The sequence below is a fragment of the Calliphora vicina genome, chromosome 1 (assembly GCF_958450345.1).
Source record: "Calliphora vicina chromosome 1, idCalVici1.1, whole genome shotgun sequence".
NCBI classification, from domain to species: domain Eukaryota; kingdom Metazoa; phylum Arthropoda; class Insecta; order Diptera; family Calliphoridae; genus Calliphora; species Calliphora vicina.
The window spans coordinates 9,967,552-10,111,730 of NC_088780.1; the positions used below are offsets into that span (position 1 = coordinate 9,967,552).

The 144,179-nt window shown below is 27.7% G+C and overlaps 1 protein-coding gene across 1 annotated transcript; it reads right to left on the bottom strand.

Annotated features, from left to right (window-relative positions):
* Positions 1-56,116: 56,116 nt before the first annotated feature.
* Delta (neurogenic locus protein delta) lies at positions 56,117-91,331 on the bottom strand. Its single transcript, XM_065498958.1, has 6 exons — positions 91,115-91,331; positions 76,690-77,001; positions 72,009-72,075; positions 67,365-67,613; positions 63,732-63,786; positions 56,117-58,083 (listed from the first exon to the last, which is right to left on the bottom strand). The coding sequence occupies exons 1-6, from the start codon at positions 91,172-91,174 to the stop codon at positions 56,328-56,330; spliced, it is 2,499 nt and encodes an 832-aa protein (XP_065355030.1). The 5' UTR covers positions 91,175-91,331; the 3' UTR covers positions 56,117-56,327.
* Positions 91,332-144,179: the final 52,848 nt, after the last annotated feature.

A 144,179-nucleotide genomic window follows, 5' to 3' on the forward strand; every position in this document is an offset into this window, starting at 1 on the left:
CATTATTTTCATACAGTTCAACATTATTGTTTTTTTTTTGTTTCATTCACACAGTGTTTATTGTGTACTTTTTGTACTGTACTCTGCAGTTCGAGTATTTATGAGATAATATTTCTTATAAAACAATTGCAGTTTTACTTTATTGTTTGTGTGTTTTTTTTTCTCTCCTTTTCTTATTTATTTATTGATATTAACAACAACAACTAAAGAAATTGATAAATATACAACAAATTTTCATGATCAGCTTAATGATCATTGTAAAACTTGGCCAACAAAAAAAAAAATAAGAAAAAAAATAAACTGCTGGCGTAGTAGTTGTAGTACGATAACTGGAGAAGCTGAAGTTCATTAAGATGCTTTGAATTTATGGTTTGGAAAAACACCGTCAGTTTTGAATGATGCAACATAATGATGTCCATGAACCATAAGCTACATAGTTTGCCTTTCTACCACCATATGGAAGAGTTATGGTGAGTTTTTATAGACACAAACCTTTTTGCCAGATCAGCTGTGTTGTTGTCTAGAATTTTATTTGCTGATATGAGTGCGTTAAAATGAGTAACTGGGCAAATGTTCTTTTAAAAGGCAGGGATAAATTTTAAAACCAAAAATTAAAATGTATTTAACAGAGTACAGTGGGGTCATTGAGGCAAAAAAATCATTTTAATATAGGAATTGGTTGTATGACTTAAAAATGCAGGATTTTTTAAATAGTTTAGCTTTGTACAATATAAATTTATTCAATGTATTCCCATCTTTCTGGCAATATATAAATTCCGAGCCAAAAAGAACTGCTCATCTTTTGAGGCCAAGAACGAATAAAGCCAATATCGGATATTAATATTAATATTTAATATTTTACTACTGATGTTTACTTTGAGGCCTTAATACTTACAACTTAAAAGAGACAATATAAATACTATTATATATCAGAGGATTGGCAATCGAGTCAGCTTTTCAATAATGTAAACAACATTTAATTATTTCAAAATTATTAGAAGACTTTTGTCAAAAAAGTCAAAAATATTAATGTTAAATTTTTTGACTGACTTGTGATCTCACTTATGAACTGAATATCCCTAGTTTATGCTAAAATTATAAAAATATATCATTTCATTATTCTAAATTTGCGTTTTAGAATATTTTCCCTTTTTAGCACTCCAGAGCGTATGACTAATATTAATTAATATTTGACTACTAATGTTTACTTTGAGGCCTTAATATTTACAGTTTTTATACTTGTCATGATGGAATATTAAGGTTTCACATCTTCCCGCATATTCTGGGACTTTTTCGGCCAATACTCGCTTCAAATGAATTAGTTGCGTCCAGTAGAGATTCCCATTTCAGCAGCTCATAATAGATAGAACCCTTTTGCTGCCGCCAAATACAGAGAATTACCTTAGCGCCATGGATATTTGGCGATGTGGTCGATGCGACTGACTGATCGGGCTTATAATTTGATTTCTTAAGCTTCGGTTTTCGTAATGGATCCATTTTTCATCGCAAGTAATGATTCAGTGCAGAAATTATTTTCTTTTATAATGTTGAAGCAGCATTTCAGACATACAAAATCGTATTTCAAGGTATCGTGGCTTCAATTCATGTGGTACTCAGTTTCGGTGCTTTTGGAAACGTTTTGAAAATTCTGCTTGAGTAGCTCCCAATGATTTTTCAGGCTCTTAATGAGTTTGACAACAATCTTCATGGAGTAAGGGCTACAATTCTTGCTATTTTAAACTAGCTGGCCTGGGTGATCTTTGTCTTCCGTGTCAAAATCACCATTCTGAACCGCACAAACCATCTCTCGCACTTTGAAAACGGTGTAATACATTCACCATAAGCTTTGGTGAGCAATTGGTGCGATTTAGCGGCACTTTTTTTAAAATTAAAGAAGGAAAGAAAACTTCCCGACATTATCGAAGCAAGAACAAAAAAAAATTGTTGTTAGTTCTAAAAACTAACACTAACACTTTCCAATATGTATATTTGTTTAGCACTAGAGCGTATGATTAATATTAATTTTAATTTTTTGATATAAGTACTTTGAAGACGTAAAAGAAACATTAAAAGAATAGATAAGTTAAGCTTATTATATATAAGTTTAAAGGTAATCGAGTCTTCTTTTCAAGAATGTATGCAAAATTTTATTACATGTTATGAAATTCTTTCAAGACTTTTAACAAAAATAAAAACAATACTGAATTATTAAAAACACTTTGATAATGAAATGATTTTAAATATATTCTATAATAAACTGTATAAGTAACATACATTTTAGAAAAAAAACTATAAAAATTTACTATCCATTTTCAAAAAATTCAAAATCGTAAATTTTTTTTTTAGTTCATTCACTAAATTAAGAGCTGAATAATGCAATTTTTTGTCAATACTTTTAAAACATAGAATTGATTGTAAAGAGAAATAAAATCTTTAGTGTGTTGTTGTTTTATCAAAACTTTAATATTTTTTCTCATAAAGTTTATATTCAGCCCAATTATGAATAAAAATTCTCTGGGAGTTTTTTTCCCTTTTCTCATTTTTCATATTCTAATTGAATGGTAAAAAACTCCCGGTGAATTTTTTATTCATAATTGAGCTGATTGAGTTTTTTCTAGTTTTCCCTAAAAAATTGGGAAAGGTTTCCTGATAGGAACTAGCTTATCCCCCCGCAACGATACATTTAAATTTTTATAATAATTTTTTTGAAAAAACAAGTAAGACAGCTATATTCGGCTGTGCCGAATCTTATATACCATACCCTTCACCAAATTATACTTTAAAATAAATTTTTTTAAATATTTTTAGGTAAACAAAATTTAATTTTTTTTAAATTTTTTTTAAAAAAAAGTTTTTTCCAAATTTTTTTAAAATTTTTTATTTAATTTTTTTTTTTTTTTTTTTTTTATTTTTTAATTTTTTTTTTTTTAAAAAAAAATGTATGACAAAAAAAATGTTTTGATGAAAACAAATTCGGGTTAAAAATATTGTAGGTCCAAATTACTATAGCCTTATCTACATCGTTGCAATGGACTTTGAAATATCTATCATTAGATATCCATATTGTCTATATTAATGACTTAGTAATCCAGATATCGATCAAAAATAGGTCAAAAATCGAGGTTGTCCCGGTTTTTTGCTCATATCTCCGTTATTTATGGACCGATTTTGCTGATTTTAAATAGCAAACTTCTCGAAAGCATGTCTGACAGAATTATTGAAGATTTGGATCCCGAAGATATCTGGGGACTTCAGAAAATTGATTTCAACAGACAGACAGACAGACGGACATGGCTTAATCGACTCCGCTATCTATAAGGATCCAGATTATATATACTTTAAAGGGTCGGAAATGAAAAATGTAGAAATTACAAATGGAATGACAAACTTATATATACCCTTCTCACGAAGGTGAAGGGTATAATAAACGTTGAGAGTTTTAGCACATTAAAAATTGAATTTACTTAAAAATGTGTATAAAAGTTTTTGCATAAAAAAAATTTTATAGAAACAATTCAGTATAAAAGTTTTTTCTCTAGAAAAAATTTCGTATAACAGTATTTTCTATAAAAGAAATTCAGTTATCAAATTATTCTATTTTAGAGTTTTTTTCTATAGAAATAAATATGTATAACAGTTTTTGCATAACAAAAATTCAGTATAACATATTTTTCTGTAGTAAAAATTCAGTATAAAAGTTTTTTCTATAGAAAAAAATCTGTATAACAGTTTATTCTATAAAAAAATCAGTATAACAGTTCTTCTATAGAAAAAAATTTAACATAAATTTGTTCCATAAAAAAATCATTAGTATAACAGTATAATCTATAAAAAAAACTGTAAAGCAGTTTTTTCTATAGAAAAAAATTCAATATAACAGTTTTTTCATTAAAAAACAATTTTTTTCTATAGAAAAAATTTAGTATAAAATTTTTTCTATTAAAAAAAATTGTATAACAGTTTTTCCTATAGACAAATTTTTGCATAACTGATTTTCTATAGGATAAAGTGTGTTTTGTATAGAAAAAATATAAACAGTATAACAGTTTTTTTTCTATAGAAATAATTCAATATAACAGATTTTTAGAAAAAAAATAGTATAACAGTTTCTTCTATAAAAAAAATTCAGTATACATTTTTTTTCTATAGAAACAATTCAGTATAACACTTTTTTATATAGAAAAAAATCTGTATAACAGTTCCTTTTATAAAAATATTCAGTATAACAGTTTTTTCCATAAAAATAAATTCAGTATAACAGTTTTTTCCATAGAAAAAGTTAGTATAACACGTTTTTCTATAGAAAAAAGATCTGTATAAAAATTAGTATAACAGTTTCTTCTATAAAAAAATCAGTATAACAGTTTTTTCTATAGAAATAATTCAATATAACAGTTTTTTCTATAGAAAAAAATTAGTATAACAGTTTCTTCTATAAAAAAAATTCAGTATAACAGTTTTTTTCTATAGAAACAATTCAGTATAACACTTTTTTATATTGAAAAAGATCTGTATAAAAGTTTCTTTTATAAAAATATTCAGTATAACAGTTTTTTCTATAAAAATAATTTAATATAAATTTTTCCCATAAACAGGTTTTCTATAGACAAAAATTAGTATAACACTTTTTTCTATAGAAGAATCATTATAACAGTTTTTTCTATACAAATAATTCAATATAACAGTTTTTTCTATAGAAAAAAATTAGTATAACAGTTTATTCTATAAAAAAAATCAGTATATCAGTTTTTTCTATAGAAACAATTCAGTATAACACTTGTTTATATAGAAAAAAATATGTATAACAGTTTCTTTTATAAAAATATTCAGTATTACAGTTTTTTCTATAGAAACAGTTTTGCTATAGAAAAAAAATTAGTATAACACTTTTTTCTACAGAAAATAAAACTGTATAAAAATTAGTAAAACAATTTCTTCTATAAAAATCTCAGTATAACAGTTTTTTCTATAGAAAAGATTCAGTAAAACAGTTTTTTCTATAAAAAAAATCTGTATAGCAGTTTTTTCTACAGAAAACATATTCAATATAACAGTTTTTTCATTAAAAAATTATTTTTTTTCTATAGAAAAAATTTTGTATAAAGTTTTTTCTATTAAAAAAAATTTTATAACAGTTTTTTCTATAGACAAATTTTTGCATAACTGTTTTTCTATAGGAAAAAGTTTGTATAACAGTTTTTTGTATAGAAAAAATATAAACCCCAATTTTGTAGCCCAATGTCCATAATTATAAATTGAAAATATCGCTCCTAATCACTGTTAAACATTTAAGCGAATAAGATGCACAGCTTCGTTATGTTTAACGCCCTCCTTTTAATGTTGGCAACACAACATGCAGTTTCATTGCTTAAAAAATCTGCCTTTGAACTCTTAACTTCTCGGTAACTGCAGCAGCAGCAACAACAACAGCAACATGCTACATCAACTGCAACACCACTTAGAGATAATATAGTTTAATATATTCTCAGATGTTTGTAGTTCTTCCATCTTTTACCTTCTGCTTGTACAAAGACTTGCCTGCCTCTTAGTGCTGCAGCCATTGAATTGAAAAATGAATTACAATTTTTGAATTCTTCACGTAATTCTTGGCAATTTCAATTACATTCTCCGCTATTTTTCTGCTCCTGCTACTTGTCGCTACTTTGTTTTTTTTTTTTTATTCTGTTTGCCTACTTATAGATACGAGTAAGTAGTTGTTGGAGTTTTTATGCACTCTCTTCTCATGGACGTAATTTAATGTTTATTTCATTTATTGTTGTTGTTGTTGCTGCTGCTGTTTGATTTTATTTGTAAAATACATACAACAACAACAACAACATCAAAATAAAAAATTGTTAGTTGATTTTGTTTAAAACGAAGCAGTTGAAAAAACCTCCACAAGAAAAAGAGTTTTGTTTTGTGTCTCACAATTGTCGCGACATTTTTCTTAGTAAAACTCACGATCAATTGGCGACACGCTTCTTCTTTTTCTACTTTTCTACTACAACAACAATTGGTTGCTTGGATTTTTTTGTTTCTCCAACTTTTCTTCATGTTGCTGGGCCATGTTGTTAGTTGGTTTGTTGCTCATCCATCCACCACATCAGTGTAATTTTTAGTAAAATGTTGTACGTAGTACGTTCTACTCGTATTATTTGTTGTATTCGTTCGTACTCAGCCTTGATTTTTGTTTGGTTATTTTATTGTTGTTGTATTACAATTATGCAGAGCTATAAAATAATTGAGTTTATGGCAAACAATTGTTGGCACACAAATTGCCAATAAAATTAAGAGGATTATTGTTGCTGAAATTTTGTGAAAATGTAAGTAAAAACATAAGTTTATTGTAGAATTTTTTCTAAATACTTTTCACAAGTTTGTCTTCTATATTATGGTATTTTCTATATAAATTTTTTTCTTTCTTTGAAAAAAATTGTATATAAAGTAGAAACTACAAATTGTGAATAACTCTTGTTTTCTATAGAAACATAGGGCCTGGCTCACTAAATGTAAACGAACATTTTCTTTCTTATTTTATATTGAAAACAATTTAAAATTTCTTGAGAAAAAATTAAAACTAAAATAAGTTTACAAAAAATAAATCCTGGAATTCGCAAAATATTTTTAAAATTTAATTGGGAAAATTAACAAATAGCATTAGAACATTCTAAAAACAAATACTAATTCAACAAGTAAGAATACCATACACTAAATAAAAGAGCAAAAACATTTTTCTTTTAAAATTTCAATAATTATTATTTTTGAGTGATTTTCGGAAGTGGGCTTCTATGGGAGCTATGACCAATTATGGACCGATCACCATGAAATTAGGTCGTGTGATTTATGTCTCTATGAAAGTTTACTATGTTGAATTTTGTGAGTATACCACAATTTTTAAGCGATTTATGCACGTTAAAGTGATTTTCGAAAGCGGGTGTATATGGGAGCTATGACTAATTATGGACCGATCGTAACAAAATTTGGTGGCATGAATTTCGTATATATAAAACTTATTTGGAGCGCAAATTGTGAAGATACATTTATAAATTAAACATTTATGACCGATAAAGTCCAATTTCGGAAGGACATTTGTATCGGGGCTAGGTGAAATAATGGACCGATTTCAGTCATTTTCAATTGGCTTGGTCCTTTGGCCGAAAAAATAATATGTACCAAATTTAATCGAAATATCTTCAAAATTGCGACCTGTACTCTGCGCACAAGGTTTACATAGACAGCCAGCCAGACGGACGGACGGACATCGTTTAATCACTCAGAAAGTGATTCTAAGTCGATCGGTATACTTTAAGGTGGGTGTTAGACTAATATTTTTGGGCGTTACAAACATCTGTACAAACGCATAATCCTCCCCCCACACTATGGTGGTGTAGGGTATAAAAATTCTTTATTAATCCAAATTTTTCAATTCTTAAAATTTAAATAATTCCCTATATGGGAGATTCATTAATTTAAATTAGGACTGCATTAATATCAGTTCAAAAACCATTTTTGAATTAAAGTAAATTTCAAAATAAAAAATTCATTTGGGAAAATTACAAATATAACATAAAATGCCTTAAAAACGTTATAAAAGCAAATAGTTATTACAAAATTTAATAATTAATCCATGAAATCCTTAAATATTGAAACATGAAATGAAATTTAAACTAAAACAAATTTCACAATTATTTTAAAATACAAATCATAAAATGTTTGTATAACAGTTTTCTCTATAGAAAAAATTGTGTATAACAATTTTATCTATAGAAAATTTATGTATAACAGTTTTTCCGTGGAATATATAGTGTATAACAGTTTTCTCTATAGAAAAATGGGTTTATAAAAGTTTTTTCTATAGAAAACATTGAGTATAACCGTTTTTCTATAGAAAACATTGTGTATAACAGTTTTTTTCTTTAGAAAACATTGTGTATAACAGTTTTTTCTATTAAAAACATTGTATATAACAGTTTTTTCTTTAAAAAACATTGAGTATAACAGTTTTTTCTATGGAATATATTGAGTATAACAGTTTTGTATATAGAAAACATTGAGTATAACAGTTTTTCTATAAAAAGCATTGTGTATACTTCTTTTTTCTTTAAACAAGATTGGGTATAACAGTTTTTTCTATAGAAAACATTGAGTATTACAGTTTTTTCTATGGACAATATTGAGTATAACAGTTTTTTACATAGAAAACATTGAGTATAACAGTTTTTCTATAAAAAACATTGTGTATACTAGTTTTTTCTTTAGAAAAGATTGTGTATAACAGTTTTTTTCTATAGAATAAATTGTTTATAACAGTTTTTTCTATAGAAAACTTTGTGTATAACAGTTTTTTCTATTAAAAACATTGTGTATAACAGTTTTTTCTTTAGAAAACATTAAGTATAACAGTTTTTTCTATGGACACATTTTTTTATGACACTTTTCTCTATAGAACAAATTGTGTATAACAGTTTCTTCTTTAGAAAACATTGTGAATAACAGTTTTTTCTATGGAGAACATTGTGTATAACAGTTTTTTCTTTAAAAAACATTGAGTATAACAGTTTTTTCTATGGAAAATATTAAGTACAACAGTTTTTTATATGGAAAACATTGAGTATAAAAATTTTTTCTGTAGAAAACATTGTGTATAACAGTTTTCTCTATGGATAAATTTTTGTATAACACTTTTCTCTATAGAAAAATTGTGTATAACATTTTTTCTAGGGAAAACATTGTGAATAAAAGTTTTTTCTTTAAAAAACATTTAGTATAACAGTTTTTTCTTTTTCTATTTTTATATAGAAAACATTGAGTATAACAGTTTTTTTCTGTTGAAAACTTTGTTTATAACATTTTTCTCTATGGATAAATTTTTGTATAACAGTTTTTTTCTATAGAAAACATTGTGAGTAACAGTTTTTTCTATTGAAAACAACATGAATAACTGCTTTCTGTATAACATATCGTGTATAACAGTTTTTTCTTTAAAAAACATTGAGTATAACAGTTTTTACTATAGAAAACATTGTTAGTAACCGTTTTTTCTTTAGAAAACATTGTGTATAACAGTTTTTTTCTGTAGAACATATCGTGTATAACAGTTTTTTCTATGGAAAATATTGAGTATAATAGTTTTTTATATAGAAATCATTGATTATAACATTTTTTCTATAGAAAACTTTGTGTATAACAATTTTTTCTTTAGAACACATTCTGTATAACAGTTTTTTTTTTATAGAAAACATTGTGTATAACTGTTTTTTCTTTAAAAAGCATTGTGTATAATAGTTTTTTCTATGGATAAATTTTGTGTATAACACTTTTCTCTATAGAAAAATTTGTGTATAACAGTTTTTTCTACAGATAATATTTGCCATAACAGTTCTTTTTAAACAACATATTTTTCTTAAATGATTTCATCCTTTTCTACTCCTTATCTTAGCCACAATTATTTTAAATGTGATTTTTTTTTATTTCATTTGATATTTTCCTCACAGATTTGTTGCGCGAACTTGTGCTCATCCTCATCATCATTATGAGTACGAATATTGTCAACATCATTATCATCGCCATTCCCAAATGATCACGATAATAATGACAATGTTGATATTATTGCAAAATGATAATGACGCTGAACAACAAACAACATTAAAACGTTCAAGTATTTTGAAAATTCATTCCATAAAACCTGTCGCTAAATACACGCGTCTTAAATCTTCCAACTGTATAAAAGGAAACAAGAATAACAAATGAAATACTTTTATAAAACACAGATTTTTCGTATCTATTTTTGTAGAGTGATCTTGAAATCCAGTACGTTTTACGAAAATGGCATTAAACTAAAAAACAAAACAACAGCAACAATATGAAGATAAAAAGGGGTGGTGTACCTCATGTATTAAAAGGTTGATGGTTGGGGAATTTTCATGTGAGTGAGTGTTGCACTTGAGGAGCAGGTATGGATAAGTTGCAGTTAGAAATGGCTCAGAGTAAAAAATTACTTTTTTGAGATCAAAACCACTAATTTTTACTGAATATGTAGTTAGTTTGTGCCTGAAATTGTAGTAAGTAAACATTTGTTTGCTTATTTAGTAATAAAATTTTAATAAAATTTTAAAAAGTACAATACTAACATTTTCATCCCTGGCCTAGACGCATTTTCTTCTATTTTATTTCGTACTTTTGTTGTTGTAGAGTCTCAGTCTCGTTTTATTCATGTTGTCATTGTCATTTGCAATGATGTTTGTTGGATTGTTTTATTTTTTTTTTAGCTTGTTGTCTGTCGTTTTAGATTGTTTTTGCTATTTGCTGTAGTTGTTGTTGTTTTTGTATTTAAGTTCTTGCCATTTAATTCGTGGCGTAAATCTTGTAACATTGTTGGTTTTTGATGCTGTGTTGATCACTAGAATTCCTCATTATCGTGATCACTACCATTGTCATTCGCATCATCATGATCGCCATGATCAGTACATTGATCGTAATGAGGTTTCATTCGTGTCCCATCCTTCTGCAGCATCTGTTCTTGGTCTTTTGGTTTGAGAAACAATTTTTTTTTTCTTAAGTTTTTTGTTTAAGTTTTTCGATTTTTAAACTTCTACAAACATTTATTTACTTCTTTTATTTGGGTTCAGTTTTGCTGAGATTTGTTGTTGAAAACAAACAACATAAAAATATATTGTGTGGCATTTTATTTATTTTATTTTTATATTTTTTTTTGTTAAGTTTGTTCTCAGTCAAGTATACAATTCAAGAAATTCATCTATGTCGCGAAATTTTTGTTTCATGTTGGTTGCTTGTTGTTTTTTTTTGTCTCATGTTCGCTCCCTCTTGACATTCATTTGGTTGACAACGCAGAATATTGTCAAGTTTCGTTTAAAGAAATTCTTAAAACTAAATTTTAGAAAATTTTTTAAAATAAACCAACAATACCTTAATTTTAGAAGGTTATTTTTGCGAAATATTTGGAAAATTTTGTCTGCAAGAAGGATCTGTTATTTTAAAAAAAACTAAATTAAGGTTTGAAGGTGTGAAAGGGAAACTTAACAATTGCGAAATACTAAATGAATTTAAAGCAAAATGAAAAACAAAGAAATAATCTGTTGCTGTGAAGAGCAAAACAATTATTGCTAACAAACAAAAATATGAGGCTATCAGTGCAAAAGTGGTGTAACCCTAATTAACTTACACTTACACCACTTTTGCTATATTTGCTCTGTGCAAAATCGATTTTTTCAGCTCCATCTGCTTTTGAATACCAAAAGGCAGCTTACCCCTCTTTTATATTGATATTGGTAATGTAAGGACTGTATATAACACCAGAACAGCAACCAAACCAAATTGTGGGTTACAACAGTTTTGCGCTGATGGCCAATTATTTTAGAAAATTTAAAAAGTACCGTTAAAAGTAAAAAAAACAAGTAAGAAAGTATGGTCGGTCAAGTCCGACCATATAATACCCTACACTAAGTAAAAGGGCAAAAACATTTTTCTTTAAAAATTTCAATAATTTATATTTTTGAGTGATTTTCGGAAGTGGGCTTTATATGGGGGCTATTACCAATTATGGACCGATCACCATGAAATTAGGTCGTGTTATTTATGTCTCTATGAAAGTTTACTATGTTGAATTTTGTGAGTATACCAACATTTTTAAGCAATTTATGCATGTTAAAGTGATTTTCGGAAGCGGGTCTATATGGGAGCTATGACTAATTATGGACCGATCGTAACAAAATTTGGTGAAATGAATTTTGTATATATAAAACTTATTTGGAGCGCATTTTGTGTAAATACATTTATAAATTAAACATTTATGACCGATAAAGTCCAATTTCGGAAGGACATTTGTATGGGGGCTAGGTGAAATAATGGACCGATTTCAGCCATTTTCAATAGGTTTGGTCCTTGGGCCGAAAAAGTAATATGTACCAAATTTCATCGAAATATCTTCAAAATTGCGACCTGTACTCTGCGCACAAGGTTTACATGGACAGCCAGCCAGCCGACCAGACGGACGGACATCGTTTAATCGACTTAGAAAGTGATTCTAGAACTAATTACCAATTTCCAGTTTTTCCCGTTTCAATTTCCCTTTTCGGTACCTTTAGAACGAAACAAGTACTACTAAGCCCCATAATCCTTAATTCTAACTTCACTCAGAAGCATATCAGCCAAAGCAGTACCAATTTGGAGTTCTCCTCCTTAAATTTTCAAAATACTCGAAGTACCATTAAAGTACCACTAAGCACCCCAATGCTGATACTAACTTCAAACAGTACCAATTTCCAGTTCTCCCATTAAATGTTCAAAATACTTGAAAAAGTATCTTTACACAGAAAAAACAGATTCGTGATAGCAACCGAATTTGCTGCCAATCGAATGATTCGGTTGCCCACATAGAATTTTTCAGTTCTATTAACAGAAAGTGAGTTCATATAGAAGAATTTAGGTTGAGGCAACCAAACTTTAGTTGCCCCTTCCAAAATTTTATAGCCACAACTGTAAAATTCGATCACTAAGATAGAATCATTCGATTGGCAACAAATTCGGTTGCTATCACGAATCTATTTTCTCTGTGTAGGTCTGCCTATTTGGTAACTTTTAAAGAGAAAAGAGTATTATTAAGCTACTTATCCTTGATTCTAACTTCACTCAGAAGCATATCAGCTAAAACAGTACCAATTTCCAGTTTTCCTCCTTGAATTTTCAAAATATTAAAAAAGTACCGTTAGGTCTGGCTTTTTGGTACCTTTAAAATTAAAAAAGAGTACCACTACCTATCCTTGATAATTACTTCACTTAGAAGGATATCAGCCAAAAAAGTACCAATTTCCAGAGTACTATTCAAAAAAGTACAATCAGTGGTGCTTTTAAAAAGAAAAAATCTCTATTAAGCCCCTTTTCCTTGATTCGTACTAAACTCAGAAGCATATCAACCAAAAAAAGTACCAATTTCCACTTTTCCTCTTTGAATTTTCATAATACTCGGATAAAATACCATTAGGTTTGGCTTCTTGGTACCTTTAAAATTAAAAAAGTACCACTATGTCCCCCTATCCAGTTCTCCACCTTAAATTTTCAAAATACTCGAAAAAGTACCATTAAATCTCCCTATTTTGTACCTTTTAAAGGGAATAGAGTGCCATTTGGTCTGGCTTTTTGGTACCTTCAAAAAGAAAAACTCTTCATTAAACTCCCCTTCTTGGTTTCTTACTTCACTCAGAAACATAACAGCAAAAACAAATTACCAATTTCCATTTTTCCTCCTTGAATTTTCAAAATATTTAAAAAAGTATATTATGTCTGGCTTTTTGGTACCTTTAAAAAGAAAAAGGAACACTATGGCCTCCTATCCTTGATTCTAACTTCACTCATATCAGCTAAAACAGTACCAATTTCCAGTTCTCCCCATTCAAATTTCAAACTACTCGAAAAAGTACCATTGGGTCTCCATATTTTGTATCTTTTAAAGGGAAACGAGACTTTTTGGTACCTTTAGAATGAAAAAAGTACCACCCTGATTCTTACTTCGCTTAGACGAATATTAGACACAATATTCAAAAAACTACCATTAGGCCTCCATTTTTGGTACCTTTAAAAGAAAAAAAGTACCATTAAACCCCTCTATTCTTATTTTTTACTTAAGACAGAATTATGCCACCTAATTATACCCTACACCACCATAGTGGGGAGGGTATAATGCGTTTGTGCAGATGTTTGTAACGCCCAAAAATATTAGTCTAACACCCACCTTAAAGTATACCGATCGACTTAGAATCACTTTCTGAGTCGATTAAACGATGTCCGTCTGTCTGACTGTCCATGTAAACCTTGTGCGCAGAGTACAGGTCGCAATTTTGAAGATATTTCGATCAAATTTGGTACATATTATTTTTCGGCTCAAGGCACCAAGTCTATTGAAACTGGCTGAAATCGGTCCATTATTTCACCTAGCCCCCATACAAATGTCCTCCTGAAATTGGACTTTATCGGTCATAAATTTTTAATTTATATATGTATCTCCACAAATTCCGCTCCAAATAAGTTTTATATATACAAAATTCATGTCACCAAATTTTGTTACGATCGCTCCATAATTAATTAGTCATAGCTCCCATATAGACCCGCTTCCGAAAATCACTTTAACGTGCATAAATCGCTTAAAAATGTTGGTATACACACAAAACATAGACATAAATCACACGACCTAATTTCATGGTGATCGATCCATAAATGGTCATAGCCCCCATATAAGGCCCACTTCCGAAAATCACTCAAAAATATAAATTATTGAAATTTTAAAAGAAAAAGGTTTTTTCTCTTTTACTTAGTGTAGGGTATTATATGGTCGGGCTTGACCGACCATACTTCCTTAATTGTTTTTATGTTGGAAAGTTCATTAAATATTGAAAATATTAAAAAAAAGTACTATTTGAAGAAAAACGTACAAATTTCCTTTTTTCTCCCCCTTGAAAAACCTGGATGCTAGAATTTTCAAAATAAACCATTATATGACAAAGATATGACTAAAAATATAAAAATATATGCATTAATTTACTCAAATAAAATTTTTTATAAAAAAATATCAAACTCCATGGTAGTTAAATTTTGTGTGACTTGAGCAACCAATATTTGAAATTCTATCAAAATTGGCACAATTATATTGAATAAACTGAATTTTTCTGTTTTTAGCATTTTTGGTACTTTATTTTACCCCTTTGAGATAATAGTGATTTTAGTCATGTAATTTTCAATATTGTTAGCACTTATAATAAAATATTTCTAAGATAATACATAGAGACATATATTTTATGAAAAAAGTATCACAAATTGATAAAACTTTAAGGGGTTAAAGTCAGAGATTTCAAAAAAAAGTACCAAATAAAAATATTTGCTATTTTCTGACACGTAATGAATTTTATTTCAAGATTTATTGAATAATAGGCAACAAAAATTAAACAAAATGCTGATTTTACTTGTTAGGTCCCCTAAATGGTTTAAGAAAGTATGAAGCACTTGAAGGTTTATTTCAATAAATATTGAAATAAATTTCATTACGTGTCAGAAAATACCAAATATTTTTATTTGGTATTTTTTTTTGAAGTGCAGAAAGTTGAGTTTTAAAAGTTTTTTTGTACTCTATTTTAGCGAAAGATTATGTGGCACAGATATGACTCAAAATATAAAAATCTCTGCTGTAATTTGCTAAAAAAAATTATGTTTTAAATAGTACCAAAAAGGTACTACTTGTACTTTGGCTTTCGATTTTCAAAAACACTATGTTAGTTAATTTTTGTAAGACTGAAGGAACCATTGTTTCAAATTGTATAAAAATTGGCTCAATCATATTGAATAAACTGCAATTTTCCGTTTTTACCCCCTTTTGGTACTTTTTTTTCACCATTAGGGTAACAAAGATTTTACTCAAATAAATTTCAAAATCGTAGTGGAAGACCTAACTCAGTTGTCAGAAACCTAAGTAATGAGAATGTATTACTAGAAAAAACTATGTGAAAACAAAAACAACACTCGTATGTGTGATTATTTTGAGTAAATTTTTTGTTTGAGTTTTTTTCTAGTTTCTGCTCTACGTTTCTCTATGGTGGAAGCTCTTAATAAATATTGATAATGTTGCGTATAACAACAATTTCATTAAATTATATTATTTATAATAATTTTGTGTGACTAATTGATTAAAATTTGAACAAAAAATCTAAATAATTTAAGAATTTTTACCTCCTCAATTAAATGTAAAAAGTCACACTTAAGTTATTTTTGAATTTCATAATTCCTCAGTATTGACATGTCAATCTGATGATTACATCTATACTGTGGCTTTCAATAGGTGTCTCTCGTCAAACCAATTATCCAGAGATGAGATAATCAAACAATAGAATCAAATAAAACCAACAAGCAACTCAAAATAAAAGTGGATTTGATTGAACACCCTTGAGCACATACTAAACAAATTTCAAACAGTGGATAACAACAGTTTCCAAGTTGATATATTTACAGGTTAGGTTCTCAATACCTAGTCTAGTATATCCATCGTCTTCTAAACTTCCTGAATTTTTGAAAGAATTGTATTTTAGATAAAATAAATCAGATGAGTTGATGTCTTGGTGACATTTAACCAATTTTTAATAAAAATCCGGGGTTTTCATGAAGGTTTTTTTTTGTATATAATGATCCACGATATATTCGTATTGTTTTATTTTCCACAATATAGATAAATATTTACTTTTTGGTTTTAAATACAAAATTCAAATGGTTTATTTGCATTTGACAAATACAAGTGGATTCCAAAGACCAACAGCTACAAATACATACCAACAACTACAACAAATAACCAATAATAATAAATAATAATTAAATCAACTAAGTAAAAATAAAAGATTTCAAACTCTCAAACAGATACATACTCAGTCAATCGTATGGTAAAAGCAAAATTTATTTCAACAAAATATGAAATATTTTCAAGTGGTCAAAGACAATCCAAACAACCACAAAAATCCAAAGAGTTTCAAAAACTCTTCATCATAAACTTCACACCATAAAAGCTGCCTGCCAGCCAACCAACCATCCCGACAAACAGACTTGCAGATAAACGGACAATCACACACATTCTTTGTGTAGACAATAAACAGAGAAGAAACCTCAACATTGCGGACCATTAAAAGGTTCACAAACAAATTCATCATCAAAATGATGAAGTTCATCTTTGTTGTTGCACAACAAAGTTTCAATAAAATTCTATTGATTTAAGTTTGACTGGCTGGCTGCCTGCTTTTTTTTCAAAAGAATTTGTTTAATTTTTGTTTAGAGTTTTTGGTAACTTCTCTAGCTGGTCATTCATTCAATATTCAATCATTAATTTTTTGGTGTAAAACTGAAATTTTTATTTTTAGTTTCACTCTTTAAACATATCAACAAGTACACAAAACATGCATTAGCATGCATCTAATATTTTGAAATTAATTTTGAAGAATTTAGTTCCTTCGCTCTTTACGTCATTTGGTTAGATTGTAAACCATAGGGTAACATAGAGACGAGACGTCATTGTCAAAAACCTAACTCTTGCAACAACAAAATACATATGAGTCAATGTATTTTGTTATTGTATCAGACATATGATTTCTTGTATTTTCGTTTGTCAAAACGGAGTGTTCGTCTCTATGTATAATTCTCTATGTTGTAAACAATTATTAAACGATTTTAAATATTTGGGATTTTCTAAATGATATTCTTCTTATTTTAAATCATATTTTTGTAATTTAATACCTGACAGGTATTACCTGCTTTAAAGATTATTTATTTAACTTAACTTACATACATATCTTTCTAACAATTTTGGTGTGAATTGGTCAATAGTATTCAATTTCAAATAAATAGCCAAGTATTTGCTCACAATTATTTGAAAGTACATATTTTATTTTGTGGCACATATTCTTTTAGGAAGAGTTGACCATAACTGATGCTTTTTTGTAGAGTATTTGTTTCCTTAAAAAAACAAATACAAAAATCTATATTAGATATATTCAAAAATTCATTATTTATGGTCAAAATTTCGAAAAATTCACTATTTATAGTAAATTTGTCGAACAATTGATACTTACATCTAACTTTTTCCAAATTGTGCTCTTTATAGTAAATTTTTCAAAATTCTGCTGTTTATAGTAAATTTTTTCGAAAGCCTGCTGCTTATAGTAACTTTTTCAAAAATTGTGCTGTTTATAGTATTTTTTTTTTTAAATTCTGCAGCTTATAGTAACTTTTTCGAAATTCTGCTATTTACAGTAAATTTTTCATAATTGTGCTGTATTTCGAAAATAATAAATTTTGCTATTTATAGTAAATTTTTCTAAATTAATAAATTTTACTATTTATAGTAAATTTTTCGGATATTCTGCTATTTTTTGTAAATCTTGGAAATTCTGTAAATTTTTCGAAATTTTTAATTTAATTTGTGCTATTTATAGCAAATTTTTCAAAATTAATAAATTTTGCTATTTATAGTAAATTTTTTCGAATTTCTGCTGTTTATAGAATTTTTTTTCGAAATTCTGCTATTTTTAGTAAATTTTTCGAAATTCAGCTATTTGTAGTAAATTTTTCGAAATTCTGCTATTTATAGTAAATTTTTTATAATTGTGCTGTTTTTCAAAATTAATAAATTTTGCTCTTTATAGTAAATTTTTTTAATTTGTGCTATTTATAGTAAATTTTTCGGATATTCTGCTATTTTTTGTAAATCTTGGAAATTCTGCTATTTATAGTAAATTTTTCAAAATTAATAAATTTTGCTATTTATAGTTAATTAATAAATTTTGCTATATAGTAAATTTTTTCGAATTTCTGCTATTTATAGTAAATTTTTCAATATTGTGCTGTTTATAGTAAATTTTTTGAAATCCTGCTGTTTATGGAAAAGTTTTCAAAATTAATAAATTTTGCTATTTATAGTAATTTTTGTAATTTGTGCTATTTATAGTAAATTTTTCGAAATTAATAAATTTTGCTATATAGTAAATTTTTCGAAATTCTGCTGTTTATAGAAAATTTTTTCGAAATTCTGCTATTTTTAGTAAATTTTTCGAAATTCCGCTATTTGTAGTAAATTTTTTATAATTGTGCTGTTCCGAAATTAATAAATTTGCTATTTATAGTAAATTTTTTTATTTGTCCTATTTATAGTAAATTTTTAGAAATCTGCTATTTATAATAAATTTTTCGAAATTGTATTATTTAGAGTAAATTTTTCGATATTTCGCTAATTATAATACATTTTTCGAAATTGTACTGTTTATAATAAATTTTGAAATTATGCTATTTGTAGTAAATTTTTCGAAATTCTAACGTTAACAAAATAATCCAAATTACCGTTAAATTTTTCGAAATTCTGCTGTTTATAGTAAATTTTTCTAAATTCTGCTATTTATAGTAAATTTTCTAAATTGGGCTATTTTAGTTAATTTTTCGAAATTGTGCTATTTATAGTAATTTGGTGAACTTTTCTAAATTCTGCTGTTTAAGTAAATTTTTGAAATTCTGCTATTTATAATAAATTTTTCGAATTTGTGCTATTTGTATTAAATTTTTCGAAATTGTGCTTTTTAAGTAAGTTTTTAAAAATTCTGCTATTTATAGTAAATTTCTTGCAAATTAGCTTTTTATAGTAAATTATAATCCATTTTTTTTTTCATTGTATTAAAAATTTGCTATTTATAGTCATGATTTTAAAAGTTTTCTATTTATAGTCAAGTTTCCGAAAATTTGCTAATCAGGTTTTCCAATATTTTCTATTTATGTATAGTCTTGATTTCGAAAGTTATTTTTTCAAAAATTTGATTTATATAGTCAAACTTTCAAAATGATTTTATGATTTTCCAACATTTTTTAACATTTCAACTAATGTTAGTCTAGTTTTTTGAAATTTTGGAGAATTCATATTAAATTCAAATCTCAGCCTATAGAAAACTTATGGGTATTATATTAAAATAAAGTCATAAAATCAATTTTGTTCTTACAAAATTTCTAATCTTTATATGACACTTACTTACATTCTTTGTTCATTTGTGTGTCATAATTTATTAAAAATAAAAATAAAAATCTTACAAATTGTTGAAAGTATTACAACCAATAAAATAACGATTAAAATAAAACGTTTTCTCCAAAATGTTTCTATTAAAAATTTGTCATATAATAAAAAGAAAAAACTACACAAGTCATATTAAAATTATACTAAATTATAATCATATTTTATCAGGGATTTCTTTCAATTCAAAAAAAACTCTTCTTTCAAATCGCTTATTAAATAGACTTTATTTGTTATTTAAACATTAATTTTGTTTAGTCTTTCTATTCATTTTTCTTGTGCTTCTGCTGGATATTATTGTTGCAAGTAGAATTTAAGCCCCATCTTATTTAAATAAGCCGTTTTTAACATTGTTTATGAGCTGAGAACATTCTAAGCTGTCATTACAACAGACAATGCGAACAAATAGATACAGACACAGAGTAAATGGAGAGACAGGCTGAAAGATAGATAGACGGACGGACAGACAGACTTACAGACATCCAGCACGCAATAAACACAACACAAATGTACAAGTAATCAATGATTATTGTCAGACTTAAATAGAAAATAATAAAATAAATAATAAAAATAAAAAAGAAACTCCAACTTCCAAAATTACAAAGAAACTTAAGAATAAAAAAACCATAAATTCCGGTTATAATAGTTATTGAGCTGAATAGTCACTAGCAGCCAGCCAGGGAAGAGGTATTATTTCATTCATTCACTCACTTACACAGCCAGTCATTCAGTCAGTCAGTAGAATGCATTTTTAATATAAGAATTATCTGATAAATACAAAAAATACAATAATATTCTATAACCAATAATCGTGTGAGTTTGTCTGTTACTATGTAAATGCAGAAGAATTTAAGCTTAAGCATACGTTTGTAATTAAATAGATTTGTAAGCTGGAAAAATGTATATAAACGTAAATTCCAAACGTAATCTTTACACAAAACGGGGGCTCGTAACTCAAACATAAAAGGGGGAAAAACGTTGTATAGCTTCAAATGAATTAAAACCATCTGTTAAATAAAATCAAATAAATATAAATATAAATGAAATTAAATTGTTATTCGATAAAAAATTATTATGTATTTTAATATTTATCGAGGGAAAAGGTCAGCTTAAATGTATAAAATAAAATGAAAAGAAAGAGGAATGTAATTTGAAGGTTAGAATATAATTAAATATTTTAATTTTTTAAAGCATTTGAAAATTTGAAATTGGGTATGTTGAAAAGGGATTTCTTGAGTATCAAAATTTTCCATTAGCCCTAAACTACCCTTTCAGCACAACTACCGTTACCGAAATTACTTTAATTGCCGTTACCTTTAAATACCGTTAATGCTATTCTGTAAATCAGCCCAATTATGAATAAAAATTTCCCAAGAGTTTTTTCCCTTTTCTTATTTTTAACATTGAATTTTAATAGAAAAAATTGGAAAAGGGAAAACAACTCCCGGCGAATTTTTATTCATAATTGGGCTGATAATTTAAAATTTTGAAAATACAAATTTCGGATTTCAATAATTCTCAAATATTAAAATATAGAGAATTTAAAATGTAAAATCTAAACGCCTTATTATTAATTTTTGTAAACTTTATTAATCTCTTAAGTCAGACCGAAATTACCGTTACCGAAAGAACAGGAAATACCGTTATCACTTTAAACCGTTACCGAAATAAATCAAAATATCGTTACCGCTAAGCAACCGTTACCGAAATAGTCAACCTTGATTTATAGTAAAATTGTCGAACATTTTCTGTTTTTAATAAATTTCTATATTTATTGTCACATTTCTTTCGAAAATTAGCTTTTTATACTCATGAATTCTATAATTTTGTATTTGTAGTAATGCTTTCGAAAATATGCTTATTATATTCGTTATTTCAAAACTTGACTATTTATAGTTAAGTTTTGGAAAATCTGCTATTTATAGCAAATGTTTGAACTTTTCAGCAAAAAGTTATGATTTAAAAATTCGCTATTTATAGTCATGATTTAAAAAAATTATTTCAAAAATTTTGCTATTTAATGTCATATTTTAAAAAATGCTTTCGAAAATTTTATATTTGATAGTCATGAATTAAAAGACTGCCTATTTATAGCTACACAGAGAAAACAGATTCGTGATAGCAACCGAATTTGTTGATAATCGAATGATTCTATCTTAGTGACCGAATTTTACAGTTGTGGCTACAATATTTTGGAATGGGTAACTAAAGTTTGGTTGCATCAACTGAAATTCTTCTTTATCAACTGACTTTCTGTTGTTAGAACTGAAAAATGCTATGTGTGCAACCGAATCATTCGATTGGCAACAAATTCGGTTGCTATCACGAATCTGTTTTCTCTGTGTATCATTATAGAATTTTCTTTTATAGTCATTATGTTGAAAATTTGCTATTCATAGTCAAGTTTTTAACATTTTTTATTTACATATATTCTTGATTTAAAAAATTGATATTTATAGTAAATTTCTCGAGTTTTCGAAATTTTGCTATTTATAGTCGAGATTTCGTTTACTGCTGTTTTTAGTTTTAATAAAAATATAACTATATATTGGATGTATGACTTAAAAATGCGACATTTTTTTAAGTCATTTTAGTAGCTTTTATTTTAAAACATTTGTACAAAATAAATTTATTTAAAGTATTCTGGCTACATATGGGTTCCGACCCAAAAGAACTGCTCACCTTTTAAGGCTAAGTGTGAATCAAGCCTACATTCCAAAGTGAAAGGTATCCCAGAGGGAACGTTCTGCATCTATCGAAACAAATAGTAGTCGGACGGGGCAAATTCTGGACTATAATGCGGGTGAAGCAAAACAGTATTGCAACATGTGGCCGAGCGTTGTCATGATGGAGTATTATAGTTTCATGTCTGGCCGCATATTCTTGGAGTTTTTCGGCAAATGTTCGGTTCAAACGAATCAGTTGCGTTCGGTACAGGTTCCCAGTGATTGTCTGGCAGCTCATAATAGAATTGAACCCCATTTGGACATTTGGTCCCACCAAATAAAAAGCATTACCTTTGCGTCATGAATATTTGGCTTTGGTGTCGACTCGGGCATCACATAAAATATCTTACGCTTCGAGTTATCGTAATGAATACATTTTTTCTATAGCGTTAAAGCTGCATTTCAGTCATGCAAAATAGTCTTTCAATATATCTGGCTGCAATTTGTATGGTACCCAATTTCCCTGCTTTTGGATGAATTCTGCTGCTCGCAAACATTTTGAAATTGCTGATTGAGTGGCTCCCACTGATTTTACAAGCTCTTGTTGAGTTTGACAAGAATCTTCATTTAGTAATGTTTCAAATTCTTGGTCTTCAACCTTTTTTGGCTGGCCTGAGCGATCTTTATCTTCTGTGTCAAAATAACCATAAACCATCTCTATTACGTTGATCCCAATGAAACACATACATGTTGGTGAGCAATCGGTGTAAACAAGTAAAGCAAAACATCCCGCATTAGACATTTTCGAGGCAAAAAAAAAATTGTGTTGTTTCAATAACTGTAAGTGACATTTACGTATCCTTCAAAATTACATATAAGTTATTAAAAACAAAAACCGCGTTAAAAAGATACGACATCTATTATAAATCCCGCATTTTTAAGTCATACACCCAATATTAATAGACATTATTTCTAAATATTTGATATTTAAAGTTATGATTTTGAGTTTTCAAAATTTTGCTATTTATAGTTGAGAATTCGAATTTTGCTATTTTTTTAAAAAATTTAGCTATTTAAAATTTTTCCTGTTTTCGAAAATTTGCTATTTATAGCCAATATTTAGAAAAATGTTTGTTTATAATCATAATTTCGAGAAAAGTTTCCTTTTATAATTTGCTATTTAGCCATGTTTTTGAAATTTTGATATTTATAGTCGTGATTTCAAAAATGTGCTATTTATAGTCGTGATTATGCAATTTTCATTTATAGTCATTAGAGCCAAGTTTTAGAACATTTTTTATTTATAGTCTTGATATCGGAATTTTGCTATTTGTAGTCAATATTTCGAAAATTTATTTAGTCAAGTTTTTTTGACAATTTATTATTTATAGTCATGATTTTGAAAATTTGCTATTTACAGTAAATTTCTTGATTTTTCAAAATTTTGCTATTTATAGTCGAAATTTTGTATTTTGCAATTTATAGTTTTATAAAAAATTTTGCTATTTAAAATTTTTCCTTTTTTTTCAAAATTTGCTATTTATAGCCATGATTTAGAAATTAGCTATTTCTAGTCATGGTTAAAAAAAATTTCTTTTTATAGTCATAATTCCAAGAAACTTTTATAGTCAATATTTCGTTAATTTGCTTTTTATAGTCATACTTTTGATAATTTGCTATTTATAGCCATGTTATCGAAAATTCAATGATTTCAAGAAATGTTTGTTTATATGTTTGTCATAATTTCAAGAAATGTTTATAGTCATTATTTCAAAAATTTGCTATTTATAGTCTTGCTTTTATAATTTGCTATTAGTCGTGTTTTCAAAAATTTGCTATTTATAGTCATGATAACACAATTTTCATTTATAGTCATCACGTGTATTAAGAGTAAAATTTTAGAATTTTTTTATTTTTGGTCTTGATTTCCTTATTTATAGTCAATATTTTGAAAATTTATAGTCAAGTTTTCGAAGATTTAAGATTTTGAAAATTTGTTATTTCTAGTAAATTTCTCGAGTTTTAGAAATTTCGCTATTTATAGTAAGAAATTTCGAATTTTGCAATTTATAGTTTTATAAAAAATTTTGCTATTTAAAATTTAGCATGTTTTCGAAAATTTGCTATTTATAGCCATGATTTAGAAATTAGCTATTGATATAATGCTTTTTATAATCAAACTTTTGATAATTTGCTATTGATAGCCATGTTATCTAAAATTTAATATTTAAAGCCGTAAGTGATTTCGAACATTTTATCATATCATGAATTCGAAAATTTCCTATTTATATTCGTGATTTCAAAATCGTGCTATTTATAGTTTTCTCAGTTTTATTGATTTCGGGATTTTTTCTATTTACAGTCATTATTTTGAAAAGTTTTCACAAATTTATTATTTATAGTGATTTCGAAATATTTCTGTTAATAGCATGATTTCGATAATTAGATATTTATAGTAAATTTTGAGAGATATCGAAAATTTGCTATTAAACAAATGTTCTATTAATAGTCATGATTTAAAAAATTAGCTATATAAAGTCATAATTTCGAAAATTTGCTATTTATACTCAAGAATTAAAAAATTAGCTATTTAAAATAATGATTTCGAAAATTTGCTATTTATAGTCAATACCATGAGTTTTCGAAATTTTGCTATTTATAATCTAGACTTCGAATTTTGCTATTTTTAGTTTAAAAAAAATTGCTATTTAAAATTATCTTTGCCAAAATTTGCTATTTATAGTCATAAATTCGTAAATTTTGTATTTATAGCCATCACCACAAAATTTTTAAAGTTGCTATTTACAGTCGTTATTTCGAAAATGTACTATTTATATTCAAGTTGTGGGAAAATTTCTATTTATAGTAATTTTTTGTATATTTATAGAAGATCTATATTGAAGGAAATTTCTTTTCCCCTTAACCAAACAGTAGTTAATAAGTAGTAGTAGATTTTTGTTTAAAAATAAAGTCATAAATATTAAATTTAGAGATTAGAACCATTAAAAATAAAATCTCCTAAAGTAACTCAATAGACCTTTTTCGTTTTCATTGTTGTTGTTGCTGTTCGTATTGTAAGCAATTTGAATTTGTTCTAATAAATTTCTTTTTAAAAGGTTGTTAACATTTTTATTTGAATTTTTTTTTTAAAACCATTTATCTCAACAATTTCGAGATTTTGTTGTTATTTGTTTGTTTAAGAGAACAAATTTTAAGCTTTAATTTAAATCTTTAGTTTGTTGCAGATGCGGCAGCTTCAAGCTAATGTTGCTGCTTCTACTGCTGCTGTGATTGTTACAGATAATTTGTTTATTGTTGTTGTTGTTCTTAACGTTAGTATAATTTATTAAGACAGCCAGCCCTTATTGGGTTTAAATTTGTTGCGTTTGTCTGTCTGTCTATCTTTGTATTCTTCTACCTTTTTTTTTGTCCCCCAATGAAGTCTTTCTTGAGTCTGTCTTTTAGATTTCTGTGTTTTAGTTTGTTGTTCTGTTTTTTAACCGTGTTACAAATGAGCAGAAACCTTTTTTTTTTGCTGCTGCTTTTGTTGTTTTGGTTGGTATTGTATTCAATGCTTAAGCTCTTATTATGCAATTGAGATGACATTTTTTCCCAAATTGTTACGGCTTGATTTTTTGTAGGTTACTACTTTTTTATTTCTTGTCGCTGTTTTGTTTAGAGCGGGGTTTCCTTAATATTAATTTGTGGTGATGTGGGGGGAAATTTTGAAATAAGTTTTGAAATTAAAAATTTTCAAATTTGTAAATTCCTGCTGACTTTTACCCAAACAACCTGTTGGCATTCTCGGTCTTCCTGATAATGTTTGTCAAGTGTCAACAGGACAAAATCAGCTGGTTGTCAGTTGTACTGAATTGATGTAGCAAGGAAATTTAATAGGGTTTTAAGGACTGCTGACAACCAGCTGACATTTAAGAGAAAGTATGAAAGAGTGATGTCAGCAGTTATTTGGGGTGAAAGACAGCAGCAGAGTCTCCAAAAATACTTCCCCAGCTGTTTTCCCCCCTAAAAGTGGCAACCCTTTTGTGACACTTTAGAATTTATTCATAATAATATAAAAAAAAAATGTTCTTTATTTTATTTAAGTTTCTGTATTAAGTTTTTGTTCACAATTTTTATATCTTTTATTTAAATCTTGCCATAATTTGTCGTCAACTCGTTTGTTTGTCGTTTTGCTTGTAAAATATTCTTGTAGTCACTTAATTTTGATTGTTAAACATTCTGTTCTGTTTAGTTTTTTGTATTCCACACTTTTTTTTAAGAAAAAAATTTAATTTTTTTTTTTTGGTACAGAAAAAGGGGGGATCGTTTTGTTATTCTCCTTACAGTTGCGTTTCAATGTAGGCTTAAATAATAAAAAAAGGTTTTTTTTCTTAACAAAATTTATTTATGTAGTTCTTTGTGACTTTTAGATATCACTTTATTTCTTTGTTTATTAATGATGTGGGAAAATGTTATTTGATTTTTAACTGTGTTTAATAAGATTTTCTCTTTATTTGAACACAGAGTTTACTTAAGTTGTTAACAACACAACTACTTGTGTTGTTTTTTTGAAATTTATAAATTTACATAATTATATATAGCAAACTTAGCTTTAACAATTTCATTATAAAGTTTTAATAATAATCGATTTGAAATCATAAAGAAACGGAAGTGATTTGGTTTTTATTAATTTTATGTTTTAATAGATACAAAATTAATGGGCGAAAGTAAATCATTGTGCAAATAACATAGAAAAAGCTTTAAATTTGATTTGGGTTAAAACCTAAAAATTAAAATAATAAAGCCAGGAAATGAGTTCTATAATCAAAAATTATGAAATAAATATTTATCAAAAAGCTAAAGTTTATACCAAACTTGAATAAAATCCTCAAAAACTATTTAAAAACATAACCCAAAAATTTAACTGATGACTTTTCAGAGTTTGGTTCTAATGTCAGCAGGACAAATCAGCAGTTACCCCACATTTCAGTACTATTGACAAACTAATGCTCTTGTCCTGCTGACATTTAAACGAAATTATGAGAAAGTCAATTTTGCTAGTGGTTTTAACAATATTCTGAGGGGAGGCTCCAGTTAGCCCCCCTTGTTAATCACTTTTTGCCTTTTATTTTAATATCTAACCATTAATATCAGCCTCTATCTATTTATTTTTAATTTCAATAAAAATTCTCACCATTTAGCCTTAATAACAATAATTATTACTAAAATTAGTTTTTTATTAAACAAAACTCCACTGCAAATGACATGAACGAACGAACGAACCAACAACCATCAATACATTTTACTCTGTCTTCATTTGTTGCCTTTTGCCAAGAATTAAACAAAAATTTTTATTTAAATCAGGGTTTTAGAGTTCGTTTATTTTTTATGTTTTTCAAAATTTATTGACATTTTCAATCAACTGCTTTTGACTGTTTATGGTTTTAACATTTGTTCAAGTAACAAAAACTGCGAGTACAACCATACAGCGTATTTCTTTCTGGTCTTTATTATTCAACATTCATGCGCTTATTCATATAATTAGTGGGTATTTAAGTTGTATTAATGTACATTTTGGTGTTTTGCTCTTTTGTGATTAAATTATTGTTTATTTTTTTTCTTTCAATTTTAATTTAATATTTGCACTTTTAGCCAAATGAATGGCAATTATTTTAACGGGTTTTTTTAGTAGTAACTCTGTGCTGGATGATTAAGACACGCAAGTGATTTTTTTTATTTTTGGAAATTTTAATAGAAGAAGATGATTTTAGGTTTTTTTTATTAGTAAATTGCCAATTATTTAATAATGCAAATTAAAAGTAAATTTACAAATTTATGAAAAATAATAAACAGCAAAAATACAGAAAATTAAAGTAGAAATAGCTAATCTATGGAAAAGAAACTATAAATAGCCAAATTTTGAAAATGAGACTATAAAAAGCTAATTTTCATAAATGAAACTAGAAATAGTCAATTTTCGAAAAAAATAGCTAATTTTTGAAAACTTCGCAAATTTCGAAAATTTTACTATAAATAGCTAATTTCGAAAAATTTCCATTGAATAGCAAATTTCGAGAAATTTCAATTGAATAGCAAATTTCGAGAAAATTTACTATAAATAGCTAATTTCGAGAAACTTACTATAAATAGCAAATTTCGAGAAACTTACTATAAATAGCAAATTTCGAAAAATTTACTATAAATAGCAAATTTCGAAAAATTTACTATAAATAGCTAATTTTGAAAAATTTCCATTGAATAGCAAATTTCGAAAAATTTCCATTGAATAGCAAATTTCGAGAAATTTCCATTGAATAGCAAATTTCGAGAAATTTCCATTGAATAGCAAATTTCGAAAAATTTCCATTGAATAGCAAATTTCGAGAAATTTCAATTGAATAGCAAATTTCTCGAAATTTGCTATTTACTATAAATGGCAAATTTCGAAAATTTTACTATAAATATAAATAGTAAATTTCGAAAATTTTACTATAAATAGCAAATTTCGAATATTTTACTATAAATAGAACATTTCGGGAAATTTACTATAAATAGGAAATTTCGGAAAATTTACTATAAATAGCAAATTTCGGAAAATTTACTATAAATGGCAAATCTCATGAAATTTACTATAAACAGCAAATCGAGAAATTTACTATAAAGAGCAAATTTCGAGAAATTTACTATAAATATCAAATTTCGAGAAATTTACTTTAAATATCAAATTTAGAAAATTTTACAATAAATATCAAATTTCGAAAATTTTACTATAAATAGCTAATTTCGAAAAATTTACTATAAATAGCTAATTTTGAAAAATTTCCATTGAATAGCAAATTTCGAAAAATTTCCATTGAATAGCAAATTTCGAGAAATATCCATTGAATAGCAAATTTCGAGAAATTTCCATTGAATAGCAAATTTCGAGCAATTTCCATTGAATAGCAAATATCGAGAAATTTACTATAAATAGCTAATTTCGAAAAATTTACTATAAATAGCAAATTTCGAAAAATTTCCATTGAATAGCAAATTTCGAAAAATTTCCATTGAATAGCAAATTTCGAAAAATTTCCATTGAATAGCAAATTTCGAGAAATTTCCATTGAATAGCAAATTTCGAAAAATTTCCATTGAATAGCAAATTTCGAGAAATTTCAATTGAATAGCAAATTTCTCGAAATTTGCTATTTACTATAAATGGCAAATTTCGAAAATTTTACTATAAATAGCAAATTTCGAATATTTTACTATAAATAGAACATTTCGGGAAATTTACTATAAATAGGAAATTTCGGAAAATTTACTATAAATAGCAAATTTCGGAAAATTTACTATAAATAGCAAATCTCAAGAAATTTACTATAAACAGCAAATCGAGAAATTTACTATAAAGAGCAAATTTCGAGAAATTTACTATAAATATCAAATTTCGAGAAATTTACTTTAAATATCAAATTTAGAAAATTTTACAATAAATATCAAATTTCGAAAATTTTACTATAAATAGCTAATTTCGAAAAATTTACTATAAATAGCTAATTTCGAAAAATTTCCATTGAATAGCTAATTTCGAAAAAATTCCATTGAATAGCAAATGTCGAGAAATTTACCATAAATAGCAAATTTCGAAAATTTTATTATAAATAGCAAATTTTGAAAATTTTACTATAAATAGCAAATCTCTAAAAATTTACTATAAATAGCAAATATTGAGAAATTTACTATAAATAGCAAATTTAGAGAAATTTACTATAAATAGCAAATTTAGAGAAACTTACTATAAATAGCAAATTTCGAGAAACTTACTATAAATAGCAAATTTCGAGAAACTTACTATAAATAGTAAATTTCGATAAACTTACTATAAATAGCAAATTTCAAGAAATTTACTATAAATAGCTAATTTCAAGAAATTTACTATAAATAGCAAATTTTGAGAAATTTTCTATAAATAGCAAATGTTTGGGAAATTTACTACAAATAGCAAATATTGGGAAATTTACTACAAATAGCAAATATTGAGAAATTTCATATAAATAGCAAATGTTTGAGAAATTTCCTAAATATAAATTGCATGACTAAAAATAGCAAAATTTTCGAAAACTGAATTAAATTGAAAGAAATATGTTATAAATACGAAAAATATATATATTGCTGCAGCATCATCCATAATTTTCAATAAATGTTTTTTATATAATATAGATCTTATCATGTTGATCTTACTACTACATATTTATTTATTAATTCATAGTCATACTAATTTTTAAAGCATCCGATTTGGGTCAGTAGTTTTATACCTAGTTTTTTCAAATACATATTCCAACATTTAAATTAAATCTAGTTTAATCTCTTGTTAACGGATGGTCAGCTAATAATACTCGTTTACAAACAAACAAAAACACACAAAGAAACTTACACTATAATAAGGCTTTTTTTAAATACAATGTACATCGTCAAGATCACAACAATACTCCCTCCCCAGATTATGGGGGAAAATACACACAACTACTGGACTATTGTTGTAACCCCCACTCTATGGACAACAATAGCAAACAACAACAACAATAACAAAAAGAAGAAAAACTAAGTTACAAGACCGACAACATGAGCAAAACTCACGAACAAAACAAACCAACAACGATCGTTGTTGGAACACACCAAAAAAAAAAAATCCATAGATTTTTAAACTCTGATTAAACGAAGAAACATTGCGCAGGGAGACAATGAAAAATCAAAGCACAAGAACCCAACAAAGGAATAACAAAATAGACAACAAACACTCTTTACTCTTCATGACGATCATGACGACAACATGAGAAGATCGGTGGTAAACAAAAAAAAGAATTGAAAAAGTATAATAATATTAAAAAAACGATTTGAAAAAACTTTAAAAAGCGGTAAATATTGAATGAATTTAAGACAAGCAAACAAGACGAACGAATCTTAGAAGACAATGGACCCTAAAAAAAGTTGCAGCCAAGAACAACAAACAAAAATGTATTAGATATTAAAACGATGTTTGTTTTATTTTACGGTCAGTTTTTTTTTTTCTTCTCTTTACTCATCTTTCACATCCTACAGATTTTCGAATACAAAAAACAAAACAAAAATGTTGTTTAAGGTGAATATAATATTGAAATATAAACAAAAACAAACAGAAATGATTATAAACAGAGTAGAAATATTGAAGAAAAAACAATAACAAACAGCACCATCAAAACTAATGGATAATCATGGTTAAATATTGGGTAGGGGCTGGGGCTAAAAAGTAAAAGATTTTGACATTGTATAACTAAAGCTAATGCCAAATAAAAAAATTCATATTGTTGTAAGAAATAAAACTAGAAAATTGAACAAAAACAAGAAAAAATTTTCCCTGCACCAATAAATAAATAGATGTAGTTCAATACTTTGATCTGGTCATTCAAACAAACTGATGAATACAAAAAAAAATGTCAAAGAAGAATCACAAACAAAAAACTAGTGTTTGTTTATTATTGTATTAACATAATTGCATTATGTGTCTTCCAGCCAAGCAGCATCCGTCCGTCCGTCCGTCTGTCCGTCTGTCCGTCCATCCAACTTAACACACTGTCAGTCCATCAATTTTTTGTTTATTGTGATGTTTGGTGAATGAGTTAATTATGAAAGCGAGACGAAATTTAGTGGGTTTAGGTTTGTTTGTTTGCGTGTGACTGGCTTGGACTGAGTGACTTTGTTGTACACGGGCCACATTTCAAATAAGAGTGTGTGATGTTAGTGATATGATGACGACGATGATATTGGGACACTTGTGTCAACGCCTACATAAACACAATTAAGCATTAAGCATTTCTAAACAAAAAAAAAAAAATATTTAACTAAAAAAGATTCAAACGGACAGACAGACAGCCTGACCGAACAGACGGACAGCCGTTTAAACCAACCATCTTAAGATACGCACTTTTTATAACTCAAAACCATGACAAATGAAGATGACAACATTTTGTGATCGTTGGCTCGCTCAGCTTGTTACTATTCTACTCGATCATGATCAGCTCTTGTTTGTTTTTGACATTAAATGGTCAGCACCATGACAAACTACGTCTTGTCGCAAAGGTGTAAATAGGTTTTGGTTTAAGTTTGCTTTTGCTTTCCCACTTTTGCTCTTAGCGTGCCACTAAAAAAATAAACGATATTTGAAGTTATTTTTATTTTAAATATAAGAAAACCAACGCAAGTGTTTTGTACAAGATAAAAGAAATTGGAAATTATTTGATAACAAATGTTTCATAGTCATTATAAAACAGGCGGCTTTTTGAGAATTTCACTGAAGTAATACAAATATTAAATTCGGCATTTTTATTTAATATTCCACACAATTCAACATTTCGAAGTTTCGATATTTATAGTCAAGTTTTTGAAAATCCGCTATTTATAGTCATGATTTCGAATATTCGAAATTTATAGTTCGAATTACGAAAATTTTAAATTTATAAGACAAGTTTTCGAAAATTCAATATTTATATACAAGATTTATAAAATTCGATATCTATAGTCAATATTTAACAACATCAATATTTACAGTAAAGATTTCAAGTACTTGATGTGAATAGTAAAGTTTCAAATTTCAAAAATTCGATATTTTTTTAGTCAAGTTTTCCAAAATTCGATATTTACTGTCAAATAAATTAATATTTATAGTACAGTAAGTTTTATAAAATTCATTTGCAAATGAAGTTTTGAAATATTTTATATATAGTCAAGATTTAGAAAATTTTACTATAAATTATCATTGTTCCAACAATTCGATATTTATAATCAAGATTTCAAATATAAAGATATTTATAGTCAAGTTTACAAAAAATCGATATTTATAAAAAAAATCAATTTATAGTGAAGTTTTTATACATCTGTTATAAATAGAACTATTTTCAGTAAAATTTTCGAAAATTTATAGTCAAGATTTTGAAGATTGAAAAATTCTAAGTTTCCAAAAATCTGCTATTAATAGTCAAGTTTTTTGAAAATTTGCTATTTCTAGTCAAATATTCTACTATCTGCTATTTATCGTCCAGTTTTCGAAAATCTACCACTAATAGTCAAGCTTTCAAAAAGTAAAGCAACTTCGAAACTCACCACAAATATATAAAATATTTTTTAACCACTCGCCGCTTTGCCAGCATATATTTAATTGAAATATTTTATAGCTCTACAGTTTTATAGTCACTTTCGTTCTAGTAACTAAATTGTTTTGGTTACAGCACCCGCTTTTTTCCTCTTTCACATACATTTTGTTTTAACTCCTCCATAAATTTCGCTTGATTTAACGATTCTTAAATACCAACTTTAATTTTATAATAACTTACACATTTTTATGATAGCTTTTGATTGAATTTTATTTTTCCATGTAAGAAAACAAAAAATAAAAAAACCCACATACAATGTATTTATGAGATGAGAAAAGCTAAAAAAAAAAAATATAAAAAAATCTTTAGAGATGTAACATCCTAAACTGAAAACACAGTTAGCAATGTATGTGTTACTTCATAACTTATATATGATGCTACATGTTGCAAACGTAACAAAATATGTAGTATCAACAACAAGTGCACAAAACTTAGTTGCATATATTTAATATAAGCGGCAGCTAAAGTTTCTAAAAATACGAAAACAAAATATTGTAGGAAATACCTTAGAAAACTACACTTCTCTTTCGTATTTGCCATTTATTTTGAGTGAAAAAACTCATCTGCACTTTATACTCATACTCAGCACAACAACATTAAAGTCACATAAAATTCCACTACAATGAAATTATACATTAGCACTCTCTTGAGCTGGGGAATTAAAGGAATTTATTTTTTTTTTGTCTTCTACTGATAGTTTAGTCATAGTCTAGTCATAGTCTAGTCATAGTCTAGTCATAGTCTAGTCATAGTCTAGTCATAGTCTAGTCATAGTCTAGTCATAGTCTAGTCATAGTCTAGTCATAGTCTAGTCATAGTCTAGTCATAGTCTAGTCATAGTCTAGTCATAGTCTAGTCATAGTCTAGTCATAGTCTAGTCATAGTCTAGTCATAGTCTAGTCATAGTCTAGTCATAGTCTAGTCATAGTCTAGTCATAGTCTAGTCATAGTCTAGTCATAGTCTAGTCATAGTCTAGTCATAGTCTAGTCATAGTCTAGTCATAGTCTAGTCATAGTCTAGTCATAGTCTAGTCATAGTCTAGTCATAGTCTAGTCATAGTCTAGTCATAGTCTAGTCATAGTCTAGTCATAGTCTAGTCATAGTCTAGTCATAGTCTAGTCATAGTCTAGTCATAGTCTAGTCATAGTCTAGTCATAGTCTAGTCATAGTCTAGTCATAGTCTAGTCATAGTTTAGTCATAGTCTAGTCATAGTCTAGTCATAGTCTAGTCATAGTCTAGTCATAGTCTAGTCATAGTCTAGTCATAGTCTAGTCATAGTCTAGTCATAGTCTAGTCATAGTCTAGTCATAGTCTAGTCATAGTCTAGTCATAGTCTAGTCATAGTCTAGTCATAGTCTAGTCATAGTCTAGTCATAGTCTAGTCATAGTCTAGTCATAGTCTAGTCATAGTCTAGTCATAGTCTAGTCATAGTCTAGTCATAGTCTAGTCATAGTCTAGTCATAGTCTAGTCATAGTCTAGTCATAGTCTAGTCATAGTCTAGTCATAGTCTAGTCATAGTCTAGTCATAGTCTAGTCATAGTCTAGTCATAGTCATAGTCTAGTCATAGTCTAGTCATAGTCTAGTCATAGTCTAGTCATAGTCATAGTCTAGTCATAGTCTAGTCATAGTCTAGTCATAGTCTAGTCATAGTCTAGTCATAGTCTAGTCATAGTCTAGTCATAGTCTAGTCATAGTCTAGTCATAGTCTAGTCATAGTCTAGTCATAGTCTAGTCATAGTCTAGTCATAGTCTAGTCATAGTCTAGTCATAGTCTAGTCATAGTCTAGTCATAGTCTAGTCATAGTCTAGTCATAGTCTAGTCATAGTCTAGTCATAGTCTAGTCATAGTCTAGTCATAGTCTAGTCATAGTCTAGTCATAGTCTAGTCATAGTCTAGTCATAGTCTAGTCATAGTCTAGTCATAGTCTAGTCATAGTCTAGTCATAGTCTAGTCATAGTCTAGTCATAGTCTAGTCATAGTCTAGTCATAGTCTAGTCATAGTCTAGTCATAGTCTAGTCATAGTCTAGTCATAGTCTAGTCATAGTCTAGTCATAGTCTAGTCATAGTCTAGTCATAGTCTAGTCATAGTCTAGTCATAGTCTAGTCATAGTCTAGTCATAGTCTAGTCATAGTCTAGTCATAGTCTAGTCATAGTCTAGTCATAGTCTAGTCATAGTCTAGTCATAGTCTAGTCATAGTCTAGTCATAGTCTAGTCATAGTCTAGTCATAGTCTAGTCATAGTCTAGTCATAGTCTAGTCATAGTCTAGTCATAGTCTAGTCATAGTCTAGTCATAGTCTAGTCATAGTCTAGTCATAGTCTAGTCATAGTCTAGTCATAGTCTAGTCATAGTCTAGTCATAGTCTAGTCATAGTCTAGTCATAGTCTAGTCATAGTCTAGTCATAGTCTAGTCATAGTCTAGTCATAGTCTAGTCATAGTCTAGTCATAGTCTAGTCATAGTCTAGTCATAGTCTAGTCATAGTCTAGTCATAGTCTAGTCATAGTCTAGTCATAGTCTAGTCATAGTCTAGTCATAGTCTAGTCATAGTCTAGTCATAGTCTAGTCATAGTCTAGTCATAGTCTAGTCATAGTCTAGTCATAGTCTAGTCATAGTCTAGTCATAGTCTAGTCATAGTCTAGTCATAGTCTAGTCATAGTCTAGTCATAGTCTAGTCATAGTCTAGTCATAGTCTAGTCATAGTCTAGTCATAGTCTAGTCATAGTCTAGTCATAGTCTAGTCATAGTCTAGTCATAGTCTAGTCATAGTCTAGTCATAGTCTAGTCATAGTCTAGTCATAGTCTAGTCATAGTCTAGTCATAGTCTAGTCATAGTCTAGTCATAGTCTAGTCATAGTCTAGTCATAGTCTAGTCATAGTCTAGTCATAGTCTAGTCATAGTCTAGTCATAGTCTAGTCATAGTCTAGTCATAGTCTAGTCATAGTCTAGTCATAGTCTAGTCATAGTCTAGTCATAGTCTAGTCATAGTCTAGTCATAGTCTAGTCATAGTCTAGTCATAGTCTAGTCATAGTCTAGTCATAGTCTAGTCATAGTCTAGTCATAGTCTAGTCATAGTCTAGTCATAGTCTAGTCATAGTCTAGTCATAGTCTAGTCATAGTCTAGTCATAGTCTAGTCATAGTCTAGTCATAGTCTAGTCATAGTCTAGTCATAGTCTAGTCATAGTCTAGTCATAGTCTAGTCATAGTCTAGTCATAGTCTAGTCATAGTCTAGTCATAGTCTAGTCATAGTCTAGTCATAGTCTAGTCATAGTCTAGTCATAGTCTAGTCATAGTCTAGTCATAGTCTAGTCATAGTCTAGTCATAGTCTAGTCATAGTCTAGTCATAGTCTAGTCATAGTCTAGTCATAGTCTAGTCATAGTCTAGTCATAGTCTAGTCATAGTCTAGTCATAGTCTAGTCATAGTCTAGTCATAGTCTAGTCATAGTCTAGTCATAGTCTAGTCATAGTCTAGTCATAGTCTAGTCATAGTCTAGTCATAGTCTAGTCATAGTCTAGTCATAGTCTAGTCATAGTCTAGTCATAGTCTAGTCATAGTCTAGTCATAGTCTAGTCATAGTCTAGTCATAGTCTAGTCATAGTCTAGTCATAGTCTAGTCATAGTCTAGTCATAGTCTAGTCATAGTCTAGTCATAGTCTAGTCATAGTCTAGTCATAGTCTAGTCATAGTCTAGTCATAGTCTAGTCATAGTCTAGTCATAGTCTAGTCATAGTCTAGTCATAGTCTAGTCATAGTCTAGTCATAGTCTAGTCATAGTCTAGTCATAGTCTAGTCATAGTCTAGTCATAGTCTAGTCATAGTCTAGTCATAGTCTAGTCATAGTCTAGTCATAGTCTAGTCATAGTCTAGTCATAGTCTAGTCATAGTCTAGTCATAGTCTAGTCATAGTCTAGTCATAGTCTAGTCATAGTCTAGTCATAGTCTAGTCATAGTCTAGTCATAGTCTAGTCATAGTCTAGTCATAGTCTAGTCTCATAGTCTAGTCATAGTCTAGTCATAGTCTAGTCATAGTCTAGTCTCATAGTCTAGTCATAGTCTAGTCATAGTCTAGTCATAGTCTAGTCTCATAGTCTAGTCATAGTCTAGTCATAGTCTAGTCATAGTCTAGTCTCATAGTCTAGTCATAGTCTAGTCATAGTCTAGTCATAGTCTAGTCATAGTCTAGTCATAGTCTAGTCATAGTCTAGTCATAGTCTAGTCATAGTCTAGTCATAGTCTAGTCATAGTCTAGTCATAGTCTAGTCATAGTCTAGTCATAGTCTAGTCATAGTCTAGTCATAGTCTAGTCATAGTCTAGTCATAGTCTAGTCATAGTCTAGTCATAGTCTAGTCATAGTCTAGTCATAGTCTAGTCATAGTCTAGTCATAGTCTAGTCATAGTCTAGTCATAGTCTAGTCATAGTCTAGTCATAGTCTAGTCATAGTCTAGTCATAGTCTAGTCATAGTCTAGTCATAGTCTAGTCTCATAGTCTAGTCATAGTCTAGTCATAGTCTAGTCATAGTCTAGTCATAGTCTAGTCATAGTCTAGTCATAGTCTAGTCATAGTCTAGTCTCATAGTCTAGTCATAGTCTAGTCATAGTCTAGTCATAGTCTAGTCTCATAGTCTAGTCATAGTCTAGTCATAGTCTAGTCATAGTCTAGTCATAGTCTAGTCATAGTCTAGTCATAGTCTAGTCATAGTCTAGTCATAGTCTAGTCATAGTCTAGTCATAGTCTAGTCATAGTCTAGTCTCATAGTCTAGTCATAGTCTAGTCATAGTCTAGTCATAGTCTAGTCATAGTCTAGTCTCATAGTCTAGTCATAGTCTAGTCATAGTCTAGTCATAGTCTAGTCATAGTCTAGTCATAGTCTAGTCATAGTCTAGTCATAGTCTAGTCATAGTCTAGTCATAGTCTAGTCATAGTCTAGTCTCATAGTCTAGTCATAGTCTAGTCATAGTCTTATTCAAATCCATTCTTTTCCAACTCTGTTTAAGGTTCACATTAATGTTGTTTAGAAAAAGGCATAAAAAGTATAATAAGAAGATGGAAGGAAAATTAATTACAATTTTTAGCATTAAATGAAGTAAAGTGCGTTTTAGCAAATCATAAAATTTACTGAAGCCAACATTTGCACCATTGTTGTTGTTGAGCATTACGATGAGTAGAAGAAACAAACGTCTACTTAATATTAGCTGCTATGACGAGTATTAGATGGATGCAGCAGCAGAAATGGCAGCAGTTAATGCTGCAGAATTTAATTGTAATATTAGTTAAATGTTTGGTTGGTTGCATGAGATGGTAGATGGTTGCTGCCTAACTACATTTTCATACTTTACGATACAAAACATACTTTTAAGATCAAAGGTAAAGTAATGCAGAAAAAAACTATACAAACTTCTGCTGCCAACAAATATTTTAAAGCTTTAAGTTTGCTGTGTTTTTTTTTTTGTTTGGGCAGATAACTGCCACCAACCACCATCATCATCATCATCAGCAAAACATCTACAACATCATCTACACCATGATTTTATGGCAGAAATGGAGGCCAAAAAATCTGAAGCTGAAGTTGAAGAATTAGAGATAATATGTAGCTAAAGAATAGAAGTTAAGGTTGAATTGGATGGAAGTGGAGAAGAAGCATTAGCATAATATTGTTAAATTCTCACAGTAATAAGAAAAAGAAGTTATGATTAAATTTACAGTTCTCTTCTTCTTTATATTTTTTTAAAGTTTTTACTTTTTGTTTTATATTCAGTCTCATAAATACCGGGATTGGATTTCAGCCTTTTTATTATTCAGAAAAGAAAAAAAAAACAGTATCTTAAGTTTTTCCACAATACTGATACTATGGTTTTTTTCATTTCCCCCTGTGAGAATCATGTGTGATTATTAAAATGTGGGTTATAAAAATAGTTTTTCTTTTCTTTATGACTCAATTTTATTATTAATGTCTTTTAATAATCATACATTGTTAGTTAAATGGCTGCAAGTTTATTTATATGGGTGTTAGGTAATGGTGTTCGAATAAAAACTTTGAACAAAAATGTAGATCATTTTAAATAAACAGTTGAATGACTGATAGTTATATAAATATCAAATTTATCGAAACTGTATAGATACAATAAATAGCAAATTTTACACAAATTTCCTATAAATATCATAATTTTTAGAATTTGAGTATAAATTGACAATAAATAGCAAAATTTCTGAAAAATGTGCTATAAAAGCAGGATTTACAAAAATCTACTGTAAATAGCATATTTCTGAGAAATTTACAATAAATAGCAAATTTTCGTCATATTTAATACAAATAGCAAATTTTTGAAAATGTACCATAAATGTCAAGTTTCTGAATATATTACTATAAGTAGCATGTTTTTGAAAATATACTATAAATAGCTAATCTCCGAAAAATTTATTATAAATAGCAAATTTCGAGAAATTTACTATAAATCACAAATTTTTAGAAAATTTTACTATAAATAGCAAATTTCGAAAATTTTACTATAAATGGCAAATTTCGAAAATTTTACTATAAATAGCAAATTTCGAAAATTTTACTATAAATAGCAAATTTCGGGAAATTTACTATCAATAACAAATCTCAAGAAATTTACTATAAATAGCAAATCTGCAAAAAATTTACTTAAATAGCAAATTTCCGAAAAAAATTGCTATAAATAGCAATATTCAAAAATTTTACTATAAATAGCATATTTCCGAATAAGTTGCTATAAATAGCAATATTTCGAAAAATTACTATAAATAGCAAAGTTTCGAAAAATTTACTATAAATAGCAAAGTTTCGAAAAATTTACTATAAATAGCAAAGTTTCGAAAAATTTACTATAAATAGCAAAATTTCGAAAATTTTACTATAAATAGCAAATTTCGGGAAATTTACTATAAATAACAAATCTCAAGAAATTTACTATAAATAGCAAATCTGCGAAAAATTTACTTAATAGCAAATTTTCGAAAAAAATTGCTATAAATAGCAAATGTTCAAAAATTTTACTATAAATAGCATATTTCCGAATAAATTGCTATAAATAGCATATTTCCGAATAAATTGCTATAAATAGCAAATTTCCGAATAAGTTGCTATAAATAGCAAATTTCCGCATAAGTTGCTATAAATAGCAAATTTCCGAATAAGTTGCTATAAATAGAAAATTTCCGAATAAGTTGCTATAAATAGCAATATTTCGAAAAATTACTATAAATAGCAAAGTTTCGAAAAATTTACTATAAATAGCAAAGTTTCGAAAAATTTACTATAAATAGCAAAGTTTCGAAAAATTTACTATAAATAGCAAAGTTTCGAAAAATTTACTATAAATAGCAAAGTTTCGAAAAATTTACTATAAATAGCAAAGTTTCGAAAAATTTAATATAAATAGCAAATTTTCGAAAAATTTACTATAAATAGCAAATTTCCCAAAAAATTGCAAATAGCAAATTTCCGAATAAATTGCTATAAATAGCAAATTTCCGAAAAAATTACTATAAATAGTAATACTTTGAAAAATTACTATGAATACTAATATTTCGAAAAATTTACTATAAATTGCAATTTTCGAAAAAATTTCTATAAATAACATGTTTTTGAAAAAATACTATAAATAGCAAATTTTCCAAAAATTTACTATAAATAGCATATTTCCGGGAATTTGACTATAAATATCAAATTTCTGAAAAATTCCTATAATAGCATATTTTCGAGAAATTTTCATAGCTAATTTCAAAAAATGTCAGATCTTTGTTTGAAGGTAAAAACTTTTTTATGATTTATATAGAAATTATATAAGCTTTTGTACAAATATCTCCCGCTTTCGTTAGTCTAATACAAATAACTAGATTAAATGATTAAATCGGTAACAAACCACAAGTGAATTACAGTTATTTTGTTTTGTACAATATATTATATACAAAATAGTATATTTCATATAACAATATAAAAAATATTTTATTGTCTGAAACCCACCATGTGGTTTAACACCTAATTAACAATTATTAAAAAGTCACTTTTTTCGGCGCAGCATTACTAAATACAATTAACCCAGAAAATAAAACTGTATAGAAAAGAAAAGAAGACCAAAAAAAAAAAAGCTGAAGATAGATGATGATAAAATACCATAAAGTTAAATAAGTTTCATCAAAATGATACGGAAACATTTACATACACATTCATGTGCACCCACTGATGAAATAAACCAAAACAATGAACAAAAAAAAAAACTAAATAAAAAAAAAAGATCATAATATAAACTTTGTCTTCCAAAATAGAAACTATAACACAGTCAGTCAGTCGGTTTGAATTCAAATAAACAGTTTTTTTTTCACAACACTTGATACTCACAGTTCACCTGCTGGGAATTATTGTGGTTTTAACAAAAAAAAGTTTAAATTCTATCTCTTGAATCTTGTAAACTCAGACAGAAACTCATCTGAAAACTAACTATCAATTTCATTTGATTGAATTATAACGTATGTAGGGAATTGATAAGACTTATCTTAAACTTATGAGTTGAAACCATCATAGGGGTTTTAAATATTTACACAATGAGCTAGTTTCTCTGTTAATCTCACACTTTAATCGATTTGCCAGCCAGCATTTTCATTACTAAAGACAGCCAGTCGTTGAGGTTTGATGACAAATCTAAATCTTTACTCATGTTCAAATGAAAATTGAGATTTTATGGAAAATATTTTTTAAACTGTCAGTTTAGGCTTTAAGCTTTGACAAGTCAATAAAATATGAAACTTTGCTGTTGTCTAACTGCTGCTCAAAACCACAATTATGGGAAGCCACAGGCAATTAAAGTATTTTGTTTAATGAAATTTAATTATAAACGTTAAGTTTTAAATTACAATAATTAACCAGATTCGCGTGGAAAATCTGAGAGGTTTTAATAGAAATAAATGAAAAATTTTAAATACATTTAAGATTTGCTGACTTTAAACCTTAACCTTCTATATAAAAAGCTAAAGTTTTTTTAGATTTTCAAAACCAGTTTTATAGGTTAACTAGTTTTCATTCTTAGGTTTAATAGTTTTAGCTTGTCACCTTTTACTGTATAAAATATTAATTTTGATAATTTTCTATTTAATTTTTACAGAATTTTAATCACCCTTCCAATAAGAACTGTTGTTAATGATCTTTCAATTATGCAGCAAATATCTTGTGTCCTTAAATTCATAAGACATACATCGATCCATCACTATCTGAAGCCACCCGACCGCAGTATTTTACATTTTAACAAACCAACCAAGTTTTATCAAGAATATCTGCGAACTTATTTAAAAAGTGGTAAAATGATAAAATTCCTTAAGTAGCAAAATTATCTTTAAGCTAATTCATCAAATTTTATAAATAAAAAATAAAACTTTTAATAAAATATTTAATTAAGTTAATTTTGAAATATTTTCATTGAGAAAATCGAAACTTTGTTTAAAACAACTCAAAACTATACACAGTATAAATCATATATTAATACTCATAAATCGGAAACTCTCTTGTCAAAATCCTAACTCAGTTGTCAAAAACCTAAGTAATGAGAATGTATTAGTAAAAAAACTAGTGAGTACAAAAACATCTCTCGTATGTTTTTTTCTAGTTTCTAATCTATGTATATTTTCTCTATGGTACAAATCATAGAGGTTTCTGACAACTGAGTTAGGTCTATGTGTATTAATCTATGGTACAGATTGTTAGACAAATAGTTTACTGCCATACACAGATATTTTGTTTAACAATTTTGAAATAATTTGAATATATAATTACCTGAGTTACCCCCATTAACACGAAGTCTGGTTATGCCTTAACTAATAGTTATGCTGTCGGTTAAAAATATTTTTGTATGAAAACTGTCAGTTTAACTATTAGTTAATACATAACCAGACTTCGTGTTACTGGAGGTTATAGCTTTAAGTTATAATAGTTAAGAAAAATAATCTTAAAAACTAAAAAAATTTTAAATAAAATTACATCTTTTATAAAATATATAAACAAGTGTTTTTCATAATAAACCCAAAGAACAAAGCAGGTATGTAAATAAAAACTTTATTTTTTTGATAAATGCAAATTGGTTTCTAAACGTTATAATTTGAAAGCTATAAAAGTTATAGCTATGATTATTGATGCATTAGATAGGTATGGAACTGAGCTACAGTGTAACAATAATTTTGTCCGCCCACTGCCATGCCTACTTTAGGAGATAAAAGCATTTATAGTTTAACTCGGATTTTCTGTTTGTAAAAGGGGCGTGGCAATATACAATTTTTGATGGTTAGAAGGCTGGATTCAAGCACCTTAAGAATGTCAAATTTCAAATTAATATCTTTGCTATTATCGGAAATATAATAGAATTTTGAAGAAGATGATTAAGCTTTCAATATAAAATTTTGTCTTCAACACTTTTTGAAAATATAGCTATATTTCCGAAAGTAGCAGAGATATTGGCATAAAATTTGTCTCACTTATAGAACATAATTTCAGCTTCTCACCAATATAAAAATGTAGCTAGTTGCTATCCCTTTCAACTTAGTAAAGCAGTGACAAATCATAAAAGCGCTAATTACTGAAAGTGGGCGTGGCAGTGGGCTGAAAAAATTAGCATCACACGAAAATTGAGAACCAACCCTATCCCATACATCAAAAACCAATTCATTATCTGTTATAGTTTTCGAGTTATAACGTTTAAAAGAAAATTGTGAGGAGAACAAACACCTACTACAAGATTCTGTTCACCTATTACTCAAAGGAAATTTTGACAATTTTCAAAATCATTTTTTCGTTGATAAATGCAAGTCTATTTCTAAACGTTATAACTTAAAAACTATAACAGCTATAGCTATGATTTTTGATGAATCATATAGGGTAAGAATTGAGCTACAGTCTAGCAATATTATTTTCAGCCTACTGCCACGCCCACTTTTATCCATAAAGCTATTTATAGTTCAACTATGATTTTCCGTATGTAAAAGGGGCGTGGCAAGGTAAAATTATTTATGATTGGAAAGTCGACTTCAAGCACCTTAAGTATGACAAATATCAAGCCAATATCTTTGATACTAACGGAAATATAACACAGTTTCCAAAAAATAGATTAGGCATTTAATTAATAAATTGTCTTCAACAATTTGTGAAAATATAGCAATATTTTCGAAAGTAGCAGAGATATTGGCATAAAATTTGTCTCACTTATAGAACATAATGTCAACTTTTCACCAATATAAAAAAGAAGCTAGCTGCTATCCTTTTTACATAGCAAATCAGTGACAAATCATAAAAGACTTAATTACTGAAAGTGGGCGTGGCAGTGGGCTAAACAAATTAGCACCACACGAAAGTTCAGAACCAACCCTATCCCATACATCAAAAACCAAGTCATTATCTCTTATAGTTTTCGAGTTATAACGTTTAAAAGAAAATTGTGAGGAGAACAAACACCTACTACAAGATTCTGTTCACCTATTACTTCAAGGAAATTTTGAAAATTTTACAAATTGATTTTATTTTGGACAATTAAAATATGTTTCTAAACATTATAACTCCAATACTATAAGAGATATTGTTATGATTTTTGATGTATGGGATAGGGTTGCATATCACCTATCGTTTTTTTGTAATATTGTCAGACCACTGCCACGCCCACTTTCAGAATTTAGGGCTTTTGACATTTGTCATTGTTTTTCTAAGTGAAAAAGTTTATCTGCTTGATAAATTTGTGTACTGATGAAAAGCTGACTTTGTCCTCTATAAGTAAGCCAAATATCAAGACAATATCTCTGCTACTAACGGAAATTTAGCTAAATTACTACATCCTGTTGAAGACAATTTTTTTATTTTAAGGCTAATCCCCTTTTTGGAAACTGTGTTATATTTCCTTTAGTAGCAAAGATATTCTCTTGAAATTTTACATACTTACGGTGCTTGAATTCAGCTTTCCAACCACAAATAATTTTACCTTGCCACGCCCCTTTTACACCCAGAAAATTAGAGTTAAACTATAAATACCTTTATTACCTAAATTGGGCGTGGCAGTGGGCGGTCTAAAATATTGTTGGACTGTAACTTAGTTCCAACCTTATCTGATGCATAAAAAATCATAGCAATAGCTCTTATAGTTTTCCAGTTGTAACGTTTAGAAATAGACTAACATTTATCAACAAAAAAGTAATTTTTAAAATTGTAAGATTTTCTGGAGGTAATAGGTGAACAGAATCTTGTAGTAGGTGTTTATACCACTGACACTTTCTTTATCAACGTTATAGCTCGAAAACTATAAGAGATAATGACTTGGTTTTTGATGTATGGGATAGGGTTGGTTCTCAACTTTCGTGTGAAGCTAATTTGTTCAACCCAATGCCACGCCCACTTTTAGTAATTAGGGCCTTTATGGTTTGTCACTGATTTACTAAGTTAAAAAGAGATGGAGCTTGGTAAAGTTTTATATTGGTGAAAAGCTGACATTATGTTCTATAAGTTAGCCAAATTTTAAGGCAATATCTATGCTACTAACGGAAATATAGCTAAATTACTACATCGTGTTGAAGTCAAATTTTTCAATTTTAACGCTTAATCTCCTTTTTGGAAATTGTGTTATATTTCCGTTAGTATCAAAGATATTCTCTTGAAATTTTCCATACTTAAGCAACTTGAAGTCAGCTTTCCAACTATAAATTATTTTACCTCGCCACGCCCCTTTTACCCACAGAAAATCAAAGTTTAACTATAAAAAGCTTTATTTCATAAAGTGGGCGTGGCATTTGGCGGTCTAAAATATTGTTGGACTGTAGCTCAGTTCCAATCCTATCTGATGCATCAAAAATCATTACTATAGCTTTTATAGTTTTCAAATTATAACGTTTAGAAACAAATTTAAATTTATCAACAAAAAAATGATTTTTTAAATTGTCAAAATTTCCTTGAAGTAATAGGTGAACAGAATCTTGTAGTAGGTGTTTGTTCCACTCACAATTTTCTTTTAAACGTTATAACTCGAAAACTAGAAGAGATAATGACTTGGTTTTTGATGTATGAGATAGGGTTGGTTCTTAACTTTCGTGTGGTGCTAATTTTTTCAGCCCACTGCCACGCCCACTTTTAGTAATTAGGTCTTTTATGATTTGTCACTGATTTGCTAAGTTGAAAAGGATAGAAGCTAGCTACATTTTTATATTGGTGAAAAGCTGACATTATATTCTATAAGTAAGCCAAATTTTATGCCAATATCTCTGCTACTTTCGGAAATATAGCAATATTTTGGAAAAGTGTTGAAGACAAAATTTTAAATTTAACGCTTAATCTCCTTTTTGGAAATTGTGTTATATTTCCGTTAGTAGCAAAGATATTCTCTTGAAATTTTCCATACTTAAGGACCTTGAAGTCAGCTTTCCAACTATAAATTATTTTACCTCGCCACGCCCCTTCTTCCCACAGAAAATCAAAGTTTAACTATAAAAAGCTTTATTTCATAAAGTGGGCGTGGCAGTGGGCGGTCTAAAATATTGTTGGACTGTAGCTCAGTTCCAATCCTATTTGATGCATCAAAAATCATAGCAATAGCTCTTATAGTTTTCAAGTTATAACGTTTAGAAACAAATTTAAATTTATCAACAAAAAAATGATTTTTGAAATTGTCAAAATTTCCTTGTAGTAATAGGTGAACAGAATCTTGTAGTAGGTGTTTGTTCCACTCACAATTTTCTTTTAAACGTTATAACTCGAAAACTAGAAGAGATAATGACTTGGTTTTTGATGTATGAGATAGGGTTGGTTCTTAACTTTCGTGTGGTGCTAATTTTTTCAGCCCACTGCCACGCCCACTTTTAGTAATTAGGTATTTTATGATTTGTCACCGATTTGCTAAGTTGAAAAGGATAGCAGCTAGCTACATTTTTATATTGGTGAAAAGCTGACATTATATTCTATAAGTATGCCAAATTTTATGCCAATATCTCTGCTAATTTCGGAAATATAGCTATATTTTGGAAAAGTGTTGAAGAAAAAATTTTAAATTTAACGCTTAATCTCCTATTTGGAAATTGAGTTATATTTCCGTTAGTAGCACAGATATTCTCTTGAAATTTTCCATACTTAAAGAGCTTGAAATCGGCTTTGGAACCATAAATTATTTTACATTGCCACGCCCCTTTCTCCCATAGAAAATCAAAGTTTAACTATAAAAAGCTTTATTTCATAAAGTGGGCGTGGCAATGGGCGGTCTTAAATATTGCTGGAATGTAGCTCAGTTCCAATACTATCTGATGCATCAAAAATCATAGCTATAGCTCTTATAGTTTTCAAGTTATAACGTTTAGAAACAAATTTAAATTTATCAACAAAAAAATAATTTTTGAAATTGTCAAAATTTCCTTGAAGTAATAGGTGAACAGAATCTTGTAGTAGATGTTTGTTCCTATCACAATTTTGTTTTAAACATTATAACTCGAAAACTATAAGAGATAATGACTTGGTTTTTGATGCATGGGATAGGCTTGGTTCTCAACTTTCGTGTGATGCTAATTTGTTCGGCCCACTGCCACGCCCACTTTTAGTAATTAGGTATTTTATGATTTGTCACCGATTTGCTAAGTTGAAAAGGATAGCAGCTAGCTACATTTTTATATTGGTGAAAAGCTGACATTATATTCTATCAGTAAGCCAAATTTTATGCCAATATCTCTGCTAATTTCGGAAATATAGCTATATTTTGGAAAAGTGTTGAAGACAAAATTTTAAATTTAACGCTTAATCTCCTATTTGGAAATTGAGTTATATTTTCGTTAGTAGCAAAGATATTCTCTTGAAATTTTCCATACTTAAGGACCTTGAAGTCAGCTTTCCAACTATAAATTATTTTACCTCGCCACGCCCCTTCTTCCCACAGAAAATCAAAGTTTAACTATAAAAAGCCTTATTTCATAAAGTGGGCGTGGCAGTGGGCGGTCTAAAATATTGTTGGACTGTAGCTCAGTTCCAATCCTATTTGATGCATCAAAAATCATAGCAATGGCTCTTATAGTTTTCAAGTTATAACGTTTAGAAACAAATTTAAATTTATCAACAAAAAAATGATTTTTGAAATTGTCAAAATTTCCTTGAAGTAATAGGTGAACAGAATCTTGTAGTAGATGTTTGTTCCACTCACAATTTTCTTTTAAACGTTATAACTCGAAAACTAGAAGAGATAATGACTTGGTTTTTGATGTATGAGATAGGGTTGGTTCTTAACTTTCGTGTGGTGCTAATTTTTTCAGCCCACTGCCACGCCCACTTTTAGTAATTAAGTCTTTTATGATTTGTCACTGATTTGCTAAGTTGAAAAGGATAGCAGCTAGCTACATTTTTATATTGGTGAAAAGCTGACATTATATTCTATAAGTATGCCGAATTGTATGCCAATATCTCTGCTAATTTCGGAAATATAGCTATATTTTGGAAAAGTGTTGAAGACAAAATTTTAAATTTAACGCTTAATCTCCTATTTGGAAATTGAGTTATATTGCCGTTAGTAGCAAAGATGTTCTCTTGAAATTTTCCATACTTAAAGAGCTTGAAATCGGCTTTCGAACCATAAATTATTTTACATTGCCACGCCCCTTTTTCCCATAGAAAATCAAAGTTTAACTATAAAAAGCTTTATTTCATAAAGTGGGCGTGGCAATGGGCGGTCTAAAATATTGTTGGAATGTAGCTCAGTTCCAATACTATCTGATGCATCAAAAATCATAGCTATAGCTCTTATAGTTTTCAAGTTATAACGTTTAGAAACAAATTTAAATTTATCAACAAAAAAATAATTTTTGAAATTGTCAAAATTTCCTTGAAGTAATAGGTGAACAGAATCTTGTAGTAGATGTTTGTTCCTATCATAATTTTCTTTTAAACGTTATAACTCGAAAACTATAACAGATAATAACTTGGTTTTTGATGTATGGGATAGGGTTGGTTCTCAGCTTTCGTGTGATGCTAATTTGTTCAGCCCACTGCCACGCCCACTTTCAGTATTTAGCGCTTTTATGATTTATCACTGATTTTCTAAGTTGAAAAGGATAGCAGCTAGCTACATTTTTATATTGGTGAAAAGCTGCCATTATATTCTATAAGTAATCCAAATTTTATGCCAATATCTCTGCTACTTTCGGAAATATAGCTATATTTTGGAAAAGTGTTGAAGACAAAATTTTAAATTTAACGCTTAATCTCCTTTTAGGAAATTTTGTTATATTTTCGTTAGTAGCAAAGATATTCTCTTGAAATTTTCCATACTTAAGGACCTTGAAGTCAGCTTTCCAACTATAAATTATTTTACCTCGCCACGCCCCTTCTTCCCACAGAAAATCAAAGTTTAACTATAAAAAGCTTTATTTCATAAAGTGGACGTGGCAGTGGGCGGTCTAAAATATTGTTGGACTGTAGCTCAGTTCCAATCCTATTTGATGCATCAAAAATCATAGCAATAGCTCTTATAGTTTTCAAGTTATAACGTTTAGAAACAAATTTAAATTTATCAACAAAAAAATGATTTTTGAAATTGTCAAAATTTCCTTGAAGTAATAGGTGAACAGAATCCTGTAGTAGGTGTTTGTTCCTATCATAATTTTCTTTTAAACGTTATAACTCGAAAACTATAACAGATAATAACTTGGTTTTGATGTATGGGATAGGGTTGGTTCTCAGCTTTCGTGTGATGCTAATTTGTTCAGCCCACTGCCACGCCCACTTTCAGTATTTAGCGCTTTTATGATTTATCACTGATTTGCTAAGTTGAAAAGGATAGCAGCTAGCTACATTTTTATATTGGTGAAAACCTGAAGTCATGTTCTATAAGTAAGCCAAATTTTATGCCAATATCTCTGCTACTTTCGAAAATATAGCTATATTTTGGAAAAGTGTTGAAGACAACATTTTAAATTTAACGCTTAATCTGCTTTTTGGAAATTGAGTTATATTTCCGTTAGTAGCAAAGATATTCTCTTGAAGTTGTCCATACTTAAGGAGCTTGAAGTCGGCTTTCCAGCCATAAATAATTTTACATTGCCACGCCCCTTTTTCCCATAGAAAATCAAAGTTTAACTATAAAAGGCTTTATTTCATAAAGTGGGCGTGGCAGTGGGCGGTCTAAAATATTGTTGGACTGTAGCTCAGTTCCAATCCTATCTGATGCATCAAAAATCATAGCTATAGCTCTTATAGTTTTCAAGTTATAACGTTTAGAAACAAATTTAAATTTATCAACAAAAAAATGATTTTTGAAATTGTCAAAATTTTCTTGAAGTAATAGGTGAACAGAATCTTGTAGTAGGTGTTTGTTCTCATCACAATTTTCTTTTAAACGTTATAACTCGAAAACTATAAGACATAATGACTTGGTTTTTGATGCATGGGATAGGCTTGGTTCTCAACTTTCGTGTGATGCTAATTTGTTCGGCCCACTGCCACGCCCACTTTTAGTAATTAGGCATTTTATGATTTGTCATTGATTTTCTAAGTTGAAAAGGATAGAAGCTAGCTACATTTTTATATTGGTGAAAAGCTGACATTATATTCTATCAGTAAGCCAAATTTTATGCCAATATCTCTGCTACTTTCGAAAATATAGCTATATTTTGGAAAAGTGTTGAAGACAAAATTTTAAATTTAACGCTTAATCTCCTATTTGGAAATTGAGTTATATTTCCGTTAGTAGCAAAGATATTCTCTTGAAATTTTCCATACTTAAGCAACTTGAAGTCGGCTTTCCAACCATAATTAATTTTACATTGCCACGCCCCTTTTTCCCATAGAAAATCAAAGTTTAACTATAAATAGCTTTATTGCATAAAGTGGGCGTGGCAGTGGGTGGTCTAAAATATTGTTGGAATGTAGCTCAGTTCCAATCCTATTTGATGCATCAAAAATCATTGCTATAGCTCTTATAGTTTTCGAGTTATAAAATTTAGACAAAAAATTAAATTTATCAAACAAAAATCAATTTTGAAAAATGTCAAAATTTCCTTGAAGTAATAGGTGAACAGAATCTTGTAGAACGTGTTTATACCACTGACAATTTCTTTATAAACGTTATAACTCGAAAACTATAAGAGATAATGACTTGTTTTTTCCTGTATAGTTTAGGGTAGGAACTGTACTTTCCATTGGCTATAAATTTGACAGCCCACTGCCACGCCCACTTTATGTAATTATGGCTTTTGTCATTTGTCTTTGTTTTTCTAAGTGCAAAAGGGTTGCAGCTGCAGAAATATTTATATTGATGAAAAGCTAAAGTTATGTTTTGTAAGTGAGGCAAAATTCAAGGCACTATCTTTCTTATTAAGGAAGATATTTATATATTTGCAAGAACTACAAAATCATAAACTTTTTGAGATATTGAAATTGAATTGATTTTTAATGTGTTTAGAAGGATTGAACCGGATATTGCCTTTGCTTGGGATTATGTTTACTTACTTATTTGCTTAATATTGTTTAGTTTTTTGTTTTATCTCATTTTAAATAAAAAGATTTTGTGTTTTTTTTAATTCATTTCATAAAAATTTCTTGTTTTTTTTTATTTATATGTTTTTTTTTTGTTCTATTTCATTTTTTTTTGTGGTTTTCTTGTTTTAATTAAAATTACTAATAATAAATTTCATATAGACTAAAAAAATATGTTTTTTTTTTGTTTATAATTAAGTACAATATCTATAATATTTATATTTATACATTTATAATTAAAAAAAAAACTACATACAATTATGTATAATTTTAGCATACTTGTTTTTACAATTATAAATATGTTTTCAATAAAACGACTAAATTTAGTTATAATTTATAAAAACAAAAATTCATTAAAATAAAAAATTTATAAATTTTTTAACTAATTAAAAATAATACAATACATAATTAAAGTAAATGGTTTACTTTATAATACAACTCGTTCGTACATTAAAATGGAAAGTTAAGGGTTTAAAAGATAATGTAATAAAAGTATGATAAAATAATAAAAACAAAGAAGATTTAAATGAAACTAAATAAAATGGGAAGGTGTTTATATACAAAATCTAGTTATATGGTGGTGGCTGCTGGTGTAATTTTTTTTTTTAAATAAATACGAGATTAAAGAATGTTTATAGATTTTCTTTTACTGTTAGGAAGGAATTAGTATATTCATTAGTTATACAGCCCAATTATGAAAAAAAATTCTCCCGGAGTTTTTTCCCTTTTCCCATTTTTCCTATTAAAATTCTGTGAAAAAAACGAAAAGGGAAAAGACTCCCGGGGAATTTTTTTTCATTATTGGACTGATAAAATTAATTTTTGTTGCCCCTTTTACTTATTTATAAACTGTGTTTATTAAAGAAAATTTGTTGAAATTTTAATCCATCAAGTAATTTGCTAATTCCTTCCTATTGTATTTAATTTATGTTTAGTTTAAGGGAAGTAATGTCTGGGGGGTTACTCCCTAATTCGATTCGAAAGAAAATCTTTTCGAATTACAATGCAATTAGCACACGTTTTCGAACATTTACGTATTCGGATTGAGTTACGCAGTAACCCCCCTGGTTAAATTGTTAGCAGGTTTCTATTTTAAATGTTTAACAGATTTTTTAAAGGAATTTTCTTTCCTAACAGTCCAAATTTTTTTTGAAACTGCAGTATTTAGGAACAATTTTAAACTACTTGATATATTTAGCGGGGCTTCTGTGTAATTAATAACGAATGAAACTAGTTTCGATTTAAAATCAAAGTCTGAGTTGTTTGAGGTTAATTTTTGATTGATTTCAAAATAAGTTTGTTACAAAAATTATAAACTCTTGACATTTTAAAAAAGACATATGACAATTTATTGAAACAGGTTTTCACTTTTGCCTGGTTTAATTTGTAGTTTTTAAGACCAAAGATTTTGGACGAGGTTTATAATTGAAAATAAACACACAAGTGCTTTAAAAAGTTTTCTTTTTCAAGAAATTATTTTGAAAAGTTTGCTAAGAAGCTGTTAAAAGATTTTAGGACAAATTCCTATAAAACTTTCTTCAACTTTGTTTTAAAAATTATATTTGAAAAGCTATTACAGTTTTAGGCTAAATACGGTTTTACTTAAGAGTTTAAATTTAAGAAATTCTTTTAAAAACCAGGCTGCTGGAAAATTTTTAATTATTTTTTTTTTAAATTTTATTCAACTTTATCTTTGACAAGCTGTTTGAGAATTAGTTAAAGTTTTGATATTCATTTGGAATGTCTATGAAAAGATTTTTGGACAAATTTCTATTAAAATTGTTTAAAGTAGTTTAAAAAGATCTTGGGAGATGTTAAGAACGGACAACAACCCCCAGGGGTTAATAAATAATTCGAATAGAAATTTAAATTGTTTGAAATGTAATATTCACTTTGTAATTGAATTAAGCGGCAACCTCCTGGCATTATTCAAACACAGGTATTTTGAGTTTAACAGGAAACAATTTTTAGACTGAACTATATTGAATACTCCCCCCACACCTGGGGGTCTACTTTGAAAATCGATTCAAATTTGTTTGAATTGGGTTTCTAAACCCCTCAGTGGAGACTACTGCCTAATAAGAATCTACAAAATTCTAGTGTTTTGAATTGAAGTCTGTCTCCTACTTTATTCAACCACAATTTCAAATCTCAAATTTATATAAAAATTCCATTAAATTTTTATAGATTTTCCTTTTTGAAAATCTGTTAAACATTAAAATAAGTCGTTTGGTTTTATTTTTTAAGAAATATGTTTTCAATTTTTTATTTTTTTTTTTCGTTTTTTTTTCAGCTTTAAATATTTACATTTTATATATATAATTTCTTAGATTTTTTTCCATTAATTTTAATTATTTGTTTATAATTTTACACTAATGAGGAACCTTTTTCTTTATATTAACTTTTTATATTGTTTTTTTTTTGTTTTTTTTTTGTTTTTTTTTTGTATTTTTTTTTTAATGAAAATTGTCTTCCCTTTTATTTAAAATATGTGTTTAGTTTTAACTATTTTTTAACCTTGAGATCATCTAAATAAAAAATTTATTATGAAAAAATACAATAAAAGAAATAACAACACAATTTTTTATGGTATAAAATTGTCTTTTTTTTTAATAATTTAAGTATTTTTTCAAAATTGTTTTATAATTTCATTTAACTTTATCAATATGTATTTTTTTCTAGTCCGGTTTAAATTTCGATTTCCGAAAAAAATAATTTGCTTAATAATTAATAAATTCAATATACAGCAGTTTATATTTTTTTAAGATTTTAAAAAATATTTTTATAAAAAAAAGTAAAACTAATAAAAAAAAAAATAATATAAAAAAAAATTTAGAAATAATTATAAAAAAAATATGACTTATTTTTGTAAGAAAACAAAAAGGGTTAAACATAAAGCTACAACATTTTGCAAACAAGTCTAAAAGTTACTGTTTAATTTGATTTTGAAATTATAACAAATTTTACACCCCTATGCTGGTTCACACACCTCAAGTTTACTTGAGCAAAGTCTTGAGTTTTTAAAAGAGAGTGGAAGGAAAAGAGGAATTTCATCTCCTCTCTCATCAACAATCTGAAGACTTGTCTAAATAAACTTGTGGGGTTTGAACCAGCACTATTTATTAGCTTTTAAGAATTCCCCTATTTGTTTTCTTAATTTTTGGATTTTTCTTTTAGTTTAAATAAAAAAAATTGTGTGTGTTTTTTTCGTTTAATATTTATACATAAAATTTATTGTGTGTTTTCAGTTTATTTTAAAATTATTTTTTTTGTGAGGGAAATTTTCAAACAATATAGAGAAATTATAAAAAAAAAATTTGTTGTTATTAGATTAAATAAATTTATAATAATAAAAAATAGTAAAAATGTTTTAAATTTTCGTTTTTTTTTTAAATATAAATAACTAGTGTCTTCGTTTGTTTTGCAATTTTTTGTTGTGTTTTATAAAGAAATTAAATTAAACTATAAAAAAAATATATAAAAATAATAAAAAAAATAAACTTTAAATACTAAAAAATAATTAATATTTTGTATACAAATAGATTTTAAGTCAAGGTTTTTTTTTGTTTTTCGTTTAGTTTTCATTTATGTTTTAGGTTTGTTTAAAAAATAAACTTAAAATTACAATTTAAAATTAAAAACTAGTATGTACAGTAAACAGCTCTTTGCATAAAAAAGAGCTTTAAGAGTTAACGAGCTAAAAAAATAATATGAGTAAATTAAAAGAGAGAGGGAAAAAAGTATGTACAGAAAAAAAAACATATTGTATTTTTATACTAAAACATGCGTCTGGTGTAAAGGAGAAGGTTTCTGAAATATATAAATTGAAGCTTTGTCTTTTATTTGGTATTTTTTATAAAAAAAAGAAAGGTCAGAGCTAGAGTTTTTACATAAAAAAAATCCGCTTCAATTTGTTTAAAAAAATGATAGAACAGAAAATTTGTATTAAACCATTAAAAAGGAATGTGTATATTTTTAGTTAAAGTTAATTACTTAATGATTTTGTTTTAAAAATGAATATATTACTTTTAATTATACACCATTGTTTTGTTTTTGTGTTTTATTTAAAAAAATAAGTTTTTAAATTTTCTTATAAATCAGTCCTTTAGCATTAAACTTATATAAAAAATAGTGTTTACAAATCACTCTTCTAAAAAGAAAATTTATGTAGAGAGAGTATATGGGAAATCGACAAATCGTGTGAGAGAGAGAGAGAATGGGGTTATTAAGAAGAGTAGTTTAAAATGTAATGAGTAGTTTTGTGTGGTTGCTTTATATAAATCTATAAAAATATTCAACAGCGCTTGGTTTCCTTAAATCTTGTTTTTTTTGTTTTTCTTGCTTTTATTAACTTTACACCTAAAATTTGTTCCTAAAATTCTGTTGGCTGGCTCTCTCTATATATGAGGAGTGCCACAAACTATAGATCTTTGGGCCGTTGCAGCCACCGCCGAAGTTGTAGAGGAACCACAGCCTCCGGCCACACCTTGGGCCGCTAATGAGGGCCACCTTTGGGAACAGTAAGCACTTTCTCCCAGCACAGAGATTCTTTTGCTGTTCTCTGCATTCGAAGAGCTGGCTCCATAGTCTTTGGTAGGTGCATGTGCAGCGCTGTTGTGAGAGCCTCCTACGGCGCCCATCAATTGAGAAGCCCGATGCATAAGAGAGGGATCTGTGTTGAGTTGTTTTTGAGATTTGGCTCTTTGCAAAGGCTGTATTTGGCCTACGCCGCAGAACTCGGAATTGGCATTGTTGTCAGCAGCATAGTTGGACAAAGCACCGCCATACAAAGAAGTATTCATCAGACATTCATCGGTCGAGGCAGAGCTGGCAATATTGTTGACGGATTTATCCCAGGTGTTTTTGATGATGTTGGGATTGGAGTTGTCGAAAGTCAGACCAGAATTGGAGCCACGTTTTACACCCAAAGCAGCTACTGCCACACTGGACAAACCCGCCGAATTATGATGTAAAGTAGCCACTGCATTTTGTTCATTTTGTTTGCGAGCCTCAGCATCATCTTTCTCTTGGGCACGCTTGCGTTTACGTTTCATGCAGAAGACCACACAGGCGGCTATGACAGCCACCAAAGGCATGGCTACCGAGAGTATGGCTATTAATACCACCTGGCCGCTGGTTAAACCATCACTTCTGGCCTGGGTAGTAGCCTCATATTGTCGGGCATCAAAGGTGGCGGAGGAATAGGATTCTTCATCACACTGCTGGCCCCGGAAACCATTAGCACACACACAATGGAAACTATTAACACGATTAACACATGTACCACCATTGTGGCAAGGACCCGAACTGCATTCATCTATATCCACCGAACAATCTTTGCCGGTAAAGCCAGCACGACAGGCACACTGATAATCATTACTCAAATTGGTGCAAGTACCACCATTGGCACAGGGTTTAGTCAAACACAAATCCACTTTATCCGAACACAACGAGCCAAAGAAGCCAGGCACACATTGACATCTAAACTGGTTAATCAAATCAATGCAGGTGCCGCCATTCTGACAGGGATTACCCTGGCAATCATCTATATTCTCCTCACACAAGGCACCGGTAAAACCACTGGGACATTGACATTTAGGCGAACCATTAGAGGTAACCAAACAGGTTCCTTTGTTTTGGCAGGGATTGGGAGCACAGGTGTCGACATGTATTTCACAATTAGTACCGCTATAGCCATTGGGACACTCACATTGGAAGCCCTTGGAAGAATCACGACAGGCGCCATGCATGCAAGGCTTATCGGCACAAGTAACCACCTTATCTTCGCACAAACGTCCGGACCAGCCTTTTTTGCATTCACACTTATAGCCACGTTTCGAGGCTTCTTCAATACAGATGCCAGAGTTTTGACAGGGATTTTCTTCGCTGCAGGAATTTATTACGTTTTGACAATCGGGTCCATTGTAACCGGGAGGGCACATGCAGGTGTATAAGCCTTGGCCGGTATTGAAACAGGTACCACCATTTTGACAGGGACGATGATTGGTGCAGTAGTTCAAATCTTGATTACAGAACAGACCACCCCAACCTTCATTGCAGATACATTCCCAGGGTTTGGAGCATGTTCCATGCACACAGCCGGGATAGGCTTCACATTCGTTGCAGAGAGAACCCTTCCAGCCGGCTTGACAACTAAAAAGAGAAAGAAAAGTGAAAGAGAAAATTAGTAAAAATGTTTTAAAAGAAAAATAAATGAGAGTTAAAGAGAATCCTAACCTAATTTTAGTTTCATTTTTGAGGTTATGTTACAAAATCTTGATAAATAAAGCAATTAAGGATTCAAATTTAGAAAAACTAATGATTCGCGTTAACTTCAAAGCAATTTAGAGTGTCTTTAAATTCTCACACATATTTTTGTGTGTTTTGGCTTGACCTTATTTGTTGCATATTTTATTTGGAAACAAAATTATGATAAATTTGATACATTTGACATATTTTGAAAGTATTGCAAATTGATTTCTTAACAAGATCACTTCATTAACACGAGGTTTCTTTTTGTTATGTTTTTTTTTGTGTGTGATGGTTCCCCTCAAACAATTTATAATGCTTTATTTAATTAAATCAAAATACAATAAACTCATACAGCAAACAAAAAATAATAGCCGCCAGCTTTTTTTATTTTTTTTTTTCAAAAAAAGTTTTAAGCAAAAAATCTTTGTGTGTACTTAAGGTGAATGGTTTTTCAAGTTGTTTTGTTATAACTTTTATGAAGCAAAACGAATTGTAGCATCCCAAATGCTGAGCAGACTCACACCAAAAACTACAAAAAAAAATTTCTCAAGTACCAGAAAAAATTAAAGAAATCAATGAAAAATGCAAATAAATCAGGGTGAAAAGTAATGAACACACAGAAAAAATATTTGAAACCGTTTCAAAGACCCTTAAGGTAAAATGTTGCGAAAACAACAATAATTTTTACACACAGACAGGGCCTTGAAGAAGACAAATCACCTGTTAAACAGATCGCTGTAAAAAATATGTGGCAAAAGAACTCCTTGTTGCATTCAGACAACAACAAAAAAAAAAATAATGAAAAGAAACGGAATGAAATGAAAACAGACAAGCGTAAATTAACATGACAACTTAAAAGTCTTGTACGTTTGCAAAAATGTTGAAAAGTTTTTTTTTTTTAGAAAAGGGGGAACAAATCTTAACGTATTTAAAGATAAAACACACAAAAATATTTTAATCTCAAGAATACTACATACAATAAATACATTTAAAAAGAAAATATTTAAATAGGTTTCATTTTTTTTTCTTTATAAAAATTACACAAAATAAAAGAAATTTTATAAAGCTTTTTTCCTTCCACAAAGCACACACACACTTTTTAGTTTGACTTGAAATGGTGTTCAATGGTGGTGGGGGTCCAGGGAAAGCCCCACAGTTGATGTGTGTATGTTTGTTTGTTTGTGCTGCATGAGAGTTTGTATGTGACCATTTTTGCAAATTATTTCTCACGATTAATTTAAAACATTTTAAGAGTCTTTATATGGATGGGGGTTTTAAGGAAACCAGTCTCTGTGTCATTTATATATAAGTGATACAACAACTTATTTCTCGTTGTTATTGTTGTTGCAGTTGTAGTTGCATATACATATGTATGTTTAAACTGTAGTAAAAATATTCTTAAGCTTAATTAAAAATTATTATTAAAATTAATTAAGATGAGAGTGGGTGTTAGAAGAAATTTTGTTTAGCTAAAAAAAAAATATATGGAAATTGTGCAAAATAATATTTGAATATTAAGGTCAAAGGTTAATTAAAACAAAAACCACCTAATTAACTGCAATAAATCAAAGCATACAAACAATTACAGATAAAACTGGAACTTAATAAGAATTTTAAAAGGAAAAAGGGGCACAAAATTTCTTTAATTCTTAAATATATTATTAATATTTGATTTTTATAAGAATTTCAATTAGTTTTGAAAAAAAAAATTTCCTAACCTCAATTTTTTTTTAAATTTGAGGTTATTGCTTAAATAGTTTTATAACTTGGAAAATAATAATGAGATTTGTTTAATTTTTTTAAAGAATTAATAAAAACTCCTAAATAAACCAGATTTTTAAAAGAATTTTTCAAAACTAAAACAAAATTTTTAATAAATTTGAAAACAAAATTATATTTTTAAAACCAAAATTTTTTTTAATTTTTTTAATTTCAGGTGGGTGCTTAAATGGCTTTATAACTTGGAAAATAATGACGGGAAATGTTTGATATATTTTGGAGAAATAATGAAGACTCTATAATAAACTAGATTTTGAAAAAAGTTTTTGATAACTAAACTAAAATTAGGAAAAAAATTTAAAACAAAAAAATGTTTTAATCTTTTGTTAAGAGGTTGTGCTTAAATTGCTTTAAAACTGGGAAAATAAAGCAGTGAATTGTTTAATATTTTTTGAAGAATTAATGAAGACTCTATAATAAACTAGATTTTGAAAAAAGTTGTTGTTAATCTAAACAAAATTTAGAAAAATTTTGAGAACAAAAAATTTCTAAGCTCAAAATTGTTTTTATTTTTTTTTAGATTTGAGGTTGCTGCTTAAAATAATTTATAACTTAAAAAATAAATTAGTAATTTTTAAGAAAATTGGTAGAATTAAACTAGACTCTTTAAGAAACCAGATGGTTTAAAAAGTTTTTGGAAAATAATTTGAAATTTGGCACAATTTTGAAAACAAAAAAATTTTAACCTCAAAAATTTTTGTTCTATATTAGATTTGAGGTTGCTGCTTAAATTAATCTATAACTTAAAAAATAAAGCAGTAATTTTTAAGAAAATTGCAACAATTAAACTAGACTTTTTAAGAAACCAGATTGTTTAAAAAGTTTTTGGTAAATAATTTTAAATTTGCCACAAATTTCAAAACAAAAAAAAAATTAACCTTAATATTTTTTTTTTTTATTGGAAAATATATTTTTAGATTTGCTTTAAATTTTGTAAATAATAAAGTAGATTGAATAATAATCTAATTTTAAGAAGTTTTTTGTTTTAATCTTGAAATTTGTTGAATTGTTTTTAAATTTCCAAAAAGTTTTTTTAAGGTTAGGTTCTCTATTTCAAAAAAATTGGCTTTATTTTATTAAAAACTCTTAAACAACTTAGATTTTTAAGAATGGAAGTAAAAAAACCAGTAGTTTTTAGTTGCTACACTAGTTTTTTGTAGCCTTACTTGATGATCATGATGAGTGCTGGCTGTCGCTGGCTTTAGTTTTTAAATTTTGCTTAACTTAAAATGTGTGTGAACTTTACAAAAGAATATTAGTTTAGTAAAGCAAACTAATTTTGCATATTTCTAATAAAACTCAAAGCCATAAATAACACTCCTCTCATTAGAAATAACAAAGAAAAAAACTAAACATTGAAGTAAGCAACTGAAAATAAAATAAAATGAATGACACACCTAGTGCAGTAATTTTGAAAACTACAACAAAATTGTTTAAGAAACAGAGTATTGAATATTGTGGGCAAAGTTTCCAATGAAAAGGGCAAACACTTAAGTAAAGTAAATACTATATAGAAAACATATATAGATGAAGTTAATAATGTTTAAATGGTTTAAGGCAAAAGCTTTTTCTATGGCGCTTTTGCAGTAATATTATTTCAATTTTATTATAGTTGGAATTTTCTTTTTTTTTCGATATTAGACAAAGGAATGTGGTAACTATGTAATAAAAAGAAATTTATAACAAAGTTTTTTATTACTTAAACAAATATTCCCATAATATTTCTTTGTTATATTATATTAAATCCTCATTTAATCAATTTGTTATAAAAAGCATTAAAATAAAGGCAATATATATGACTAACTGAACTGCCAGGTGTAAATTTACACTTTGCTTAGTTGAGGAATTCTTTTCTTGAACAAAACTTTTTTTTTTGGTTATAAAATTTCAGCTGATTTTGAAAATATTGTGTTCAAAAATACATTGTTGTGTGTTCAAGCAACAAAGTGGGAAGTTTCTTATTATTATTTTTCTCTTCTTTTTTTTGGTATTTTTTTTTTAAAGATAAAATTGCTGAATTCAGCAATTTTGTGGTTTTTGTTTCATGGTATTATTTTTTTTTTTCCTTAAAAAAACCAAAATACTTATTATAAGAGATGTCTAAGAAAACAAACTAAATTTCAAACGGAAATCACACATTAAGTTTAAATAATTTAAAGGCAATTTAATGGTTTAAAAAACCAAAAAAAAAGAAACTAAAGAAATTATATGTTTTTTAAGAGAAACTAAAGAAAAAGTAAGTGGGTTTTTTTAGGCAGGTGTTTTAAAAGAACATTTTTTTTAATAAAATTTCTTTTATATAACTAACATTCTAAGTAAAGTTAAAAGAGCCTTCACCTATTAATAAACATAAAAATAAACTTTATAGGCAACATTTTAGTTTACAGAGCAAAATATTTTGTATGCAAATAATGCATAATGATGACATTTTCAAGAAAAAATATCAATATTTTTTTTTTTATAATTTTTGCAAAAAAAAAAAAAAAAACCTTATTTCCCACTAAACAGGCGTAGCTTAAGACAATGCTTAACCAATTCAAAACCCAATAAAGTACTTGTTTTTTCATAACCCATATGACTCCAACTACTTGTATTTAAAGTCTTTTTTGTATATTTTAGGTATAAATCGCTTTGACTGTCTGTCTGTCTCTGATGTCCGTCCATTGAGTAGTGAGTGTGTGCACAACATTTGTAAGTAAAGTTGTTTGATTTTATGACATGTTGTGTGTGTAGAATTATTAAAACATTCCCACACTTTGAATACTTTTTTTCAGTATTTTTTTTTTTTGTTTTGTGTTTGAAACTTAAACACACAGTCAATATTAATAAAACAAGAGCTGGCAGTTGAAGACAACACAAGAAAAAAATACGTAAGCAGAAATAAAAAAGAAGCCACGGATTCTTGAACGTTTAAACAAATAGACCACATTTAACAAAAAAAATAAAATAAAGAATTAAATAAAATTAAAATAAAGGTAGGGTTTTGTTAATGGTTTTGAAAAACATAAACAGGAAAAGTAATTGATTTTAAGGCCGTAAGTTAGCATTAAATCTAAAATAAAAAGAAATTTTTCAACAAATTATTAAAAGAAATGGCAAAATTTAATAATCTCTTTACAGAAATGTAACAAATTGTTAATAAATTAAAAGAAAAATTAAAAATTTTTATCAAAAAAAAATCTTAACCTAAAATTTTTTTCCAAATTTTTTAAGGTTATGTTAGATTTTTTAATATATTTTGAAATCTAAGCCAGGGATTTGGCTTATTTTAAAGCATTTTATAAGAAGCACTTTAATAATATAGATTTCAGTAATAGTTTTTTAAAATTTTGAAATTTTTTTAAAAGAAAACAGAATTTAACCTTAAATTTAAATTATTTTTTATTTTTTTTAAGGTTAGGTTTAATTTTTTTTTTTAAATTTCATATAAAAGCCAGAAATTTAGCTTATTTTTGGTTATTAGGTTTAAAAAATCTTAATAAATAATATTAGAAGTATAGTTTTTTTAAATTTCGATTTTTTTCAAACAAAATTTTTTTTAATTTTGGAATTTTTTAAGGTTAGGTTAAACAATTTTAAACAATTTGCGATTTGAATTTAAAATTTCAATAATTTTAGTTTGGTTCGTAAATAAAACACTTTGATATAATCAATTTAAATTGAATTTTTAGAAAATCTTTCGATTTGTTTTGATATATTAAGAAATTTCAATTATTCTCTTTAACCCTATTAAATTCTGTTTTAATATAAAGTTGAATAAAAATACTTACATGCATTGATTGGGTTTATCACAATGACCATGTTCACAACCTTTGGCACATTTAGCTAAAAAAATAAGAAAGAGAAAAAAAAATTAGAAAATATTCAAAAAATAAATTTTTATAATTTCAAAAAATTTTGAAATGAAAATTTACAAAAAGTTTGAAATTTTAAAAAATTGCAGGTTTGTAGATTTCTTAGAAAATAAATGAATTATGTACTGAAAATTTCAATTTGTTTGTATTTAAAATCTGTTGTAGAAAAATCTAATTTTTTTTTTGGAATTTTTGTTTCAACAATTCTTTAATTTAACTTTGAAATTGTTAATATGTAGTTTAGCCAATCATTTTCAAATGTTAAATGAGCCTGTAAGCTAAAACGTGCAAAATTTTAAACAGATTTGAAATGAAAATTTTAAAAATTAAACAAAAACTTTAAGATTTTAACATTTTAATATGTATTTAAATATTTGTATTAACAATTTGCTAAAACAAAGAATCTTGAAAAGTAAAAAAAAAAAATCCCATGAAATCTCTAAACAAATTCCCCAAACAAAAAGGAATCATTGGCATAAACAAGGAAAGAGTTAAGAAAAACAACATAGACTTAAACATTTAACTAAAAAAGATCCCATGATCTTCAGGTTTAAGATGCTGGCTGGTAGAACACGTTTAAAAGCATCTGTTTTAAAGCCCTTTTTTTCTTACGTTTTTGCTTTTGTATTTATTTTTTTTGCTTTAAAGCCATAAACAGAAAACGTGCCGTGGAAACAGCCACATTTATAATAACAAAAAGAAAAAGAGTTCTACTCAAACTTCAAATTAAAAAGGACTGGTTTTTAAAACATTTTTATAGATTTTCATTCAATAAGTTTTTTTTGGTTTGTATGGCAAATTGAAGCCGGGAGATGAGAACAAGGCTTAGAAAAGAAAATCTGTTTTATTTAGTTGGGTTGAGTAGAGGGGAGTGTAAGTGTTTACAAATTCTTAAGAAAATTTCAGGTTTTCTTGAGATCTTTTTTCTTCTCTCTATGGCTTTAAACTTTAAGTTTAATGCCAATAATGGTAAAATGCTTTTAATTTTTTTTCTTTCTGTTAGTTAGTTTTAGCTAGATAATAGGAGTATAGAAAGTGAATACTGGTTAAGTGAGTTTTTTTGCAAATGCTTTGAGTCTATTGCTATTAATGTTAAACATATGAAGTTAACTTTGAAAGAGTTAGGAAAAAAAAATATTCACACGCCCTCAAGGATGCATTTTTTAAAAAAGAATTTTATACAATTTTTTAAAGACTTTCACTAAATTCTTTAAAAAAAAGGTAAATTTTTAAAGTTTTAGATAATTTTAAAATGTTTTGTTAATATTTTTTTGTTGTAAAGTCATTATTATTGTTAAAATAAACCACTTGTCTCTTCAGCTGACAATTGAAAACTCAAATCAATTTGCATGAATCATCAAATTCCCTATAAACAAATTAAATAGTAATTATATGTAAAGTAGTATTGGAAAAACGTATTCAATAAATATTAATAATGAATTATTGAACAATTATGTATAAATTTCAAATGAAATTTTTTAAATGTCATTCATGTTGCTGCTTAAAAAGAACAGGTTTTTTCAAGATTGAATGAAAATCAATATCATTAATATGATTCTTGATGTTTTTTTGGTTCAACCTTATCATAAATTAAACAAAAAACTTTAACAAACCAACAAATCACAAACAAAAAAAACCTACAAAATTGATAACAAAAATTTATGGTGTGTGAGAAAATTTTTCTTGTGTGTTTTTCAAAACACACAAAACTAAAACAAAAATCATTTAAAAGAAAACATGAATGTAAAGAAACCAAACACAGAATGCTTTATAAATATTAGAAATTTTAAACAAAAATCAACAAAAACAGCATCCGTTTGAATGATCCCCCCACCGAAAAAAATCTATCTATATAAAAAAAAAGAACAAAAGAAACGCGCTGCTACCACAAAAAACCAGCCAACTAAATTTTGAAAACTCTAATACAACTAGAGACCATAGAATACAGAACCTTTTTATTTATTTTTTTTTTTAATATAAAAATGGAGTTTAAAGAGGAACCTGGTTTCTACTTTAAGGAGAGTATCTTTTCACTCTTTGCAGCTATATGTATACAAATACAGACACACAACAGCTACAAAAATTTAAAGAAAAAGGCAGTAAAAATCTTCCCACGCCAGCATTAGGGCCTGTCAAGGGTATTGGGAGGCTTGAAAGGCAGGTAAAATCATCAAACACAAACCAACTACTACCACAACTACCGCTGGCTGATGCTTTTTACTACTTAAACAGCATTTAAGGCTGACAATGTTGTTGATGTTGTACAGATCATCATGATCATCATCATCATGATGAAAAGAACTCCTGATCATGGATCCCTTTTGCTTGCAACAAAAAAACTGTTTGCTGTCTTGTCTGTAGCTGTGTTGAATTTACCTATACCATGACTGCTAACAACAAAAAAAAAGCTATAAAAAATACCTGTTTGTGAAAAGGAAGTGTGTGTTGATCAACTACTTGAAGTACGATCAGCAGCAGCAAATTCAGCAGCAGTAGTAGAGTATAGACCCTTTTTTTGACAAAGAGGATGAGGATTTTTTTTGGGTAATTTTGTGTTTTTTTTGGTAGGTATTTGGGGTATTTATTTATATATGAGAGTGTATAAGTGTATAAGGGATAAATATTGAAAATTATCTTGAACTGAATGACGGATGTTGATTACACACCTCTTTAGATAGTAAAAATTTCAAACAGGTTTTTGGTGAAACAAACACACAAACAAATTAAGTTAAAAAACTATTAAAAAATACAGCTGCTTTAGCTCATCGAGGTAAAAAAACTTAAAAATTATAATTTAAACACAAAATAACTAAAATTTGCAGTAATTCAAAAAAGTACTTTTTTGAAAATTAACTAAAATGTTAGAAATTTTGCTAAAACCAATTAGAAGCTCACAAATTTTAAATTTTAACAAAATTAAGAATTTTACAAAAGGTACTTTTTTTTAGAAACTGGGTAAATTTTTAGCCCTTTTCAGAAAATCTTGAAAAATTTATAAAGTTTCAAATAAAACTTTATAAAGCAATAAAATTATCAAAAAAAATGGAAAATTTAAAGAAATTAAAAAAAAAAATAAAAAAGTACTTTTTTTGGTACTTTTTAAAAATTTAACAAAATCATAGAAAAAACTTAATAATAGATTAAAATCGCCAAAAAATTTAAAAAATTAAAGAAATTACAAAGAATTTAAAAAAGTACTTTTTTGGTACTTTTTTAAAATTTTACTAAATCATAGAAAATTGTTACCAAACAATTAAAAATATAAATTTTAACAAATTAAGAAGGACTTTTAATTAAAATTACTAACAAATTGAAAAAAAATGTGAAATTACAAAGAATTCAAAAAAGTGCTTTTTTGGTACTTTTTCCAAAATGTAAAATGTTACAAAAATTTATAAAACTGTTAAAAAACCTGAAATTTATACAAAATTAATATTTTTACAACTTTAACTAAAAAGTACTTTTTTGAAAAATGGCTTAAAATTTTGTTCAAATTTTACAATATTTTTTTTAAATTTATAAACTTTACTTATTTCTTTAAATACTTACGTTTATCACAATAATCTCCTTGCCATCCGGACAAGCATATAATCTCTCCCGTTTCGGAACATGTATAATGACCAAATTGATCATCTCTGGGCCGGCAGAGATTAGCACAACCCGCACCATAATAATGTGAATCACAAGTAACACGAAAATCATATTCCAACCAAGTGTATTGTGCTTCAGATTTATTCGTTTTCCATTCGGGTGATACTTCCAAAACTTGTTGCACTGATAAACGTTGTATCAACAAATCTACAAAAAAGAAAGAAACAAAAGAAAAAAACACATTAGTTTACAAAAAAATTCCCATGATGTTGTTGATGTTACTACTTAAAGGTATAAAATAAAGCAGGTTATTATTTAAAAAGATTAATTATGAAACATTAGCGTACGGGTAGGGATCGAATACAAACAAAAAAATACTGCCTGCAACAAGAAATAAGTCCCCTTAGAAAAAAAGGAGGCTGGTCTTTAAAAAGAATTAACCAAAAACCCAAAATAAATGCAGTCAAACAAAAAAAATTCCAAAAATTCGTATAAAGTTAGTAGAGAGAAAAGATGATCTTTTGAAGAGAAAAATATGTTAAAAGAATTAAGATAAAAATCTTATTAAAAGGGGAGATTTTAAATTAAGTATGATCATATTGTCATACTTTTAGGACAAAATGATATTTTGTATTTTGTTGTTTATACAATTTTTGAAAATTATTTTTATTAAAAAAAAACAATTTCTTTGAACGTACTTTAAACACACTCTGAGCACACGAGTTTTCAGCAGAATTAAAGAAAAACAGAAAAACATTAATAATGGAAATGGCAAGCAAAAAAGTTGAAACCAAGAAATAAAAACGTTTTTGTATGGCTTACAATTTGCAAGAAAAACAACAGCAACAAAATGTTTAAATATATAAACAATTTTTGTTTTTGTTAAACAAACGATCGACAACATTTTAAATAAAAAAAGAATACAAAAAAAACAACAACAGCAATGATCGTTACATACTTTTATAACAAACATTCAATATTATTCAGGTGTTGTTTTTTATTTTTGTTTATAAAAGTTTTTGTTCCCTCATTTTCATGAGGAAAGACGGATAGAGAGAGGCAGAGAGTAGAAGTTAAAGCCACTTCAACTCTCTACAAGCATGGTTGGTGATGATAATGTGGCTGTGGATGATGATGATGGTGGTGGTGTGTTGTGGTGGTTTTAGGTTTAATGCTAAAGTGGCAGCCAGTAGAGGCAAGTTAACTTTATTTTTTTATTATTTTGCTTGCCATGGTCTATAAAGTAAATTGCAGGTGCATGACTGGTTGAATGGTTGCATGTGGCGTATATGTTGTATGTATGGAAAAATAAGATACCAAAAGAAATAACAACAACAAAAAAAAGCAATAATAATAATAATAAACGTAAGGTCTGGTCTTAAGCAAAAGTGTAGAAGAAATAAAATAACAAAAAAGAATAGCGCATAAATCTCCCGCAATGTTAAAGAAGCAATAATATATTGATAAATAAAAATTCATGTTTACAGCAATGATAGGAAAAAAACAAACAAATAAAGAAAGAAAAAAATATTTTAGTTTATTTAAATAAAAATTTATTTATAAAATATAAAAAAAATAACTTGTTTTCAAATTTAGTTTTAAAATATAAAAAATTTAGTTTTTTGTTTAATAAAAATAATTTTTGGAAATTTTAGCACAATATCTTAATCAATTCATTAAAGGGAAATTTTCAAATTTTGTTTTAATATATAAATTTTGTTAAAAATAAGCAAAATGCCAATGAAAAAAATTTCCCCAAAAATTTCCCAAAAGGGAAATTTTTCAAAATTATTGCTATTTCAAAGAAATTATTTTTAAGATTATTAAAATTATATAAATTCTTAATTTATACAAATTTTTATTAAATTTCCCTTAAGGGAAATTTTCAAAACTTTTGGAAAATTTTTCAAAATTATCGCTATTTTGTAAAATTTATTTTTAGGATTGTTAAAATTTAATAAATTCTTATTTTATATTAATTTTCTTAAATTTCCCTTCAAGGAAATTTTAAAATTTGTTGGGAAATTTTTTAAAATTATCTTTAATTTGTAAAAATTATTTTTAAGATTGTTAAAATTTAATAAATTCTTAATAAATATTATTTTTCTTAAATTTCCCTAAAGGGAAATTTTCAAAATTATTTCAAATCTTAAAGAAATGTTTTTTATTTTTCTAATTTCTTAAAAACTTTCCCAGGCTTATAAAAATTTTATGAATTCTTGAAAAATTATCATTTTAAAGGAATGTTTGTGGACAAAAAGCTAACAAAAAAAAACAGGTTGGACTTTTTAAATCTCTCAAAGATTAACTAATGTCTTTTAAATTTACAAATTCTATATTTATCCACCTGTTTAAAACAGCCAAAGAGACTCTAGAAACTGCAGACACAAGAAAAATAAATGACACTTTAAGAAATAAACAAAAAAAAAATCATACAACCCAACCAATTTATCTATAAGCTGCGTTTTCTAAGCCAGTAAAAAGATAAAAAAAAAATTTTTGCGTGGCATTTTTGTTTTTCCTCTTAATGTTGCAAGTTAAATTGGGTGCTTGCAAGAGTTGAGTGTGTGCCAAATTCAATTGAATTAGTAGTGGTAACTGTGGTATGGTGGTATGACAGGTTATTAGAAGAAAAATACAAAAAAAAAAATACTAAAATATGTAAGATATTTTTGTGTAGAAAAACTACCTTTAGAGTAAGTCTATTATATTATATTAAATAAATTTTACGTTATCTCTTTAAGCATTTTAAAGCTTGACGCTTGAGTGCAAAAATTAACACACATGCTGGTTTTCCAATTTCAATTCGGTTTATTTTTTCACGCACTTTTTTTAATATAGAAACAGAGTGTGAATGTTGTGTGTGTTTTTCCACACACAAACAAGGAAAATGAGCGTTAGAAAAACATAATTATAAAATGTTGTTTAAAATGACAAGTAAGTCAGCCAGCCAAAAGATAAAAAACTCTTGAGAGTCTAAAAACTTAAACAAGAAAATTTAAATGAAATAATTAGATAAATTCCAAGGAATTTTTTGTAGTTTGTAACCATATAACCCTTATAAGACCCACTCTGCAAAAACAATAAAAAAAAAACTTTAAATAAAAATTAAAAGATAAGCATTTAACACGACCTAATACAAGGCATCTTTTTTCAAAAAAAAAAACACACAGTGCGGGTTTTAAGTTAACAACATTGGCATTGGCAAAGATTAATTGTTATAATGGTTATAAAACCCAAAAGACCAGCAAAAGAAAAAAACTCTTCATCTTTAAACTCACAGGATATTTAATGGTTTAACGATTTTTTCCAAAAAAAAAAAAAAACAAAACTAAATCTTTTTTTCAGCTTTAACTTGTTGCAGACAAACAGAGTTCGACAGGCGTAAACTTGCCAGGCAGCTTTACAAATAAACCGAATAAAAATGTTTCTGTTTAAAAAAATACAAAAAAAACAAAAACAACCAAAAAACGAAAGACTTAAGCAACAAACCTGTATGTGTTAAACAGTCTTGTTGCAGTTAAACAAAAATCTCTGTCTGTTTGTTTGTTTGCTTGTATATGCGGGAGATCTAAACATGAAAAACGTTTAAAATAAATGAAATTAATCCTTGACAACACGTATAACAGGCCAAAGAAGAGATTAAAATTAAATTCTTTGTTGCTTTTGTTGTTGCTGTGTGTATTACATCAAAGTAACAAACCAGCCAGCTTAGTTAGGCAGGGCACAAAACTCAAGATAAAAATCTTTTGAAAATGTTAAAAAAAGGATGTAAAGGAAAAAAATTGAATAAGAATTAAGGTAAATGAAGTACAAACTAAAAAACAGCAGGATACCTTGCATGTTTTTAAAAGCTTTGGAATATTTTGTTTTTTAAAAAAAAGGGAGGAGGCAACCTTAACAAACATTAATTTAAATTAAAATTCTTTTAAAACAAGGAAAATTTGTTGTAATTCCCAAAAATCTTCAAATTTGTAAAAAAAAATTCTCTAAAAAAATATTTCCTTAAATAGTGAAAATTTTGTAAAGCAAAATTCAAGGAAATATTAAAGAAAAAGATTTCCTAAGAAAATTAAAAGTGAAAGTAATAAAATTAATGGAAATTCAAAAGAAATTTAAAGAATTTTGAAAATTGCAAATTAAAAAAAAAAATTTACTTTTAAAGAAATTTTCTAAAAAATTTTCAAATTCAAAGAAACTGCAAACACTTTGTTATTTCTTTAATAATCAAAATTTCTTCTAAAACAGAAACTAATCTCATTTCTAAAAACAAAAATATCAATTCAAAACATCCGTTGCTTTAAACTCAGGTTTATCCCTCAAATACATATTATAAAACCTTACACAAAAGGCCGGAAATTTCTAAAAACTTTTAAAAATAAAAGGGTATAAAAAAGAGAAACAAAACAAAAAACAAGTGTCAACTAAAAGATATTAAATTACAAGATATTAAAAGTAAAAGAATACAAAAAACAAGGATTTTTTGTTTGGGATTAAAACAGGAAGCAGGATATGGGTTAAACCAAGACAAAAAAAAGAGGAACAAGGATATACAAAAAAAATCAATCAATATATAAATAAATAAAAAAAATATATACTTACTGCTAGAACGAGCATTGCTATCATTGTCAGTATCATGTAAAGCTTCCACGATTAAAGTAAAAGTACCCTGTAAATAAAATAGAAAATTTATTAATAAAAAAAATCTTCAATAAATAAAAAAAATACAAACATTAAATTTATGTAAATTTATATTAACGCCTTTACACAGAAAAATAATAAAAAAATATTTCAATATTACAAAATACTTTACTACAAAACAAACGCCTACATAGCAAACGTATAGTTTTAAAATAAGCTAAAAAAAGAGGTAAAACGAGGTAGAGGCGCACTAAATAACCAGTAGTAGTATGTAGTATCAAAAAACGTATGCTTTTTGCTAACGCCAAACGTCATTATCATCATCATGATCATCAGCAGCTAGTAAAGTTTTGCTGCATTTCATATGCAAATGAAATATGTACTCTAAACACATAGAGAGACTGTGAGACTACTACTACAGCGCCCTCAATTCACACTCGATTGTAGTATCAGTGTGTTTGGCTTTTTGTCTATTGTAAATGTATAAAGATGACACCATAAAAACCAGACTTGTAACAGGCAGTTACACTGACAAACACTTACTTATACATAAGCATAAATACTTTTTTGTTTTGAAAAAAAATAGCAATAAAATGCAGAGGTGTCTTGTAGCCACAGTTAGATAAAGTATTTTGTAAAATGTATAAAACATATAAAAAAAACCCAAAGATTACATTCAAATAATGACAAATTTACTTCGATGTTTATAAAAGAAAAACTTTCGTTTTTCATTTAGATGTTGTTGTTGATATGTTTTAATGAAAAAGTGTGGGTTTATAAATAATAATAAAAAAAAACTATTAGTTATTGGTTAAAGATTTCATATTAATGGTTTACACAACGTTTTTTTAAGTAATAAAAAATTTAACAAAAATTTCCTTTTAAAAAACTAGAAAAAGAAGGTGGTTTTATTGAAAATCTTAAGATTTTTATAGAGAAATTAAAAAAATTTACAGTATTTGCTGCAACAGTTATAAAAGCTATTTGAATTTGTGAATAAAAAAAATTTCCTTAAAATTTCCCAAAAGGGAAATTTTTTCAAAACTATAAAATTTAATAATAGACTGTTAATAAATATCAAAAATATACAATTTTTTAAATTTCCGGTTAAATTAACGTTTTTCCTAGAACAAAAATGTAATTTTAAAACAATATTTCCTTAAATTGTGTAAAATAAATTTCACATTTTCCCCAAAAAAATCAAGATTTTTATATAAAAATTTTTATATAAAATTTTATAATAGACTGTTAATAAATATCAAAAATATTAAATTTTTTTAAATTTCCTATTAAATTAAACATTTTCCTACATACATTTTTTCACAATTTAAGGAAATATTGTTTTAAAATTACAATATTTCCTTAAATTGTGAAAAATAAATCACTTTTTTTTTTGCTAAAAAATCAAAATTTTTCATATTTTTAGAAACTCCATTAAAAGAGCTGTTCAAAAGAGATAAGAAAAAAATTTCCCAAAAAGGAAATATTTTTAAAATCTATTAGATTTCATAAAAATTACTTTTTAAGAACCAAAAAATGTATTTTATTTTTCTTTAATTTAAATTTGTAATGGCTTATTTCCTTTGTGCCTTAAAGCAACAAACAATTGTCACCTAAAAATATTTATATAAAAAGTAGCTAGCTATGCTATGTATTTCCTTTCGTTTTGCTTCAGTTATTTACTTTTAACAAAAATTAAAACTCCCCTTTTTGTTCTTAATGTAAGAAAAAAAAAACAATTTATAAATTATTTTGTAACAGCACGTGTTGCCAGAAGATGTTCAGAGTTTTAGTTTTAAAGAAAAGCCAAGCATAACTTTTTGTTTTCAAAAAAACCTTAACGCTTGAGTGCAAATTGTTTTTAAAAGTCAAGACTATAAAAAATATGAAATAGTTCTTTACAAAAAAAAAACTAAGAAAAACAACCGGCAAATTTAATAATATGTATATAGGTACTAGTACAAACAACACCTTGCTAGGTTTTAAATAAAGTAAGTAGTAGAGATAGTTGAGGATCTTGCTGCTACGGTAGCCATTAACTTTTTAACCGTTGCACACACATTAAAGATTATAAAATTCACTCAAGCTTAACTTAACTAATGAGTTCTGTTTTACTTTTTTTCATAACGTATTTTTAAGTGTCCGTCCATATGTCTGTCTGCCTCAACTCTTGGTGGTAGATCATACAATTATGAATTCTTTTAAAACTTAATGCCAAGTCATTTTAAAAGACCCAACAATAATTGTAATGTCATCATAATCACTTTGGAAATAAAAAAAACCCTTAAGGGTCTTTTTTTAAAGTCTCTGTAATAAAGGGGTTCTGTTAATACAACTTGTTTATAGAACGAGCGCATGTGCAACTTTGTGGATTTCAAATAAAATTTTCATAATTTTTTTACTCTCATTAGAAACCAGCTAGTAGCTAGCACGTGTTTAAGAGAAAATAAAAATAAAATTATTTTAATTTAATTGAATTCAATAACTTGACCTATTATCTTTTAAAAATAAATCTTTTTAATTAAATTTTCGTTTTAATTACAAGCAATTCTAGGCTCTTTTTTATTTGCCCTGAAGATGGGTGACAAACAGTTTTGAAAATCTATTTTTAAAAAAAAGAGCAAGTACAATTTTCCTTTTAATTCATGGAGACAGGCAAATACATTAAGGGTGTTGTAGAAAACATAAGTATTTAAACAGAAGGAGTTTTTATGCTGTGAACTTTACTCTTAAGTGTATTTTTAAAAATAATTTACATGGTTGGCATGATGTTTTCTTCGTGTTGCAAGTTATTTTTGGAACGTATGACGACTGTCTCTTGGTCTCGGCATGTTGGCAGCCATTACTTTTGTTGTGTATATGTAAGGGACTGGGACTGTTGTGGTGTCTGGTATGCTCGTTTTTAGCATTTTAGTGTCATTGATAATTTAAAGCTCCTGCTGTCTTTGGTTTGCTGCTTCTTTATTTTTTTCCCTTCAATGATGTTGACGCATTGATATAGCATCTCGAAACACGCGATCATTTCTTTTTTTTTTTTGCATTTAAATTAAATATTTTTCTTTTTTTTTTTTTGTTTAATATTTGTACTTTTCATTACACTTAGTAGAGTTTGTTAAACAAAACAAAGAAAAATTTTTAATTTGATTTTTATTTTTATTATGTGTGTATTTTAGTTTTCTTCTTGAGAGTTTGTAATAGTTTTGCCAAATAGTCTGAGGCATTTCCTGTCAAGCCCATAAATATAGATACATTATGATTTAATACAAATGTTTTAATAATATTCAATCATTTTTTTGTTCTTCTCAAGTGTTAAAATTGCAATAAACTTTTGTTAAGCTTCAATAATTTTAAACAAACATTCAAAAAACCTTTCAAAATGCATAATATTAAAACAAAAAATAACTTGAAATATTGTAAGCGGAAAATAAATGAAGCAATTTACTAAGTAATTAAATTTGTATAACAAAATTTTAAGAATGGCTTTAAAAATTTGTATAATTAAGATTTAGCTTGAAATTTCAGGTTTTTGTTCTAGGGAAATTTTATTTAAGCCCTAAATCAAGAAAATTTTAGCATATTTGGTATGTATTTACAAAATTAAATGATTTGATTTGAATTTTAAAAATTTCCCTTTTGGGAAATTTTTAGGGAAATTTTTTATTTTCATGAAATTTGAAACTAGCTTTAAAAACAATATGAAAAATAATACAATTTTAAATATTGCTAAAAAATTAAAAATTTCCCTTAAGGGAAATTTAGGAAAACACTACAAATTTTCCAAATTTTTTTAAAAAAATGTAAATAAAAATATCTCAAATTCATATTATTATGTTACAAATCTTTATTTAAGTACATATAAATATAAGAAAAAAAAAGTAACGTATTTCGTGTTTACTTAAAAACCAAAAAGGGGGATGAAATTTTTACATTATGTGTCACTTTAAATATTTACATTATAGCGCGTGCGCGCTAATATTACCACCACATACTATGTATATGGTGCCTTTAAAATGTTCATGCACTACGTCGCCGTACAAGTCAACCTCATCGTCAGCAACATCAGAATTTTCAGTTTTAAAAGTAAGTTTTATATGTAGTACATATAGGTTGTTTTTGCTTAATAGCTGACAGATGTTTCAAAAAAAAATATGTATTTCAAGTAAATTTTTCAACCCTGTTTGTTTTTCAAGTCATTTCCCCCCGGCTTTAGTTTCATAGTTTGTGTTTGATAAAATGCTGGTGCAAATATTATAGAGGATTTTATTATTTTGTTTTTTTTCCAAGGCATATGCTTTTTAAGCAATAAAAAAATAAGATACAAGGACACCACACACGTTTGAAGTAAACAAATTGTTTTTGAAAACAAAAAAATAAGTTATTTTTATCAATAAAAGATAAAATTTTTGAAAAGAAAAGCAAATAAATATTTAAAGTAAAAATGAGTTCATTTAAAAAAAAAGAAAATATTTGTTTTAAAATAAACTTAGGGGCTATAGCAAAAGCAAGCACACTTTCAATTTAAATAAAATTTACTTTAAGGAAACTAAATTTAGATTCAAAATGTTTCTTTTTTTACTTTATAAATATGAAATATGTATGTAGTTTTCTGTGTAAGATCAAGAGAGTTGCTAAAAATACTTACCGGCCATGCGAAATTGAAGGCAAATTGTATGGGATTGGAAAAGTCTTTATTTTGTAAAGCTTGCGAATCGGTTAAATTAACGGAATTCTCACCCAATATGGGTGTTACAACATCACCATACGTGCACTGTGATGTTGTATCGATTTTAGCTTGATAGTGTTTTAGACAGACCCGAAACCGTGTTTTACAACCACCGATACATCTGCCCGTCGCCGAATCCGATTGGCCACTACAACAGTGGCCCTCGCTATCGCGACCGTAATCGTTTTTGAAATATTTTAAACGTAATTCAAATAAGCCGGATGTGTTGACCTGCAAAAAGAAAATGGAAATTTTTAGTAAGGAAATTTAAAAATTTTTAGAAATAAAATAAAATATATTGGGTTTTTTAAAGAATTTGTTGATTGTTTTTGTTCTGTTTTTTTCCTAAGAAATTCTTTTAATTTAACAGACACATGGCTGTTTAGTTGGCTGGCTGGCTGTTGGTTTACTTGTCGGATTTCAAGTTGCTGGTGTGTCTTGAATAAAAAAAACCAAAAATACAACAGCGAAAAAAAATTCCAGCTTCTGCAACAAGACGATAAATCTTTCAATATGGTATTTAACCAAAAAAGCTAAAAAAAAAATGCAGCACTACTCCAACCAAATATAAAAAGAACCAGCCAAACAGCCACCACCAGCAGCAACCAACCACACCACTAAAATCTTACAAATACCTCTCTCTCGCTCTCTGACTGCCACCAACTAACAGCAGCAACATTTAATTTTTCAAATTGTAGCCATAAAACAAGCAACAAAATTGAAATAAAATTCCTTAAAAGATTTGTAAATCATTTATTAAAGGGACATAAAAAGAATCTTCTTTCGTTTTGCTACACTTTTTTTTGTGTGTTAATTCCTTGGAATATTTAAATGCAAAACGTTTTACATTTTTATTAAATCACCGCTTGTTAAAAAAGAATAAATTTTGGTATAAAACTCAACATTTTGACAACACCATAAACAAAACCATAATTTTGTTTATAAATTATCAATAATCAAAATAAAATATGTTAATTAAACGGCAACAATAAACAAATGAAATTGAATTAAAATAAAAAAAATTCTTAATTCAAAACCACCTCAAAAGATGGTTTGAAACAGATAAAATTATTAAATTATTATATTGAAAACAAAACGAAATAATAAAAAAAACAACTTGTTTAAGCCAAAAAACAAAAGAATTTAAATTTCATAATTTACTTGTAACAACCTTAAACTTCAACAGCACAAATTATGACACTTTGTGTTTTGAAAAAAAAAAAATAAATAAATGAAAAAAGTATTTAAGTATTTAAATGGTTAATTAAGTTAAACCAAAAATGGTGAGCTCTATTTCAACACGAACAAATAAAAACAACAAGTGTTTCTTTTAATGTCAAGTAGAGGCCTACAAGACCAAAATTGTTTCAAGCAGTTAAATACTCTAGTGGATACACAACAACAACAACACGCTCAAAACAAGTACAAAATATAACAAAGATTTATAACTGTTTTTTTTTCTATTCCACAACAAACAAAGCTACAGTAATAAAATTATGACAATTTAATTGTTAAAAGAAAAGTTGTTAAATTATGAAAAACTCAAAATTTAACAACACAAGTTAATAATTACTTAATTGAAGGCAACAAAAACAGGAAATATTTGAATAGAAATACAAAGAAATTGAAAGTTTGAAACAATTTTAAGCAAAATGTTAAAAAGTACTTGAAAAGGTACTTTTTTAAATCAAAGAATTTTTAGGAAATTCCATAGATTTGCCTTAAAATTATGTATAAGAAAATTAATAATTTTTAATAACATTAGTTTTTTACAAAAAGTACCAAACAAGATTAAAAAGGTCCCCAAAAAGTACTTTTTGAAAATATGTAAAATTTTGAATATATTCTTTAAAAATCCAGAAAAACGAAAGAAAACTGCAAAATTTTATAAATTCTGAAGTAAATAAAAAAGTACCAAAAAAAGTACTTTTTGAAAAATTGAGAAATTTTTATAAAACGAAATAAAAATTTAAACAATTTAATAAAACTATATGAAAAAAACATTAAAACAAACAAAAAATTTAATTTTAATTAAATAAAGTACCCAAAAAGTACTTTATTGAAATTTAAATTTTTTTAGAAATTCATAAAAAAAAATAAAAAAACCAATGAAAATTAAAAAATGTTACAGATTTTGTAATAAATAAAAAAGTACCCAAAAAGTACTTTTTTGAAAATCAGTAAAATTTGTCCAAATTTTGTGTTGAATTCAAAGAATTCAACAAAAAATCTTTATGAAAAAAGCAAGATTACTGTAATTTTTAATAAAAAGTAACAATATTTAGTCTTTTTTGGAAATCAGTTAATCAGAAAAATTAAAGGAAAAAAAAGTACTTTTTGAAAAATCAAAAAATTTTATAAAAATTTATAAAAAAAAATCATGAAAAATTAAAATAAATTACAAAAGTTTTTAAATTTAGAGCAAAATATCAAGAAATATTAAAGGAAATTACATAATTTCACAAATTTAAAACAAAATAAAAAAAAGTACCAAAAAAGTACTTTTTGAAAAATCAAAAAATTTTATAAAAACAATCATGAAAAATTAAAGAAAATTACAAAAGTTTTTAAATTTAGAGCAAAATATCTAGAAATATTAAAGGAAATTACATAATTTCACAAATTTAAAGCAAAATAAAAAAAGTACCAAAAAAGTACTTTTTGAAAAATCAACAAATTTTATAAAAATCATGAAAAATTAAAGGAAATTACAAACATTTTTAAATTTAGAGCAAAATAAAAAAAGTACCAAAAAAGTACTTTTTTATAAAATCTTAACTTTGTTTGTCTTTATGAACAAAAATCTATTTTAAGCTGGCGCTAAATATTTAAAAGGCTTATAAAATCATGGTATTTATTTAATAAAAGAAAATAAGACGAATGAAAAAAAAAAATCAACAACATTGAACTGAACAAAAAAGCATGATTCATTAAATAAGTTTTGATAGCTAACTAGCAGGCAGAGGCGGGCGGTGGTGGTGGTGGGCTACAACAACTATAAAAATAAAAATCATAACAAATTAAAATATGTAGGTACAAACAGCAACACCAAAAAAGAAACCATTATTATTTCAAGCATAAAAAGATCATAGCTAAAAGGCTGTGGCTACAAAAATAAACCATAGCAAAAAGAAGCTACAACTCCCTTTTTTTCTAAAAAAAAAAACACATAAATACAACAACCTTAAATACAAGAACAAAACAACAAACACGGTTAAACATTAAACTTAACAACAACAAAAATATGTGTAAAACTCCTCGATTTAAGGCTAAAAACGGAGAAAAAAATTTACAAAAAAATCTAAAACAAAAAAAGAAAAACCAAAACAAAATATGTACGTAAAACTATATAGACAGCCAAAGCAGCAACTAAAATAACAACAAAAACATTGTTCAAATATACCAACATACACACTCAATACAACACAACTAACTATACAAAAAAGTAGAAGAAGAAAAAAAAAACTGAAATAAAAATAAAAAATTAAAAAAAAACAGAAAAAAAAATCTACTCAAACATCATATTGCTGCTTTTAGCTTAAGCACAACAAAGCTTAAAAGCAACAACAGCACACACAGCAACAGCAACAACGACAACAACCAGCTAAATAAAAAAATGTTTCAAGTAAAACCGAATTGTTTCCCACGGCATACGATTTGCCGGTCAACATACATATACACTGACGTTATACCATAGCCAAATGATCATTATGAAGTGACTGATCATGTTAATGATCATCATTATCATCATCATGATCATCACGACAATGATAATAATGATATTAATGATGTTGATGGTTTAGCACAGGCGGCCAGTCAGTCAGCCAGCCAGCCAAATACAATAACAAAATATTAGTTTTGTATATACAAAGCCAGAGTTAGTAGAGTATAAAAAAAAAATCAGCAACAAAAAAATAATACAAAAAAAAAAAGAGAAGAGTTTAATTTACAATATGTACTGCATAATGAAGATAATGTTTGTTAATGATTATTAAGATTTGTTGTTGGCAAATGATCATTACACCAGCTTTTTATTAACAATCATGCACACACATCGCCACTGACAACATCAACATCACCATCGTTTTCTATAACTTCTTTTACTGTAAAAGTGATGGTAGTGTTGTTGTTGCTATTGTTATTATTGTATAGTTAGTACACGAGGAATATGTCGTCCGTACTCGTAAAATAAAAATAAACTAAAGTAAAGTAAAATACACTGATGGTGCTGATGATATTCTTCAAGCACACACATTTACTACAAACACAAACAACAACAACAAGAAATAATAATGTACACAAAATTACAAAAAACAAAAACAAGTTTTGAGCACAAACACAAAAGCCGCTCTCTTATGAAAACAAAAACTCATTTATTATTTTGTATGGCTCTCAGAAATTATGCTCTTGTGTATTTTATTTATTAAATGATCATGAAAAATCAACAATACAATAACAACAACAACAACGAAACGGTGTTTTTTGTAAAGCCCTAAAGCTAAAATATTAAGCAGTTATAGAGGAAAAAAAATATATAGAAAAACAGCTGTATATTTGGATGCGAAATTTGTGGTGTGTGTTTTCTTTAATGAATTGTGGATAAAGTTATATTTATTTTGCAACCAAATAAAAGAAAAAAGAAGCTAAGAAAATTCCTATATAATTTTATAATAGATTTTGGCGTCAAGTTAGTAATTTTTTGTATTTTTAATATGAATTTTTGTTTGGGTTTGATAAAATGTATTTTTTTTTTATAAAAAAAAGAGGAAATAAAACGGAAGTGTAAAAAATTAGCCAAATAATGTTAATGAGTTGGTTAAATGAGTAGAAACAAATTAATGAGATGCCTAAAATAAAAATTTATGCAATAATTTAAACAAAAAAAAGTAAAATTTAAGGGGGAATTAATTTAAAAGTAAAAATAAACCAAAAAAGGGAAAAGTTAAAAAGACAAGACAATTATTTGGTTTTAAATATTTAAAACCAAATAATAAAGGAAATTCTATCAAAAGTAAATCCTACAAACAAATTACAAAATAGGTAGAAAAAGATGAAATTATTTAATAATGAATTTAAAGCAAGAACATTTGGACCAAAAATAAAAAAGTACCAAAAAAGTACTTTGCATAAAAACATGCAATTTTGATAAAATTAAAATAATTTTACAAAATTTTAAACATTTGTACCTAAATAAAAAAGTACTTTTTGAAAAAAACTATAAAATTAACTTGAAAATGTATAAAAATTTCAATTAAAAAGCTTTATGAAATAAAAACTTGTACATAATTTGTTTAAAATCATGCAAATCATTCAAAGAATTTTACAAAATTTTAAAAATTAAACGTAAATGAAAAAAGTACCAAAAAGTACTTTTTAAGAAAATCTTGAAATTTGCTTAAAAATCCATACAATTGAAGTTTAAACCATAGAAATCCAGCCAAAACGTATTTAAAATTTCATAATTTCAATACTTAAACAATTTGGAGCCAAATTTGTAAAATTTTTATCAAATTTAGTACCAAATAAAAAAGTACTTTTTGAAAAAACCAGAAATTTGTTTAAAAATCAATAAGATATCGAAAGAATTTTAAATTTTTAAAATAATTGGAACAAAATAAAAAAAGTACCAAAAAAGTACTTTTTAAAAAAAAACAGGAAATTTTTTTTCAAAATCTATAAAATCCATTTTATAAAAATTAGGACAAAAAAATGCATAAAAAAGTTTTTTTTTTTTTTGAAAAAAACATGAAATTTTCTTCAAAATCTATAAAATTTAAGTTTAAAATTAAGCAATTCATTAACGAATTTTTGTTAGCAAATCACAATTAAGCAAGAAAGTCGTAAAAATCTAAAATTGTTACAAGTTTATAAAAAGGAAAAAACGTACTTTTTGCTAAAATCAGAAATTTGAAAAAGAATTCATAAAATTGTTTAGTTAATGAAGTTTTAAAAAAAAAATTAAGGCTATTTTCTATTAATATTAAAATGTAGTTAGACTTTCAATAAAGAATTTCTAATTAGTAGGTACTAAAACGTTGAAAAAAAGGAAGTGGTTTTTATAAGAATATGATTTTCTAACCAATTCTAACTAAAAAAATTGTAAATCTTTCTAGGTAATTAGTAAATTTTCTTTTATAAAATTTCTAAAACTTCATTTCTATAGGTTTTAATTTTAAATTATCTATACCTACTACATATTTTATAAAATTTCCTATTGGTTTAAATATAAAGGCTATTTTGCAATTTAAAATATTTCAAAATGTTTTGAAATAGAAAATAGGCTTGAAATTAAATCCATTAAGAAATTTTACGTAATAATAGAAAATAAATTTAAAATTTGCAATTTTGAAAAATTTTAAAATAAAATTGAAACCAATAAGGAGTGAGGGTTTAATAATATTCTAATAGGAAATTAAAATTTGAAATTTGTAAGTATTTTACAATGAAATACAGCCTTAAAATTAAAGCCAATAAGAAGTTTTTGAAATTTTTAAAGGAAAATTTTAATCAGAATTGCTGCAAGTTTTGTGTAATTTCAAATTTTGAATTGTATATTTTTGGATATTTAAGTAATTTTTCAAAAAATTAAAACCCAAGAATCTCTTTTTTTAATTTATTATTACATTTTGCACATTTTCAGCAAAAAACTAAAATTTTTTGTAATTAATATTGTACATACGATGTTTTTTCTGCCAATGACACACCAGAATTATAAACAAAAGCAAAAAAAATGAAATAAAGACACAACAAACATGTAATAAACAACAAAGTTTAATGTTTACCTTTTTTCTGGCAGATATTTATAACAATTTCTATTACAAAAAACAATAAATAATAAAGAAAAACGAGAAAAAAATAGCTGGTACAGAAACAAACAAAAAAAGAGTGCAAATCACTCAAGCTCAACGTTACCAGTTCTGAGGCGATGTGTGTGATGTAGGTATGAAAAAAAGTAACTGAATTTAAAAATATATAAAAAAAACCTGTGACAGGTTGAATAAATACCTTCTTTTTTTAACAGTGTTTTTAATTTTTCTAAGTATACAAAACATACAACACACTCCCATGCAGAGTAAGTAAAGTAATGTAAGTAAAAGAGTAAAAAAAACAACTTTACATTAGGTACTTTAGGTATAAATAAAGCTATGTAAAGTATGTGTGTTTACATTAAAGAAAATGTATGAAAACAATAGTACAAACTAAGAAGAAGAAGAGGAAAAATAGCAACAACAAGAACCAGCACAAGAAGACACTAACAGAAACACCAACAACAATATTGCATTAATAATTTATAACAACAACAAACAGCAACAATTACAAACAGAGTATGATTAAATCAACAGTTATGTGAAATTAAGCCAAAAATGTATGTAAAGCATAAATAAGGGAACAACAATTAACACACAGCAAAGAGTAACAAAAAAAAACAATACAAAGAAGAGCTTAAAAACCAACAGGTAGAGTCAAACTTAAACAGCCAGGGAGGGGAGGTTTGTTGGTTTTCAACATAACAAATGATAATTTACAATTGAAATGATATTTTTAATTAAAATTATTACATTTGTTTAATGAAATTTGTTTTTTTTTTTGTTATAAACATGGAAATAACATTTTCTTTTTATGTAAATTGTTGTTCAAAATAAAAAACATCTGTTTTAAGTTTAATATGTAGCAGCAATGAAAAAAAAACTTTAATTTTTTGCAAAAATAATTTATTTTTATACTTAAAATTCCAGCTGCCTGTTGTAAGAAATTGTGATATACACAAAATTACAAAAAACAAAAACAAGTTTTGAGCACAAACACAAAAGCCGCTCTCTTATGAAAACAAAAACTCATTTATTATTTTGTATGGCTCTCAGAAATTATGCTCTTGTGTATTTTATTTATTAAATGATCATGAAAAATCAACAATACAATAACAACAACAACAACGAAACGGTGTTTTTTGTAAAGCCCTAAAGCTAAAATATTAAGCAGTTATAGAGGAAAAAAAATATATAGAAAAACAGCTGTATATTTGGATGCGAAATTTGTGGTGTGTGTTTTCTTTAATGAATTGTGGATAAAGTTATATTTATTTTGCAACCAAATAAAAGAAAAAAGAAGCTAAGAAAATTCCTATATAATTTTATAATAGATTTTGGCGTCAAGTTAGTAATTTTTTGTATTTTTAATATGAATTTTTGTTTGGGTTTGATAAAATGTATTTTTTTTTTATAAAAAAAAGAGGAAATAAAACGGAAGTGTAAAAAATTAGCCAAATAATGTTAATGAGTTGGTTAAATGAGTAGAAACAAATTAATGAGATGCCTAAAATAAAAATTTATGCAATAATTTAAACAAAAAAAAGTAAAATTTAAGGGGGAATTAATTTAAAAGTAAAAATAAACCAAAAAAGGGAAAAGTTAAAAAGACAAGACAATTATTTGGTTTTAAATATTTAAAACCAAATAATAAAGGAAATTCTATCAAAAGTAAATCCTACAAACAAATTACAAAATAGGTAGAAAAAGATGAAATTATTTAATAATGAATTTAAAGCAAGAACATTTGGACCAAAAATAAAAAAGTACCAAAAAAGTACTTTGCATAAAAACATGCAATTTTGATAAAATTAAAATAATTTTACAAAATTTTAAACATTTGTACCTAAATAAAAAAGTACTTTTTGAAAAAAACTATAAAATTAACTTGAAAATGTATAAAAATTTCAATTAAAAAGCTTTATGAAATAAAAACTTGTACATAATTTGTTTAAAATCATGCAAATCATTCAAAGAATTTTACAAAATTTTAAAAATTAAACGTAAATGAAAAAAGTACCAAAAAGTACTTTTTAAGAAAATCTTGAAATTTGCTTAAAAATCCATACAATTGAAGTTTAAACCATAGAAATCCAGCCAAAACGTATTTAAAATTTCATAATTTCAATACTTAAACAATTTGGAGCCAAATTTGTAAAATTTTTATCAAATTTAGTACCAAATAAAAAAGTACTTTTTGAAAAAACCAGAAATTTGTTTAAAAATCAATAAGATATCGAAAGAATTTTAAATTTTTAAAATAATTGGAACAAAATAAAAAAAGTACCAAAAAAGTACTTTTTAAAAAAAAACAGGAAATTTTTTTTCAAAATCTATAAAATCCATTTTATAAAAATTAGGACAAAAAAATGCATAAAAAAGTTTTTTTTTTTTTTGAAAAAAACATGAAATTTTCTTCAAAATCTATAAAATTTAAGTTTAAAATTAAGCAATTCATTAACGAATTTTTGTTAGCAAATCACAATTAAGCAAGAAAGTCGTAAAAATCTAAAATTGTTACAAGTTTATAAAAAGGAAAAAACGTACTTTTTGCTAAAATCAGAAATTTGAAAAAGAATTCATAAAATTGTTTAGTTAATGAAGTTTTAAAAAAAAAATTAAGGCTATTTTCTATTAATATTAAAATGTAGTTAGACTTTCAATAAAGAATTTCTAATTAGTAGGTACTAAAACGTTGAAAAAAAGGAAGTGGTTTTTATAAGAATATGATTTTCTAACCAATTCTAACTAAAAAAATTGTAAATCTTTCTAGGTAATTAGTAAATTTTCTTTTATAAAATTTCTAAAACTTCATTTCTATAGGTTTTAATTTTAAATTATCTATACCTACTACATATTTTATAAAATTTCCTATTGGTTTAAATATAAAGGCTATTTTGCAATTTAAAATATTTCAAAATGTTTTGAAATAGAAAATAGGCTTGAAATTAAATCCATTAAGAAATTTTACGTAATAATAGAAAATAAATTTAAAATTTGCAATTTTGAAAAATTTTAAAATAAAATTGAAACCAATAAGGAGTGAGGGTTTAATAATATTCTAATAGGAAATTAAAATTTGAAATTTGTAAGTATTTTACAATGAAATACAGCCTTAAAATTAAAGCCAATAAGAAGTTTTTGAAATTTTTAAAGGAAAATTTTAATCAGAATTGCTGCAAGTTTTGTGTAATTTCAAATTTTGAATTGTATATTTTTGGATATTTAAGTAATTTTTCAAAAAATTAAAACCCAAGAATCTCTTTTTTTAATTTATTATTACATTTTGCACATTTTCAGCAAAAAACTAAAATTTTTTGTAATTAATATTGTACATACGATGTTTTTTCTGCCAATGACACACCAGAATTATAAACAAAAGCAAAAAAAATGAAATAAAGACACAACAAACATGTAATAAACAACAAAGTTTAATGTTTACCTTTTTTCTGGCAGATATTTATAACAATTTCTATTACAAAAAACAATAAATAATAAAGAAAAACGAGAAAAAAATAGCTGGTACAGAAACAAACAAAAAAAGAGTGCAAATCACTCAAGCTCAACGTTACCAGTTCTGAGGCGATGTGTGTGATGTAGGTATGAAAAAAAGTAACTGAATTTAAAAATATATAAAAAAAACCTGTGACAGGTTGAATAAATACCTTCTTTTTTTAACAGTGTTTTTAATTTTTCTAAGTATACAAAACATACAACACACTCCCATGCAGAGTAAGTAAAGTAATGTAAGTAAAAGAGTAAAAAAAACAACTTTACATTAGGTACTTTAGGTATAAATAAAGCTATGTAAAGTATGTGTGTTTACATTAAAGAAAATGTATGAAAACAATAGTACAAACTAAGAAGAAGAAGAGGAAAAATAGCAACAACAAGAACCAGCACAAGAAGACACTAACAGAAACACCAACAACAATATTGCATTAATAATTTATAACAACAACAAACAGCAACAATTACAAACAGAGTATGATTAAATCAACAGTTATGTGAAATTAAGCCAAAAATGTATGTAAAGCATAAATAAGGGAACAACAATTAACACACAGCAAAGAGTAACAAAAAAAAACAATACAAAGAAGAGCTTAAAAACCAACAGGTAGAGTCAAACTTAAACAGCCAGGGAGGGGAGGTTTGTTGGTTTTCAACATAACAAATGATAATTTACAATTGAAATGATATTTTTAATTAAAATTATTACATTTGTTTAATGAAATTTGTTTTTTTTTTTGTTATAAACATGGAAATAACATTTTCTTTTTATGTAAATTGTTGTTCAAAATAAAAAACATCTGTTTTAAGTTTAATATGTAGCAGCAATGAAAAAAAAACTTTAATTTTTTGCAAAAATAATTTATTTTTATACTTAAAATTCCAGCTGCCTGTTGTAAGAAATTGTGATATAAGACCGCAGGAGATAATTTTTAGGCTGAATGAGAAACAGCAACAACAATTCATAGCACAATTAAGCAAGCCAGCAAACAAGCAAGCAGTCGAGTCGTCCTCTTGTGTTATGGCAGCAGCAGCACCAGCCTGTGTGAAGTTAAAGCGACACATTGCAACAGGCCTGTTTTTTTTAATATGCAACATAACAAAAAACACAAACTGACAAGTACCTACTACTACTTCTTCTTCTTCTTTTTTTGCTTAATGTTATTATTAGCATTTTGTTTAAGGTTAAACTTTTTTATTAACAGGCTCCATTTCTTATTCAGCTTGGAGTTTTACAAAAAACAAAAAACACATGCAAATTTTTTCAAGGAAGCAGCCTTATGTTTTTGCAAAACATGATTAAGACGATGACCTACGCAAAGCTTAAAAAAGTGTTTAAAATTAAATTGGAGAAGTCAAAGAAACAGGAATATAAAAAAAACACCAGCTTAAAAGAGAAAAGAAAGCCAGAGCATAAAAAAGGCTTTGCAAAATAAACTGATATTATTAAAAGAAATTAAGAAGAAAAGCAGATGTTTTAAACAATTTCTTTCACAAAACAAATTAAGCCAGAATGGTAAAAAAGAAAATTATAACAAAAAAAAAAATAACAAAAACTTTAACATTTGAGATCATACCTAGACAAAATCAATAAATTTTGTTAAAAATTCATAAAAATGTAAAAAAAAAAATAATTAAATTTTCAAAATGTAAAAAACTACTTTTTGAAAAATCTGCGAATTTAAAGGAAAATACAAAGAATTTTAGAAAATTTTAAGAAAAAGTAAAGATTTTTATAAAAATTTTAAAATTTATGTCTGAGGAAAAAATGTAGCAAAAAGTACTTTTTGAAAAATGTTGAAAATTAATAAAAACTAATGAAAAAATTAAAAGAAATAGGTATAAAACAAAATTAAAAGAATTTTGCAAAATTTAAAGATTAAGTGAAGAAAAATTAAAAATTTTCAAAATTTTAAAAAAGTACTTTTTGGAAAATCTGGAAATTTAAATAAAAATAAATGAAAATACTAAGAATTTTATATAATTTAAGGAAAAAGTAAAAAATTTTAAATTTTGATCTGAGTAAAAAATTTACCAAAAAGTACTTTTTGCAAAATCTTGAAAATTTTAATATAAAATTTTAAGAAAAAGTAAAGAATTTTATAAAAATTTTAAAATTTATGTCTGAGTAAAAAATGTACCAAAAAGTACTTTTTGCAAAATATGGAAAATTATTAAAAACTAATGGAAAATTATGGAAATTCAAGGAAATTAATTTTAATTCTTCAAAATTTTGTAAAATTTAAAGATTAAATAAAGAAAACTTAAAAATTTTAAAATTTTTCGGGGCAACTAAAAAAAGTACTTTTTGAAATAAATTCAAATAAATCTAATATTGAACAAAATTCATAAAAATATAAGAAATCTATGAAAATTTCTAAATTTAAGACAAGTTTCAAAAAAGTACTTTTGGGAAAATCTTAAAATTTCAAGAAAAATCAATTAAAGTACCTTTTGGAAAATTATTTATATCAAAGAAAATTAAATAAATATGTTAGAATTTTGTTAAATTTAAAGAAAAATTAAAGAAATCTATGAAATTTTAAAATTTATAAGCAATTAAAAAAAAGTACCAAAAAAGTACTTTTGGGAAAAAACCTAAAATATGTGGAAAAGAACCAAAAATTAAAAAAAAACAATTTAAATTAAACAAAGTTTATGTGTAATTCAAAAAGTAACAAAAAAGTACTTTTTGTGAAAACCTTAAATTTCGATCCAAATCAAAAATTTTGCTAAAATTACGTTGCAATCACAACATATTCCAAAAAAATTATTTTTTTTTAAAATTATTTAATATTTTCAGTGAGAAACCTAAAATTCTCAAGAATATCTAGAAGATTATTAAAGAAATTTACGAAAATTCTTGATGATTTCATTACAAACAAGATTTCAAACTTCTGGCAACAAAAATTTGAAACATATTTTAAAAAAATAGAAAAAAAAACTGGTCAATATTTGAAAATAACTCTCATGCTATAAAAGTAATCTTTCTTTTAAATTAATTTCTAATCATTTTTGATATAAATCTAATAATTTCGGTTACAAAGCTTTCATTTTCATTAATTTGTAACTTTTTAAAAATAAAAATATTGAAGAATTTTCAAAGTGTTTGCAAAAATCTTTCTTTTATTACTATATTTGGACTGAAATCTAAAAATGCTTTTAGAACATTTAACTTAAAACTTACAAATCTGACAAGTTTGTGAATACAGTTTTGAATTTTCCAATGGGTTTGAAAACTTTTTGATTTACCCTTAAATCTTTTGAACATTCGATATTTTTAACTATTTTGACATATTCCTTCTTTAAATCTGACAAGTTTTGGAACAAAATATTGGCATTTATCAAAGGTTTTTAAAACAAAATCGCTGTTTTTAATGAATTTAGACATAAATCTTTTAAACATTTTATGTATTTTTTAATCAATTTTGAATTAAACACAACTTTTATTTTCCAGAATTTGAAAACAAAAGATTGAATATTTTTTAAGTATTTGAATTGATCATTAGCCCTACTTAACAAATTTATAGGTTTCATAGTCAAAATGATTAAGACAATTTAGGAAATCTTACAAAATTTTGATTAAATTTTTACTAAATTCTTGAAATTTATATTAAATTTCAGAGATCTTACAACGGAAACAGAAAAACATTAAAATTTTCGTTTAACATTGAACTTTCTTTTCCAAATATCTTTTATTATTTTACTAATTACAGGTTGTTTTTTGATGGTTTGAAATCTAAACACATGTGTTCTTAATAACAAACCCATATTTCCTAAAAAAAACCACCCTACTTCAACACCATTTTGAAAAAACTAAATGAAGTGTAACAATGAAAAGAATGGTAGAGGTAAAAGTGGTGGGTTTTGAAGGTAAATTGATCGCCATTAAAAACAACCAACCAACAAAAGAAAATGTGAACAGATATTTGAAATGTAACATGATCTGCTAAAACAAATGTTACAAAATATAATTTAGAATTTTATCAAAAATTAAATTTTGAATTTTTCATATTTTTTAAACTTACCTCCTGAATAATAAGAGTTAAAGCGGCCAAAGCGCTTAATAATAATTTAATCCAATGCATTTTGATGCTTTTTTAGAGTTTTTTTGTTAATGGTTTTGGAAATTAAAGAAATTTAGGGATTGATGTTGAATGACACTTAAATTTTGGTGATGATTGAGATGGAGTAGCAGCAGCCGCTAGATGGGAAAAACTTTAGTAATCCGTGTTTTTCCAAATCTGGGCAGGTTGTTAAAGAAAGTTCTTTGTTTTTATGGGACTCAGGTGTTATGTTTGTTAAAAAGCTACTTTTTTGTAACCAAAAAAAGTAGTAAAAAAAGTGTTTTTCTTAAAATCACCAACTTTTGTGTTTTCTTTTTTGTTTTGCTGTTTGTAATAATCAACCGTTTATTTGTTTAATTTTTGTTATAAAATAAAATTTGTTTTATTTATTGCAACAATTTAATAAATTGATTTTCATTTTTTTGTTAGATATTTTAATGAAAATGTAACGTTATTTAAGTAGAAGTATTGAGCAGCAGCACGTTTTTTGACATTTTGTAATTGCTTTTCTTTTTTGCTTTTTAAGTAACGGTATTGCAAAATTACAATTGTCAAATTATATTCTTTTTGCTCTCTTTAAAATGTGTTTTTCTTTTTTATTTTACTTTGCTTTAAATAATTTTTTGGCAAAAAGCACGTTTTTTATTTATATTTTTAAAAATGTTTATAATTTGTTGTTATTTTTTTTGTATAACTTCAATACTATTTTGAAAGGGAATGCATTTAAATTTTTTTTTGTTAAAAAGTCTATTTTATATTTTAGTAAAGTTCTGGGACTTTTTTTTCTCAAGCACTTTATTTAATTTTGTAATACATTCAAAAAATCACTTGTGTATTTTTCTTTACGAATTTTTATTTTCAAATTTCAATTTTTGTTTTCTTGTATAATAATATTTAAATTACAACTTTAGTTTTATTTTATTACTAAAAGAAAATTTTTTGTTATATATTTATTGGTGGTTTCACGACCCGACGACGTTTACCACACAAGCTACAATTTTAAACTGCCGCTTTGTAAAGTTCTGTTGACGCTGCTCGGCCACAATAAAATGTTAAAACATGTTTATTTCCCGTATACGCTGTGTAAAAAATGCATTACAAAAAGATGCGCTCATTCATAAACTATTGAAGCAACAACAACATCCAACACTCTGCTCAAATTTTAATGCACTTTGTCTTTTCTTTAACTAATAAAGAGAGATAGTTAATCCCTTTCAAACTATAGCTGTACTATTCTCTCTTGTGTTTCCAAATAGCAGAACAAAAAGCAGATGTTTCTTTTGGTGCTCATTTAAATGAGTACATTTTTCAAATAACTCTCTTTTTGTTTCTCTATTTTGCTTTTGTTCTCTCTCGTGCTCTCTGGCTCTTATTCATTGTATTTGTTTGTTTTTGCTGTTGTGTGGATTTTATTCATTTTTCCTTTTCATTGAATAAAAATGAATTGTGTGTTGTTGCTTTTTAATTATGTATTGTGGATGGAAATTAAGTGAGTGAATGAGTGAGTGTGTGTTTGTTGTTGCTGCCAGTTGTTGGTGTTGTTACTTAAGCCGGCTGCTTGTTTATGTTGTTAGTGTAATTCCTGTTTGATTTTTAATTTGGTATTTCCAAAAAAACTAACTAAATAAATGTCTTCCTTTTTCTTTTCAAATGAGTAGAAAATGAACATTTCCCCTGCATTTTTTTTGTCTAAGCCATAGTTTTCTTAATAGGAAATGCACTCAAGGATCAATTGAGGAAATCTTAAAGAAAATTGTAGGAGTAATAATAGTGAGGGAGGTTTTTACATTTTGGATTGTAAATTTATAAAAAAAACTCTTTAGAAATAAAGAAATTTCTCTAAATTCATTTTAAAATATTTGGAATTTTATCAAAAGAAAATAACAATGTTGAGGAAGGTTGTTGCAAACCAGCTAGATGTTGAGAAGAAAATAATAATAAATCAAAAAAATATTTAAAGAAATTTAAATAATTTTCATAAATATTTTGACAAAATTTAAGATTTTGTATGAAAATTTATTAATGTAAAAGGGATAAAGCCATTTGCATTAAAATTTAGTTGATTTTATGATATAATTTCTAAACAAGATGTTATATGTAGTACTCGACGAGAAGATTCTATATAGGTACACTCAGGTCTCGTTTTATGCGGATTCAAATTTATGCGGTTTTTAAATTTACGATTTTTTTGGAATTTTAACAGATTTTAAAATTTTATATGTTTTTTTTTAAATTCAAGTGATGAAAATGAAATGAAATGAAAAAATGATATTGAACCAATTCCTACAATTATTCCGACAATTATTCAGTCATTCAGATTGATCATACATATTTACAGAATTTCCTTAAAAAATGTTTTAGCTTAATTTTTGGATCATTTTCTTTTTTTCTGTGATTAATGAATTAATATTATATATTTGTTTATTTTATTTAAAGGGTTTTTGTTTATTTTTATGCGATTTTGCTTTGGTTTTTTAATTAAAATTTGAATTTATGCGGTTTTTCAGAATTTTGGAACGAATCATTAGTTTTTATATGAAGCTAGAGTATCGTTTTATGCGAATTCAATTTATGTGATTTTTTTTGGAACGCATCTATCGCATAAAACGAGACCTGAGTGTATATGTAATTTTTTTGAAATCGGAACACAAACGAAGAAATATTATTATTTTTAAAATTGAATATACCCGAGAATATACCCGAGGTCCATGGTTTCTTCTGAAAAAGTTCATAGAATTTTCCGTAGATTACGAATTTGCTATACGCTTTACCACGCTTTTTGTGCCCGCACAAATTGACCCACCCTAATGTACATATGTAATTGTGATTGTGCGAAAGAAGTATTTTTTTAAAAACATGAATTTTGAACAAAAACAAATAAAACACTAAAATTTTTTTTCAAAATTTGAGCAAAAAAACAAAATTTACAAAAAAAATTATGAAAATTTTAGAAAGAGAAATAAATTTTAGATGATTTTTGCAAAATTAAAATAAAAAGCGAAGAAAACTTTGAAATTTTTAAAATTTATGTGCCAGAAATATAAATGCAAAAGTTAAAAATTTTATGCAATTTTCCAAATTAATGACAAAGTACTTTTTTGGAACTAATTAAAATTTGAAGAAAAATAAATAAGTTTAACATAAACACTTTAAAATTAAAAGAAAAAGTTATAAATCCTTGGAAATCAGTAACATTTAGGTATTAATTGAAAAAGTAGTTTTTCAACTAACATTAATTTTGAAGAAGGAATTTTGAAATTAAAAGAAAATGTAATAATTTCTATAAAATTAGGTGTTATTTCAAAAAGTACCAAAAAAGTACTTTTTCCAAAATCATTAATATTGAAGAAAATTTGCAAGAATTTAATTAATTTGTAACAAAACCAAAGAATTTTAATAGATTTTCTAATTTTATTGCAAAATAGAAAATGTACCTTTTTCAACAAACATGAATTTTGAAGAAAAACCACTAAATACTGCAATAATTTTAAAATTAAAAGAAAATTTAATAAATTCAAGGACATTTTTAACATTTAAGTGTTATTCCAAAAAGTACCAAAAAAGTACTTTTTCCAAAATTATTAAATTTGAAGAAAAATATTTTAAAAATTGCAAGAATTTTATTAAATTATAACAAAATCAAAGAATTTTAATAGATTTTCAAAGTTTATTGCAAAATAGAAAAAGTACCAAAAAAAGTACTTTTTCAACAAACACGAATTTTGAAGAAAAGCAACTGAAAACTGCAAGAATTTTATAATTAAAAGAAAACGTAATAAATTCTTTGAAATGTTTAACATTTGAGTGTTATTTCAAAAAGTACCAAAAAAGTACTTTTTCCAAAATCATGAATTTTGAAGAAAAATATTTTAAAAATTGAAAGAATTTTATTAAATTATAATAAAACCAAAGAATTTTAATAGATTTTCAAAGTTTATTGCAAAATAGAAAAAGTACCAAAAAAAGTACTTTTTCAACAAACACGAATTTTGAAGAAAAGCAACGGAAAACTGCAAGAATTTTAAAATTAAAAGAAAACGTAATAAATTCTAGGAATTGTTCAACATTTAGGTGTTATTTCAAAAAGTACCAAAAAAGTACTTTTTCCAAATGCATGAATTTTGAAGAAAAATATTTCAAAAAATGCAAGAATTTTTATTAAGTTATAACAAAATAAAAGAATTTTAAGAGATTTTTAAAATTTATTGCAAAATAGAAAAGGTACCAAAAAAAAAGTACTTTTTTAACAAACACGAATTTTGAAGAAAAGCAACTAAAATCTGAAAGAATTTTAAAATTAAAAGAAAACGTAATAAAGTCAAGGACATTTTTAACTTTTTTGTGTTATTTCAAAAAGTACCAAAAAAGTACTTTTTAGAAAAGCATGAATTTTATAGAAAAATAATTACAAATGCAAGAATTTTATTTAATTATAACAAAACCAAAGAATTTTAGTAGTTTTTCAGTATTAATTGCAAAATAGAAAAAGTACCAAAAAAAAGTACTTTTTCAACAAACATAAATTTTGAAGAAAAGCTACTGCAAGAATTTTAAAACTAAAAGAAAGCGTAAAAAATTCAAGTAAATTTTTAACAATAGGTGTTATTTGAAAAAGTACCAAAATAGTACTTTTTCTAAAAGCATGAATTTTGAAGAAAAATAATTAAAAATTGCAATAATTTTATTAATTTAAAACAAAACCAAAGAATTTTAATAGATTTTCAAAATTTATTGCAAAATAGAAAAAGTACCCAAAAATGTACTTTTTGGAAAAGTATGAAAACTTAAGAAAAAAATTATTTTTTCCAAAAAAGCAGACAAGAGCAATTTTATAAAATTCCAGGAAATATTCCACATTTTCGACTAATTTAAAAAAGTAGCAAAAAAAGTACTTTTTGGAAAAACCTTAAAATTTGGTATTTGAAGTAAAATGTTCAAGAAAAACTCACTATTTTCCTTTATAGAAAATTGCAACAACTGTTTAAAATATTACCAAGATTTTTACACTAAATAAGGATCAATAGACGATGCCTATAGAATTCCCATTCTTAGTTTGAAAATCTTATTTTTACTGTACTTTCTTAAGCTCAAAATGTATGTCTGGTCAAAAATGTTGGTTATTTACCATAACTGTTTCTAAACTTAATTCCGTCTCTATTTTATTATGCGTGTTTTTTCTTTCAATTTACAAATCCACATGATGACTAATTTCAAATGAATTTTGGCGCCAAATTGTTACCAAACGTTCATTGATTTCGAAAAATCTTTTTCCAAAAACATGCAAATTTATTTCTACAATATCTACGTTTCTTTTATTTTTTTTACAAAAACAATGAAATTATTGTTCATTCAAAGGTATTAAAAAATAGCAAAAGAAAAAAACAAAAACTACAACAACAAATATGTATGTAATACAAATAACAATAATAATAAGCAAATCCTTTTGTATTTAATTTCCTGTTTAGGGTTAAATACAACCCTTGCTTGCTGGTTTGCCAGGATAAAGGATACTACTTGCAAAGCGAAGTCTGTATGCAAAACTTAAAATAAAAGGATTATAAATGGTTGTTAAGCATTATTAGCAACAAAAACAAAAGAGTGTAGGAAAACGTAAGAGAGAGAGAGGTAGAAGGTGACAAAGAGAGTTGTATAATATGCAAATATGTAATAACGAATTGTATTTTTTAGGGTTTTTTTTGAAGTAAAATAACGAAAAGAGCAAAATTTTAGTTTAAAAACTAAAGACAATTAAAATAAATTAATAATTTGTTGAAGTAATCATGATAATCTTAAAAATTCTGAAAATTTATAACAAAATTTATTTATTTTCGTACAAATTAAAAATAATTTAAAATAACTTAAAAGCTTCAAACTGAATTTGGAATTGTATTAATTTTTTTTATTTAAAACCTTAAAAATCATAACATTTTTTCGGAATACTATTAGCAATACCACGGGCTTTCAAATAAGGAAATATTTTTGGCAAAATTTTAATATTTCTCTGCTTAACATAAGTATGGACTTCGAAAATTTTTTAAAATTACATTGTTGTAGAAAATTCAAAAAGTTTTACATTATTTTATTGTTGACAATTTAAGCAGTCATGTAGTATTTTTGAAATAATTTTCCTTTTAATATTACCAAAGTTATTCAATAAAAACAAAATTAAGTCAAAAATTTAAATTTGTCTACCAATTATAGCAATGCTACATGTAGAGTGCATGTCAAAATCTACATTAAATTTTTTTATCCTTATCTTTGATATCTTTTCTTTTAAAATATATTAAAAAAGTTATAGTTTTATTAACAAAATATTAACGAAAATACTTCAATACTGAAGTTCTCGGTTTCACTTTATTAAGCAATTCATTCAAAATAAGTATTGACTTTATAAATTTATTAAAATTACTAGATTGAAGAAAATTAAAAAGAAAAATCCATTATATTATTGTTGAAGTTTTAGGCAATCATGTATAATTTTTAATATAAAATATTAATGAAATATATAAATTTTTAAACAAATTAAGTTTAGGGTAAAAATTAAAATTTGTCTTAGATTTTGTGCAAAAATGTATCCTTTTCTACCAATGCTACATGTAGAGAGCATGTCAAAATCTTCATTAAATTTCTTTATTAATAATTATTGATGTATTTTCTTTTGAAATATATCAAAAATGTTGTAGTTTCATTTGACAAAATTTTAACCAAACATGTTAAAGAAATAAATTCCCTTTTTCGCTTTGTTAAGGACTTCATTCAAAATAAGTAACGACTTTGAAAATTTATTAAAATTACATGGTTGGAGAAAATTAAAAATATTTTGCATTATATTATTGCTGAAGCTTTAGGCAGTCATGCAGTATTTTTTAAATAATTTTCCTCTTAGTAATACCAAAGATATTTGCAAAAAAGTCTAGGGTAAAAAATAAAATTTTTTTTTTCGGATTTTGTGCAAAAATGTATCGTTTTATACCAATGCTATATGTAGAGTGCATGTCAAAATCTTCATTAAATTTCTTTATTAATAATTATTGATGTGTTTTCTTTTGAAATATATCAAAAAAGTTGTAGTTGCATTAACAAAATTTTAACTAAACATGTTAAAGAAATAAATTCCCTTTTCGCTTTGTTAAGGAAAATTCAAAATAAGTAACAACTTTGAAAATTTATTAAAATTACATGGTTGGAGAAAATTAATCACATGTTATATTATGTTATGGGTAAAGTTTTAGGCAGTCATGCAGTATTTTTGAAATAATTTTCCTTTTATTATTACCAAAGTTATTTGCAAAAAAGTCTATGGTAAAAAATAAAATTTTTTTCTGGATTTTGTGCAAAAATGTATCGTTTTCTACCAATGCTATATGTAGAGTGCATGTCGAAATCTTCATTAAATTTCTTTATTAATAATTATTGATGTGTTTTCTTTTGAAATATATCAAAAAAGTTGTAGTTTCATTAACAAAATTTTAACCAAAACTGATGATTAAATAAGTTCTCTTTTTCACATTGTTAAAGAATTCATTAAAAATAAGTAACGACTTTGAAAATTTATTAAAATTACATGGTTGGAGAAAATTAACTACATGTTATATTATGTTATGGGTAAAGTTTTACGCAGTCATTTAGTATTTTTTAAATAATTTTCCTTTTATTATTACCAAAGTTATTTGCAAAAAAGTCTAGGATAAAAAATAAATTTTTTTTTCGGATTTTGTGAAAAAATGTATCGTTTTCTACCAATGCTACATGTAGAGAGCATGTCAAAATCTTCATTAAATTTCTTTATTAATAATTACTGATGTGTTTTCTTTTGAAATATATCAAAAAAGTTGTAGTTTCATTAACAAAATTGTAACCAAACATGTTAATGAAATAAATTCCCTTTTTCGCTTTGTTAAGGAATTCATTCAAAATAAGTAACGACTTTGAAAATTTATTAAAATTACATGGTTGGAGAAAATTAATCACATTTTCTATTATGTTATGGGTAAAGTTTTAGGCAGTCATGCAGTATTTTTGAAATAATTTTCCTTTTATTACTACCAAAGTTATTTTCAAAAAAGTCTAGGGTAAAAAATAAATTTTTTTCCGGATTTTGTGCAAAAATGTATTGTTTTCTACCAATGCTACATGTAGAGTGCATTTCAAAATCTTCATTAAGTTTCATTATTAATAATTATTGATGTGTTTTCTTTTGAAATATATCAAAAAAGTTGTAGTTGCATTAACAAAATTTTAATCAAAAATGATGATTAAATAAATTCCATTTTTCACATTGTTAAGGAATTCACTCACAGTGGTTTAGAAACTTTTATTTTTGGAAATAATTCGGTATCCTGGGAACTATTGGAGATATTGTTACGAAATTTCCCATGGCTTGAGCTGAGGTGTTTTCGAGTTGATTTACGTTTGTTCAGTTTCCTAGCGCTAATAGGGGTTAGTGCGTAAGCCCTCAAAGTTGGTCACTTCGGGTCTCCAATTTTTTTTTAAAAAATCGTCAAAAATCCATTTATGATACGAATGAGCTGAAATTTTAAATATAAATAGTTCTTGAAGATCTACAAATAATACGCTTACAAGTGTTGGTTATCTCTATTAGTTGAAGAGATATTCAGGTTTATTGATTTTTTTTTTTTTTAATTTTGCTCGATCTTTTTATGGTTTTTTATATATGGCGGGCCTACGGAGGGTTGAAATTTATTTCTAAAATATCAGCTATATTGGCTATAAAATTCTAAATAAAATCAAAGAAATTTGCTAACAGTTATCTCTTACCTATAAAAAGTTATACACATCGAAAATTGGAACTTGTAAAAAGGGCGTTTACGTTTTTTCCCAAAATAGCCCATATATTTTTTCATTTGTAGAAACAAATTTTCTTCCAGACTATATAGAATTTTTATATGATCTGTAAAGATAACTTAATGCAAAAGCGTGTAAAGAAAAACTTGGCTCACTTAAGCGGACATATCACCCCCCAGACCTATCCAAACTTGGCCAATTTAAAAAAAAAAAATTCGGTTTGAGTAAAAAATTCTAAAAAGGCAAAGCATCGATCCAAGAAAATGTTGCATATTTGTATAACCCCATATATTTCTTAAATACTTACTGAGTGCTTTTACTATCACATGGTAAATAACGTCACAGTGGGCAGTTTTCTAAAAAAAACCCTGTTTTAGGAATTTTGGTATTTAAAAATAAAGAATATCAAAAATTCTAATGCCATTAATTTAAGAACATTTGAGTCTATATTGGTTCTAAACTTTATTATGATATCTTTAACTGTTAAAATTTGACATTAATTAAAATTTTATATTTTTATTCGTGAAAAATCACCATATTATAATTTTTTTAGTTTTTAAGGTAAATGAAGTCTCAAAATTTTATAGAATTATTTAGTTTTACTAAATTATCAATCCTCAAGTCATAATGTTTTCAAGAATATCAAATACTTATATAAAAGATCTTTATTTACTTCTCAGAAGTTCCAGAAACCTTGCCCCCTTTGACAAATTTGTACGTTTTTTCATATAATGCGTGCAAATTCTGTGTTTGAATTCGAAATTTACATTTGATATGTTAGTAACATTTTGTAATTTCTTAAAAGTTAAGGTTTTTCTCTATGATTTTTGTGAACAATGTTTAACAATCACACTCACAATTAAGGAGATATAAACAGCAGTCGAAAATGTCTTATTTGTCAATTGAAAATATTATGCTGAGAAGCTAAAAACGTAAGAATTTTAAAAACTTGTTACCTATCGGACTTAAAACTCATTCCATTTCTTGGAATTTAAACATTTATTTTGTCGAAACTTTAAATCTTCTTGAAATCCTGTAAAATAAATGTATTCATCCTTTTTAGCATAGAACAACTAAAGTATTATCTTACGTATTTTTTCGCAGGAAAAAATTTTATATTTAAAAAAAAAAACGGAAACGTGTGCATAACGCGCGTATAAATCGTGGGAAATTCTAGGAAATCCTTGTATACAGCTTCCGTTTACTTGATAAAAAGCAAATGAAATGAAATATACAAAAAAATATTAGATAAAAAGCGGAATATTTAAATTTTTATAAAACAAAAAAATCATGAAAAAAACACTGCTACGCATCATCAAGCGTCAGTGTCGTTTTATTTACCAAACACCAACAACAACAACAGAAAAAATCATGAAAGCAAATAAGAAAAAAAACAGCAGATCCTTTATTTGCACTTGGAGTCTACTTCCGGTTTTTATTTATTTTACACAGGCGGACTAAAACCAACAACAACAACGACTACTGCTAACACTTGTACAAATACTTATACACTTGCATTTAGACAAGTTTGAAAGCAACGAGGAGCGAACGAGGACATACGATAAGTTTTCGTTGCTTTCGTATGTCCTTCGAGAGTCCTGGTGGATTTACTCAATTTCAAGTGTTTTTTTTTTTTTGTTAAGTGTGTGTCTCTGTATTTTATGCTTGCAACATGCAGCAGGTTGTTTTTTGTCCTCATTTAACTAACATACGTCCAAACATACTTGTAAAAACATTTTAAAGATTTTTTTGTTCCTGTTTTTTTCATTCATTCTTTCTTTCCTTTTTACTGGTCTTAAGGACATTTCCGTTTTATTTTATTTTTTTAAAATTTTTTTCACAAAGGATTTATATAATTTAAACCTGAAAACAGCACACTATGGATTACAATTTGAAATATGAAACAGTTCGCTTGTTCAGAGCCATAAATTATCGTTAAAAAAAACAGAACTAAAAGGATGCCTTCCTTGTGAGCTCTGAAAAAGAACATTTCATGTTGCTTCTTTCAGTCATATGGAAAGCTATAAATTTGATTTAAATCATTTGAAATTTATTTAAATTCATTTCTCAGAATTTGTTTGTTACGGAAATGCCAGGCTTATAGGTGAATGTTGGTATAGAAATGAATGAATTTCAAGGACTTTTAAGACAATAAACTAAACATTTTTTTTATTAGGAAGATGATTAAGGATTTTGTATAACATTAAACATATTTTTTTTCAAGGTCTTCAAAAATTAAATAGAGAATTTTGGTGGTAACAGCGCTATTAGTTGTTTATTATTTTTAATTGTGTAGCTTAAATCATTTCAACTCCTGCCTCAAATCCAATTTTGTCATGTAAATCTAATGAAATATTGGGTGTATGACTTATAAATGTGAGAGATCAATTACGTCCCCCGCTGCCATAAGGACCCCTTTGAGCCACTTAATTCTGCACTGTCCATTCGAAACATTACCTATAATAAATTGATGATACTTAAAACCACAGTGCACAGTGGTTTACAAACTTTTTTTTTGGAAATAATTCGGTATCTTGGGAACTATTGGAGATATGGTTACGAAATTCCACACGGTATGAGCTGAGGTGTTTTCGAGTTGGTTTCCGTTTGTTCAGTTTCCTTGGGCCAATGGGGGCCAGTGCGTAGACCCTCAAAGTTGGTCACCTCGGGTCTCAAATTTATTAAAAAAATCGCCAAAAATCCATTTATGATTTTAATGCCATTGATTTAAGGACATTTGAGTCTATATTGGTTCCAAATTTTATTATGATATCTTTAATTGTTAAAATTTTACATTAATTCAAATTTTATATTTTTACTCGTGGAAAATTACCATATGAATTTTTTTTTAGTTTTTAAGGTAAATGAAGTCCCAAAATTTTATAAAATTATTTAGTTTTATTGAAATATCAATCCACAAGTCATAGCCTTTTCAACAATATCAAATACTTATACAAATAGCCTTTATTCACTCCTCAGAAGTTCCACAAACCATGGCCTCTTTGAAAAATATATATTTGAATTATTTCCAAAAAAAAGTTTTTAAATCACTGTGCAGTGTCCGGTGCATAAATCCAGTAAGTATTCTCAAAACTGTGATGCTGTTTGCTTGTCTGCAGTAACACACAGAGTCTCTGGCGGGAATCGAACCCGCAACCCTCAGATTGAAAGTCCAGCACACTATCGTCTAGTCTATTGGACACCCCACGTCAAGAACGAACGCACGTTAGTGCACTTGGGATGCCAAAGAACGGCGTCCATGTTGGCAACACAATCAGCGCGTTCATTGCCAGCATAACCTTCATGGCCAGGTACCCACCACAATGTGAGTGCATTGTGTGCACCGAGTCCATTCAAAGATGTCCAGCAGTCCCCTTAATATGATGATAAGGCTCCAAGAGCAGCCTGGCTATCCAAGTATTGACGATTGTTTGCTATGACCTTTTCCCATCTTCCTGGCAACATATGGATTCCGAGCCAAAAGAACTGCTCATCTCTTGAGGCCAAGAACGTATTAAGCCAATATCGGATACTCTGTTCCAAAATGAAGCGTATCCCAGAGAGAGCTTCCTGCATCGATCGAAACAAATAGTAGTCGGACAGGGCAAGTTCTGCACTATAAAGCGGGTGAGGCAAAACTTTCTAAATACTTCATTCTAAATAATTTTTAACCGGTATTCCAACATAAGGCCGAGCATATTCTAAACAATTTTCGGTCAATGCTCGCTTCAAACGAATCAATTGCATTCGGCATAGGTTCCCTGTGATGGTCTGGCCAGATTTCAGCATTACCTTAGCGAAATGGATATTTGGCTTTGGTGTCGATTCGGCTGGTTGGTCGGGCTTCACATACGATCTCTTACGCTTCGGGTTATTGTAATGCATCCATTTTTCATCGCATGTAATGATTCGGTGCAAAAATGATTTTCTTTCATCATTTCGGATATGCACAATCAACTTTCAAGGTCTCTCGGTTTCAATTCGTATGGTATCCAATTTACCAGCTTCTGGATGAATCCTGCTGCTAGCAAACGTTTTGAAATTGCTGTTTGAGAAATGATTGGTATTCAAAGTTTTTTTGACTGCCCTGGGCGATCTTAGTCTTCCGTATCAAAATCACCATTTCTGAACCGAACTAACTTTCTCTCGCACGTTGAAATCGTTGGATCACTTTCACCATAAACTTGGGTGAGCAATCTGTGTATTTCATCGTCACTTCATCATGAGTGGCGACCCCACAAAGTATATCAGCCCAATTATGAATCAAAAATTCCGCGGGAGTTTGTTCCCGGGAGTTTTTTCCCATTGAATTTGAATAGGAAAAATGAGAAAAGGGGAAAAACTCCCGGCGAATTTTTATTCACAATTAGGCTGTATATATTCTGGATCGTTATAGAGAGCGAAGTCGATATAGCCATGTCCGTCTATCAGTCCGTATGTGGAAATCAACTTTCCGTAGCCCACAAATAACAAACATGATTGATACATCAATTTATCGGGAATTCTCCCGGCTCTGTTGTTACTTAAAATCTGAAATAAAAAAATCACTACAACCTAGATTTTTGTCCTACTTTTGATCTATATCTGGATTACTAAGTCATTAATATAGACAATATGGATATCTAATGATAGATATTTCAAAGTCCATTGCAAGGATGTATATAAGGCTATAGTAAGTTGGACCTACAATAGGTCAAAATGGAGAAAAATATTTTTTAATCCAATTTTTTTTTCACCAAAAATTTTTTTTGCAATAAATTTTTTTTCATTAATAAATATAAAAAAACGAGTAAGAAAGTATGGTGGGTCAAGCCCGATCATGTAATACCCTACACTAAGTAAAAGAGCAAAAACATTTTTCTTTTCAAATTTCAATAATTTATATTTTTGAGTGATTTTCGGAAGTGGGCCTTATATGGGAGCTATGACCAATTATGGACCGATCACCATGAAATTAGGCCGTGTAATTTATGTCTATACGAAAGTTAATTATGTTGAATTTTGTGTGTATACCAACATTTATAAGCGATTTATGCACGTTAAAGTGATTTTCGGAAGCGGGTCTATATGGGAGCTATGACCAATTATGGACCAATCACAATGAAATTAGGTCGTGAGATTTATGTCTGTATGAAAGTTATCTATGTTGAATTTGGTGTATATACCGACATTTTTAAGAGATTTATGCACGTTAAAGTGATTTTCGGAAGCGGGTCTATATGGGAGCTATGACTAATTATGGACCGATCGTAACCAAATTTGGTGACATGAATTTTGTATATATAAAACTTATTTGGAGTGGAATTTGTGGAGATACATATATAAATTAAACATTTATGACCGATAAAGTCCAATTTCGGAAGGACATTTGTATGGGGGCTAGGTGAAATAACGGACAGATTTCAGCCAGTTTCAATAGGCTTGGTCCTTGGACCGAAAAAATTATATGTACCAAATTTTATCGAAATATCTTCAAAATTGCGACCTGTATTCTGCGCAAAAGGTTTACATGGACAGTCAGCCGGCCAGACGGACGGACATCGTTTAATCGACTCATGGTGGGTGTTAGACTAATATTTTTGGGCGTTACAAACATCTGCACAAACGCATTATACCCTCCCCACTATGGTGGTGTAGGGTATAAAAATTAAAAAAAATTTAAATTTTGTTTACCGAAATATATTTAAAATATGTATTTTAAAGTATAATTTGGCGAAGGGTACATAAGATTAGGCACAGCCGAATATAGCTCTCTTGCTTGTTTCAAATTAAATAAGTAAAGCAAAACTTCCCGCATATGACGCTTTGTTGGCACAAAACTCTACATTTTCGAGGCAAAAAAAAAAAAAAACGTTATTGTCTACACCAGACATCGGCAGAGAGTAAAATTGCCTTTGCACACTAACACCACTTTGCGTTTTTTGAGTAGCGCTCTCTGGCATTCAGTGCACTGATATAAAGGTTTGTAAGGATGATTTCTTCTAATTTTTTTTGCCAATTACGTACGTGTGAAAGAAAATAAAACCAGAGAGCTCTTAAGGTGGCTCTTTGCCGACGTCTGGTCTACACTATAATGTTTAAAAACTAAGTGAGAATAAATGATAGATATGTACTCTTCAAAATGACATATAAGTTATTAAAAAAACCTTGTTCAAAAGACCTATCTATTGTATATCCCGCATTTTTAAGTCATATTTTAAATCAATATGGATTAGATTTGATTATTTTATTATGAATTAATTCTAAATATCGTAAACAAGTACTAAATTATCAGAATAAATGACAGCCATTACCAAACTACTTCCAAGTAATGTGTATGGTATAAAGTATTCATTGAAAAGTTAGTTAAACAGTAATTGCAAATCATTTCTAATTTAATCTACATTTACTTGTATATTTCACAATATCACCTTCACTATTTTCTCTTTTATAAAACACAATGTTTTTTGTTGTTCTCAAAAAAACATATAGTTTCTTCCGATTTTAATGAAAGTAGCAGCAGCAGGTGAATTTTATAAAATTTTCCCATGTTAAAACATGAAACAAACAAAAAAAATAGAAAGAAAGAAAACAAAGTGGAAAATATTCCCACATATTTGAAATGGCAAAAGGAAAATGAAAAATCCAACACAGGATGCAAATGTTGCACACAAAACAACAACAACAAACTGAAACTGAAGCAGAGCAGCAAGAAAAACTATGTGACACTTGCTGTAGAAATAACGAAAAATCTGTTGAGCAAAGAATGCTGAATGAAACAAATAAAGGAAAACTGGGAAAATAAATATTTTCCCACAAGGACATGGTAAAATGCAAAATGCACACAATCAGACAGACACACACAAATTTACAAATAGATTTGAAATGTTAGAATGAATATCAAGACAGAATAGATGAAATAACAGCAGGTACTTTGTCATGTTCATCATCAGTGTACTTGTTAAATCTAGATGCTGGGAACTTCTAGAAATTTGTGTTCTTGTAAAAATGTATGTAGTTGGATGATGGGTGTGTGAAGAACAGAAGAAAATGAAAATTAAATCTTTAAAAGAAACAAAAAGTACAAAAATTAAATAACAAATCCTTGTAGAAAAATACATTCATTCTTTAAGGAGAAAGACTGAAAGAAAGAAAGGTGCATGTTGGAAATTTTTCTCATGCCACCACAGTGATGCACTTTAATGTTGAAGATGCTGGCTGGTGTTTTAATGCTCGTAAAAAACCAACATTATTGTTGCATGTTTCTTGCAATCCAACAGATGCTTTAGAACATTTAAAAATTTATATTTCAAGGATTATTATTTCCAAAAAAGATATTCAAGATTGTAAATAATTTCAATAACTGTGTTTGAAGGACTTGTTGTTCTTAAAATGCTGAGAACGAAATACTTGTATCTGAGTATTTTTGCATTTTCGTGTGAATTTTTTTAGTTCTTTTGCATTTGCTTTCCTTTTGGCCTATAAATTTTCTCACAGCTCTCAGTTGGTTAGCATATGTCTGCTGGCAGTTTGGTTTTCATGCCGTTATTTTTAAGTATTATTGTTTTATAATCAGTCTTGATTATCCTTTTCTTTTTTTTAAAAATATATTTAGATTTTATGGAACAAAAAAACCTTATTATTCGATTTGATATGATTTGTGTTTTTTCAAAAAGATTTTGCTACTTTTTAATTGGCAGCAGTTGTTTACACCCTCTAGTTGCAGGACCTTTAGAAATATCCTGGGAACGGAAGTTGTTGCCAATAACAAATATCAATCTACATACATATGTTTTGTTTATTTGTCTGTTTGTTTGAGCATCATCTTCAAATCTGTTTCAATCTCTAACAGGTTGTGTGCGTTTTTTTATACATATTTTATTATTATTTAAAGATATGATTTCTTTTGGTATTAAGGGTGTTTTCCTTTGACTGTGGGAATTTTTCAATTTTGTATGATGATGATTTCCGGAAGTAGATCAGGTGTATTAGCGCAAAAATCTTTATTTTATGCTGTCTGTTGTGTGGGTGTTTTCTTCTTATGTTCTTTTTGAGAGCTGTGTGAAGAAAAAAATAAAGGATTCTTCTCGAAAACGGAAATAACAATTGTAATGGTAACGTGGGAATTAAATTATTAACAAAATAAATAGGAAATAAATGTAAATGATCAAAATCACACTTAAAAGAAATGACATTTGTTAAGTGTCAGGTTTTAACAAAATTTTAACTTATGTTATTTTCATGCCATCAGCGCAAAAGTAGTGCAAACTGTTCTGGTGTAACATACAGTCCTCACATTACCAATCTCAATACAAAAGTGGGGTAAGCTACGTTTTGGTATTCAAAAGCAGATGGAGCGTTTTTTCATAGAACATAATACAAAGTATTGTAGCAAAAGTGGTGTAAGTTTAATATACCACTAAATAAATAGTTTGGGGTTACACCACTTTTGCGACCCCATAAAATATATATTCTGAATCTTTATAGCCATGTTCCCCTATTCTTCCGAAGCTCTCAAATAACATATGTAATTGATTCATACATCACTATATCTGTCAGAGTTGCGATTCGGCTGCTATTTAACCCTTAAATGATTTTTACTTTTATTTTTCTATAAAGTATCAAATATTTATTTGATTTTTATTTATTATATTTCCTATAGCTTTAATTTGATTTAGAATTTCTTTAGCTGAGACTTTTCGTACTCCATTTGATTTTGCTGAAGGAGAATCTGAATTAGCATCAAGCTTATGTTCGCCTAAAATTAAGTGGAACTGGAATATAGACAATTGGCAACAATATGCATTAAAGGGTTAAATTCGAGAAAATCGGCCCACAAATGACTGAGATATAAGCAAAAGACCACGACTAAATCGATTTTTTGATCTCCATTTATAAGGATAACTAAATCATTAACATAGACAATATTTTTTTTCACATATAAATTTTGTTTTCAGCAAAATAATTGTTCACAAAAACATTTTTTTCATAAACAAATATTTTCACGCTTTATCTTAAAGTATATTTTGTTAAAGGATATATAATAAATGGGCGATAGGGCCAATTATGGACAGATCCTCACAAAAGTTGGTAGAAAGATATAAATTATTATAACACAATTAAACATGGCAACAAAATCGAAAAAAATTTTAAAGGTTTTTAAACCGCTACACAATCTTGATGTATTGTGGTTTCAGTAGTACAAATATATTCCAAATTTTCAATTCTATGAAGAGATTTTTTTTTAAAAATTTTTTTAAGTAAAATTATAAATTTTTTTTAGACGTTTCTCCACATAATTAATGATAACTCAAAAAAAGGGTTAGTGCCATATTATTAAAATAAACTTAGAAAAATTTAAATTTACATAACCTTTAATCCGCTTATATATTGCGTTTTAATTGGCTCATCAGTTTCGGAGTTATAATAACAAATTAAAGCAAAAATATATTTTTTATGTGAAAATATCAATTTTTTTTATTTTAAAGAAATCATGAAAAATCGAAAACGGCAGAAATTGTTCAAATTTATTGTTTTATCGCATAGTCACATGTAATAGGAATAAAATGAGATATCAATCATAAAAATATATTGGATTTATTCACAATTAAGTTAATTCGCTCATTTTCACAAAATTTTAGTTTTTTGTTTGATATTCATAAAATTGAGTAGTTCTTTCGATTGATTGAATTTTGAAAACATTTTCCTAATGCTATGTACAAATTTTCACATATATATTGTGTTTCAATCGAATCAGTAGTTTCGGAGTCATAATAACAAATCGAAGCAAAAATATATTTTTTTACGTGGAAATATAAATTTTTTTGTTTTAAATAAATCATGACAAATCAAAAGCGGCAGAAATTGTACACATTTATTATTTTATCGCAAAGCCACATGTAATAGGAACAAAATGACATATCGATCATAAAAATCGATGGATTGTTTTCGAACTTATTCACAATTAAGTGAATTCGCTCATTTTCAAAAAATTTCAGTTTTTTGTTTGATATACATAAAATTGAGTAGTTAATGTTCTTCTTTCGATTGATTGAATTTTGAAAACATTTTCCAAATGATATATACAAATTTTCACATATATATTGTGTTTCAATCGAATCAGTAGTTTCGGAGTTATAATAACAAATTAAAGCAAAAATATATTATTTAAGTGAAAATATCATTTTTTTTTTGTATTAAAAAAATCATGAAAAATTGAAAACGCCAGAAATTGTTAAGATTTATCATTTTATCGCAAAGCCACATGTAATAGGAATAAAATGAGATATCGATCATAAAAATCGATGAATTTTTTTTAGAATTTATTCACAATAAACTGAATTTGCTCATTTTCACAAAATTTTAGTTTTTTGTTTGATATTCATAAAATTTAGTAGTTAATGTTCTTCTTTCGAGTGATTGAATTTTAAAAACATTTTCCTAATGCTATGTACAAATTTTCACGATTATTGTGTTTCAATCGAAGCAGTAGTTTCGGAGTTATAATAACAAATTAAAGCAAAAATATATTTTTCACGTGAAAATATAAAATTTTTTTGTTTTAAAAAAATCATGAAAAATCGATAACGGCAGAAATTGTTTAGATTTATTACTAAATCGCAAAGCCACGTGTAATAGAAACAAAATGAGATATTGATCATAAAATTGATTGATTGTTTGATATACATAAAATTGAGTAGTTAATGTTCTACGAGGGAAAATTAAATTATACTTTATAGCATTATTTGTGCAAAATTGTATGAGGATTGCGGCATAATCAACATATGTATTTGTGACTGCTCAAACAATATTCCGGGGGGACATTTGCTGACCGATATTGCCCATTTTCAATACCAAACCAACCTTATCAACAGAGAGTATTTGTGGGAATCGTGTTTTGAACAGACAGACGAGCGTACATGGGTAGATCGTCTTAGAATCTTATGAGGACCTATAATCTGCGACAAATATTTTGATGTGTTTAAAAAGGAATGACAAAATCAATATACACACCATGTTTTTTGGTGGGTAAAATGGTAAAAAGTTAAACTATCTGAAGACAAAGATTAACTTAATGTTACTACATTTGAAGCTTTTGTAATCATTACAAATCATAAAGGCTGTCTCAAATAGAAAACACCACCTTTTTTCTTTAGATTGAATTATTTTTTTATTGAATCATAAAGTAGCATGTAATAGCACATCGAGCAAAAGATCTTTCATGATATTTTTTGATGAAATTTTGTGGATGCATTTGTTTTTCGAAACCCACATATGGGTTCTCAGAACACCAAATGCTTGAATTTCGACGACTAACGAAGCCATCGATGTGAGAAATGGGCTTCATCGCAGCAAACCTCGCACTCGTCAAATATCAATCAATTTAGGCAGAAAGAACTCGGTTATCATGTCGTGACATCGAGCCACAGTCACTGTTTGACCAGCCTCATTTTCGAAGAAGTGTGGTCCAATGATGCCTTTCAAAATCCGCACCAACTAGTATGATTTTGCCAGAACTGTGGCCGCCAAATTTCCATTATTTTTGAAATATTGTTCAACAATGAAAACTCTGTTTTCCCTCTTGAGATGCTCCATGGTTACTAACCCTGAATTGTGAGTTGTCAAACTGTTTTCTTTTTTTGTATGCAAGATATTAGTGCACAAATGATGGCTTTTTTTTAGATTTTTTTTCTTCAAAAATATCGAATTTTGTGCCAACAAAGCATCTTATGATGGAAGTTTTGCTTTACTTCTTTAATTTGACAAAAAGTTCTGGTGAAGCACACCAATTAATAACCAAAGCTTATGGTGAATGTGTTCCATCGGTTTCAATGTTTGAGAGACGGAACACAATGTTCGGAAGACAAAGATCGTCCAGGCCACCCAAAAAAAGTTTGAAGACCAAGAATTGAAGGCATTCCTCCATGAAGATTATTGTAAAACTCAACAAGAGCTTTTAAAAATCATTGGGAGCTACTCAATCAGCAATTTCAAAATGTTTGCGAGCAGCAGGATTCATCCGATAGCAGGGAAATTGGCTACCATACGAATTGAAGCCGAGAGACCTTGAAAGACAATTCTGCATGTCCGAAATACTGCTTGAATGCTATCATGTTTGCACTGCATTATTACTTGCGATGAAAAATGGCGAGGCGTAAAAGATCGTATGTGAAAGCCGGCCAACAAGCCGAATCGACATCAAAGGCAAATATCCAAGGCGCTAAGTTAATGCTCTGTATTGGGTGGGATCAAAAGGATCGTATGTATTATGAGCTGCTGAAATCTGAGATCATCACAGGGAACCTGTATCGAACGCAACTGATTCGTTTGAAGCAAGCATTGGCGGCCAGACATGAAACCGTAATATTCCATTATCACAACGCTCGGCCACATTATGCAATATCTGTTAAAAATGATTAAGAATGAAGTGGTTGGTAAGTTTTGCCTCACCCGTCTTATAGTACAGACCGTGCCCTGTCTGACTACTATTTGTTTCGATCGATGCAGGAAGCTCTCTTTGGGATACGCTTCACTTTGGAACAGAGTTTCCGAAATTGGCTTGCCTCGTTCTTGGACTCAAAAGATGAGCAGTTCTTTTGGCTCGGAATCCATATGTAGCCAGAAAGATGGGAAAAGTTCATAACTAACAATGGCCAATACTTTCAATACATTTATATTGTACACATGATTCAAAATGTAAGCTAAAAATCCAGTATTTTATTACTAAAACTTTTTTTGCAAGAATTTTTTACTTTAGGGCTGTGATCGACATATAGAGAATGTGTAGCTGAAAGCCGTGTGAAGGGGGAAAATGCTGGATAAATTGGAAACTCTCAAACTCTCTGAGCCGAAAGAAAATCGTTTAGATTTTGTACTCAGAATAATTTAACAAACAATATGAAATGAAAGGGAATGATTAAAACAAACGGATTAGAAATTGTCTAATTACACTATGCAACAAATTTCGAGATCAAATGAATCTGTTTCTATTGAATACTACAATTTGTTTTCAGAATGTGATCTGAATATTTTGAAATTTTGTTTTTCTTTTATTAAAAACAAATAAGAAAGTATATACAAAGTAAATGAGCAAAAACATTTTTTTTTTCAAAATTTCCATAATTGTTAAAGTGATTTTCGGAAGCGGGTTTATATAGGAGCTATGACTAATTATGGACCGATCGTAACAACAATTTTTTCATATATATGAAACTTATTTGGAGTGAAATTTGTGTAGATACATAAATAAATTAAACATTTATGACCGATAAAGTTCAATTTCGGGAGGACTTTTGTATAGGGACTAGGTGAAATAGTGGATTTCAGCCTCTCCACTATGATGATGTAGGGTATAAAAATGGGTTTAAAAAGTTTTATTTCTATAACGAACTCAGTGTTGACATTTTGTTCACTGGAACCAATATAAATATTTTAAACTATATGGTCCGAAGTCTTTTTGATGTTGATGGAAACTGTAAATTCTTGGTATCGTCACTCTCATCTTTCAATGCCGAATCCATTTCTGCTTCACTCTCTAAATTAGCTTCATTATCATCATCATTTATTTCTTCATGGTCTATAAATAAGATTTTACTCTACTAACAAATTTCCGCTAGAACGGAGTCTGATGTCATCAATATAAATAAATAATTTTACCTTATTTCAAATGGAATAGCAATTTGGTGGTAGCGTTCCCCTAGTTCGTCTGACTCATAGTGTAAAAAATTATAAAAAATTGCCGAAATTCAAGAGGCCATAAAAATGAAATTCAAGCTAATTTTTCAAAACCCTTTGGCAGTTCTGTTTACTTAATGGTCTACTTTGATTTCCCTTTGGAGTTGTTGAGGCTGGTTTTTCTTGCTTCACAGTGTTATTTATTAAATTGTTTGGAGGATGGATTCTTACCAATAAGGAACAATAGGAGTATCTCTCCGAAAAGAAGTATTTATGACTATTTACGATTGACTATTGAGTATGATTTTTGTAATTTCTTCATATAAATAAACGATCATGTTCCCGTATAGTGGTGTTTATAAGTGCCGACCACTGCTTTAGTGTCAGAGGTAGTATTTCTATTAATAATTGACTTGTATTTACACTTATTTATTACAATAAAAATGTATTTTTCTCTTTACTCTTTTATATCAATGATATGTAATTGAAAATTAAAACAGAACTGATAACATTGTATACATTTTATAAGCCAAATAAATGATGATGGGGGCTTTGAAAACTTTGTTAAACAAAATACCGCAAACAAACCCGCATTTAATTTGTTTTTTTGTTTTTTTTTTTTGCAGCATTTTAATTTCCATAAACTGTAAACAACTTTATAAACAATGTTGTGTTCCATACTCTAAGCAAAAAGTTAATTTAACAAATACATAATGGGAATTTTTCTAGAAAACTACAGCAAATTTTCTTTAATAAAGGTGCCAAAAAAATGACATTTGTAAAGCTCACGTGTTCACAGTATGGTTTACAATGCTGGTGAGTTAGTTGTTGGGGACTGGAAATGGCAACAGGTTGTGGTCAGCAAAACCTTATAATAATGTTGTTGGTCAGCAAACAACCATTTTTTTTTGTTTTTTAAATAAATTTTTTATATAAAAAATTAAGTACTCAAGGTTTAATTTTTATACCAGCATTTTTCTACATATTATTTTATGTTAAATACATAAATTTGAGTGTCAAAGACACGCGCCTAAAATGTTTGTTATAGTGTCTTTGTGGCAAAAAAGGAAATCAGGATTTTGGCTGCAGAGCAGGGGGAAATATGCAAAATTTGTTATTCTTTAAGAAAACTTATAAAACACATACATATTTATGCCAAATACTTTTTTCTGCAACAGGAAAAAGTTAAGAAATTTGAAGTTTAAAAAAAACAGAGTTTTGTATTGAGTTAAACATGCTTGTCTTTGACGCAGAGCCAGTTAACAAGCCGGGCTCTAAACAAAACAAACACCAAATGTTGCAAAGTGCAATGGCTTCTTTTACATGCAGCCGACCAACTCAACTCCACTCGACTCGTTTGTCTTTGACCAAAACTGCAAAAAACAAAAAAATCAAATAAACCAAAAAAAAAGAACTTAAAATTAACTTGACCATAGAGTGAAAGATGTTCGTTCTTCTTTTTTGTTTTTTTGTTTTGTAAATATAATTTTTTGAAGAATTTTTTCCTTAAGTTGTTTAGTTGTTGTTGCTGGTTGCACAAAGCATATTTCAAATTTATTATACATGTTGTTTTTAATTCTTTCTTTTTTTTTCCTATATATTTTTGGTTGGTTTCTGCTTATTTTTGGATACTTGGGCAGCCTGGTGCTTGGAGTTGTTTTTTTTTTAGTGATCATACTTTTATTGACTGGCTGGCTGGCCGTCTGTCTGTGTTGGTTGGTTTGGATACACAACACGTACGCAACAGTTTTTAATATTTTTTACGTGCTGCATGCAGCAGGTTTCCCAAAAAAACAAAATTTAAAAAAAATACAGCAAACACACAACTACAACAGCAGCAGCTTTAGATTTTTTCGTTTGTTTCAAAAGTATTCATCCATCCATGTTTTAAAACAAAAGAACTTTTGCTGGCACGCAAAAAGAAAATGAGAGAAAAAGTTACCAAACAAAAAATCAGCAACACGCATTGCACAGTGGCTTGAGGAGATACCAATTTACATGATGATTCTGATTCTGAGTTTAGTTTCTTTAGTACAGAGATCGGCACTCATAGCCAGCAGGGAACGATCATGTAATATCTGTAAACAACAAAAATTATTGATAAAGAAGAATTTCGGTTGAAGCAACCAAACTTTTTTTTACCCTTTCCAAAATTCTGTAGCCACAACTGTAAAATTCGATTACTAAGGTATAATCATTCGATTGGCAACATATGACATTTTTCCATCTTTCTGGCAACATATGGATTCCGAGACAAAAGATCTGCTTATCATTTGAAGCCAAGAACGAAGTTTTTTTTTTAAATTTGTCTTTCTAAATAACAAAGTGTAAAAAACCTTGTCAAAAGGTCAAAGGGAATCCCTTTTTTCTTAAAAATTGGAGCGAAAATCCCAAAAATTATATATTTTACAATAGGATCCACATTTCCTTCGGGGCTGGAAAAACATTTTGGGTACACGCAGAAAAAAAATATAATTGGGCATGGCTACTGTAACCATTTATATAGTGTTACAAGTTTTTTAACTATATTATAGTCACAGTAACCATTTACATGATTGTGGTAACCATAATATGGTTAACTTACGATTCACATGATTGTCTCAACCATATATATGGTTACAGTAAACATATATATGTTTGTGGCAACCATATTTATGATGAATAATTGTATCATAATATGTTGTTCTCAGATTATGATAAGCCTTAAGCCGAGAGCACCATAATATGATAAGTCCTTCATCATATAAATGGTTGTCACAAACATATATATGTTTACTGTAACCATATATGTATATGGTTGAGACAATCATGTGAATCGTAAGTTAACCATATTATGGTTACCACAATCATGTAAATGGTTACTGTGACTATAATATAGTTAAAAAACTTGTAACAATATTGAAATGGTTACAGTAACCATGCCCAACTATATTTTTTCTCTGCGTGTATAAATAGGGAACACATCAAGGATTCCGAAGCTGCTTTCCGTTTTCTGATCCCAGCTTTGAGATTTTAGAACATGTGGCCCAAAATTTAAATTTTGATAAAAAATAGGTCAAATTCCGAAAGGCTTAGGGGCCACATATTAAAAAAATAGACCATGTTTTTTATACCAAAATTTTTTCAAATCAGAAAATTGTTATATATTCTTAAAGAATGTTATTATACCCTACATCTTCGTGAGAAGGATATATATGAATAAGTTTGTCATTTCGTTTGTAATTTTCCGACCCTATAAAGTATTTATATTCTGGATCCTTATAGATAGGCGAGTCGATTAAGCCATGTCAGTCTGTTGAAATCCACTTTCCGAAGCCCCGAAATAACTTATATACTCGGTTGATACATCAATATCTACGGAATTCTTCCGGCTCGGTTGCTATTAAAATTTTTATTTTTTTCAATACTTTATTTCATTTAAAAATTTTGTTTACAATCGAAAAAATCGGTCCACAAATGGCTGAGATATAAGGAAAAAACCAGGACAACCTCGATTTTTGACCTATTTTTTTACCTATATCTGGATTACTAAGTCATTAATATAGACAATATGGATATCTAATGATAGATATTTCAAAAACCTTTGCAACGTTGTATATAAGACCATAATAAGTTGGATCTACAATGGGTCAAAATTGTCAATTATCAATTGTACTTCAAAATAAAAATTTTAAATATTTTTAGGTAAACAAAATTTATTTTTTCGCTAAATAAAAAAAAAATTAAAAAAAAAATAATTTTTAAAATTTAAAAAAAATGTTTAATATAAAAAATTTAAAAAAAACAATTTGAAAAAGTTTTTTTTTCAAAAATTAAAAAAAAACTGGGCAAAAAAATAAATTTTGTTTACCTAAAAATATTTAAAATTTTTATTTTGAAGTATAATTTGGTGAAGGGTATATAAGATTCGGCACAGCCGAATATAGCTCTCTTACTTGTTTTTTTAATATAGAAAGAGTTAAGTCACGTTTTCGCCCAAAAAGATCTACTATATTTTTAAATTGAACCTCGTTTATTTTGGGATCCATAATTGATTATATTATTGGTAATTGCTTTTGTATATTATTGGTAATTTAAAAACTTCGAGGCCATTCTAAAAGTACCTCGGACGTGTTTAAAAATGATACATGCCAAAGGTACACTACTTTGAGGCCCATAGCGCCGCCCCTGGAGCATTTGTAGGGTCCATAACTTAATAACATAAACTTGAATACTCCTTGTCTACTTGAATACTCCTTGTCCCAATGTTATGATGGAATATTACAGTTTCATGTCTCGCCGCATATTCCGGACATTTTTCGGCCAATGCTTACTTGAAAGTGGCGTTCATTACAGGTTTACTGTGATGGTCTGATCAGATTTTACTAGCTCATAATAGATAGGATCATATTGGTCCCACCAAAATACAGATAATTACCTTAGATCCATGGATATTTGACTTTGGTGTCATGTCGGCTGGTTGGTCCGGCTTCAAATATGACCTCTTATGCTTCGGATGATTGTAATGGATTCATTTCCCTCAATTTCCCAGCTTATTAATGAATCCTGCTGCTCGCAAACGTTTTGAAAATGCTGATTGAGTAGCTCCCAATGATTTTGCCAGCTCTTGCTGAGTTTTACAACAATCTTCATGGATTAATGATACCAATTCTTCGTCTTCACACATTTTTGGCTGGCCTGGGCGATCTTTGGCTTCCGTGTCAAAATCACCAGTTCTGAACCGTAAAAACCATATTTCGCTCGTTGAAAACGATGAAAAACATCCACCATAAGCTTTGGTGAGCAATCAGAGTGCTTCAGCGGCATTTTGTTTTTTCAAATTAAAGAAGTAAAGCAAAACTTCCCGCATATGACGCTTTGTTGATACTCGAGTTTTGTGCGATGCAAAAAAAAACTTTGTTGTTTAAACTATAATGTTTAATAACTAAGTGAAAATAAATGACAGATATGTACCCTTCCAAAATGTTATATAAGTTATTAAAAACAGGAACCACATTCAAAAGATACGCCATCTATTCCCATATTTTTAAATCATAAACCCAATACTTTTTCCATAAGTAATGTTTTTCTATAAATTGACACAGACATATGGGCAATTCCACGAGAATAGCTACCACGACTGAAAACACAAAATCCCTTGAAACTTTTTTCAAGATGATTTGAATAGAAGAAAATAATAAAATGTCACTATGTGAAAGTATTTAGATCATACAACAACATTTTAAAGACAAAACTAATAGTTTAAACTGATTATATTTAATTTTTTTAGTTTTTGTATACAATTATATTGTTTTATTATAAGAGAAAAATCTGTCACGTACGGTATGTCACGTACGATATTAAATATTATCTATATATATAAAAGAGTAACGTTACTGACTGACTGACTGATTCATCATCGCACAGCCCAAACGGCTGAAGCTAGAATCATGAAACTGTGGGTTCGTCCCTCCCCAAAACGATCCGATAAGAAGGGATTTTTGGAAATTCGAACGTTTAGGGGGTAAAAAAGGGTAAAAACGGGTAAATTCGGTAACCTTATATCTTAAAAACTAATAAAGATACAAAAAAACTTAAAATTGCATGTTACTTCATCTAAAAAATAAGCTGACAGATGTTTCGTACTTTTTCAAAATTCGAAACATTTAGGGGAGAAAACGGGTAAAAACTGTATTTTGGTACTTTTTTGGCACCCTATGTATCTTTTAAACCAATAAACATAGAATCAAATTTTAAATCGTATTCTTTACTTATCAAAAAATAAAAAATATAAGTTTGGTACTTTTTGGAAATTCGAACCCTTAAGGGATAAAAATTGTGTTTATTTTTGGTACTTTTTCATAAAATATGTTTTTCTATAATTTGACATAGACATACGATTATTTTATTATGAGCTCCCACCACGTTACATAAATTTATTTGAATAAAATTGTACCACCTCAATTGGGATAAAAAAGGTACCAAAAAGGGGATAAAATCGGGAAAATACATTATATTTGAAATTATTAAGCCAATTTTGATAATTTTTTTAACGTTGGTTCCTGGATTCATACAAAAATTAACTAATTAACTCGAGTACCAAGGTGTATATTGGGCCAAATCCGGGTAAACAGTTTGGTACTTTTTTTAAAACATATTTATTCTTGGGCACATTAACACAGATTTTAATATTTTGAGACATGTCTGTAGCATAAACAATTTTGGCAAAATGGAATATTTTTAAATTTCAAACTTGAGGGGTGTTCAAGGAAGAAAAGGTGAATTGGTACTTTTCTCCTAATGGTACTTTTTTAACATTTTAAATTATTTCAGTTATCGACATTAAAGTTAGCTGATATGTATCTGAGTGAAGTTAGTGTTAGGAATAGGGGATAATATTTAGGTACCAAAATGTGTGAACTGAACTATAGGTACTTTTTTGTTCTTCTAATGGTACTTTTTTGAAATTTCTATAACAATGGACTTAGAAACATGAAATTAAACATATATGGTCCTAAGTGAGTGAGAATTCTAGGGGGAGACTTTTTGGTACTTTTTCTTTATTGGAATGGTACTTTTTGTAATTTCTTCACCAATGAACCTAGAAACATGAAATAAAGTTTATATGGAACCGAGTGAGTGGGAAACCACAAGTGTGGGCTTTTTGGTACTTTTTCTATATTCTAATGATACTTTTTTGAATTTTCTATAACAATGGACTTAGAAACACGAAATTAAACATATGTGGTCCTAAGTGAGTTCTATTGGTTAGTAATTTAGGCACAATTCTAGAGTTACTGATTTGGTTGTATGTATTAAAAATTCTTTAGCAATTTCTCCTCCATAAATCACTGTGGCACATTTTATGCTTTTATGTTTTTTTTTTCATATTTGATGGCAAATGCATCCAACATACATCATACATCTTCTATGTACGACTTGCGTACATCTGACCCCAATTTATGTTTGGTTAAACATACGGTTGTTCGTTGGTTGTTTCTTTTAATTTTAACTGATGTTTTTTTGTTTGTTTTGTTTGTTTTTTTAGCTGTGGCTGTTTATTCTTTGTTGGAGCTTCTTTGGGACTTTGTACGTTTCTACGTCAAATTCTCAGGCCAAAACAATTCATTATTCAGGCAATAATGGTGTTGTTATGATGAGAATCATTCAATATATCTACGCAACACCAATCAATTGATCGATTGGGCCATGCAACAGAACTTGATTCTAGTCAAACTCAATGCAACATGTGAGGCAGCCATTTAAAGAGGCTATCAAAGTTAGTTTCTTGGCTTTATTATTTGAGGGATTAATGTGGATTTGAAATTAGCGTTGATTTGGGGCTTGTTTAACCCATTATTAGCTCAAATTTATATTAAAGCTCTTTTCAATTTGAAGCTCTCTTACTCTCATTTCGCTCTCTTTGCTTTTGTTTCTCTTTTAAGGACATCTGTTTTGTTGAACCTTTCAAGTTTTCTTTCTTTCGTACTTTTTGTTTGTTTTTTTTGTACAGGTGTTTTGTGTTTTTGAGCCTGGTTTTTAAGTTTTTTTTTTTAAATTATGAATCTGCATGTTGGCTGCCGTTTGTTTATGGCCTACAGCCCTAAGCGTATTTTGTTCAATAAATAACAAAATAAATACTTACTCGTACAATTTTGTTTTCCACAAACATAAGTATTTAGTGTATTTTGTATTCGATTTTAAACAAAATCTCAACTGCAACTCTCCACGAATGTAAGCGCTTTAATGTTTGTGGGCTGTTTTGTTGTTGTTTTTCTTAAATTATTCAATGGGAACTGGAGCAAAATGTTTAATTATAAGTGAAAATATACTTATGTAAGTTTTTAAAGCCAACAACCGCAGTGTAGCACAGTGGGGTCGATGAAAAAAATGAGGTAATAATTTCTAAACTACTGGCCCTAAACTACTGGTAAAGGAGCACATGGGCTTTAAGCCAGGCACGGATCCAGAGGGGTGAAATAGGAATGTCCTCCCCAAAACCGAAAAGTTTTCATATAAAAAAGGAGCAAAAAAAAAAGAAAAATTTAGAACAAATTTAATTTTTGTTTTCAAAATTGTTTTTGAAATTTTTTGTTGAAATTTTATTTTTTTTAAATTTTTAAAAAATTTTTTTTTTATTTTTTTCATATTTTCAAATTTATTGGTGAAAATTTTTTTTTTTTTTAAAAAAAATTCGGGATAAAAAATGTTTTTCTCGATGTTGACCCATTGTAGATCCAACTTAATACGTATAGCCTTATATAAACCTTTGAATGGACTTTGAAATATCTATAATTAGATATCCATATTGTCTATATTAATGACTTAGTAATCCAGATATAGATACAAAATGGGCCAAAAATCGAGGTTGTCTCTGCTTTTTCCTTATATATCAACCATTTGTGGGCCGATTTTCTAGATTTGAAATAGCAATCGATCCGGAAGAATTCCCGATATATTGATATATCAATCATGTTTGTAAGTTAGGGAAACTTGATTTCAACATATAGACGGACATGGCTATATCGACTTCGCTATCTATAACGATCCAGAATATATATAGTTTGTGGAGTCGCAATAGAAAAATGTTGAAATTACAAACAGAATGACAAACCCACTCATGGTGAAGGGTAGATATAAGAGGTAAATAAATATGTAACTTCTAAATGGTTAGTCCGATTTGAATGAAAGAGGAAGTGTTGTCGAGCTTTAATTTTAAATTTGGACATTATGGGCACAAGAGTGGCCCCATATGTCCAAAGTAGAAAACCTCGGGTATGTTACATTTTTAAAACGATCCTATATATTCGTTTGTATCGTATTTAGATCATATTATAACATTTTAAAGACAAAAACAAGTAAGAGAGCTATATTCGGCTGTGCCGAATCTTATATACCCTTCACCAAATTATACTTTAAAATAAATTTTTTTATATATTTTTAGATAAACAAAATTAAATTTTTTTTTAATTGTTTTTGAAATTTTTTTTGTTAATTTTTTTAAAAAATTTTTTTAAAATTTTTTTTTGGAAAAAAATTTTATGACAAAAAAAATGTTTGATGAAAAACAAATTCGGGTCAAAAAATATTTTTCCAGATTTTGACCCATTGTAGGCCTTATCTACATCGTTGCAATGGACTTTGAAATATCTATCATTAGATATCCATATTGTCTATATTAATGACTTAGTAATCCATATATAGATCAAAAATAGGTAAAAAATCGAGGTTGTCTCGGTTTTTTACTCATATCTCCGTTATTTATGGATGGATTTTGCTGATTTTAAATAGCAAACTTCTCGAAAGCATGTCTGACAGAATTATTGAAGATTTGGATCCCGAAGATATCTGGGGTCTTCAGAAAATTGATTTCAACTAACAGACGGACAGACAGACATACGGACATGGCTTAATCGACTCCGCTATCTATAAGGATCCAGAATATATATACTTTATAGGGTCGGAAATGAAAAATGTAGAAATTCACGAAGGTGAAGGGTATAATAATAGTTTAAACTGATTATATTTAATTATACCCTACACCACCATAGTGGGGAGGGTATAATGCGTTTGTGCAGATGTTTGTAACCACCAAAAATATTAATCTAACACCCACCTTAAAGTATAGCGATCGACTAAGAATCACTTTCTGAGTCGATTAAACGATGTCCGTCCGGTCGGCTGGCTGGCTGGCTGTCCATATAAATCTTGTGCGCAGAGTACAGGTCGCAATTTTGAAAATATTTCGATCAAATTTGGTACATATTATTTTTTCGGCCTAAGGACTAAGCGTATTGAAACTGGCTGAAATCGGTCCATTATTTCACCTAGCCCCCATACAAATGTCCTTCCGAAATTGGACTTTATCGGTCATAAATGTTTAATTTATAAATGTATCTTCACAAATTCCGCTCCAAATAAGTTTTATATATACAAAATTCATGTCACCAAATTTTGTTACGATCGGTCCATAATTAGTCATAGCTCCCATATAAACCCGCTTCCGAAAATCACTTCAACGTGCATAAATCGCTTAAAAATGTTGGTATACTCACAAAATTCAACATAGTAAACTTTCATATAGACACAAATCACACGACCTAATTTCATGGTGATCGGTCCATAATTGGTCATAGCCCCCATATAAGGACCACTTCCGAAAATCACTCAAAAATATAAATTATTGAAATTTTAAAAGAAAAATGTTTTTGCTCTTTTACTTAGTGTAGGGAATTATATGATCGGGCTTGACCAACCATACTTTCTTACTTGTGTTCTAACTTGTATCCTTCTATCTCACTTTGTGCCCTAACTGGGTGGTTATATATTTAATTTTCTTAAATTTTATGTCCTTTTCTATGTTTTGTTTATACATGATTTTGCAAACTGGCCAGTAGTTTAGAAGCTTTAGATTTATTACCTGTATTTTTACGATCGCTCCCACTGTGCATCGTAATACTTGAATATGAGAATTTATTATGTTTTTGGGGAAGCGTTAGGAGGTAATAAAGAAATGATATTTTTATGTCAAAATGATTGATATTCTGACATTAATTGTAGGTTGTTGGGGAATAAGAGTTTGAACTTTAAAAAAAACAAGATTTTGCTGATTATGTTGTAAATTATTGTAGCCACTATTATGACAATGACACTTGCAGTAGAAATGTGAATTTTAAACATTTGTTAAATAAATTTTAAAGATGATTGCACTAAAAGATTAACTGCAAAATCATCCTATAAATTTCATAAAAATTTTGCATTAGAAAGTTATCAAATTTTAATTAAAACCCCCAGCTCTATGACAATAAATAACAAATAATTAAAGTGTCATAATAAAACTACATACAGAGATAGAGAGACAAGCTTAAAGTCATTAAACTACACCTCTTAAACACCCCACCCTCCCCCTTTATCTAACAAAAAAATAAAAAATTTTAAAGTTTAAGAAACTTTTCATGTGGCGCCCTATTACAAAAAAAAAACAAATTTAAACAAATAATGAATATTTAAAAATAAAAACAACAAAAGAAATGTTAAAAAAATTGCACAATTGCACAGTTGTCTGAACTCCACCACCAGCAACAACAACCATTTGAAATGACAACAAATTAGTCGCGTGTTTGCCACATGATGATAATGAATACTTTGGAGTTTGAGACGACACACACCATTCAAAAACAAAAAAAAAAAACCCTAGATGAAGATGAAAAGATCCAAACGAAACGAAAGATCTCTTGACATGATCCCCACGAACATGATTAAAGAAAATTAACTATTTTCTCTAAGAAGATGTAGCAAAGCAAACAAAGCCACCAAAACAAAAACTTGCCAACAAAATATGGTGTCCAAATTCATTGCTAATCATGGTAATTATGTGAAAACTGTAAGTTTAAAGATTTGAAATTAAAGGTTTTTTTTTGTTTTCGTTACATGCAATTTTCTACTGACAATGACAATAGCAATGATAAAAATCAACAAAAATTATATGAAATTATGTAAAAAAATAAGACAACAAAAGATGTTAGAAAAAATAAATAAGATTTTGTTAATATACATATGTATTTTATATAAAACTTTGAAAATGTTCAAACTGTAAAAATATCAGATAATATAAAAAACATGTCAAGCAAACCCTGAGTCCTGTCAGTATCTAAATATCAGAAGCTTTATTAAGTAGACCACTTAACAAATATACTTAATTAAAACAAGTAAGAAAGTTTGGTCGGTCAAGCCCGATCATATAATACCCTACACTAAGTAAAAGAGCAAAAACATTTTTCTTTTAAAATTTCAATAATTTATATTTTTGAGTGATTTTCGGAAGTGGGCCTTATATGGGAGCTATGACCAATTATGGACCGATCACCATGAAATTAGGTCGTGTGATTTATGTTGAATTTTGTGTATATACCAACATTTTTAACAGATTTATGCACGTTAAAGTGATTTTCGGAAGCGTGTCTATATGGGGGCTATGACTAATTATGGACCTATCATTTATGACCGATAAAGTCCAATTTCGGAAGGACATTTGTAATATGTACCAAATTTGATCGAAATATCTTCAAAATTGCGATCTGTACTCTGCGAAAGGAAGAACAGATTGTATTTTTTGGCTTGTCTGTAGCAACATCCAGAACAGTTGGCGAGAATCGAACCCACAATCTCAGACTGATAACACAGGTCAACAGAAAAAAGGCTTCATTAACCACTAGATAGATTTGATGCATCAAATGGTACAAATTTTAATTCTATGGATAGATTTTTATACCCTGCACCACCATAGTGGGGTGCAGGGTATATTTCGATCAAATTTGGTACATATTATTTCTTCGGCCTAAGGACCAAGCCTATTGAAACTGGCTGAAATCGGTCCATTATTTCACCTATCCCCCATACAAATGTCCTTCCGAAATTGGACTTTATCGGTCATAAATGTTTAATTTATAAATGTATCTCCACAAATTCCGCTCCAAATAAGTTTTATATACACGAAATTCATGTCACCAAATTTTGTTACGATCGGTCCATAATTAGTCATAGCTCCCATATAGACCCGCTTCCGAAAATCACTTTAACGTGCATAAATCGCTTAAAAATGTTGGTATACTCACAAAATTCAACATAGTTAACTTTAATATAGACATAAATCACACGACCTAATTTCATGGTGATCGGTCCATAATTGGTCATAGCCCACATATAACCCCACTTCCGAAAATCACTCAAAAATATAAATTATTGAAATTTTAAAAGACAAATTTTTTTTGCTCTTTTACTTAGTGTAGGGTATTATATGGTCGGGTTTGACCGACCATACTTTCTTACTTGTTTTTTGATTTTTTCTGGCCTTTTTACATTTGTTCTTTGGGGCGATTTTATATTTAATCAGACATGAAAAAATGACCCCAAAATAAGGAAATGAAAAAATGCATCAACAATTTTTTTAATTTTACTTTAGGGCTATTTTTCATTTCTTAAAAAAACAATATTTTTTAATCATTTATTTACAAGAAAGGCATTATTTAGCGAAGGCCTTCAAGCAGAAAATCTATATTTGTGAAGACAAGTTTTTTTACACTCAGTAGCAGGGCGAGTAACTATTCGGTTTTGGAATAAACAATTCTCATTCATAACTTTAAATTAGAACTTGTTCATTGGTGGTCAAAACAATTTTTGGGGTAAAATTTCATTTATATATGCCAATTTTTCATAAAGAAGAATTACCCGACAATTTGGGGTCATCTTTCATTTCAGCATTGGGGTAATTCTTCATAATTTTGGGGTGATATTTCATAATGAATAATGGCCCCAAAATTGGGGTCATTTTTCGTTTTCAACTTTAGGGCTAGTGTTTATAAAAAACCAGTTTTTCGGTTAACCGACCATTGGCCATTTTTAGAAAACCGGTTTTTCGGTTAACCGTCATATATGTGTAGAAAACATGAAATGTCCAATAAAGTATCTATATATAGCTCTAAAATTTGTAGTTTTTAGTAATCAGGAATGGTTAATATTAAATAACTATGAATATACAAAAGTGCTAAGTCCATTTTATTTTGTAAAAATTTCAAAATTATTATCTCATTCAAATGGAATTAAGCATAAATGTGTTACTTGTTTAAATTATTGGTTTATTCATTAAATTTCAACCAAAAATGTAAATCAATTTTTTAATTAAATATTTGATAATTTTGAAATTTATTATCACCTCGACTTTCTGATGTGAAACAGAAAATGTTACAAGTCCCAAAAAAGGACCTAAAAGATGCAAACGCACTTATTCTTAGCTGTGATTATTTGTCATTATAAATCATACCATATAATTAATAAAACTAAAACTCCATTATCAGATTTCATAAATATTTCAAATCATTGATTTTAGAACGTTTTTGTCTCTCCTGTAATATTTCTGAAAAGGACTTTGTAAACTATGCTAAGCGAAATGATTAATAAAATTTTACGAACAAAACGCTCTATTGAAAATCCAATTTAACGTTTGGTAAAATCATCACTAAGTTTATAATGAATCATTATTAAGATTTAACTTAACTTCTAGAATTATGCGGAATTTAATTTTTAATAGTTTCATTATGTGCAATTTATTCTGAAAAAGTTTTTTAGAAACTCATCGTCCTCTACTATTTAGAACTATTGTAATTCTTAAAAAATATTAATCTAAATAGGTTTGTATTGTAAATCAGCTGTTTAGGTTTCAAATCAGAACAATAATGTGTGTACAATGAATATAAAAAATGCACAAAACCATGAGATTTCTTAATTTTAGACCTAATTTTTAAAAACCGGTTAACCGAGTGATAAACGAAAATCTACATTTTAAATTAACCGGTTCGCAAAAAACCGAGACTTCGAAGAAAAACCGGCTTTTCGGTTAACCGGTTTATAAACACTATTTAGGGCCATATTTCTTGCAGCGCCTATTTTTTATTTTATGAAAAAAACTTTTAAAACAGTTTATTTCTTTAAAAAAAAAAAAAACCATCCAACAAGCACCACAAAATTGGCTGATAAAAATTGTTTGCGCATCAGCATCAGTTGATTTGCATCAGCATCGCAAACTAATCATAAATACGCATTAAATGCAGCGCAGTGATTCATTTCCGAAAAGGCCCATATTTTATTGTTATAAAGAGCTTTATATGATCCTTTATAAAAGTTCGTTCAAAAAAATAATGAACAAGTTTTTGAAAGCTTCTGTTTGTAAAAAAAGTTGTTGAAAATGATTTTATAAAAAAGCTTTTTTTTCATAGAAAAATAGTTTTATCTGCAAAAGGTTTTTTATAAAATCATTTTACACAGCTGTTTTTACAAAAAGAATCTCTCAAAAATTTGTTCATTGTGTTTTTGAATGAAAAACAAGTAAGAGAGCTATATTCGGCTGTGCCGAATTTTATATACCCTTCACCAAAATATACTTTAAAATAAAATTTTTAAATATTTTTAGGTAAACAAAATTTAATTTTTTTTCCAGTTGTTTTTTCGAAATTGTTTTTTAAACTTTTTTTTAATTTTAAAATTTTTTACTGTTAGTAGATTTTTTTGAAGTTTTTTTGCGAAACAAAAATTTTTTGGTGAAAAACTTCTTTTGTGAAGAAATCAGAAAATATGTCTGTGCGTGAACTTCAGTGAAAATTCCTTTCTAAAAGCTTCGTTTTATGGAAAATTAAAAAAAGCTTTTTTGCCATAAAATATTGTTATTTAAAAACCGTTTCTTATGAAGCTCAGTTTTTTTTTAATTCTTTTTGTAAATTTTATTTTAATGAAAAAAACTATCTTGTATAAATAAAAGCTCTTCGAAAAACTACATACAAATATGTTTTTTGCTAAAAAACTTTTAAAAATCACATTCTAAACCATCCTTTATTGACTTTCATGACTTGATAATGCGGGATTTTATAAAATTTTTAGCTTTTATTTTGAAACAATATAAATTTATTTGAAAGTATAGGTCATTGATAGCTATGACCTTTTTCCATCTTTCTGGCAACATATGGATTCCGAGACAAAATAACTGCTCGATAACGAATCAAGCCAATTTTCGTTGCTTTCAGAGAGAGTCGGATAGGGAGGGTGAGGCAAATCTTCGCAACCACTTCTTTCTAAATAATTTTCAACAGGTATGTCGACTAGCGTTGTCATGATGGAATATTTGGATTTCATATTCTGGACATTTTTCGGTCTTCAAACGAATCAGTTGTGTGATGGTCTGATCAGATTCCAGCAGCTCATAATAGATGGGACATTCATGGCCATGGCTATGGATATTTGGATTTGGTGTGTATTTAGCTGGTTGGTTATATTAATGGATCCATTTTCATCGCAAGTATTGATTCGGTGAAAATATTCAAATTAAAGAAGTAAAGTAAAACTTCCCGCATATGACGCTATTTTGGTACAAAATTCGACATTTTGAAGAAAAAAAAAATTGTGGTAATAAATGATTAACAGGGCAACCAAAAATGTGCAATATCATATTTTTTGCTGTGCGTCGTATAAACATATGAGTTAGTTATATATTTGTTTCAGACAATTTTAAGAATTTTAGCATATTTTGCGTTTTATAGCAAATTTTTGCATATTTAACTCATAACTGCATATTTTTGTTGCATATTTTCTTTTATTTTTCATTATTTTATTTTCCTGATATAATTTTATTGTTTGCATTGTAATTTTTCATTTCTATATTTTACTATTTTGTTGAGGTCCAATGATAATTGGTCTAAGCTACTTAAATACAAAAATAGAGTACCCATAATCGACTTATCTTCATAGAAATTTCGTTGACTTAAGGGTATTAGTTTCCATATATTTCAATTAAATTAAAAATATACACACACAAATATTAAAATTTAACAAATAGTAAAAATACGTAAAAAATTAAAAGAAAATTGTATGTTATTATGGGCAATTTCATAACAAATTTTTGGATACATTTAAAAGAAGGAATTTAAGGCAGCTTGAGACAGTTATGGTTGGGCATTAATAGTTTACCACTAATGTAAAATTGAATAAGTATTCAACAGATGTTCAGAATATTAAGATCCATCGAAAATTTCGCGTTCAAAACCCATTTATATATGTATATATAACTTGTAAAAAAAGTTATTAAGAAATCATTAAAAAACAATATACGTGGATATAGATAGACGATACAATGGATAATAAAGGGAGAAACATGGGAATTTTGAGTCACAATGATAAAACTTGAATAAAAAGTTTTTTTATATTTTTTTAATTGCAGTCATTCCACTATTGTAAGGCTTTTTGATAATTCTATTTAAATTTTAGAAGCCGTATTCAGATATTAATCTAGATACATGATGAATGCTCCAAAATCCATTGCTATTTTTACCATAAAATGACACAGGCTATTCATAGAGTTTTTGAAACATTATTTAAATGGTAAAAAAGTTTTTAAATCTTCATATAGAATAGAAACATTTCGAGAAGTTGATTGGGTACATCCTCAGTAGGGATCTTATAAACATTGGGACACATGGATTGAGAAAGTAAAATATTATGCCACTAATTACCAAAAAAAAGTTTGAAGTATTAGGTAGTTTAAAAGATGATTAAGAATGTCTAAGAAACTCGGAAATCTAAAACAAAGATTTAGTTTAAAAATTTTAAAACTTAAGTAAACACATAGTAATTTATTGCTAAATATAATAAAATGAATTGAATCAAACTATTTTCATATAGTGCCAAATTCACTAAAATCGACATTTAATCCTATAATAACCAATTTTAATTTATTAGCTCAATATTTTATTTACTTCAATATATATTTTTTTAATGAAATTTTGAAATCAAACAATAACCAACTATTTTTAAGTGCATATTTTTTATATTTTAATATTTGCATATTTTATGCGCATAAAACACTTTTTTAGAGCATATTTTTGGTTTAAAAACAAAAACCAAATTTATAAAAATGTTCATGTCTTAGGTGGCCGACGTTGAGATACCACAGCGATACTCCTGGGGGAAATCTCGAATTATCCTCCCCCAGTTTTGGAAGTAGCTCTATGAAATGATAATTAAAGGATGCAAAATGGACATAAGTGAGTACTTTTAAGATTTTAAATATTATTACTAGTTAAAAGCTAGCACCGCTAGCAAATGACGAGTTTCTGGCTGGATAAAGCAAATGCACTAGGATTTACTAAGTTCAAAATTAATTTAAATGTTTAATATGCAGATTTGCCTTCGTTGAGTGATACCCAGTTGGGAAATATTCAAAGCTGTCAAAACGCAGCCTAAGGACCGTCACAGGCTGCCTTCAAATAACCTCCGAACACCACCTTCACGAGGAAACCAAGGTTCTACCGGTCAAGGAACAAAACGTCATGTTGACGCAACAGTTCCTTCTGGGATGTCATCGGAGGAGTCATCCAAACTTCAACATCACACAGTTGGAATCTCCCCCGAGGCATGTCAGACAGGACCTTCGGAAATACGAGGAGAACATACAGAGGTATATGCAGGATCCATTTGATCGCCGCTCGTATATGACAGCTTTGAACGACATTCACAGAGACGCCATCAATTCCGCTGTAGCAGGATACCGTATGAATGTCGTACTTGGAGGTCGCCCACCACCGATAGCAGACGCCGAGAAGATTCTGCCGCGTGGAACAAAAGTCGTTCTGGCACAACTTAGATCAGGATGGAGCAACAGGCTTAATGCCTTTTGGTCCCGCATAGACCGTGCCGTCCTTAACTTATGCCCAGCATGTGATCAGGGTCTTCATGACACCCTCCACATATTTAACTGTTCAGCCAACCCTACTTCACTCAGTCCAATGGATTTATGGACTCATCCTGTTGAATTAGCTCAATTTCTTGGACTTGAACAACATGCAGAACCACCAGAACATCCAGATTTATTATTGTAAATTGTTCATGCTGCTACAACAACAACTCATAGATTCCAGGGGCCGATCTTGTTGGGTTATTTGTCTAGAGCAAGATGTATTTATTTGTATAATAATATGGTCCAGGTATTTGAGTTTGGAACCTCAGGGTAATGGGTTAAAGCAGCAGTATCATTGGTAACTTTCTTCTAATGACATAAATAAGTTATTACTTTGATGACACTTAAATAACTAATAATAAGTAAAAACTATAATAACTCATTGTTATTGTTATCAAGAACTTAGAGAACATTAATTAAATTCTACTTATATTGTCTTTGTCACATTTTGATTAAAAATTAAAGTCCACTTTTGAAAAAAAACTTAAACACCTTCTATACAAAAAACACATTTGAAAAAAGCTGATTTCCCCCTAAACACAAACTGTAAATCCTTGTTTTAGTCTTAAAATTAAAAGAGGGATTCAAATACACAAAACTAAAGCCAGCAAACAAAAAAAAAAGTTACAAAATCAACCTGTTCGTTTATTTATTATTAAAACCAAAAATTTTGTCAAAATGTTCATTATTCATTCATGTTTTCTTAAAAACAAACGTTTTTTTAATCTTTCCTTTTTTAAACTGGTTGTTTAAAAGTTGTAAAACAAAACAATCTAAAAAAAGCTTCTCTTCCGAGCTGAAAAGCATGTGCAAAAAGCAAAAAATTTAAGAAAATAAAAAAATATTCACCTCAGCTGCCTTTTTGCATCCGGTTACGTTAACGATAATTTCCGTTTGTGTACAAAAACAAAATAACAGCAAAATAAGGAACCAAATTTAAAAAAAAAACAAAATTTTGAAACAATGTTAAATGAAGCTTTTTCCCAAAAAAAAAATAAAGAGAGTAAAAACTTAGAAGAAAAAAACCTTTAAAAAAGGACTCTTTCTTTGGTTAATTATTTATTTAGTTTTAAAGTTAAGGTGTGTGTTGTTTTTTGAGTTGACTGAAGTTTAAATGATGTCTTTTGTGCTTTTTTTGTATATGATGTTCAACAGGTTGATTTAAACAGCCAACCAGCCGTCTTTAGTTGGTTGATTCTTGTTTTTTGTTGTTTTTTTTTTGAAGTAAAATTGTCTCTTTTACTCTGTGTTTCTAAAGATTGACACAAAGACTGACGTTTAGTCACAGTAACATTGAAACGCAACAAAAGCCTGTCAAGCTTAACAAACTATGAGCTGCTCTAAAAGTTTATATGAGTTTATATTTATAAAAATACGAATATGTACGATTATGTATCTGTGTATTTTTGTGCGTATGTATAAATGTTACTATAAAGACGCCAACAGGTGGAATATGGTTTTTAATTTTTTTTTTCATCATCATATTTTTCTTGTAAAAAAAAGACGTACGTGTGCAATACACTCGTCTATTTAACATTGGTAGCACATTATTTACACTCGAGAAAATTAAAAAAAAAAAACTAATTTTGAAAATAAACTTGATATCTTAAGATCAATGCCCATTTTTTAGTTAAACTCCCAAAAATTTATAATTAATTTTTTTTGTGTTAAGAAACAAAATGTATCTAAAAGGATTTATATAGAAGGATATAATTTTGTCCTTATAAAACCATTTGTTGTTGAATTTTGCTATTAACCAGGATTAAAACGATTTTGTAAACATCGCCATTTCCCAGATATTGGGCGTATGACTTAAAAATAAGAAATTTTTTAAAATGTTTGGCTTTTATTTTGAAATATTTGTACAATATAAAATTATTCAAAGTAATGGCCATCTTTCTGGAAACATACACGCAGAGAAAAGACATGGTTGTAGTAACCATAAACTAAGAGCAACATATTATGATCATTATTAGTATCATGAAATATAATATGTTCGGAAATAATCATATTATGATATAAATCAATCATAATATGACCCAAAGTAATCATATTTATGACCCAAATTAATCATATTATTAAAATTTATTTTTAGAAATACAAAATTTAATTTTAATAGGTTTTAGTTTTAAGCAGGGTTTCGATATTCAGCTCTAGCAACATATTTCTTACATTTGACTATGCAATAAATATGAAATTATCTCATTTCATCACAATCAGCTAATATAAATATTCATACTGTTCGTTCGTATTACTATTAAAATTGCAATGCTAGTCTGCAATTTTTAGTAGCAAACACAATCCATTGCATATCCACCAAAATATATGTTCGTGCTTTAGTACCACACACAGTTTTTCTGTCGTGCTAATATTGCACTCCATTCGTTTTATTTTGTTGTGCTGGCAAACTTTTCTAGCAAAAATACACACTTCTGTAGTTGTGCTATAGCACAATTGACATTTCTGCAATTGATGCTATCAGTTGCTGTTCTTGATAAGTGCATAACAACATATCAGTAAACACACCCAATGTACAGTTGGGCAGAATCAAAATTTTTTTGAAATATATCTGGCATTTCTAAACGGCTGATCTGATCAGGATAAAATTTGACGCGGGCATAGCCAAGGAGTATTCGAGTTTAAATTATTGAAATGGGACCTACAAATGCCTCAGGGGCGGCGCTATGGGGGCTCAGAATAGGGTACCTTCGTCATGCAAAATTTTTAAACACGTGCCATTTTTTTGTTTCCCATTCGATTTCAAAGAGTTTTATATGTTTAGAAAGCGCTCGCCTATGTCTTGAAAAAATATGCTTGTGTGTGCTATTTATCTCTTATACTTTTCGAGTTATAGGCATTTCAAAATTGAAATTTTAAAATTTTGCCATACCTTGGTCCGCTTTTTTAAAAATATAGGTCGTACTTTTGTACCGAACGGGCTCGATTTTTTTTTGTTAGTTAGACAACTAAATTATCAGTAATATACAAAATATTTCAGAGTAATATCGATTATAGATCCAAAAATAAACGATTTTCAATTTAAGAATTCAAAAAATAGTAGATTTTTGCTGTTTTTTGGATGAAAAGGTGACTTAAATCTTTTTTATTAAAAAAAAACTTTCTTTAAGAACATATAACAATTTTATGTTTTTCTGTAAGGTAGCTTTACAGAGAACATTTTGATATAAAAAACATGTCCTATTTTTTGAACATGTTGCCCTTTCGTCCTTCGGAATTTGACCTATTTTTTGATAAAAATTTCAACTTTGGGCCACATGTTCTAAAATCCCAAAGTTGGGATCAAAAAACGGAAAGCAGCTTTAGAAACCTTGATTTGTTCCCTATTTATCCCCAAAGTATTTTCCCAGCCCCGAAGGAAATGTAGACCATATGGTTAAAATTGTAAAAAATACCATTTTCGGGATTTTCGCTTAAATTTTTAGGAATTGTGGGATTCCTTTTAACCTTTTGAAAAGTTTTTTTACACTTTGTAATTTGGAATGACAAATTTAAAAAACGTTGAAAATTTCATTGAGTTTTGCTAATAAATAAAGATTTTATTACAGATTACATATTTATTGAGTTTCTAAAACTAAAATTTTTATCAAAATTTTAATAGGATTGCAAATACATATTAGGAACAATTTGATCCACATTTATTCCGAACATTTTTTTTTCTTGTTTAGATATTTTAATTTTTGGTCTTACAAAAAAAATGCAAGTCAATATCTCAGTTAGATTCAAAAATATTTACACTAATGAATAATCGTTATTTCGTATTACATACTTGACAATAAAATAACTAGCAGCATCCAAATAGCCAAAAAACAAGAAATATCAATGCAACCATAGCAAAGCAACCAAAGAAATGTAAATTGCTGCCAGAGAAAATTGATAGCACAACAAAACAAAAACGAATGCTGACGCGCAATATTAGTTCGGCAAAAAAGTGTGTATGCTGCTATAGCACGAACATATATTTTGGTTGTTGTGCTACAATAACGAGTTGACAACTGGTTGTATCTGCTACTAGAAATTGCAAACTAACTTTGCAATTTGTATAGTAATATATGAATAGTAACAGCAATTTATATTAGCAGAGTTATACAAAATTATAATAGTAACTATATTTTTAGTATGCAGATTGATAAAAATGTATATTTACTGCAATTGACGGCTAATATAGTAGCAATTGTAAACCCTGGTTTTAAGGTAATAAATTCCCAATTAAAATATTATTGATAAACTCACTGAAATTTATTGTTATTCGTTCTAGGAAAGTTAAAGATAATATACAAATAAAACTATATTATTAACATTTAATGGTTGTACATGAATATATAAACGTTTACAGTAACTAAAATATTGTTTAAATTATATTAAAATAACAATTATATGTTTACGACAACATTATATTGTTACAATGAACATAGTATAGTTGTTTGAAGGGTAGATAAATATCATTTATTATCACTTAGTTAGTGTAAATAACATAGTTTTTTTTTTGCTTCGAAAATGTCGAATTTGACACGGAAGACAAAGATCGTTCAGACCAGCCAAAAAAGTTTGAAGGCCAAGACTTGGAGGCATTACTCCATGAAGATTGTTTTCAAACTCAACAAGAGCTTGCAAAATCATTGGGAGCTACTCAAGCAGCAATTTCAAAACATTTGCGAGCAGCAGGATTCATCCAAAGGCATGGAAATTGGGTGCCATATAAATTGAAGCCGAGAGACGATTTTGCATGTCCGAAATGATGATGCACCGAATCATTACTTGCAATGAAAAATGGATACATTACGATAACCCGAAGTGCAAGAGATCGTACGTGAAGCCCGACCAACCAGCCGAATCGACACCAAAGACAAATATCCATGGCGCTAAGGTAATTCTCTGTATTTGGTGGAAGCAAAAGGCACCTATCTATTATGAGTTGCTGAAATTTAGGCAGATCTTTACAGGGAACCCGTAACGATCACAACTGATTCGTTTAAAGCGAGCATTGGCCGAAAAACTCCCAAAATATGCGGCCAGACATGAAATCGTTATATTCCATCACGACAACGCTCGGACGCATGTTGCAATACCTGTTAAAAACTAATTTGGATTGAAGTGGTTGGGAAGTTTCGCCTTACCCGCTTTATAGTACAGACCTTTCCCCGTCCGACTACTATTTGTTTTGATCGATTCAGAATGCTCTCTATGGGATACGCTTCACTTTGGAACAAAGTAGCCGATATTGGCTTGATTCGTTCTTGGCCTGAAAGGATGAACAGTTCTTTTGGCTCGGAATCCATATATTGCCTGAAAGATGGGAAACGGTCATAGCTAACAATGGTCATAATCAAAATATGCCCAGTAGGCATTTTTGCTGGAATTCAAGTGTAAAACAAGTTTAATTCCAGTCATACATTCAAACTTCAAGGGTTGAAATACAATTGTATTACACTTGATTTCAATAGCATTCTCCAATGAAAAGGAAACTTGTCTTGAATTACAATGAAATACAAATCAAAAAGATACTTGAATTTAAGCTTTGAAATATAGTTTAATTCAACCCTTGCATTATAGTTCAATACAAGTAAAAAAAATGGTAGAATTCAAGCTTTGATTTTTAAATTCAACAACAAATTTCATTTTGATTATGTATTTTTATTTGGCAAAACTATATTTACATTAAAGGCATTTAAACTGATATATATATATTTTACCATTAATTAAATCTTCTTTAAAAGCTAAATATAGGTGCTTTAATTTTAACAATATTATGTGGATCTTTTTCATATAATAACATATTTTGATTTCACTTACTTATGTTTTTCTAATGGACTTGTTAATTTACTTTAATTTTGCCTAATAACTGTGAACATTTTTATATTAGTTCTTTTGTTTTTTACATATTATATTCATAAAAATTTTTATTATTTGTTTGACATGAAAAGAAAAATTTTAAAATATGTTTGAACATTTTATAACTTTAAAAATATTAGAAAAAGTATTTTTTCTAGTATTTTTAATACTTGAATTTAAATTTTTTTTGGAGCTTATTGGGTGGATTCCGAATATTTGTACAAATTTATATTGTATAAGTGATTCAATATAAAAGCCAAAATAAAAATCTTACACCCCAAAACAAATAATGTTATCCCAATAAGCATTTTTACTGGAATTCAAGTTAAAAGCTAGTGTACTTCAAGCCTTGACTTATAGTCAAGCAATTGAATTACAGTTGTATTACACTTTATTTCAATAGCATACTCCAGTAAAAAAGTAAACATTAAGCCATATGTTTTTCGTTTGAAAAATATTTAATTTTTTCAAATATTTTTAAAGTTTAAATCATAATTACATTTCAAATTACAAATATTTGCAAAAATCTAAAAAATGTTTTTTTTTTTTGAAACACAAACTGTTATCATCACTAGACCCAAAATATTTTGGAAGACATCCTAAAACAGACCATGGTTTATTCCACAAAATCACTTTTTCCTGTGATTCGGCCTAATTAAGATGAAGATTGAAAATATTTTTCGAAATTTTTTATACCCTACACCACCATAGTGTGGAGCGTATAATGCGTTTGTGCAGATGTTTGTAACGCCCAAAAATATTAGTCTAACACCCACCTTAAAGTATACCGATCGACTTAGAATCACTTTCTGAGTCGACTAAGCGATGTTTGTCCGTTCGTCCGTCTGGCTGGCTGTCCATGTAAACCTTGTGCGCAGAGTACAGGTCGCAATTTTGAAGATATTTAGATCAAATTTGGTACATATTACTTTTTCTGCCCAATGACCAAGCCTATTGAAACTGACTGAAATCGGTGCATTATTTCACCTAGCCCCCATACAAATGTCCTTCCGAAATTGGACTTTATCGGTCATAAATGTTTAATTTATATATGTATCTACACAAATTCCGCTCCAAATAAGTTTTATATATACAAAATTCATGTCACCAAATTTTGTTACGATCGGACCATAATTAGTCATAGCTCCCATATAGACCCGCTTCCGAAAATCACTTTAACGTGCATAAATCGCTTAAAAATTTTGGTATACACACAAAATTTTACATAATTAACTTTAATATAGACATAAATCACACGACCTAATTTCATGGTGATCGGTCCATAATTGGTCATAGCTCCCATAATTAAATCAAGTATTCATTTGCTCAAAAAAGAAATTTCTTGATATTTTCTATTGAATTTTGAGTTTTGAATTTGATTATTTTGACAATTGAATATACAATTTTCGTTATTGGTTGAAATTCAAATACAAAAATTATTGAATAGATAATTTTTGTAATTGAGACACAAAAAATAACAAAAATGTGTTTTCAATTACGAAAATTATTTATTCAATAATTTTTGTATTTGAAATTCAACCAATAACGAAAATTGTATATTCAATTGTCAAAATAATCAAATTCAAAACTCAAAATTCAATAGAAAATATCCAGAAATTTCTTTTTTGAGCAAATGAATACTTGATTTAATTATAAAATAATTGAAAACTGTTCAATATGTGACAAATATTTGAATTGAAACGGTTTAAGAAATAGTTTTTTGTACGGTTTCATGCCTGGCCGCATGTGTTGGGCGGTACAGGCTCCCTGTGATGGTCTGACCATATTTCAGCAGCTCATAATAGATTGGACCCTTTTGGTCGCACCAAATGCAGAGCATTACCTTAGCGCCATGGATATTTGGCTTTGGTGTCCATTCGGCTGGTTGGCAGGGCTTCAAATAGGATCTATTACGCTTCGGGTTATCGTAATAGATCCATTTTTCATCGCAAGTAATGATTCGGGGCAAAAAATATTTTCTTTCATAGCGTTCTTTCTCTTTTAAATTATCAAAGTATTAATGGAATTTTTGTGTCTTATTTGATCAACAAAATCTAACGATCATGTTCGGCTACTGGTGACTATGATAGCCGACCAAACTTATAGAACAATATAACAGAAATAGAGACAAATGTTCTTTGAATATTTAAATTTAAAACTCCAGATTTTTTTGTTTATAAAAGTAAGACCAACATTCTCTTTACCTGCCAGTTTTTGTTAATGAAATTTCCAAATGTTTTAAATATTTTTTTTTAAAAGAACCGAAATTAATTTTCCTTATTTCAAACATGTTTAGTTCTCTTTTTAAAACATCAAAAATCTGTTTTTACTAGATTAATGTTTTTTTTGCTGTGTTTTCAATGACATAGAATCTAAAACACATGATGAAATATTTCAAGGAAATTTTTGTTTTTAAATATAAACCACATCCTGTCACTTAAAAAAACAACTTAACTTCTACAATATTTTAGTTATATTAAGTGTATCAAATGTTTTAAAGTAAAAGTGATACTTTTTGTTGGTAAAAATTTAAAATTCTAAATTAGTACTTGAAAAAACAAAAAACACAAAAATAAAACTGAAAAATAGTACAAAAAGAAGCATAATACTTAAACAGGGAAAGAAAAATATTAATTAAAACACTTGGTTTAAAATTTTTTCTTAATCTTTTTACTTTTTTCCTTTTTTTTAAGAAAAAAAGGACAACACGTGCTGTGTTTGGCATACCAAACATCAAACATTGTATGCGTTTTCTGCTTACTAATCACCTTAAAAGTAACAATAGATTCCTTTTATTATTTAAATCTTTAAATTTTCCCTGTTCCTAGTTTTACTACAAAGAACTCACCGCTACAAATCAATTCGTGTTAGTTCATTTGTTTTGTCCTGCATTATTTTAAAATGCAGGTCAAATGATTAAAATTTTAAAGGAAAATTTTAAGATTTCAAAATGAAATTGAACCTGCCCGCCTGCCTGCCTGCCAGCAGCATGACAAATGTTTTATATTTTGCATAGGAAATTCTAGAACAAAAATGTTTCAAAAACAAAATCATTGTACATGAGATATCCTTGCAGAGGCGTTACTTTTGACCACTGTCTGGGTTATTGCTGTAAAGATCTTAACAATTTATGCGCAAAAACTGCTGATTACGCCTACATGTTTCTTGAGTTTACGCCACACACAAGTTTTATTTCCTACTCAGAATCATTCTGGTTATGGTTTGTATAGTTTTTAGTTTTTTAATACGTCCTTGTTAATCCTGTACATGTTTGAAACAAAAACTAAAAAGCAGAGGTGGATTTTAACTGCAGGCAGGTGCATTATGCTTATTTATTTAGTTTTATATGTTTTTTTTATATTTTTTTGTTAAATAAACAAACTTATTTTCTTGCTAAACATAGAAATTATTTTAGTCTAGACGTTTTGCTATTTAATTTTGAAACATTTTGTAACAAAGTTTGGTTTTCGGCAGAGATAATTTTGCGCTAGTATTAAATGTGCAATTAAATTAGAAAAATTACAAATGAAATTACATTGTATTTGTTATCAATTATTATAATTAAATAGAATACAAGTTCAAAGGTTAAATGGAATATTTATTTAAATGTGATGTAAACAGACAGAGAACTAGTTAGGTGACTGGTTCTTAGGGACTAATAATTTAACTAAATTTCCTTGCTGTTAAAGAAACACATTGCAACAAAATCGAAACAATTTTAAAGGTTTTATAAACCACTACACAATTGTAATGTATTGTGTTTCCAGTAGTACAAATATGGTCCAAATTTTAAATTCTATGGAGAGATTTTTATACCCTTCACCTTCGTGAGAAGGGTATATATAAGTTTGTCATTCCGTTTGTAATTTCTACATTTTTTATTTCCGACCCTATAAAGTATATATATTCTGGATAGATATAGATACCGGAGTCGATTAAGCCATGTCCGTATGTCTGTCTGTTGAAATCAATTTTCTGAAGACCCCAGATATCTTCGGGATCCAAATCTTCAATAATTCTGTCAGACATTTAAAATCAGCAAAATCGGTCCATAAATAACTGAGATATGAGCAAAAAACCGGGACAACTTCGATTTTTGACCTATTTTTGATCTATATCTGGATTACTAAGTCATTAATATAGACAATATGGATATCTAATAGATATTTCAAAGTCCATTGTAACGATGTAGATAAGGCTATAGTAAGTTGGACCTACAATGGGTCAAAATCGAGAAAAATATTTTTTAACCCGTATTTTTTTTTCATCAAAAAATTTTTTTAGTCATACATTTCTTTCCAAAAAAAAAATTTAAAAAAATTTTATTACAAAAAAATTTGGAAAAAACTTTTTTTAAATAAAATTAAAGAACTATTTCAAAAAAAAATTAAATTTGTTTACCTAAAAATATTTAAAAAAATTTATTTTAAAGTATAATTTGGTGAAGGGTATATAAGATTCGGCACAGCCGAATATAGCTCTCTTACTTGTTTTTTTTTAAATTTAAGTAAAATTATAAAATTATTTTTAGACTTTTCTTCACATAATTAATGATAAAGGGTAAGTCCGATGTTATCAAAATAAACTTAGTAGAGTTGAGATTTATATAAGCTTTAATCCGTTTATATATTGCGTTTCAATTGGCTCAGTATTTTCGGAGTTATAATAACAAATTGAAGAAAAAAATATATATTTATGTGAAAATAGAAAAACTTTTTGTTTTAAAAAAATCATGAAAAATCTAAAACGGCAGAAATTGTTCAGATTTATTGCTTAATTGGAAAGCCTTATGTAATAGAAACAAAATAAGATATCGATCATAAATATTGATTGATTCTTTTTGAATTTATTCACAATTAAGTGTATTCGCTCATTTTCAAAAAATTTTAGTTTGATATACATAAATTTGAGTGGTTAATGTTCTTCTATCGATGCACAAAATTTTCATATATTTTGCGTTTCAATCGGCTCAGTAGTTTCGGAGTTATAATAATAAATTGAAGCAAAAAAATATATTTTTTATTTGAAAATATCAAATTTTTATGTCTTAAAAAAATCATGAAAAATCGAAAATGGTAGAAATTGTTTAGATTTAATGCTTTATTGTAAAGCTATATGTAACAGGAATAATATGAAATATCGATCATAAAAATCGAAGGATTCTTTTCGAATTTATTCACTATTAAGTGAATTCGCTCATTTTCACAAAATTTTAGTTTTTTGTTTGATACTTCATAAAATTGAGTAATGTTCTTCATTTTATTGATTGAATTTTAAAAACATTTTCCACATGCTATAAAAAATTTTCATAAACATATTGCGTTTCAATCGGCTCGGTAGTTTCGGAGTTATAATAATATATTGAAGCTAAAAAATATATTTTTTATGTGAAAATAGCAAATTTTTTTGTTTTAAAAAAATCATGAAAAATCGAAAAGGACAGAAATTATTCAGGTTTATTGCTTTATCGCAAAGCCATATGTAATAGGAACAATATGAAATATCGGTCATAAAAATCAATGGATTCTTTTCGAATTTATTTACAATTAAGTGAATTCGCTCATTTTCACAAAATTTTAGTTTTTGTTTGATATACATAAATTTGCTATATACATAATTACATAAATTCCCTATGCTATATACATAATTTTCGTATATGTATTGCGTTTCAATCGAATCAGTAGTTTCGGAGTTATAATAACAAATTGAAACAAAAAAATATATTTCTTATGTGAAAATAGCTAAATATTTTGTTTAAAAAAATCACGAAAAATCGAAAATGATAGGAATTGTTTAGGTTTATTGCTTTATTGTAAAGCCATATGTAATAGGAAAAATATGAAATATCGATGATAAAAAGCAATGATTTATTTGGATGGTGTTAGTTGAAGTCAAAGGTTCACAATCAATCATGAATTAAATTTGTTTTGAAACAAAATTATATTTTACTAGCTGACCCGGTGCGCTTCGCCACCCCAATTAGAAAAAAGAAATAGTACTATTAAGTCTCCCGCTCACTCCAGTGCACACAATCTTTATTTCATGTTTCTAAATTCATTGTTGAAGAAATTACTAAAAGTACCATTCGAATAAAGAAATGGTACCAAAAAGTCTACCCCTAGAATCCTAACTCACTTAGGACCATATATGCTTAATTTCATGTTTCTAAGTCCATTGTAATACAAAATTTAAAAAGTATCATTAGAAGAATGAAAAAGTACCTATAGTTCAGTTCTCACATTTTGGTACCTAAATATAATCCCTTATTTCTAACACTAACTTCACTCAGATACATATCAGCTAACTTTAATGTCGATAAGTGAAATAATTTAAAATATTAAAAAGGGACCATTAGGAGAAAAGTACCAATTTCCCTTTTTCTCCTTGAACACCCCTCAAGTTTGAAATTTAAAAATATTTCATTTTGCAAAAGTTGTTTATGCTACAGACATGTCTCAATCG

Coding starts and splice junctions, on each gene's coding strand:
- Delta (XM_065498958.1), bottom strand. CDS start 91,174: ATGCATTGGATTAAATTATTATTAAGCGCTTTGGCCGCTTTAACTCTT. Junction 72,076..76,689: donor CCTTCAATTTCGCATGGCCG/GTAAGTATTTTT, acceptor TTTTATTTACAG/GGTACTTTTACTTTAATCGT. Junction 63,787..67,364: donor AGGAGATTATTGTGATAAAC/GTAAGTATTTAA, acceptor TTATTTTTTTAG/CTAAATGTGCCAAAGGTTGT.